Source organism: Colias eurytheme, chromosome 6 (genome assembly GCF_061535395.1).
Source record: "Colias eurytheme isolate Ceu_HAF_F1 chromosome 6, ilColEury1 Martin Lab GWU primary, whole genome shotgun sequence".
Classification (NCBI taxonomy): domain Eukaryota; kingdom Metazoa; phylum Arthropoda; class Insecta; order Lepidoptera; family Pieridae; genus Colias; species Colias eurytheme.
This window is the reverse complement of record NC_142985.1, coordinates 13,733,372-13,840,978: the sequence shown is the minus strand read 5'-3', so window position 1 is coordinate 13,840,978 and position 107,607 is coordinate 13,733,372. Positions and strand designations below refer to the sequence as shown.

At 36.7% G+C, this 107,607-nt stretch overlaps 1 protein-coding gene across 1 annotated transcript; it reads right to left on the bottom strand.

Moving 5' to 3' along the window:
- Window positions 1-6,142: 6,142 nt before the first annotated feature.
- Window positions 6,143-79,411, bottom strand: LOC149908150 (cell adhesion molecule Dscam2-like). Its single transcript, XM_090102694.1, has 37 exons — window positions 79,366-79,411; window positions 62,343-62,532; window positions 60,094-60,239; window positions 58,871-59,023; window positions 55,132-55,272; window positions 54,106-54,223; window positions 53,694-53,907; window positions 53,248-53,461; window positions 50,016-50,169; window positions 49,775-49,926; window positions 47,958-48,048; window positions 47,016-47,194; window positions 46,711-46,856; window positions 46,492-46,627; window positions 46,172-46,291; window positions 37,668-37,874; window positions 37,432-37,585; window positions 37,175-37,323; window positions 36,870-37,065; window positions 35,260-35,405; window positions 35,085-35,155; window positions 34,222-34,489; window positions 33,991-34,128; window positions 33,665-33,829; window positions 33,461-33,590; window positions 32,193-32,386; window positions 22,812-22,973; window positions 21,853-22,041; window positions 21,585-21,785; window positions 20,881-21,047; window positions 20,533-20,641; window positions 19,901-20,155; window positions 12,066-12,145; window positions 11,930-12,023; window positions 7,347-7,445; window positions 7,121-7,265; window positions 6,143-6,312 (listed from the first exon to the last, which is right to left on the bottom strand). The coding sequence occupies exons 1-37, from the start codon at window positions 79,409-79,411 to the stop codon at window positions 6,273-6,275; spliced, it is 5,559 nt and encodes a 1,852-aa protein (XP_089958820.1). The 3' UTR covers window positions 6,143-6,272.
- Window positions 79,412-107,607: the final 28,196 nt, after the last annotated feature.

Sequence of the window (107,607 nt, the reverse complement as noted above, 5' to 3'; positions counted from 1 at the left end):
GTATTTGGAAAACTGGACCGAAATTACAAAATATTTAAGTTTTCCCATGATTAAGACACTAAACTCTATATGTATTCCAAATATGAAGCTTCTAAGTCTGCTAGAAGTGCCTTGGACTTTTGATGATCGGTGAGTCAGTGAGTGACAAAATTTAGAAACTTTAACAAGTTGTCATTCTTAAACTACTGGTTCAAATTGACTGAAATTTTAAATATTCCGTGTTTATACAATGCCGGATTAGTTACTGAAGATTCAGGTTTCTTGCTTTATCCACAACCGAATTATAGGGGGTCGAAAAAGGCCCGAATTGCTTCGAGAAAAGGATGGTACGGCCGTGCCGCTTTTTTTTTGCTCGACTTGGCGGGGGCACTGCCGTGCCCCCAGATCACAACATGTTCTGACATGTCGTGACTTCTTGGAGCTGACTCATCTCGTTCGATAATTTTTAGTAATAAACTATGATAGGAATTCCGAACCGTTCCTAGCGATAACGACAATGTAATAAAGTCCACGTGTTTTCCACGAAAAATTCACTTGTAACATTGTAATAAAAACACATTATTGAAAATGAAATAAAATATTAAAAATATCTATATACAAGAGAGGGTATTTGATATATCTAGTAATATCAAATAATCACAAAAGTAATATTAACGATTCGAGTAAAGCCGAACGGTAACACCGTTGAAATAGCTTTACTCACAGTATTAAAAATTCAAATATTAATTAGTACATATTGCATAATGAAATATTTCAAAAGAAAAGTTACTATTTCAAGTAAAATGTAACGGTTGTATCGTTAATTTTAAATATCTTTATTCATGCTATTAAGTATTTAAGCATATTGAAAAATAAACTATTGCTGAAGGATTCATTAAAAACCTCAGCATTTTAAATAAAGTCCAACGATTATACCGTTGACTTTTAAGATTTTTACTCATTTCTAAGTAAAATATCATAAGAATAGATTAAAAATAGTTTGGAAAATCCAAAAGTGCACGCCTCATAATTTTTTTTTAATAAATATTTATTAATTATTATTTTTGTTTATTTAATAACAATTAAACCACATCGAATCAGACCCTGAAAAATGAAAGGGTTCTATTCCTGAGCATACTCAAGCGTAAGAGAAAAAAATAATTTGGAAAATCCAAAAGTGCACGCCTCATAATTTTTTTTTAATAAATATTTATTAATTATTATTTTTGTTTATTTAATAACAATTAAACCACATCGAATCAGACCCTGAAAAATGAAAGGGTTCTATTCCTGAGCATACTCAAGCGTAAGAGAAAAAAAAAGACTCGATTAGTAAAGTATTTCGGTCGCTATCGTGTTAACAAGAAAAAGGATCCGCACATACAGACACACGGACGTCCAAGACAGAACTTTTTTAAACTGTTTTTTAACCCATTGACCACCGTAAGGCCCGATCGGGGCGCGACACAATAGATTTTCTATTGTGTCTGTGATTCCGAGGACTGATGGATTAACTAGTTTAAATAACAAAAATGACATCAAAAATAATATCATGAAAGTTAAAAATAGTGTTTTTTCTTAATATGTGTGTGTATGTATTATCTTACAAGTGCAATGTATGATACATAAAGACATTTTAAGTTTGAAAAATCAGATGTTTTGCGCGAAGTGACAGTAGTACCCACCTCAACGCTTCGCTTATGAGGCGTGCAATAACTCACTGTACCGATCCGACGGGATACACTTTTTAACACTTTTAGCACTTGCTTTAAGCAATACTTAATACTTAATAGCACCAAGGTTGTAGTCTTGTAGACAACCTTCTCGCGGCGGAGCTAGACGCCAATGAAAAACATCCAGCGCCCGCACATTATCGAGCGCCCCGCCACCTGGTGGAGAGGTGTGCGAGAGAGATAGCATATATACAACGGAAAGAGAGGGAAAAATAGGCGGAAAAAGCTAGGTGCCTTCTCAATAAGTAAGCTTCAAATTACGGTCAAGTGTTTAATATTAGTATATATATTAGTATATAGTATTAGTATGGATTTCTACGGAACCCTCAGTGTCGAGTCCGTCTCGCACTTTACCGACGTTTAGCTATTTCGTCAATGATTAATTATTTTAGCCAAAACCAGTTTAGAATTCTCTATTTAATACTTATTAATTTTTGTTAATTAGTATTTTTATATAATTGTAATAAAATTTTGACGTGATAACGTCTTTAAAATCGTTTTAGTCGGGTGACATGTTCAGAAACTTGTGTCACACCAAAACCTCACGAGCGCGATCGCAGGTATAACGAGAGAAAGACGGACCGATCTCCCGTCTCATCTCGAGCGCTGCCACTGCATTATATTATCACGTAAACATCTCGATCGTAAACCTACTTTACAAACAACGAATTTTTTTATTTTTTTTAAAGTGAAACTTTTATTACATCGTCTCAAACTTTTTGGTCTGTGTAGCGCATGTCGCGGGTCGGCTGCCGAGTAGGTATAAAGCAGTGTTCGGAAAGTTTCACTTTTACCGTGGTTTCATAAAACCACACAACATTTTTAAGTTATAATAATATTTTTTTATATCCATACTAATATTATAAATGCGAAAGTAACTCTGTCTGTCTGTCTGTTACTCAATCACGCCTTAACTACTGAACCAATTTGCATGAAATTTGGTATAGAGATATTTTGATACCCGAGAAAGGACATAGGATAGGTTTTATCCCAGAAATCCTACGGGAACGGGTTTTTATTTGAAAACGCGGGTGAAGCCGCGGGCGGAAAGCTAGTACATATGTATACATAATCCATACTAATATTATAAATGCGAAAGTAACTCTGTCTGTCTGTCTGTTACTCAATCACGCCTTAACTACTGAACCAATTTGCATGAAATTTGGTATAGATATATTTTGATACCCGAGAAAGGACATAGGCTAATTTTTATCCCGGGAAATAGGATAGGTTTTATCCCGGAAATCCCACGGGAACGGGTTTTTCTTTGACTGCGCGGGCGAAGCTGCGGGTGGAAAGCTAGTACTATATTGAAGCGGGACTGGCTCGTGCAGCGATCGGGGTAGGAACGTACAGGGCGTCTCACGCTAGATTGGATGGTCGTGCGCTAATTTCAAGTATTTATTGTTTATTTCAAAACCATCGCATATTTCAAAATTCTAACTCGGTACACGTATAGGTTGTATATTTTATAGTTAATATTCGAAAAGTCGTAACTTTACGTTTGTTATTTTGAAGATGCCAGAGATTAAAAAAAAAGTGTGTGCGTGTAACCTTTACGCGCGATTGAAGTAAAACGCACATGTCAATATAACCTTGTTATTGAATATTATAAAATGTCGCAATTGTCAGAAAATTTATTTTTAATTTACTTATTTTAAAAGTAATAAATAAACAAGTATATTTAGAGATTTTCAAAAAATTTTGCAATTTAAAATAATGTTTTTAAAACTGTTGAATTTTTCATTCACTTTGCTATTCACAATTGATCCGTTTGAAAATTTGAAAATAAATAATCCTAATTGATTATGATATTTGCCACTAGCTGGCGTATAAGTCAAGAAGCGTGTAGTATATGACATATACTTTCAACCAATCAGAATTATTATTTTTAAATGGCGGAAACTACACAGCGTTACTTCCGTCAGAAAAAAAATCTGAGTTACTCCCTAGTCGCGCCTAAAGAAGTTTTACTTCAAAAAAAATAACAATGAAAACTTTGTATTTTTTCTATAGAGAAAATATCATGGAATCATGTTTCTAAAACGGTACACGTATTGTGTTACTATTGAACTTTCTTGTCAAGAATTTTCATCACGACAACTTTATTAATATAAAAATTACGAAGGTTTAAAAAGGGTCGTAAATGTTAGAAAAAGTGTCGTGACAACTTTTCGTAAGAATTTTTTCCGTCTAGCCCCCTAGTTTCAAAACGCGCGATAAGTAACTTCGTTCCAAAACGTAGCCTATATATTTTACCTAATATTGGTCTATATCCATACAATATACAGAATTCAGTCAAGATTGGCCTTGTGGTTTTTGCGTGATTGACCTATTACAAAGTTACAAACAGACACATTAGAAAGTCGGATAAACAATTACTTATGAAATAAATAATACTGTTAGACGTAACTTTTGATTTAATATTTTTGTGGATGAATAGTTGTCAATATAGCTGTCACTGTCACCTGTCAGAACATGCTTAGCTGTCGCATACTATAAATTGCCGCTTTCCTTTGACTCGGCGCGCAATCGTACGGATCGTGCCTAGGGGCTCGGACGTTGTTTATACGACGTTTGATCCAACTACCTTCACTTTGCTAATAGTCGTTGACTAGCTGCGATTTGTTAATCAATTAGGTAGCTGTGTGGAATCGCAGTACATTCTTATTACATTTCAAACTAATATTTAACCCGGCCTCGCGTGTAATTTCTATTATCAGAATTGGGATAGAATTCAAGCCCACTATTTTTAAATGTGTTTATGTTTACGTAGTTTTGTAACTGGCATTTGTGTTTTTTTTTTTCGTGCGTTGTGTAAAGTAAAAGTTTGTTACGTGGATTATTGTAAGGGGAATGTAGTCCATCGAAGAAATTGTGTGTGCTATCTGGGCTGCGGTCCAGTGTTTGTAATAAAATCCTCTCAGTTCACAGGTAAATTAGATTGAGGGATGCGAGGGCCCTACGAAGTAGTGAACATCCTGCCTAGTGGTCGATACGAGTTGAAACTCGTTGTGGTGACTACGGAAAGAAGACTCAAGCCGCGGCACAGCATAATATGGTGCCCTGGCGTGGCGAGTGGTGTCCCAAAGCATGTGCCGAATTTTTTTGACGATGAGTGTTATTGGCTCGTAGTGATTCAAATCGCTAGTCGAACCCAGGCGTTGAGGTATTGTCTAGTCGCTGACGTATCGTAGTGATGTATTTTACTAGTCGTACGAGCGTAGATATACCGTCAAGTCGCCGTCTGTATGTCCGTAGTGAGTTGTCTCGCTAGTCGGATTTGAGCGTTGAGGTATTGTCTAGTCGCTGACGTATCGTAGTGATGTATTTCACTAGTCGTACGAGCGTAGATATACCGTCAAGTCGCCGTCTGTATGTCCGTAGTGAGTTGTCTCGCTAGTCGGATTTGAGCGTTTAGGTATTGTCTAGTCGCTAACGTATCGTAGTGATGTATTTCACTAGTCGTACGAGCGTAGATATACCGTCAAGTCGCCGTCTGTATGTCCGTAGTGAGTTGACTCGCTAGTCGGAGTTGAGCGTTGAGGTATTGTCTAGTCGCTGTTTTACTAACGAGTGCGTAGAAAAGTATGGTCAGTGTGGTCGAGGCAGTGTGTTTTTGAAAACCCGAGATGAACTACCGTTGTATTGTAATACGAAAAAAGGCGTACGAGGACGTACGTTTGTCAGTATGGCCGTGTTAGACGTAACTTTTGATTTAATATTTTTGTGGATGAATAGTTGTCAATATAGCTGTCACTGTCACCTGTCAGAACATGCTTAGCTGTCGCATACTATAAATTGCCGCTTTCCTTTGACTCGGCGCGCAATCGTACGGATCGTGCCTAGGGGCTCGGACGTTGTTTATACGACGTTTGATCCAACTACCTTCACTTTGCTAATAGTCGTTGACTAGCTGCGATTTGTTAATCAATTAGGTAGCTGTGTGGAATCGCAGTACATTCTTATTACATTTCAAACTAATATTTAACCCGGCCTCGCGTGTAATTTCTATTAATACATTATTGTATATTTTTAATGAAGGTAATGAAAAATCTCATAAACTACTTCAATGATTTTGAAAATTCACCAGTAGTGAGGTCATTTCTTAGCCATAAAATGTATATTTTATATGTATACTAGCTTTCCGCCCGCGGCTTCGCCCGCTTTATCTAAAACCTAATAAATTATATATTAAAACCTTCCTCTTGAATCACTCTTAGATCTATTTAAAAAAACCGCATCAAAATCCGTTGAGTAGTTTTGAAGATTTAAGCATACAAAGGGACATAGGGAGAGAGAAAGCGACTTTGTTTTATACTATGTAGTGATTAAACAATCATACATAGGTACTTAATAAAAGTTCATACTTTTATTACGTTTGTATGATATTTTAATATTTCCTGTCATTAGGAAATGAAACAAAAACATCGAAAACATTATATTATTTTATTTAATAAAATAAGTTCAGTCAGGAATCAGAAAACATGAAAATCGTTTACAAAGTGACTACCCAAATAAATCTATATTTACAGTCGTTGCAACATTTCCTGCGTCTGGTTACAGCAGCTCCCGCTGGCCCGGCGCGGGCGCAATGTACCTGCACACACACATACACATCATCAAAAGTATCGCAAAGGGCAAAACATACCCAGCGCTTGTTTTTTTCTTATTATTTTTTTCGCGCATTTGAATCCGTAACTATAAAAATACTTATAATAGTTTATATTCAAACTGGGTTTCATGGAATCTTGAAGAACAAGCAGAATAATTAGGTACCTAGATGCGTGTTGACGTCACACGTGTGTCGGCCAACGAATCTGCGACGGGGCAATAGTAACGCTTGCTACAAGTGGACAGGACGGAACTGTAGCCCTGTCTTATAATCTCTACCTCTTATTTTATTTAATCAATTTTATTAAAATACATTCTATCAATTATTTCTTTCTAACTAGAACTCGTTATCCAGTTTTATATCGAACACTTTATTTTAAAATCCGAATCATGCAATTAATAACAAAAAACAATTTTTTGTTGCCATTTGCCAAATGACTTATGATTATCCCTGATTAGTTATCAGTATGAATCACTAATAGCTAAAAGCCATGCTAGGGTTGGCACACTACAGGTGGTCTACGGAGGCTGTCGAACCGAACCTTTATCTATCGCCTCGCTCTCTAGAACCGGTGGCTTCGTGGGAACAGAAAAATTCAGATTTTTATTCCAAATATGTGATATCATTATTAGAGCTGATGTAATACATAAAATTACTTATTAAAACATAAATTTACACTTTCTATTTAATTGAATCAATTCATATATACATATTATATTAAATTTATTGAGAAAGTGATTACTGATTGGAATTGAAGTGAGTAGTGGTGGGCACTGGGTACACGAAGGCTCACCTCACAGTGGGCGCATGCGCGGGGCGCGCGTGGTCGCGGCGGCGCGCGCGCGCTCTGGGCTGCGAGTCGCGCGCGCGCCGCGACCCGTATGAGCCGTCCTCCGTGCTCGACTCCGCCGCCGTTGTCGCGCCCGCCGGCAGCGTGTCTGTTTATATTATTATAATATTTTACTCCGCGTTGATATTTTAAACTGCCTCGAGTTTATAACTTAACTAACATAACTTACCGGAGAGGTGCGCGGCGGGCAGGCGGTACAGCTCGGCGGCGCAGGCGGCGCACGGCGACCCGCTCGACTCCGAGTCTGTGTCACGAGCGCTGCCGTAGTCTGTATTGAAAATTCATTTATTACAAACATATTAACATTCAAAATAAATAAGCACGTATTTATTTAAGCCTTGTATTTTGTGACGTATTTACAGTTTACTAAAATCTTATAGTAAGTACCAGAGGCGGCTCGCCCTAAGGAGCGCTGGTGCAGTGAACTCCCATAAATAATTATAATAAAATCATAGTCCTTAATTTAATTATTACCATTAATTATTACTATTTAAAATCAATCGTAATCTTTAAAACTACTGTTAATACCAATGAATATATCCATCATTCCATCATCCCATACACCTGTACAATACCTACTGTATTATGTAACGCGCGAAGCGGAGCGCTCACGATTGCGCTCCAATGAAAAAAGATTTAGTACATTTCCTAATACGAAGTCCAATAGGAGTGAAAGAGAGGGTTTTGCCAGAGCCCTGCGCGTGAAACAAAAGATTTTCTATGGAAAAGTAGCAAAATTCGGAGCACCGCACCCGCAAACGTTGCCGGTTCGTTTTTACCGCCAGGCAGGACAACGATTGCGCGCGAGGTTGCCAGTTACCACTTCTATAATATAAACAAACACTCGAGTCAACTTCAATGCACGCGCGCGATTCATGCAATTTTCTAATTAAAATTATAAAATACGTGTTGAAATAGCCTGTAGTTATCAGTATTACTTGTGAGTGTTAAAATTAACAATAATTATAATGTGGCGTTCATTAAAAAGTGTGATAAAACGTTACAAATTCGGCTTGAATGTAAAGCTAAGGGACCGCCACGGCCTGAACTTGATCTTACGCAAAAATGTACGACAAAAACGAAAACATACTATACGCGTGTGTTTAAATCTGAACAATATGTGAAAACACCGTGGTTGTGTGGTTGTGATGAAAGCAACAAACTATTTTGTTTTCCGTGTCTTTTATTTAAAGCGGGCGCGGCTGGCGGAGGTGAGAGTGCTTGGACTGAAACGGGCGTTGACGACTTAGCTCATCTTTCAATCAAGATGAAAAAACATTCACAATCTCGGTACCATTTGTTGAATGAACTGCAATTGGCGTCTATCGGTCTTGTCGCTTTAAGTTATAGATATTTTTGCACACCAAAAAGAAAGACGTATCACGTATGCATTTTCTTTATAAGTAATTTTTTTGATAATTTGTACTGCTTTACACCATGTATTTTCAGTGTTTTATTTCAAGTGAACACCCATAAAATTTTGTCACGAGCCGCCTCTGGTAAGTACATAATAATATTATTTAAACAGTATGTACATAATATTTGTATTAGGTACTCGTTCATGTTAAGACGTTAACAGACGAACGTCAAGTTGCGAACGGCAGAGGCTTCTTCAGCCGTGTAGATGGCAGTCGGCGGCACGTCGGCGGCAGCAGTCAATATGTTGACGTCAGCAGTCAATATATCGACGGCTGCCGTCGACATGGTAGCCTCTGCCGTTCACAACTTGCCTTTCGTCTGTTAGAACTCTTAGGGTTGTCGTAAATACGGGTCAACAATAAACTTAAATTTATGAAGTGTGTCTATAAACACGTGTTAATTGTGTTCTGTAGGAAAAGTGAAAGTGTGCAATTATCACGAGAACACTTAAACATTAACCCGCCCCTGAGAGCCGAATTTTAATTACCTACCCTTCGAACAGCTCGTAAACGCTCGTTTCGTAAAACTACAGCATTCAGCGAGCAACCTCTTTATCTCGTTGGGCGCGAGAGGCGGCTGTGAGGATTTTATGTTGCAAAACTTTAACAAAAGTAGAATAGATAGTAGAACGTACGTAGCTCAGAGCTATCTGAACCACGACCGACGAGGATGCAACATACCTCCACAACAATTTCTTCACTTTCAATACAACGAGAATGTAATTACAACAGTCGCGGTGCAGTATGCTTTGGCTTTGACAATAAAATTTTCAATTCCCTAATAAAAAATGTCCAATTACTGTGCTATTATCTCAATTTATACTGTGCTATTATTTTTAATATTCAATGAAATATAAGCACATGAAGCAAAACAAAGAAAATATTTTTTGGTGTAAAAGGAGGAATGTCGCAAAATACAATATCGTAGTTTCTGATTGAGCATTCTATATTTATAGCTCTTAAGTTTATTTCTGATTGAGATAAGTACTACGTCGCATTAGAGTAGGTATTTATTCTATGATAAGTAGACAGAATTTATAATTAATGTAACTACGATTTTTTGTACGGTGAGATCGGGTGCCGGGAGCGGGCCTCCGGGGCCGCGCAGGCATTCGGCGGAAATTGCAAGCTCACTCACTGGAACGTTAGATAATGCCTCGACGATGAACTAGTGATACTTAATCTTTTTTAATATCCTGCTCATTGTTATCGTGAAGTGAAGTAACTGAGAATGCTAAAAAATAATTCTGGAACTTCGCAGAAGCGAAAAATGTTCCTACTTAAAGTGTTACGTATACCCAAAAAACCCAGTGGTCGGCGAACCACTCTCTGTATACGTACGAATTATGTATGTTATTTATTTCGCTCTGCTACCATTACACACTAACAATAGTAATATCAAACCTAGGTACATACCTGAGATTACCACGTTGCGTAGAACATAAACTGCACATAATATGTGGTGTGTCGGTCAGTCAAATGTTATAAAAACAATAGGGGCCCCTTGGGGAGGAAAAACTATATTTACGGGAATAATAGATAATAAAAGATAATGCAAAAGAGACAATTTACGATGTATATACGTCACCACAGTACAGCTGCCATTGCCGGCGTCCTTTCACTTCACAATAACAACTCGCGGTCAGCGCGTGATTACTAATTATCAATAAAAAGTACAATTAACAATTCCGCGGGCCGATTCACCAATTTACTACGTGTTCAGCACGTAAAACAATCGACGACACACTCCGATGCGCGCGTAAATAACTTCCGAGATGGCCGATAAAACACTAAATACGCGACTTCACACTAGCGGCGCGGTTGGCGGACACCGAAAGACTGCGACAAACAATTAATATGAATGCAGCTCCCTCACCAGGTGATGTAGTCGACTAGCCAATTGAATACACCGCGGTTCCGCATCAGTGTGACCATTTAATTATTTTATCTATTCCGAACATAAAGTCTCAATTATTATTAATCAAGGCAACAGTCATGCATCCGTGGTATCGTGGCGAAGAACAACTTACAAAATTATATATACTCTTGTGGGGTCTCGAATTAAAGTGCACAGAAAGAGAATATTCCTCGATTAATCGAGGGTTTTTGCACGCCTCACAACGCGAAGCGTGTGGGTGTGTTCTATTCTTGAAAGACCACGTTGTGTCAAGTTCACGACATAAAATTGAAACTCGAAATTTAAGAAAGTCATTAAAATGCACGTTTTGAAAAGTAGTAACTTCAATTGTGACTACAGACTGAAAAATAAAATACAAATCAACGCTGTCCATTGGTCTGTACCTACGTCTGTTTGTTCCAACCAAAAAAAAAAAATTAGGCAATCTAATAAGTTGAATCTTTTTATAAACGTGTCCATTTATCACAAGGATGAGTTTTAGATTAGTCCTATTGCTTGGTGTTAAAAAACTCGGAAAGGGTTCTTGGTTTAAAAGATAATAATTAACATTTATTACTCATGATAATTATTAGCTCACACTACCGAAGTTATAATATTTTTGCACGCCTCATAAGCGAAGCGTTGAGGTGGGTACTACTGTCACTTCGCGCAAAACATCTGATTTTTCAAACTTAAAATGTCTTTATGTATCATACATTGCACTTGTAAGATAATACATACACACACATATTAAGAAGAAACACTATTTTTAACATTCATGATATTTTTGATGTCATTTTTGTTATTTAAACTAGTTAAAAAACAGTTTAAAAAAGTTCTGTCTTGGACGTCCGTGTGTCTGTATGTGCGGAGGATTTTCTTGTTAACACGATAGCGACCGAAATACTTTACTAATCGAGTCTTTTTTTTCTCTTACGCTTGAGTATGCTCAGGAATAGAACCCTTTCATTTTTCAGGGTCTGATTCGATGTGGTTTAATTGTTATTAAATAAACAAAAATAATAATTAATAAATAATTATTAAAAAAAAATTATGAGGCGTGCACTTTTGGATTTTCCAAACTATTTTATTAATATTATAAATGCGAAAGTAACTATGTCTGTCTGTCTGTTACTCAATCACGCCATAACTAGCCAGCCAGAACTTTTTTAAACTGTTTTTTAACTAGTTTAAATAACAAAAATGACATCAAAAATATCATGAATGTTAAAAATAGTGTTTTTTCTTAATATGTGTGTGTATGTATTATCTTACAAGTGCAATGTATGATACATAAAGACATTTTAAGTTTGAAAAATCAGATGTTTTGCGCGAAGTGACAGTAGTACCCACCTCAACGCTTCGCTTATGAGGCGTGCAATAGTATGGATTTTATCTCACTAGTGACATTACCATTACCATTAGATTTACCAGTACCATTAGGGTGGGCTAATAGATGCGGTCGGGGCGGAGGCGCGGCGAGTTCGATGGGCTCGCGCGCGAAGGAGCGCAGATGCAGCGCGCAGGAGCGCTCGGAGCGCGCGCCCGCACTGCCGCCCACCGCGCCGCACACGCCACCCGCGCTGCCCGCGCTCTCGCACGCGCCAGACGACATACTGAACGTCGCATACGGGCTTATTTCGTGCATGTCGTCTGATGAAAAACCACAAACACATTTAAAATAAATAATATTATAAACATAATGTGCTCAAAATGCTCATGTTTTATTGGTATTCTTCAACAATAGACTTATACAGTTTCGTTAAAGATATACAGGGTGTTTGGAAGGTGGGTGCAAAGCTTTAAGGGGATGATAGTACGGAGCATTTAGAACATTTTGAGCAACAGTTGTCTTAGACCAAGTAACTAGTTAAAACACCCTTACTTCAAGAAATTGTAAGATATCTGGGAAAGGGAAATACCCAAGCATGTTTCTAAATGTGTTTGAACATCTGTAGCTATTTTATTTATTTTTTTATTTGGCCTTTAAAATAAGATTTTTTTTTCAATTTTTTTTATTACATTTAAACGATTGGTAAATGTATTTTTTGAGATAAATGGTACTTTTAAATGCTTGGATACAGTTAAACACACAATGCACTAGCGAAATAAATTGTATACCGTAGACATTTCAACGTAATTTGAACGTTGTATGCAATTTAATGGCAGATTTCGGAATTTTGCAAAAAAAAACGTAAAATGCTCCCAAAAGAAAAATATTGAACTTGGTCTAAGACAACTGTTGCTCAAAATGTTCTAAATGCTCCATCATCCCCTTAAAGCTTTGCACCCACCTTCCAAAGACTATTATTGTGTATTTTATAACTGTATTTTATAGCAAACTAGCGACCCGCCCCGGCTTCGCACGGGTGCAATGCTGATACTAAATACCCTACAGAAAAATTGTGAACGTTGTATAGGTATAAAAATATAGCGGCCCGCTCCGGCATCGCACGGGTATAAAATACCTACATAGCCGGGCGGCCGCAAACGCTACGTCCCGCAATTTTTAAATCTGTAATATCTTCGAAAATATTCACTTAAATCATACGGTGTAAAGGGCCACATAGATCTATATTAAATGAACAATGTATCCATGGTATTTAATTGGTTAAGGATTAATGCTGTATTGGTTAAAATCGCTTCGAAAATTAGCCATTATTTGTCGTAAAAAGTAAATGACATAAAAAGTTATTGTGGGTTATCCATAAGAGATAGACATATACCATCGCGGACTTTTCTGTAGACCTTTTCAATGTGTATAATACTTAGTACATTATTTTGATAAAACTCGTAGGGTTCAGCCTGCGTTTGCAATGTAAGCGGAATAAATGTAATTTTTTACGACATCACATTAGAAACCTCAAAAATAACAGTACTTCTCCACTACTTAATGGATCTTATTATACATATAAACCTTCCTCTTGAATCACTCTATGTAGAATCGCACCAAGCCGAAATAGCGGGTGGCTTCTACTACATTAGGGAAAATTACGTTAACACAAAATCGATGTTCGGAATATAGTGAGCAGCAAAAACAATGCACCACGTACCTTGGAGATGCTGCAGCACTCGATGAATTTGCGCCCAATCATCCGATGCGATACACGTGTTTCAATGGCCGCCGCGCGCGCACACAGCAGAGGAGCGGCTCGATCGAATGCGGAAGTACAAGTGGCGACCACAGATTAAGGTCTCGACTGTCGTGGTGCATGACAGTTGCAAAATAATTTGACAACCTTTGTTTGCATACTCTGTGCCAAACATCGATAATAGACACCACGATCAATTACACGGTAACGAAACATCCCGCCCACCAAAATGCCTATGGTATTTTCTGGTCAGACGATAAATAGAACATAATGGGAACGAGAACGATAAGAATGATCCGCATAATTATTGATGATACTTATTGATTACGATAAAAACTAGTTACCTAACTAATTGATTCTGTATAACACGATAGATGTTACACAGACACGATATCTTATTGCTAACGATAACTTAATGTCTAGATACCTTACGATACTAAAGAAAGATAAACGATTTAAGCTAGTCCTCGATTGGTAGAGGGCATAACTTAACCAACGGTCTTTGAATTATATGATTTTCGCTGTTTTAACTACTGCAATCCGAGCTACACCATCAGAACCGGGTAAAAGATCCACTACTCTGGCAAGAGACCATTGTAGTGGCGCACGATTTTCATCCTTAATTATCACCATTGAGCCTATCTGAAGCGGTTTAGAATCCTTAGTCCATTTGGCGCGTTGTGTTAGTGAGTTAAGATACTCGTGTTTCCATTTGGACCAAAAACTCTGGTGAAATGATTGTAACAACTGCCACCGATGAAGCCGACTTATATTAACATTTGATAGATCTTCATCAGGGACAGCTGTCAAAGGCTCTAAGGTAAGGAAATGGCCTGGAGTTAAGACCGATAGATCATTTGGATCCGAACTGATTGGACAAAGCGGTCGCGAATTTAATACTGCTTCGATTTGCACGAAAAGCGTTGTAAGTTCTTCAAACGTAAGAACTTGATCACCAACTACACGAAGTAAATGAGATTTAGCCGCCTTGATTTGAATTTCCCATACACCACCGAAATGAGGAGCTGATGGAGGATTGAACTTAAATTCGATCTTTTCTAAATTAGAAGCTTGATGCATAAGAGACGATAATTGATTTCTTGCACCGATAAAGTTTGTTCCACAATCCGCGTGTATCACATTACATCGACCACGGCGTGCCACAAAGCGTCGTAACGCAGCTATAAATGCGTCAGTGGACAGTGTAGACACCACCTCGAGGTGTACTGCTTTTGTTGTAAGACAAATAAAAAGACAAAGGTAAGCCTTTTCAATCTTAGCACCTCGATGTGGGCCTAATTTAATACGAAACGGTCCGCCGAAATCGACACCTACTATAGAAAATGGTTTGACTTGATTAACACGGTATGACGGTAAATCACTCATAAACGGTTGTAATGGCTTCGGATTAGTTCGATAGCATTGTATACATTTGCTTAAACGATTGCGTACAGTACGTTTTGCTGATATGATCCAAAATTGTTGAAGAAGTAAGAAATGCGTAGTATTGATGCCCGGATGCAAGTAGTTACGATGAATGTTGTCGATAATTAAAAAACGTTAATGGATGATCAGACGGTAGAAAGGCTGGATGCCTTTGTTCGTATTCTAAACCTGCGCGTGAAATTCTACCGCCCACCCTGAGAATACCTAATCGATCGATAAATGGATTGAGTTTTCGAAAAGGTTTCGATAAAGGTTTGTTCGATTTAAGATTAGCAATTTCGTTCGAAAAGACCTGACTCTGTACATGTTTAACGATTTTTAATAATGCGTTATGTCTTTCAACGTTATTAATGAAATTATTACGATTAGCTTGAGCTGGGTTTTTAGAGTTATTGATAAAACGATATACAAATGCCAAGATGTTAACGATTGTTTGAAATGATGAATAACGATTAAGTAAAGAGTCAATTATTGTTGGTTCGACTGGAGCTCTCTCTTCAGCGGAAAGAGCTACCTTCCGTTGCTCCTTCTCCATAACGACCTTCTCCTCACATGATGTGACAACAGCTGTATCCGTAGGCCAAGTATCACTACCTTGGGTTAACCAGCACGGTCCCGCCCACCATAAGGCATTGTGCACAAGCTCACTCGGAAATAAACCTCGCGAACACAAATCAGCAGGATTATCACCTGAGGATACATGATGCCACCAGTCTGTAGGGGTGATATCCTGTATGTGACTGACACGATTCGCGACAAATGTTGTCCAACGCGAAGAATGAGAACGCAGCCAAGACAAAACGATAGTTGAGTCAGACCACAAATATACAGAATCAATATGAATACGAGAAAGATACGTATCTTTTACAAATTTGTAAAGATCTGATAGAAGAACTGCAGCACAGAGCTCGAGTCGTGGTAACGATGTATGTTTAAGAGGTGCAACTCGAGCCTTAGAGCAAACGAAGAAAACATGAATATTACCAACAGCATCTGTAACACGTAAATAGATGACAGCTCCGTATGCAAGAGTAGAACTGTCACAAAACCCATGTAGCTCATACGATACAGCATCCGTGCAGGTAAGTTGCCGAGGAATCAGAAGTTCACCCAAAAGATTAAGTTGAGTGCGATGTTTGTGCGCTACTACAATCTGTCTAAACATTTGACGAGCATCAGCCATGAAGACAACGTTGTGTTCCCTAAAGCGTAAAAGTAGATTTAAAATATTCGGTTGTAGCTTTGGGCCGATAAGTTGTGTGTCATTCAGTGACTTAGAATGCATATCCTTCGCAGAAGCGTCGAATACAACGCGGAGGCGTGTGGTCGCAGAGTCAGGGCGTAGAACGCAATGATGAGGTATGTAATATTTTCCTGTACCAACTTGTGCTGCAGGAACCACTGTCATGTGACCACTTTCGATGTAATCAGACATAAAGTCGACATATTGCGATTTTAACAAAGCGTCACGTGACAACCTACGTTCGATAGCATAGAACCTACGCAAAGCAACTTCGCGAGAGCCCTCAAATGTCGGTTCTGAATTATTCTTAAATGGAATACGAACAATATAACGCCCAGATTCATCACGTGAGTGTTCATCAACGAATTTACGTTCGCATAATAACTCATCTGGAGTTAGCATTGAATTTTGCGGTACCGAATCTAATTCCCAAAAACGATGAACTAATGAATTTAAATCATTATCGATTACAGGCAACGTCTGCAATAGACTACTACATGAAATATTAGTTTTACCTAGAAGTAGCCAACCAAAGATTGAATTAAACGCGGTAGGTTGGTTGACACCTCCCTTGATATGTTGATTAAGAACAGAGTCAGCGAATACATCAGCAGCAAGCAAAATGTCAATGGGACCAGGTATATCGAAACCAGTTCCGCTAACGGCAACGATTTAATATGGGACCAACTTGATGAATTAAGTTGAGCGATAGGTTGATCGCCACATATTTTAGATATGACGTGCATATCCAAGTTAAATAGAATTCGACCGTTAGTGCCGATAGAACAAGTGACGTCACCAATAATAGGTGCATCCGCTTCCCCTATGCCACTAATTGCCGCGGTTGTTGAAGACGGCGTTAAATTTAAAAGTTTTACTGCTGATTCCGTTATGAAATTGCTCTGACTGCCCGTATCAAACAGGGCACGAAACGATTGCATATTACCTGAAGCATCCTTAACCTGAACGATAGCTGTTGCTAACAGCACTGTATGATTCGTATGTGACCTTGACACCAGCGACGACCCGATTTGATTTGATTCGATCTTAGTGTTATGATCGCGATGGAGTAAGGTGTGATGTTTACGCTTACACATACGACACGAAAAAATAGATTTGCAATTTTTTAATTGATGTGATGGCTTCAGGCAATTAAAGCACCAATTGTTTTGAGTGGCAATAGCCATACGATCGTCAATCGATTTACTAATAAAATCTTGACAAGAAAAAATAGAATGCGACTTATGGCAATACGCGCAGCTACTTGAATAAACTTTAGACTTATCGTTCGAATTACCTCGATTGTTCTTTGCAACAAGTGCATTTGAATTGAAACGTTTCATTGATTGATTTTGAGTAGTCGAATGCTTTAAAGATTTATTCACACCAGAAAAATGTGTATCTCGTAATAAGGCTTCGCATTTAGAACGCAAAAAACCCCTTAATTGATCATAAGACGGCAACTCCACGTTAGAATATTTCTCCTCAAAATCGCGGCGTAAGTTCTTGTCTAATTTTGATAAAATATGGTAAACTAAAACAAAATCCCAACGATCTATCGGTAAGTCAATAGATTTTAAAATATTTAAATTTTCATCGAATAAGTCGAGTGACTTTTGAAACTCAGTTGCGTTGTTATGCATGAAGTTAGTGTTTAAAATATCTTGCCAACAAGTAAAAGCTAATGTTCGTTTACATTTATAGCGATTAATAAGAGCTTCATACGCGTCGCGATAATATTCATGAGTCATAGGGAACGCCTTAACCACCGATAACGCATCCCCGCTAAGAGAAGAAATTAAATAATGAAACTTTTCCGTGTCCGAAATTGACGTTGAGTTATGAATTAAAGAATTAAACGTATCATAAAACATAGGCCACTGCTTGATATTGCCCGAAAAATGTGGCAATGTAATTTTAGGTAAACGGATATTCGATGAAATGATGTTCGAGTTAATCGAATTATTTGTATCATGTTTAGTTAAACTAATATAAATAGACTGTATCTGAAAATATAATTCATCGAATTGTTCCTCAATTTCAGTTTCATTATCCGCGTCGTCCGACAGATCGAGTATATTAAAATGAGCATTTTCGAAATTTGAAACGATTTGTTTAATTTCCTGATGATACGATAAAAATAGGTCGTATTGTGAACGATCACTCAAAGCTGCATTACCTATTTCTAACGCCTTCGATAATCTTTTAAGCGCTATAGTACGTTTTCTACGCAATGTCGATAAGTCCTTAGTCGTATAATATTCATCCACCGATTTAGATTTTAATTTTTTCAAAGAACCTAACTTCCGAGTTGTATGTTTAGTTAATAAAGACATCTTGTTAAATTTAAATTTAAATATCGAATACACAAAATGTAAAAACGTTTATAAACAAACAATTAAATAACAAAGTTAATCTTCGATGTAATTTTTCAAACAATGAAATAAAATGAAACAATGAAATTATTATTTCACCTTTACGTGTATGAAGTTAAGGATGAAAATCGCGTGAAACGGTAATGTGAATGAATACAGATTATAACTTACAATAACAAGTTACAATGATGATGCGCTGCGCGAGCCGCTGGAATGTTCGACGTTCGATTGTCAATTTACCCCCGAGTGTTAATATAAAAATGAAATTATTTTATATTACGATTTAACCTAATATTACGTTTTAATATTAGTTATGTAGTTAGGATAAACTGTAACGTGAATGAATTCTGTTTTGGAATGTGAAATTACTATAGGCCTGTGTAAAATTAAGCACCGATGAAATATGTGATTGCTTAACTAGTTCCTACAATAATTAAATGCTTTTGACTTGTACTTCTGAATATGTATTAAGTTTTAGAATATGAAATTGTTTTAAGCCGTTTGAATTTAAGCACCGATAAAATAAGTGTTTGCTTAAATGGATCTTATAACAACTTCCTACTTTGTTAAACAAAGAACCTAATACTAACGGAATTGAATTTGATTTTAGATTATGAATTACGTGTGACCAGTAATACCATAAGCTTTTGAATATGATAATTGATACGCAAATTCCCGGGTTTCGGCACCAGAAATAGTGTAGAATCGCACCAAGCCGAAATAGCGGGTGGCTTCTACTACATTAGGGAAAATTACGTTAACACAAAATCGATGTTCGGAATATAGTGAGCAGCAAAAACAATGCACCACGTACCTTGGAGATGCTGCAGCACTCGATGAATTTGCGCCCAATCATCCGATGCGATACACGTGTTTCAATGGCCGCCGCGCGCGCACACAGCAGAGGAGCGGCTCGATCGAATGCGGAAGTACAAGTGGCGACCACAGATTAAGGTCTCGACTGTCGTGGTGCATGACAGTTGCAAAATAATTTGACAACCTTTGTTTGCATACTCTGTGCCAAACATCGATAATAGACACCACGATCAATTACACGGTAACGAAACACTCTATCTATTAAAAAAAACCGCATCAAAATCCATTGCGTAGTTTCAAAGATTTAAGCGTACAAAGGGACATAGGGACATAGGGACATAGGGACAGGGAAAGCGACTTTGTTTTATACTATGTAGTGATTCAAATTCATTTGTTTCTTCTTTTTTTAAGTAAATGAAAGTTGAATATAGCTCACTGTCAGGTGGGTCCAGCGTCTTCCCGTTATTGTGCGTAGGTTGCGGCAGGGCATAGTGGCGAGGCGGCGCGTGGCGGCGGCAGGCCAGCAGCAGCAGGGCGGCGGCGGCGAGCAGCGCCAGCGCCGCGCCGCCCAGCGCCGCCGCCAGCCCCGCGCGGCCCCAGCCCCGCTCCCCGCGCGGCTCCGCCTCCGCGCCGCCGTCAGCCGCGCTCATACGCGCCTCCAGCGGCAAATCTATCGGCTCGCCTATCTGTTCTACGCATTGTACCACATTATCATTTTTTATCTGATTGACACCACGTGAGTTAAATGTAGAGCAAAAATCATTGAAGCGATTGATTTTTGCCCATAACATACAAACTCTTAATTTATTTTACTTTTTTGTAGGTGAAAATATATAAATACCTAATTTATCTTATAGTAAAGACTAAAGCTATCCATTTCGTCCTTTACATGCTTGTAAAGAGTTAAACAAAGTAGAATAATAACACATAATAGTGCCATGGCGTTAGTATAAGCAAAACATATTCATAAGGTTGTTTTTATTATTTGATTTTTCATAAATAGTGTTTAGTTTGTGTTTAGGTAAAGCCGGAAAAATATCAAATTAGGTTCAGTGCAAATGTACCAACCACCAGTATGGGCGCGCGTAGCTGCCCGGTACAGCGCCGGCGTGTCGCCTGCGGGCGAACGTGCTAGGATACGAATTTCATACCACGTCGCTGGCTCCAGGCTATTTACCTGGTGTGAATAATAATAATATTTATCGTCATTCATGTCATACCTATACAATTTTTGATCAAAAAAAAATTATGTGCATTGTTAAAATACTACATAATATTAAAATAACTAGTTAAATTCACATTAAATGAGATTCATAGAGACCCTCAAGTCGAAACGCTAGAGAAAACTTTTCTGGGGATATAAGAATAAATTAGATTTTTGGTGGCAAATGGAATATGCATAATATGATGTCTCACATGCACGGTCTCCCCGTCGGTGCGCAGGTCGGCCCAGGCGCCGCCTGCCGCGCGCACGGCCACGCGCCAGCTCGCCACGGGGCAGCGCCCGCCCCACGCCAGCAGCGAGACGCGCAGCGCGCTGCTGTTCGCCCAGATACTCTCTTTGCCCGACGGCGCCTTAGCCTCTACGCAAACCGATTATCTCTTATGCATTGTAGGGAATAACGGGCAATCGATTTTTAGTGTTCCATACCGAAAGGGTAAAACAGGACTCTATTACTAACTGAGATGACATGATCTCGTGAACCGTAATAGTTGGAAATTTGAAAATTTCAGAGAAATTTTATTTTCCGTTGCCGCTATAACAACAATGAATACTAAAAAACCGACCATGTGCGAGTCGGACTCAGTGCACGAAGGGCGGAACCCTTCTGGGGAACCCTTATGGGGACCCCCCTTAATTTTTTATTTTTTATTTTTAGTATTTGTTGGGCAAATACGATACTAAAACAAGATGTAATTGAAGAAAATAAAAAATAGCTTATTAGTTATTTATACGGAACCCTTATGCCGTGAGCCCGTGTAACGCATAACAGATTTTTTGCTTTATTGCACACATTATTAATATCGCTTAACATAACTATATTTTACTAGTTTAAGCAGAACGTAAAATACCTAAACTATTGGTCAGTTTTCATGGATTAATAAAAACGAGTACTGACTGTCTCCTCTGGTGCGAAGTTTGAGCGGGCTGGACGGCGGCGAGGCGCCGACGGCGTTGTGCGCGCTGAGCGCCGCGCTGTACGGCGCGCCGCAAGCCAGCCCGTATAGCGCCGTACCCGCCTCGCCCGCCGGCACACGCAGGGCCCTCGCTGCGCCGGCCTCTCGGCCCTCCCAGCCTTCCCACCACCACACTGTGTAACCTAGCGCACCAAACCATTTCACAACATTACACTTAAAAAAGTTTTCTATGTAAATCCTTAAATTTACCTAAAAGTGGTGCCCCTCCTGCATGTGGCGGGTCCCACGCGAGGTGGAGGCGGTGGTGCGCGGCGCGCGCGAGACGCGGCGATGGCGTAGCGGGCGGCCGCAGCGCCTGCACGCTGAACTGAGCAACGTCGCCCCCGCCTGAGTTCCGTACTGAGCAAGTGTAGTTGCGGGACCATTTCTCATCCAATTCTGTATGTAATGCTTCATAGTTTCATTACAAACTTCGACATAAACTAATGTAAAAAATAAATAAAACATATACAAAAGTAATAATGCGCATAGAAATCTTCGTCACTGTTCGGCAACTGTCATATTCCCGGAGCGTCCGAAGATGATATGTGTATAGAGTGGTTAAATACATTTTCTTCATGCATAATTTAGTAAAATTATGTGTTTTGTGCTAAAAGAGATAAATATTTAGTTTTGTAAGTAACGATTAATTCTATTCACCTCTAAAAACAAAACTAAGAAGGGTATGTAATAGCAGCTCTATATAATTCCACACAGAGAGAACACGTGCAGTCACCACCAATATTTAAAGACGACTGACGGATTTTTGAATAATAGAATAAGAATAATAGATTAAACAAATCCGTTGGATTTGTTTAATCTATTATTCCTGTAAATACCTATAGTTTTCCTCCCCAAGGGTACCCTATTGTCTTTAACCTTAATATTGTAATACGTATTTGACCGACCGACACAACACAATAATATAATATTATGTATGTTCTACTGTTAATTAATGTTATTTTGGAAAGTGTGTATCAACGACCGCCGATCAGTTCTTTGTGATACAGATATCGTTGAAATAAAGTTTGTTAGCCACAATTGCAATTTATTTACTTAAGCACTTATTTTGTAAAAAAAATCAATAACATTATTCATTGTTAGTAAAGCAATCACACTTTCGCCTTTATAAAATGAGTAAGGAAGTAAAAGATTGTGTAGGAACACACTGTGTATAATGAGATCTCCCGCGTCAGAGACGGAGTGCGCAGGCGGCAGCGGCGCCCACCGGCGCAGCAGCGGCGCGGCGCCCAGCGCGGCGCACGGCAGCCGAACGCGCGCCCCTAGCGGCGCGCGCACCACGCGGCCCAGCGACGAGATGCGAGCCACTCCTGACAAATTATGGTATTTATTGAACTACAATGTTGTTCAATGGAGTACAATGGTGTTGACTGGTATCGATATGGGTAAATTAGGTAATAGGTGTAAGCGTTTACCTATGTGAAAATTACCGTGCCATAAAACTCATGTCACACACACTAAACATATGGGAGAGAGTCATTAACAACCGACTCCTGTAGCTGGTAAATATCACAGAAAACCAATGCGGCTTCACAGCGCAGAAATCAACCACTGATGCCCTGCACTGTGTGAGAATTTTACTAGAAAAGCACAGAGAAATGAAGAAAGACATACACCTCGCATTTATAGATCTGGAAAAGGCTTTTGACCGAGTACCACGATATCTGATTTGGGAGTCTTTGCGTTCACAGAACGTTCCCGAGTACTATATCAATGTTGTTGCTAATATGTATCAGGCTACTACTAGGGTGAGAAGTCCAGCAGGGTTAAGCAAGGAATTTGAGGTGGCAGTGGGTGTCCATCAAGGGTCGGCGTTAAGTCCACTGCTTTTCAATGTCATCATGCATTATCTGACCGCAAACCTGCCAAGAGAACCTCCCTGGGATTTATTATACGCAGACGATATTGTACTGATCAGAGACAGTGCCGAAGATCTTGAAAAAGTACTGGAGGACTGGAGATACGCCTTAGAGAACGCGGGTCTTAAGATCAATCGCCAAAAGACGGAATATATGCATTGCTGCTATGGGTCATTTGATCAAGATCGGACTATAAAAATTCAGAACCACCCACTTAACACCGTTGACCATTTTAAATACCTTGGCTCCGTTATATCTAACTCAAACTCAAACTCAAACTCAAACATTTATTTATTCAACTAGCTGTGCCCGCGACTTCGTCCGCGTGGAATAGTGACTGCATAGTAGTTACTACTTAAATTTTATTGAATAAACACGTACTACCATAAATAATTAAAAAATCTTTTAGTAAAATTTATTACTAAACTGAGCTAAAAAGATAAATGCCTAACTAATTAATTTTCTACGTAAAATTTATTTTAAATTATGTCATATTATTTTTAGGCACCAGGAGGGAAAGGAGCAAATTTATTTTCCTTCCTTCCTTGTATGGATGTTTTTGACAATATATTGTGCAGCAAATGAGTGCCGAGACAAACGTCAAAACGCAAAGGAATAGAATCCGCTATCGATACTAATTGACATAAGCGTACTGATGATGTTTTACTAAAGATTTGTTCACCCTACCAACGACGACGACGATCACGAACAAAATTTTCATCCAGTCGCAATTTAATAAAATTGTGCAAAACACATCATACGCTTATGACAATTAGTATCGTAGCGGATTCCTTCTATTCCTTTGCGTTTTGACGTTTGTCTCAGCGCTCATCTTTCCTGTCTCGCGCCTGTAGTAACTAAACCGTTTAGACTGTGCAACAAATATTAAATAAAAAAAAAAAACCCAACGCAACGAAGAAAAGTGCATAGAAAAAGGAATAAATAATTTCACAAACTTCCCGAAGATCTTTAAAAATAAATACCATTTTAAATATTTATAAAAATAAAAAAAAAAACAAAGTCGTCTGCCATACCATCATTATCATATTATCATAATTATAAAGATCGTCGGGAAGTTTGTAAAATTATTTATTCCTTTTCCTTCATTGCGTTGGGTTTTTTTTTAATTTTTAAACTTCGGTTTCTTATTTTCATGTAATATTTTCAAGTGAGCGAGACCTACCTTTACCTCCATAATACATTCCTACATCATATTGATATCTATAAGTTTGTTGCCCCTTGACACCTTTTAAGTTGTGCCGTAACCGTGCACAAATTGTAATGGACCACAGTGGCAAAAGAAGTGGTATATTTAAGAAAAAAATTGCCAAGCGCCGCGCCAGGCCTATGTGGCTTTGAGTAGAATTCAAAATTTCCAGGGTGTGGCTATCCTCTCGCTTCCATATCCCCCTCTTCTTTCACAGACTTTCAACCTTTCCATCCCTAGTGTAGTAAATGGCAGAACCGATTTTGATGTAAACCATATTATCTAATTGTACCTATATGTACACGACATATCCTGTCGTTTGATGCTCCATTTGGTTTATTTACCTAACCACTGTCACCCCTAAAGTGTAATAAACGGATGAACCGATTTCGATAAAACATTACTAATTGTAATTCACACGTTGCTCTTTCATATTTTGATATGCCGCTTGAGATATTATTTGACCACATTCGATTATTGTTCATTCCCACTTTTACCGCTGTAATCTGTGCTGTAATCTAATAAATGGAAAAACCGATTTGGATAAAAATAGAACTATAACTGTACTTCACCCGTTATGCACTTTCATTTGATATGTCACTTAGGTATACTTGACAACAATCGTTTCTTTCATTCCAACTTTTACCAATATATAGGTATAGTAAATGGATGAACCGATTTTGATTAAATATGTCCAATTATACTTTACACGTCATGCACTTTCATTTCATATGTCACTTGAGTCAAAATTCATTTTTTTATTACCTAAAACTTTTATATCGTATATCAAATAAATGGAGGAACCGATTTTGATAAAATTTGACTTATTGTTACTGATAGGTCGTTCGCTTTCATTTAATATATCACTAAAGTATATTCGATAACTTTAGTTATTTAAATAAATAAATAAAAATAAATAAAAATTGTTTATTTCTTTTAAACAAGTTTTCATCTTGGGTTGGAGGTAAGTGCCTTCATTTAAGTGATAAATTTCACTTGTGTTAGAAGGCGCTTCTCTTCCATAACAATTACTAGGCATTAACAATTAAAAGAAAGCTTAAAAAAATAAGGTAATGTTAACATAAAAATACTCTAAAATTGGTAGATTGGATGTATGTGTGTGTGTGTGAGTTTGTGAGTGTGTGAGTTTGTGTGTGTTGTGTGTGTTTGTGTGTGTGTGTGTGTGTGTGCGTGTTTGTGTGTATGTATGTGTGTATGTGTGTTCGCATGTTTTTGTTTGTGTAATGTACAAGAATTTAAAAAATGTGATTTTTATTTTATTTTACATTTTAATTTTACTCCCTACTAATTACATGTTTTTAAAATGTCTTCTGCTTCTGTATAACTAATTTCTTTAAGCCATTTTAAGGTATGTTTTTTACATTCGTTGTAACGATTTCCATATATGTTTAAAATTTTATTTACATTTTTATATAAAATTTCTGACTGTCTATTGTACTGACGCTTACTAAATGATGTGTTCGTTTTATGAAACAGCGGAATAATATCTCTTCTTCTACGATTGGTTATGTTGGGGTCATATGTGATAGTCTTGTGTTTTTTTAGGATAGTTGCAAGAATGTATAATTTGCGTATAGATAGTAGGCCCGTTGTGGAGTAAAGGAGTTCAGTAGAATATTTGTATGGTTTAAAATGCATAACCTTTATTAAAGCACGTTGTGCACGTTCTACTTCCAAAAGTTTTGTTTTTGTGGCTCCGCCCCACACTGGTATACAGTAGGTTAAAATTGATTGTGCTAGTGTAACATATATTTTATTTAGCAAATCCTTATCAGCAACATGGCGAAGTGTTTTAAAAGTCCAAGTTATCTTCCTAATTCTGGATGTTAGTAAATCTATTTGCGGATGCCAGGACAGTCTTTGATCAATTTGTATTCCCAGATATTTCGCTGAGGTGACTCTGTTTATGTAAGGACAATGGCATGTAGTGAGATTACATTGATTGTGGATTTGAATACTAAAGTTGTTAGAAGGTTGAGTTTTATTAGTTATTGAAAAGCAAATGTAGTTTGATTTGGATGCGTTTAAGGTGAGAAGATTAGATTGTAGCCACGTAGCAATTTTTGATAGACCTACTTCAGCTTTGTGTCGAACGGCATCCCATGATTTCTCCGAAAATACTACTGCGGTGTCATCAGCGTATGCGTAAATTTTTGCATCATCTAATTTTAGTTTACAGAGGCTGTTTATGTAAACTAAAAAGAGAGTAGGGCCCAAGACACTTCCCTGAGGAACTCCAGTAGTTATATCTGTGTCATCGCTGCAGTATTGTCCAATTTTAATCCTTTGTGAACGATTTTGTAGGTAGTCTTTAAATAATTTTAATGACGTTCCTCTAATACCTATCTTTTCTAATTTATTTATAAGTAAATGAACCGAAACTGTGTCAAATGCCTTCTTGAGATCAAGGAAGACAGTAAGGCATTTGTCTTTTACGTCTAATTTGTCAACTATTTGTGTGCTTAAGGCAGTAATGGCATCTTCTGTGCATCTTCCAGGTCTAAAACCATATTGGTTGTTTGCTAGTATGTTAAATTTGTTAAGATAGTTTAGTAATCTGACATTTAATAGTTTTTCTAGGACCTTCGAAATACAGGGTAAGACAGAAATTGGTCTGTAGTTATTGAGATCACTTTTGCTGCCGCTCTTATATATTGGTGTAATGATCGATCGTTTCAGTGGTTTAGGAAAGACACCTTGCTGAAAGCATAGGTTTGCTAAATGACAAATGATAGGAGCCAGTTCTACTACAGCTAATTTTAGAAATTTCGATGAGATACCATCCCATCCGGGAGCACTGTCATCTTTTAAATTGGATATAACTTTATGAACCTCATCAACATCTGTATCCAGTAAACAAAGTGAAGTTAAATTTGAATCTTCTTCATCAAGCGTATTTAAACCTCTGTTAGATTTTCCTATTTCGTCCGCCAGTTTATTCCCGACATTAGCTAGGTAAGCGTTTACATAATTTACAGATTCTATGGGTGTGTTCTTAATTTTTAATAATGTTGTGTTGTCTGACTTTCCCTGTTTTAAATTTGTAATTTTGTTTATGTTTTTCCAAAGATTTTTTGTATTTTTAGTTGATTTTTCTAAATTTTGTCTTTCGTAATTGCGTTTCAGTTTTTTTATAAGTTTGTTACAATGGTTGCGGTATCTTTTATAAGTAATATTCAGTATTTCGTTATGTGGATCCATTTTTAGTTTTTTTTGCATTTTATTTCTATTTCTTATACAGCGTAAAATACCTGCTGTAATCCATGGTTTAATTATTTGTTTTTGTTTTGAGATAGTCGTTGTCACTGTATTTTCTTTTATGATGGTTGTAAGTTTTTTAATCAAATGATCAGTCAGTAAACAAGGGTCATCACAGTGTAATAATTCTGAGATATTAATATTTGCAAGATCGATAAGAGCTTTATCAAAGTTTATTTTTGTTAGAGTTTTAGGACAGTTATTATATGAAATTTTAGTTAGGTGTAGAAATATCATCAGGTGGTCGGTTATAGACGTATTAAGAATAATTATGTGGGCACAGGTTTTGTTTCGTTCAATATTTAACATAAAATGATCAAGACAGCTAGATTCGCGAGTAGGTATTGTGTGCCCAATTAAAAATCCTTGCATTGTCAACATATTTAAGTACCGTATTCTATTATTCTTTTCATTATTATTTTCATTTGGTTTGGCCAGTATGTTTATATTAATATCTCCAGTTATGATAGTGTTTTTAATAGATTTATAAGAGGTTAATTGACTATCTAAAGAGTTTATAAATTTGTCTGCGTTAGTATTAGATGGTGAGCGATAAATTCCTAGGATTGTGTAGTTGTTCGATTCTATTTGTAGACAAGATGCTTGATCTAATTTTATCTCTTTTACTGTAGCATGTAAAGAATCTCTTATATAAGTCACTACACCGTCATTTTGATTGATATGATTCGTGGTTGCATGTGAAACATAATCTTGTAGTTTAGGTATAGGTTTGTTTGGTGTAAGTCTACATTCAGTGAGAATCAATATATCTGCTGTACATTTCAGTTGAGTAAGTGTAATATAAAGGTCGTTACAATTGCTGTATACGCTTCTAATATTCTGAGAAATGATAGTTAAGTCATGTTTTTCTTTAATTACATGTTTGGATAGTTGCTCAACATCACACTGTGTGACGCGAGCTGCTTCACTATTATCTATATCTTGCAATGTATCTAAATTTCTGTCCATACTTGTAGAATATAAAAGGTTGGTGTATACATGTTGGTACAGGGAATATTAGTATATTTGAATAAAGTCGTGACATATAAAATATAATAATTTAATAACCTATTAAAGGGAGACTGAGAGAAATGTTGTGCATGTAGATGTATTTTATACAAGAGAGTTTGTTTAGAAATGTACTTAATGAGTTTATAATATTTGTTTATTTGTGTGTGTGTTAATTGTATTGTGTAAGTTTGAATGTTTTGATTGGTTGAGTAGGAAGTTACTATTACAATAAAGGCAAGACTTAAACTAACTAATAATAAAAACAAGCTGAATGTTAAAAAATAGCGGAAGTTGCGGCATAGTCATTTTTCTTTGAGTGAAATGTCTTGGATTTGTGCCTCATTTCTAACTAATATAATTTTTGAGCTGTCGTCTTTTCTTAAATAAACTTTCCCATAAGCTGTCCAGCAGTACTTGTAGAGTTTACGTTTAACCAAATCTCGCGCGAGAAAGTGAAGACGAGCTCCCTTGAGTTATTTTCATTCCTACTTTTACCTCTATATGTATACCTAGGTATAATAAATGGATTAACCTATTTTGATATAGTTTATCTAAGAACCAGCGTCGGAAAATATGCTGCCTAACAAAAAAACCGCATCTAATTACCTGCTAGCGAGCTACGGTGGTCGGTGGCACAAACAGATACACACACAACACACATAGCGGTCAAACACTTATCACCCATTTTTTTGCGTCGGGGGTTAAAATATTATAATACGACATAATTTAAAGGACATTTTATGTATAAAATTTACCTAAAAATAAGCATCATTTTAATTTGACCCCTCCCCCCCTACTACCTCAGCTTACCCCCCCACCCCCACCCCACCCTTGGGGACTTTCGATATGATCACCTGGACATTTTATAGAAATAACTGTAGCGTATAACAGATAACTTACGTTTTAACGTACACTGTATTATAATAGTGTACCATAGAATGCCTTAGCAAATGTTCGCCGTGAATACTTAAATGGTCATAACTTTTTTATTTATAAACCGATTGACATGAAATAAACACTAAATGTTAAATGAAGATTACCACAATATATTAATGAAAACCGCATTTAAATCGGATAAGCCGTTTCTGAGATTAGCGTGTTCAAACATACAGACAAACAGACAAACAGACAAAAAAAATTTTAACGACAGTTTTGGGTTTGGGATCGATTTAGTAATAACCCCTGCTAATTTTTTTTTACATATTTTCATTGTACAGACACCACTTTTCTAGAATTTTATTATATGTATTGATGATGATGATGATGATGATGATGTATTGATTAGACTTCTTGGAGAAGCACTTTTGAAACGTCAATACATATTTTGCACGCCTCATAAGCGAAGCGTTGAGGTGGGTACTACTGTCACTTCGCGCAAAACATCTGATTTTTCAAACTTAAAATGTCTTTATGTATCATACATTGCACTTGTAAGATAATACATACACACACATATTAAGAAAAAACACTATTTTTAACATTCATGATATTTTTGATGTCATTTTTGTTATTTAAACTAGTTAAAAAACAGTTTAAAAAAGTTCTGTCTTGGACGTCCGTGTGTCTGTATGTGCGGAGGATTTTCTTGTTAACACGATAGCGACCGAAATACTTTACTAATCGAGTCTTTTTTTTTCTCTTACGCTTGAGTATGCTCAGGAATAGAACCCTTTCATTTTTCAGGGTCTGATTCGATGTGGTTTAATTGTTATTAAATAAACAAAAATAATAATTAATAAATAATTATTAAAAAAAAATTATGAGGCGTGCACTTTTGGATTTTCCAAACTATTGCACGCCTCATAAGCGAAGCGTTGAGGTGGGTACTACTGTCACTTCGCGCAAAACATCTGATTTTTCAAACTTAAAATGTCTTTATGTATCATACATTGCACTTGTAAGATAATACATACACACACATATTAAGAAAAAACACTATTTTTAACGTTCATGATATTTTTGATGTCATTTTTGTAATTTAAACTAGTTAAAAAACAGTTTAAAAAAGTTCTGTCTTGGACGTCCGTGTGTCTGTATGTGCGGATCCTTTTTCTTGTTAACACGATAGCGACCGAAATACTTTACTAATCGAGTCTTTTTTTTTCTCTTACGCTTGAGTATGCTCAGGAATAGAACCCTTTCATTTTTCAGGGTCTGATTCGATGTGGTTTAATTGTTATTAAATAAACAAAAATAATAATTAATAAATATTTATTAAAAAAAAAATTATGAGGCGTGCACTTTTGGATTTTCCAAATTATTTACATTTACCACCGATTCGGAAAGCAGTATCTATGGAGAAGAACCGGCAAGAAACTCCATAGTTGCTCTTTTAAATCATATCAGTATTACAATTTAATTTTACAAAATATGTAACTGTATATTATCATAATATGCCAGAGAACTGTCCTGTGGTTTTTACGCGATAACCCTCCATGGGTTTTTATCTTCCATATATTCCTTAGTGCTGTAATAGGCTCTCTGAACTAATACGTTTTTTACATAATTTTTTAATTTAGCACTACTAAACTCTTTGATACTATGAGGAATTCTGTTGTAAAAAACACGGTACAACGGTACAACGGTAACAACGGTACCATCGACGCAGACGTGACCAACCGCATCAACACTGGATGGATGAAGTGGAGGGAACTTTCAGGCGTACTCTGTGACAACAGGATGCCGGTGCGTGTGAAGGGAAAAGCATATAAAACAGCGATCCGCCCAGCTCTCATTTACGGTAGTGAATGCTGGCCCATAAAGCAGGCCGCCCATACACAAAAAATACACACAGCGGAAATGAGGATGCTCAGATGGGCTGGAGGCGTTACCCTTGCCGACAGAGTGAGAAACACTTATATCCGAGGAAGCTTCAAAGTCAGATCAATTGAAGAGAAGCTTTCGGAAAGACGCCTCCAATAGTATGGCCACGTGATGAGAAGACCTGAAGAGCACATGACCAAGCGAGTCTGGCCATAAACTCTGGCCCAAAAAAGCGAGGAAGACCTCAACAAACTTGGATGTCTGTTATCAACAAAGACCTGAGGAAGGCTCAAGTCAATGATTCGACGACCCGGAACCGATGACTCTGGAGAAGAATGACGAGGAGAGCCGACCCCAAGTGAACTGGGATAAGGCTAGGCACAGTAGTAGTAGTAGGTGTAAGCGTTTACCTAAAGGAGTGGGTGCAGCCGTGACTGCGCGGCTGGGCGGACCGGCGCCGGCGCCCGTGGAAGCGCGCACCCAGAACTCGTATACGGCGCGCTCGCGCAGCCCGCGCACGTCGTGGCTAAGCTCCTCCTCGCCCTCCCAGCCCTCGCCAGCCGGGCCGCTAGCTTCAACGCGTTGAGACCACTCGCCCCCCACTCTAAGGACGTTTTGCTTTAGTCACCGACTTACTGCATCTTGAACTTGACTTAATAGTACCTACTAACTTAATTATAGTACGTTTCAAAAAAATTGTTTGTCGCGTAAGTAAAGATAAATAAAGATAAAGATAATTTGTAAAAGTCTAAAGCGCGTCACACACGGTGAAGATACTATAATATTTTATGTTAAAATTCTCTAATATAAAATATTACAGTATCTTAGGGTATCCGGTATCAGCGTTCTGACCATCATTTTTCTTTTTGTCATTGCGTACTAAGACCCCTGTAGAACCGCCATCCACAAATGACCCGAAACACTGACACAAAATTTCGGGTCATTTGTAACAGGATGGCGGTTCTACAAATTATCAATATCTCTGTTTGTTTACGACCTACCGTCATTTTGAGTTCTTGTACGGTTTACGTATTACATCGAATGTGGACTGTATTTAGGTCGCGTTATATGCTGCTAATAATGCTATGATATTATGGGACAACTGGGAACACTTTAAATACTGCTAATAATTATATATAATTTACGCGGATTCGAGCGGATAGATTAGCACTCGGGCGCTGCTATGGAAGAACTGCGCTTTCCGGCCGGCTCGGCCGTCGCACGATAATACTGCTGAGGCAGCTTGACCTCATTTACGTTATTGCTCAATTATTGTAATATGTAATGTAACTATGGATAATAAGTAATTTAAAATAAAATATTTGTTCGCTGCTCGAACAGTTCTGTTCACTGTTCCAAATTCAAACTTTGTTCAAACGTTGTTTGTACTTTGTTTTGGCTTAATAAAAATAACTGCGTTAAAAACAACCGACTTATGTGGATAGTAGTTAATAATATCAAGTCTTTTTTATTTTTTACTATTCCGTTTTTGAAGTCGGTTGTTTTTAACGCAGTCATTTTTATTGTACTTATCTCTGTGGTGCATAAGAATGCTGTTTGTTGTCGTTGTTGGTGTTGTTTGTGCATTTTGTTGCAACAACGTTATATCCAATATTCATAATAATAATTGGGGGCATATAATATTAAAAATATAGTTATTAAATAGTTAAGTTCGTACTTGCCAAGTTCCCTCGTATAGAGCGTATAATGAGTGAGGCGGCCCGCGCGCTCCGTCGGCGCCAGCCACGCCACGCGCACCGACTGCGCCGACGAAGGCAACGCACGGACCAACTCTGGAGCGCCGGGAACTATAGCAACGTATAAGGTTATTAAATAGAGGCGGTCACGAGAGTTCCAGCTTAAACATTGAAATATCATATACCGTCTTCTCTAGTGAGGCAGTAGACGGGTGCGGAGGGCGGGCCGGGCCCGCGGTCGGAGCGCGCGCGCACGCTCACGGAGTAGTTGGCAGCGGCGCGCAGCCCCTGCAGCAGCGCCTCGCCGCCCGCCGCACGCGCCGTCTGCGACCGCACCGCGCCGCTCCACGCTGCACAGTTACCCATCATAATATACTGCCATAGTATAAGGAGAACAAGTTATTTTCGAACAAAGGTACATCGCGCCGTTTGTATGTACACGGAGCGTTCACAATTTGGTCCGAGTTTTGCTTCTAATGCAAATAGTAACAGATAATTGAATTACACTAACACTGTGAGAAGTACATGGGTGCGTAGAGCACATCGTAGCCAAGAGGCGCGTGCGCGGCGTGCGGCGGCGCCCAGCGCACCCGGAGCGAACGGGCCGAAACGGCTTCACATGAAACCTGGCTAGGCGCATCTTCAGGAACTATCCAACATAACAAAAAATAATATAATTAATACATACACATAAAGCTATTTCAAAAGTAATGAATGTACATAATATAATGTCGATTTCTACCTCCGTCTGCAGTGGTGGTGTAGAGAGTGGGCGAAGGCGGGCCCGAGCCGGCGCGGTTGAAGGCGCGCACGGCAAGCGCGTAGCGGCGGAACTGGCGCAGGCCGCCCAGCACGAGCTCGGCGCTGCTCCAGCCGCGCGCCACGGCGCTGCCCGCGTCGGCGCCCTCGCCCACCCCGCCGCCAGTGCTGCCGCCCGCCGCCTCCCTCAGCTCGCGCCATGAAACTACGTACCCCAGCAACTCGCCGTTCCAACTGTCTTGCGCCGGAGCCTTGGATTTACAATTATATTGTTTTACAAACAAAAATTTATTTCATTCATTGGCCATTGGTAATTTTGCTTTCACTCTAAATGATAAATCTCCGATTCATTTGCGGAGTATTCTTACATATATTTAAAAGAAAAAAAGAGACGGGTTGCACTCCGGGAGTGCCGGCAGAAGTGAAAACTTGATTATTAACGCTGAGCATGTTTGATATCCATCCGTCTTACGCTTTTTCGATCAGGTCACGTGTCCTGACGCGAGTTTAAGATTTTATACCCAACGCCGCTAAAGAAGTTTTCACTTCAAAAATTGGTTGTCTGTAAAGTCGGTTTACTGACGATAGTTGAACGTGACAACGTCCGATTGTGCTTCTTTGTCGCTCGTTCCGCGCTCTCGCTTGCACTTCAAGCCTTACATGGAACGCCTCAGAGCGAGGTGTCGCATGAGTCATGTTTTTTCGTGCGTGCAGCCGGCTCTATCGAATAATAAGACGTTGTCACGTCAAAATCGGGATACATGGCGAAGTACTGTCGACGCCCTTAGCCCCAGCAAAGGGCATTAGGATATTAAGTAAATAAGTACCTAGCAATAATTTACTTACAGACCATGAAATATGTACTTCTCCGGAATTGATTGGTCTGATGCGAACGTTTAGCGGTGAACCATTTGGAGCTGAAACCAAGGGCAAACAATAATCAAGTCCAAAATAACGTTAGAAATATAAGTTTTCTTAATATTATATTATTTTCATTTTCAAGTTATATAATTGATTCTACCTTCCTCCAGAGTGGTGAAGATAAGAGCATCGGATTGTGGGGATTGCCCTATGTGATTAGACGCGACTATGCGAAGCGAGTACGTAGTTGCCGCTCTTAAATTCTCTATTTTTGCGTTTAATATGCTGGAGCCATCGACGTCAATCCTACGAATGAAAAAAAAAAGAATATTTTATTCTAAACAATATAATCCTAAGACAAATAAACAATGTAACTAAGTAAGCGTACTGGCCGATTAAGGATTGGCATCTTCACAGTACTCACACATATGCAATTGCACGCCTCATAAGCGAAGCGTTGAGGTGGGTACTACTGTCACTTCGCGCAAAACATCTGATTTTTCAAACTTAAAATGTCTTTATGTATCATACATTGCACTTGTAAGATAATACATACACACACATATTAAGAAAAAACACTATTTTTAACATTCATGATATTTTTGATGTCATTTTGCACGCCTCATAAGCGAAGCGTTGAGGTGGGTACTACTGTCACTTCGCGCAAAACATCTGATTTTTCAAACTTAAAATGTCTTTATGTATCATACATTGCACTTGTAAGATAATACATACACACACATATTAAGAAAAAACACTATTTTTAACGTTCATGATATTTTTGATGTCATTTTTGTTATTTAAACTAGTTAAAAAACAGTTTAAAAAAGTTCTGTCTTGGACGTCCGTGTGTCTGTATGTGCGGATCCTTTTTCTTGTTAACACGATAGCGACCGAAATACTTTACTAATCGAGTCTTTTTTTTATCTTACGCTTGAGTATGCTCAGGAATAGAACCCTTTTATTTTTCAGGGTCTGATTCGATGTGGTTTAATTGTTATTAAATAAACAAAAATAATAATTAATAAATATTTATTAAAAAAAATTATGAGGCGTGCACTTTTGGATTTTCCAAATTATTTGTTATTGCACGCCTCATAAGCGAAGCGTTGAGGTGGGTACTACTGTCACTTCGCGCAAAACATCTGATTTTTCAAACTTAAAATGTCTTTATGTATCATACATTGCACTTGTAAGATAATACATACACACACATATTAAGAAAAAACACTATTTTTAACGTTCATGATATTTTTGATGTCATTTTTGTTATTTAAACTAGTTAAAAAACAGTTTAAAAAAGTTCTGTCTTGGACGTCCGTGTGTCTGTATGTGCGGATCCTTTTTCTTGTTAACACGATAGCGACCGAAATACTTTACTAATCGAGTCTTTTTTTTTATCTTACGCTTGAGTATGCTCAGGAATAGAACCCTTTCATTTTTCAGGGTCTGATTCGATGTGGTTTAATTGTTATTAAATAAACAAAAATAATAATTAATAAATATTTATTAAAAAAAATTATGAGGCGTGCACTTTTGGATTTTCCAAATTATTTATAAACTATTGCAACATAAAAACAATAATTGTCCCCTTCACCCTCTTAAGCTAGTCTGCGCGCGAGAGAGACAGACAGACTTTTCTTGATGCGTATGCACTATGACGTCACGCCGCTTGCGTCTTCACAGACACTACACATGTGCAATGTTTAAATGTGTTTACGTTCCAGCTCTTCTTAATCGGCCAATATAAGGTAAGTTTATAGTAGGTACTTGTCGTCAGATAAATCGAGTGTCAGATTGTAGGTGGCGTGCGCGGGGTCAGAGGTTAGGTGCGCGGGCAGCGCGTGCAGCGGCGCCACGAGCGCGGCGAACAGCGCGGCGGCGGCGCGGCGCGCGCGCCAGCGGACCCGCGCCCACCCCGCGCCCACGCCCCACAGCTGCAGCGACCGCGGCGCGCCTGGCGGCTCTGGTGCAAAACAGATAGTAAGCATGTGATCCTTGATTTTTATTTATGTATTTGATTATGTAAATCAGTTTGAGAAGTTTGTTTGAACATTTAACGTTTAAGCACCTACCTTCAACATGTAGAAACAGTAACAGATCGCTGCGACCGTACTTATTGGCGGCATGGCAGCGGTATTCGCCTGCGTCTTCCCGATCGGCGGAGCGCAGCGTGAGCGAGGAGCGGACGCCCTCCACTGTGCGCACCTCGGATATGGTCCACCTTGGATACATTTCTCGTTATTTGTGTGGGTTCATAAAATTGATGATCTACATTCTACATATTATATATATTATTCTATATATTATTATTATTATTATAAATATCTACCGATAGCTATCAAGGTCGAGTCTTTGTTCGCGATGCGTCCAATGCAGAGTGAGCGGGGAATCGCCCCGGGCGATGCAACTTAGTACTGCACTTTGACCACGCACGCTTGTGATGTTCCGTGCCACCTCACTCGATGTACCGAAATTAGCAGGTTCTAAATTAAAACGGTATAAATCGTCACTAACGATACGGTACGATTGTAACCTTAAGAAGTATATCGATACTTGATCACTAACCGTGCACTGTAATATTAACATGTTTGACGAGCGGCGGGCCGACTCCATTGTCCGCGCTGCAGCGGTACAGGCCCTGGTGCGAGCGGGACACCACGCGCGCCGCGAGCGCCGCTCGTCCCGTTCCCTCACTCTGCTGATCTCCTGCGGTGCCCCACTCGGAGCCCGTCACCTCCCATCGCTCAGAGCCTTCCAGTCCATTGACACCATCTATTTTATAATGACACTAGCGACCCGCCCCGGCTTCGCACGGGTGCAATGCTGATACTAAATACCAGCTAAATACACTACAGAAAAAACTGTGAACGTTGTATAACCGAATATATTTTTATTTTATTTTATTTTATTTAGCCCTTATCTTCCATGACATTTAAATACAATTTATAACAAAAGATACATAGTACATGAAAAAAAATTAATAGTGCAATTCGTTTAAATGTCCTGGCCCCTTTCGGGTATAGGCCTCCTCCAACTGTCCCCATTTCCTCCTGTTTCCAGCTGCCTTCATCCAGTCTTTGCCTGTCAATTGCAGAATATCATCAACCCAGCGAGCTCTTGGTCTGCCTTTCTGTCTCTTGGATCCTGGGCCTATCCATTTCGTGACCCTTTTTGGCCATCTATCTTCGGAGTAGCGGGCGATATGTCCAGCCCATTTCCATTTTAAGCGCTGTGCATGTTGTAACACGTCTATTACTTTGGTTTTTGCTCTGATTTTTGTGCTGTTGACTTTGTCTATGGTCTTGATGCCAAGGATACTCCTTTCCATAGACCGTTGGCACGTGCGTATTTTTGACATTGTAATATGGTTAAAGATCCAAGTTTGGGCACCGTATGATAAACAGGGCAACAGGCACGAGTCCATTACTTTTTTCTTTAGTTTCATTGATAGTTTTTATTTCCTTGTTACTCCAGTATTTATTCCACGTCAATTTGATTCTCTGGTCTATTTCGTCTAGATGTCTTGTCTTTTCACATGATATTTGTTTTCCGAGATAGATATAGCTCTCTACGTATTCTATAGGTGTTTGATTTATTCGTATAGGTTTCTTTATGGCATTGGTAGCTACTTTTGTTTTTGAGGTATTCAGTTGTAGGCCTACATTCGGGCTTGCAGCGCTTAGTTCTGTTAGCATTCCCTCTAGTTGATTTGGTGTTTTAGCGAAAAGAACTATATCATCCGCAAATCTTAGGTTGCTGAGGTTTTTTCCTTCTATGCTTATTCCTTTACCTTTTTTGTTCCATTCTAGGTCTTTCATTATATTTTGCAGGACAGCTATGAAGATTTTTGGTGATAGCGGATCTCCTTGCTTCACACCTCTGCGGATATAAAATTCTGCGCCTAGCCTATCTAATTTGACGCGGCTTGTACTTTTTCTATATATATCCTTGATGATGTTAATGTATACATGTGGAAGGTTCTGATGCTCTAATGCGTCCCAGATACTCATATGTGATATGGAATCGAACGCTTTTGCGTAGTCGACATATGCTATGTATAGATTTTGATTATATTCAGCATATTTTTCTATCACTTGTTCTAAGGTATGTAAGTATGTGATCAATCGTTGAGTATCCTTGTCGAAAACCTGCCTGTTCGACTGGTTGGTGCATTTCTAAAGTTGGCTCTATTCTTTTCACCAGGCACATAGCAAATAGCTTATACATTGTTGGTAGTAGGCTAATAGGTCGGTAATTATTTATATTAGCTGGGTCTCCTTTTTTGTATATAAGGGTTATCCGCGATTTTGCCCATTTGGTAGGGATTTCTTGTTGTTCCAGTATTTTTGTGAAAAGAATAACGAGTGGACCTATCAGTAGATATTTTCCAAGTAGTAAGGCTTCGTTCGGTATATTGTCAACACCCGGGCTTTTATCTTTTTTTAATTTTTGACATTATTTCTTCTTCATTGAATGGTTGTATTGGCAATGTTTTTTCATCTGTTTCTAGACACTTTTTGTAGCTGTAGTTTGTGATAGATTTATCATCGTATAGGGTTGTGTAAAAGTCGGAAGCAATTTTTACAAGGTTCTTTCTAGTTTGCTGTTTCTTTGTGACTTTTTGCGTATTCAATGTCGGGATCCAATTTTTTTCTGAATTTAACTGTTTGTAGGCTTTCTTTTGGCTTCCCGAGGCAAGTAGGTGGTTTTCAATAATATGCAGTCTGTAATTTTCGTAATCTTTTTTAAGTAGTTTGTTTGTAGTTTTGTAGAGTGCTAAAAGTTCCTTTTTATCTTTCTTGTTTTTTGAAGGTTTGTGTTGAAGTTCTATGCGTTTTTTAATTAGGTTTTTAGTTTCTTCAGATATTATTTCTTTCTTTGTTTTTATTGACGTAATTGTTTTTAAACTTTCTAGTATGGATGACTCTATTTTTTGATAGTATGATTCAATGTTATCGTTAGCTTCCCAGTTGATTAATTTTATTTGATTTCTTAAGGCAGATAGGTATGTTTCTTGTGATTTCTCATTTGATAGTGTAATTTTTGGGGTTGTATCAAAGTTAGCTCGGCTTTTCTTTTGTTTATCCAGAGATACTGTTCCTCTCAAGAGTCTGTGGTCGCTCGGAAACGAGAGTTTGTTAATGACTTCCATGTTGGTAAATAGTTTTGGATAGTTACTCAGAATATAATCTATTTGGTTTCTATTCTTTTTATCTGGCGTAATCCATGTCCATAAGTTTTTGGTGTTTTTCTTGAATACTGAATTAATTATTGTAAATTTATTTTTTAGAGCGTATTGGACAAGTTTTTCGCCTCTCGAGTTTCTTTTACCGTAGCAGTATGGGCCTAGTATTGTACTCTCTTCCGGTTTTCTTTGACCTATCTTCGCGTTCAAATCTCCCAATAGAATGACTTTACCGGTTGTGAAACTCCTGGCTTTTTCTATATCATCATAGAAGGCATCAATATCTTCTTCGTTTGCATCAGAGGTGGGTGCATATATTTGTATAATAGAGATTTTCATTGCTGTAAAGCGTAGATTTAGCAAACAGACTCTTTCAGATATGCCTATGTAATTTTCTATATTATTTTTGTATTTTTTCTTAATTAAGAAACCAACTCCATGGAGTCCTTTAGATTCTCCGGTGTAGCAAAATATATGGTCATCATCCTCAATAATGCTATTGCCATTTCTCCTGACTTCAGCAAGACCAATGATGTCATATTTTATTTTTTCTAGGGAGTATTTTAACAGTATCATTCTTTGTGGTGATAATAGGGATTTCACATTATATGTACAGATATAGAGTTTGTGACATGTTGGAGGGTTATAGTCTAGATCTCTCGCGGTGACAAGCCGTGTTGGGAGATCGAGAGGGGGGGGCGTTAATAATTGCTATTCTGTATTTTGTTTTGAGCCGGATGGAGAAGGGATTTTATCTCCAACTGTAAGCGTAGGTTTTTTTAAAATATAGTTATTGCACGCCTCATAAGCGAAGCGTTGAGGTGGGTACTACTGTCACTTCACGCAAAACATCTGATTTTTCAAACTTAAAATGTCTTTATGTATCATACATTGCACTTGTAAGATAATACATACACACACATATTAAGAAAAAACACTATTTTTAACATTCATGATATTTTTGATGTCATTTTTGTTATTTAAACTAGTTAAAAAACAGTTTAAAAAAGTTCTGTCTTGGACGTCCGTGTGTCTGTATGTGCGGAGGATTTTCTTGTTAACACGATAGCGACCGAAATACTTTACTAATCGAGTCTTTTTTTTTCTCTTACGCTTGAGTATGCTCAGGAATAGAACCCTTTCATTTTTCAGGGTCTGATTCGATGTGGTTTAATTGTTATTAAATAAACAAAAATAATAATTAATAAATAATTATTAAAAAAAAATTATGAGGCGTGCACTTTTGGATTTTCCAAACTATTTAAATTATTAGTCTTGTTTATCTTTGTAGGCTGTTTTTGAGACTGCTTTTGAGTTATTTTATTTGAATTGTAAGAGCAAGTTGCCATTTCAGGGGATTCAGATAAGCTCCTTTTTTTATTATGAGGTTTTTGAAATTCGGAATGTTGGTTCGGTGGTTGGTTGAAATGTTGGTCTTTATTTTTAGTATAACAACTTTATCATATTTTATTATAGCATTTTTTCCTTGTTCCCTTAACATCGCTATTTCTCTTTGTAGTTCTTTTCGTTTATTGAGCACATCTAATGTAAAGTCTTCTTTAATGTAGTAGGGTGAGTTTTCTAACATCTTTTTGTTTCTTAGGATTTGTATTTTCATTCCCATAGTAAGTAGAGTAATTACAATGGGTCTGACTTTATCGCTTCTTATTCCAAGTCTTCTCACGGATTCGATGAAGTGCTTTTCGCATTTGATGTTAAGTGTGTTATTTATAATATCTAAAACTTTTTTCTCCAACTCTTGATAGCTTTTTTCTCGCTCTTCTACTCCGAATATTAATATATTTTTTTTCTTCAATGTTTTCTCAAAATTATCAATTTTCATTTTTTGTGAATCTAGTTTTTGTTCGAGTTGTTCGTTTTTGATTTCTAAATGCTTAAATTTCTCATTTATGTTATTATTAATGGTGCATTTGATGTCTTCTTTCATGGCTAGCATATCGACTTTTTGTTGCCTTATTTCCTCTTGCATAATTCGCAACATGTCTTTGATTTCGTCCATTTTTATGTTTAGCGCCCTCTGTTGGTATATGGCAGAACTATTCGAGAATGTCAACAATAACGAGCTACGGCGTAGTTCGTCAAAATTCCAATAGGTGGGACTCACCACAAAACCGAGCTCTTTATAAAAGCCGATAGATGGCGCTTGTTGTCTTGTATGATAATTGTTCGCTTGTAGATGACTAAGCAATGCATAATATATTTGTAGGTTATTAGTTTTATAACTTTCTATTTGAACTTGGTTCTCATACGATCAGCCGTTTTTTCTATGCAGGGGACAATCGCGTAGATCACAAAAAGTATAAATCAGCACAATATTATAATAGCACCCAAATAAAACCGGCCAAGTGCGAGTCGGGCTCGCGCACAAAGGGTTCCGTAGCAGCAAATATAATAAATTACAGTTAAATCAACCTATCTCAAAAACTATAAGAGATACTTTGATCAAACCAAAAATCGTTGAAAGAGTTAATTAGCATGCATCACCTCTATTTTTTTTAGAATTTTATACCCCGTAGTTATAAAAATAGAGGGGGGGGGGACATACTTTTTACGACTTTGAGAGCTGATATCTCAAAAACCGTTCACTTTAAGAAAAATGTTTTTTAGAAAACTTTATATCATTTTAAAAGACCTTTCCATTGATACCCCACACGGGTATGTACATCGAAAAAAAAAATTTCATCCCTCAGTTACATGTATGGGGGGCCCCACCCCCAATTCTTTTTTTTACTATTTAGTGTCATATTTTTGTAGCGGTTCATACAACACATATTCCCATCAAATTTCATCACTGTAGTACTTATAGTTTCCGAGTAAATCGGCTGTGACAGACGGACAGACGGACAGACGGACAGACGGACATGACGAAACTATAAGGGTTCCGTTTTTGCCATTTTGGCTACGGAACCCTAAAAAAGATCCTTTGTTGTTATTGCTATTTTTATCACTTTCTTCGTGTTTATGTAGATACTAGCAATGCCCTGCGGTTTCACCCGCATAGATAGCGATATCGTTACAGTAAAAAGTCTACTATAGGTCGGACTATAGGTTTAATTTTTAATCACATGAAAATCACCTTTACCCCGTCCCGCACTACGGCCTATTTTTTTTTGTTTTAGTGGGGAAATCTTTCATAGATACCCACGGCCTCCGGGGGAGGGGCCGTGGGTTATGTCGGATTCCTACCGACCAAAACCCCACTGTGTTCCGTCAAGACGCATATTGGTAGAATTCCTCAATTCCTCCGTGACCCCCGCACTACGGCCTGCTCGAACAGTATACCTACTTTTTTCTGTAGATTGACACTTTTAAAAATTCCTTATATCTTTTGAATGGAATATCCAATTCTTTTCATTTAAAAAGTATTTTGCTGGTATTGAAACAGTCTATAATAAAACATCATTTAATGGGATAAGGATTAATATATGTGTATGGATAACATGGTTTGATTACTGTCGGCACTTCTATTTACTTTGAAAACGTAAAAAAGTTGTTGTAGTAACATAACTACTGAAGATGGACATATGGTATCGCGGACTTTCTTGTAGATATTGATCCATTCTATAATACCGTAGAACATTTTTTTGTTCTATCTTCAATAGATTCCGCAGCGCACGCGATGACAGAAGTTTTATTGAGGATTTTTTTACACCTTGGGTTACATTATTGCATTTTTGGTAAGGATCTCTAATTTTTTTGAAAATGCAATATAGCCTATGTTGCTTAGTAAAGATGCAGCTTTCTAATGGTGAAAGAATTTTTGAAATCGGTCCAGTAGTTTATGCGTGAAAACCATACATACATACATACATACATACATACTTACAAACTTTTCCTCTTTATAATATTAGTATAGAAGTATAGAAAAGCGTTTAAACTTTCATTTGTAGCACTGAATTTCAAAGTTTTTTACACTTAGTAATACACTGTGTTTTCGCTTTATTAATCACTTTTTATTAATTAAAATATACTTTGTTTACGGAGCTAATGTTTACGCTGTCAAAGTGGCGCCCTCTCCCGATGTGGTTTTTAATTTTTATATATAACCGAATATATATAAAAATTAAAAACCACAGATCACAGAATATGATAAAAACATAGCGGCCAGCTCGGCTCCGGCTTCGCACGGGTATAAAATATACCTATAGCCGGGCGGCCGGCCGGTACCGCCGCAAACGCTACGTCCCGCAATTTTTAAATCTGTAATATCTTCGAAAATATTCACTTAAGGGCCGATTTTTCAATGCTCAGATAAACAGCTAGATAGACTTTATTCTTCAGTTAACAAAATATTCAATTTTTCAATAGACGAATAGGACTTATCTATCGAATAACTACGTTATTTGAGGAATAAATCTATTTGCCGCTCCAACGGCCAGATAGCGCGCTATTCGACGGTTAGGCGTTTGAGTTGACAACTGACGCGTCAAATTTGGGATATTTTCGTATGTCATAACATAGAGCGTAGAATTATTAACAATTAAACCTCTTTCTATATAATTATTATCAATTAAAATCATATTGAAATTGATGTTTTTGATAGTACTGATGACCATGCCATTGAAAATTTGCCGAACGCTGCCTTTAAGTATGTCGTTTCCATCGTAAAATATATAAATTGAAACACAAATTTAACCAAACTCTTTACTCGAATCAAAACAACAATCAACAATCATAGAAGACAAGAGCAATACAAGACAAACTTAAAATGCACTCCTGACGTGAGTCATAATGACGGTTGTTGACAAATTGCAAGAGTTGTCTCTATCCCGCTCTAACCTGACTAATTTAATATGTTTGTTTCGCCACTCCGAGAGCAGAGCTGCCAATATGGAAATATTTGGTCAGATAGTTATTCATCAAATAAATCACGATTGAAAAATAGGCGAGCCGTTATGAGTAAGATAAATAATTGAATAAATCTATTCGAGGGGTAGTTATTAGACTGTTTATCTCGGGATTGAAAAATCGGCCCTAAATCATACGGTGTAAAGGGCCATATAGATCTATATTAAACTAGCGGTCCGCCCCGGCTTCGCCCGTGGTAGGTACATAATATTTACGTTTTCTCTACATAAGAACTATCCTCGTACTTCAAGGAATATAATAAAAAAATAATTATCGAAATCGGTTCAGCCGTTCTCGAGTTATGCGCTTACCAACACATTTTGGGATTCATTTTTATATTATAAGATGAACAATGTATTCAAGGTATTTAATTGGTTAATGATTAATGCTGTATTGGTTAAAATCGCTTCAAAAATAAGCCATTATTTGTCATAAAAAGTAAATGACAAAAAAAAGTTATTGTGGGTTTTTTTATGATTTTATTGAAGGTTTATATGTATAGATAACATCCATTAAATAGTGGAGAAGTACTGTTATTTCTGAGGTTTCTAATGTGATGTCGTAAATAATTACATTTTTTCCGCTTACATTGCAAACGCAGGCTGAACCCTACGAGTTTTATCAAAATAATGTACTAAGTATTGTACACATTGAAAAGATCTACAGAAAAGTCCGTGATGGTATATGTCTATCTCTTATGGATAACCCACAATAACTTTTTTTTGTCATTTACTTTTTACGAGAAATAATGGCTAATTTTCGAAGCGATTTTAACCAATACAGCATTAATCCTTAACCAATTAAATACCTTGAATACATTGTTCATTTAATATAGATCTATATAGCCCTTTACACCGTATGATTTAAGTGAATATTTTCGAAGATATTACAGATTTAAAAATTGCGGGACGTAGCGTTTGCGGCGGTATCGGCCGGCCGCCATTGCACCCGTGCGAAGCCGGGGCGGGTCGCTAGTTGATAATAAACCAAACTTCGTTTGGAAAAAAATACAAACCTATTCTTCTATACCACGTTACAATTGGCGTGGGATATCCCTTAGCAACACACTCCAACTGCAACGGCGCTCCCAGCAGCACGGCGGAATCAACGGCCTCCGTGACCCACGAAGGAGCAACTAATTTTAATAATCCGTTATTATTTTTTGACTCTCTTATTAATGAATTACTTAATTATGAACCCTACTACAACGACCAACAAATGAAGCAATGAATTTAGAAATAACTAAATAGCAATATTAAAATTCGATTATTATTTCCTGTCAATTGATGAACTAATGTCAAAATAATTTATATTGCAGAGTTTTGATTTTGTTACCTTTGACCGTGAGTGACGCAGTGTAGTTGACCGTGGCGGCGTGGTTGGCGACTCGACAAGTATAGGCACCGCTGTGCTGAGCCGTCAATTCGGAAAACATTAGGAGAGAAAACTCGTTCAAGCTCTTTTCTTCGATCTGAGGTGTAGGTATAGAGCAATGAGAAATATGAAACTGTGAGTTATTTAGGTACTAAACAAATTCTGTTAATAAAACTGAACCTGTAAATTAGGTGGCAAAGGCGCTCCATCTTTCAGCCAAGAGAAGTACATGGGCTTGTCCCCCGACGACACTCCACATAACACTTGCACAGAACTGCCTTCTGTGAGCTCCGGCGAGAACATGAACGGTGATATTTTTGGCGGATCTAGATAACAGTACAAGATATAATAATTATTTTATTGAGTCATCATATCAACATAAACAAGGTGGTAATACACAAACTACGATGAACTCTCAATTCAAGAATACATTAGGTACATTATGTAATCGTAGCCTTTGATTCAAAATGGTCAAATCCACTCACTTCTGACTTGTATTTCGATATCTCTGGAGGCGGGATGCGCGGGTGGCGCGGAGACGGAGCAGGCGTAGTGGCCGGCGTCCTGCGGCAGCGCGGGCGCCAGCGAGAGCGCGGCCCCGCGCGCCACCACGCGCCCCGCACCGCCCAGGGCCGCCCCGCCGCGCCGCGACCACCGCACCGAACTGTGCACCGGCATGCTATTTTATTACTTATTTTTGTTCAACAATCTGTTTATTGTTTCATAATATTCTTCCCATGATAAGGAACAGAAATAATGATAATTCTAATAAAGAAGGCCATAAATTTTTGCACGCCTCATAAGCGAAGCGTTGAGGTGGGTACTACTGTCACTTCGCGCAAAACATCTGATTTTTCAAACTTAAAATATCTTTATGTATCATACATTGCACTTGTAAGATAATACATACACACACATATTAAGAAAAAACACTATTTTTAACGTTCATGATATTTTTGATGTCATTTTTGTTATTTAAACTAGTTAAAAAACAGTTTAAAAAAGTTCTGTCTTGGACGTCCGTGTGTCTGTATGTGCGGATCCTTTTTCTTGTTAACACGATAGCGACCGAAATACTTTACTAATCGAGTCTTTTTTTTTCTCTTACGCTTGAGTATGCTCAGGAATAGAACCCTTTCATTTTTCAGGGTCTGATTCGATGTGGTTTAATTGTTATTAAATAAACAAAAATAATAATTAATAAATATTTATTAAAAAAAAATTATGAGGCGTGCACTTTTGGATTTTCCAAATTATTTTAATTTCTAGTAAGGCAGTTTATACAAAACTACATTTACGTAATATTATAGATATAGTTTAACATTAATATTTATTGTTAGTGCAAAAAATATGTTATAAGCACAATCATTTTAGAATGTTATTAATGTAAAGTTTAGAATTATGCTATCAAATGCACCTCTATGGACCTGATCGGATATCCGGCGTAGGGGCACAGCAGCGTGAGGTTGTCGCCGGCCACCGCGCGTACTGGGCCCAGCGGCCGCACCGACGGGGTACCTGCCATCCGACAAAACATTATTTAGTTGTGTTATTGTTACATGCTATAATATACAATATACATGTAAAGAATACATTTTTCTTCTATGTCGATAGATTATCTGTTGAAATGTCAAAGTGACCAAAAAACGCAATTGTCTTTATTTCATTCCCCATATTATTATCATTATTAGTACAGTCCCCAATTGAAATAAAATTCATTTCCGTGGGACTTATCTCCGCCATACGGACTACTGATATCCACTTAATCGGCATGTTTTTCTGAACACAAAAAGTGCGGTTGTCACTTCCTAGGGGTATGGAGGGGGGAGTTATGACGTATTTTTGTCACTACATCCACAGCGGGATGAACGGCAACCAGCTTTACATTGACATGATATCACTTCGAGGTCTTTAGATGAAATTGACTTTACTGATGATTTTAATATGTAAAGATAATTTCAAGATGATTCATACCAACAAAGGGCTAATTCGGCGCTACCGACGCTCAATTAATAGGCTGTAGTTCCATTGTTTATTGTTCCATTGTCATTATTGAAGGTTCATTAGAAAGGTGATTAAAGTAGCTATATGTTTTATAATAAGCTAAATTCTCATAATTCTAACGGTTACCGAGTTTTTTACATTAAAAAAAAATATTCATTTCATAAAAAGTTGTTTTTTGAAAATATTTCAGTTGTTACTAGTTTTACATTAATAAATACTAGGAATGAAATAATGTTTATTTAATTATCTTTCAACTGACACCCTTTTTAAGTAAATCGGTCCAGTAGTTATCTAGATATACCGCATAATAGAATGGCCCGACGGCCATCTTTGCTACGTCATAAATCCCCCCTCCATACCCCTAGGAAGTGACAACCGCACTTTTTGTGTTCAGAAAAACATGCCGATTAAGTGGATATCAGTAGTCCGTATGGCGGAGGTGAGTCCCACGAAAATCGTTATTTGAAGACTTTTTAACGAATGGGTCTCACACTATATTATATACATACATACATATTAATATAAACACGCAGACGCACACACTAACATACACATTCACACACACCCACACATACAAACATACACGCGCACACATACATGCAGACAAACACTCACTAACACACTGGTCACGCATATTATTTTAAGTTACTTTTTAAGTAGAATTAGATTTAAGTTCAGTCTATTGTTTTTGCCTTTTCTCTTCTTATTGTCGTTTGATTATTGAAACTTTGAATGTATTTTTAATAGTGCTATCCGCGAGGGGGGCTAGTGATCTGTACTACAGGTCTTTCACAGACCTATTTCAGACACTAGTCCTTCACAACGAAAATGCTACACGTTTACATATTTAGTTCCTTTGTAATAGCTTAAGTTGTGAAGGCAAATAAATGAACTTTTTATTTTTTTATTATTTATTAATATACATGCTACAAAATCATGAAAAATACACGTTAAGCTTCGACTTGTAATTACTAGTAGGTATGTAAAATATAGTAAAAAATAGAACTGTTCAATTGTTGGAACATTTTCCATAAATTCCTGTATAATTTTCAAATGGATAAATTTTTAAAGAATAAGAGAAAAAATCTACCACGAAGCGGGATTCGAAAACGCGTTACACTGGGTATATACAATTAATCTGTTACGATACTCAAGTTCACTTTTTTTTATCGATTCGATTCATTACACTATTCTCTGATACTTATAAGATATGATATTGGATGTATATAGTTATAGATACCATAAATATTGAGTCTAGCGGAGTGTTCGACGGCGCCGAGCGGGTTGTGCGCGCGGCACGTGTAGCGGCCGCCGTCTGCTGCCGCCGCCGCCGAGATGTTCAGCAGCGACACCACCTCGCCCGACACCGTCGTCTCCTCCGATATGGAGTACCTGTCCGAGCATACCGTTACTGGCTATATAACATGGGGTTACATTGTTTACGCAGTCTCTCGCTGCGGTATCGGCGAGGCTTGCGATACCTGTGTCTGGCAATGTAGCGGTCGAGCGGCTGCGAGTCGAGCAGCCACACGAAGGCGGGCGGCGGCGAGGCGGCGGCGGCGCAGCGCAGCGCCACGGGGCCGCCAGCGCGCAGCGCCTGCTCTATGAACGTGTACTGGAGCTCCGGCGGGGAATCTGTCAGTTGTACCCTCAATTACTCAAAAGAATAATGAGTTCACAAAATAATAAAATTTCGTATAGCATACTATTTTGTGCTATTATGTTGTTAAGCCATATGTAAAAGTTTTCCGAATCGCGTTAGCTTTTTAGAGACCACAGGTAGAGCAGCTTGTAATGTTGTTTTTATTGTAGTTGCAGATTGACCTAGATATTGTCATTAAGCAGTTAAAATAAGTTATTATTTGAATCCCAGAAAGTTATGACATAAATAGATACCCAGTACGAGTAATAAGCCGATGATATTAAATTTGTAAATGAAATTTACACACTCTACAATTTCAGTCAGCGCTTGTAATTTATCCGGTCATTATACAACGTAGATTTATGCGCTTAATCGCACAATACGTTCCGGAAACAAACTCAATTTACTGATTGATTTCATCCTCTCAAACACTTTATTGGAATTGTTCCCCCTCGCTTCCCGCCCCGCTACCCCCCCATTGGCATCTCTCGCAGCACTTAATTAATGAAATCGTTTTTTATATCGAATTGGATCTTAGACAACAAGTTATTAAGACTTCCAACACTGTGAATCTATTCGAGAGGACAGCGATAAATGGTGAATATTACAATGCCTTTATCAATTCAAGAAACAATCTAATCTAATATCTAATCTAATATTATATAAATATATAAATCTAATATATATTATAAAGGCGAAAGTTTGTAAGGATGTATGGATGTATGGATGTATGGATGTTTGTTACTCTTTCACGTAAAAACTACTGAACCGATTACAATGAAATTTAGCACACATATAGAGGGTAACTTGGATTAACACATAGGATAGTTTTTATCCCGGAAATCCCACGGGAACGGGAACTATGCGGGTTTTCCTTTGCAAACGTGGGCGAAGCTGCGGGCGGAAATCTAGTAATTAATATTATAGAAATATATTTTTGCTTTTATCGACAATGATACATTTATGATATATAAGATTATTTTTCATTTCATCGTATATTTCTACATATTAATATTTCATTTCATCGCATATTGCACGCCTTTGTTACTTAAACTCTATTATAAAATTATTAAGAAGTAAACCGTATAATCCCATAAATAATGATTCACTTTACGATGTGACTGGGCCGAATTACACAAATAAATTTAGCGCTATTATATTATATCGGATATTTCTCCTGTTTTCTTACAGCGAATGGTTAATGAAGTTGACGCTTGACCTATTTTTTCCTTTGGCATTCATTAACATATTATGTAGTTCATTAAAATAGGCGACTAAAAAAGATTAATTTTTATTCGACCCTAAAGACAAATTCTCGTTAGTTGATTCGTCGGAGCTTGTCGTTAGATAGGTGTTTATATTTTTCTGTAATAATATTTGATACTAGCGGTCCGCCCCGGAGTCGCCCGTGGTACATATTTACGTTTTCTCTACATAAGATCATCCTCGTACTTCAAGGAATATAATAAAAAAAGAATTATTGAAATCGGTTCAGCCGTTCACACGTGATGCCGTGACAACGCAAAACGGGTGCGGACTCGCAGCCTTTTTATAGCTCCCGCCGCGAAGCGCGTCGAACGCGGCAACTGATAACACAAAAATATTATATAATATAACGTATTTCATGTATAACTTTGGTGTTTCTACACCGATTTACATGATTCTTTTTTTATTGAATAGGTAATAATGTTAACTTTAATAAGGAATTAGTAAGAGTGTTGTAAACGTAGGAGTAGACAAATATAATCAAAAAGCTCCGAATTGCTAAGCTATTGAAGTTTCACGTGTTATTGTTAGTCAATTAACTAAAGATAGACATAATATGCTGTCTAGGAATTTATTTTTATTATAATAATAATAATTTAAGAAAATTTGTGTCGTACATGATTTCTATGTAGCTTTAACCTTTAAGGCCGCACACGCGACGGAAGCTTAAAAAATGGAGTAACTTCTCCCGTTTTCCCAATATTTCCCTTCACTGCTCAGCTCATATTGATCGTAGCGCAATAAAAGTATACTATAACCTGCCCAGAAGTATGAAGAATAATTGTGCCTAATTTCGTTAAAATCTGTCGTGTAGTTTTTGTTTCTATAACGAATATACAGACAGACAGACAGACTAAAATTTTACTGATTGTATTTTTGGCATCAGTAGCAATCCCTTATCACCCCTTCATAGTTTTTTTTAAATATATTTCATGTACAGAATTGGCCTCTACAGATTTATTATAAGTATAGATTAATATCCTCTCGTCTCTTTTATTATGAATGGCTTCAGTAGGCATATGATATTATAATAATGTGACAAGCGGCCTGAGCTTGTCAGTGGTCAATTAATTTGGGTCACGAGTCACGGATGATGGACGCGGGGGTTAATTAGCGTCGGCCGGGAGAGTCGGGACTCGCGGCGTGTCAATCAAGTGTTGTTGCCTGTTGGTGATCTATACTTACGCAAACCCTTTTTATGAAATTGTACCTTAGATAATAATATAAAATTATGCGTACAATTTTATAAAAAAGACGTGTGGCACTCGGGGACTGCCGCGGTAAAGCTATTGCATAGCCTTCAAGCCACACCTCCGAGCCCGTCGGAGTGGGGAGCGTGAGGTTTTTCGTTACGGAATTTATATCTAAACCATAAACAATGGACTATTGTTAATTATTTAAAATAATAATTTAAAAAATATATTCATGAGTTTTCAATCTATAGTGGTTTAAAGTTAACTCAAAAATGGACCATTTTCGTAAATTTTCTAAAAAATCTTAGAGAAAGTGTAAGAAATGTATATAGTATGCTATATATTCGTGATCTACTCAATAAGTTCTTTCATTTGATACCCCACACGGCATGTTTTGGAAATTTTTATTTTTTTCTTTGTATGCCATATTTAATTACCGGGGTGCGGGCAGGGGGACCACAAAACTGGTTGGCAACATCTGTCTATAGGATGTCTGGGATCTATACAATATATATCAGAAGTCAGATTTAGGTCCGCGATTTTTGCAAACGAACATCTCCTTGGAGCCTGCTCTAATACATTCAAGAGTCGAATGCTACAGGAAGCACTTACTCCCTAGTCGAAGTTCGGCGGAGGCCTGTGCGCTGCGCAGGCCGGCGCGCGCCACGCACTGGTAGACGCCGGCGTGAGCGCGCGCGGCGCCGCGCAGCACGAGCGCGCCACCCGCCGCGCCCGCCAGCGCCGCACCGTTGTGCAACCACTGCAGCGACGCGCCCGGCTCGTTCGTGCTGCAGTTCAGCCGCACCGTGCTGCCCGCCTCCGCCACCTGCACGCGTTGCTATTTGTCAATATCCTTTGCACTTAATTATGCTCTCCAATCTTTTTGGAAGAGAAGTTGAATGATAAAGTTAGTATCCCAATTTGACCGTCTTAGTTTTTGCGGAATAAAAGATACTATTTTGTCAACTTGGCACTAAAATTGAACAAAAAAAAGGAAAATTTTTCATATTCACAGTTTATGACTTTATTAAAATACTGAGCCATCAATAAAAACTCACCGTGACTTCTGGCTGTACGTCAACCGTAATGTCAAGCTGCACATCTAGCCTTATTTGAGCCGTGGCGTCGCCGAAGACATTAAAGGCTTTGCAGAGCCAGGCCCCGCTGGTGTCTCGGCCGGCGCGCAGGCACAGCGCCGCGCCGCCGCTCCACAGCCAGGCGGTGCTCGACGCCTCGACGGGCTGCAGCCGCCCCTGCGACTCGCGGTACCAACTACACCAAATAGTGAATGAAAATAGTGAGAACTTCAATATTTCCCTTAGGTAATAAGAAATAAGTAACAAAAGTCCAGTCGTTGAAACAAGCTTTTAGAATTATAAATTAAAGATAGAGGCCTTTTTTTTGTTGTAAAAAGTGGACGAAAATAAAATAAAGTTATAAATAATTTTACTTATGGAAGTGAGATGTTACGTGTAATGTGGTGGCGGGTAGTCCGTGCTGGCGCAGGGCAGGCACAGCAGCGCGCCGGCGGGCGGCGCAAGCTCGCGGGCCGGCGACACCACGCGCGGCGCAGATCCCGCCGAGCTCGCTGCGTGGCCCACAGGTACCGAGCAAATTATTATCAATAGATATCAATTTCATATTATCATTATTACAAGAGCCATAATAAAATAAAGTATAATACATATTTGCATTGAATTGTATCATCAAAAAGAGTAGGCAATTCTTAACGTAAAAGTAATACAGCTCTCAATAATTGCCATAAAATATTATATTCCCTTTAAAATAAATGGAACGCACAAAGAGTAAATAAATAGGTACAATCAAGCAAACTCCACGCACGAAAAGTTTAATGAAATACGTAATAATATAAGCTTTAAGTAAGAAAGATAGGAACGCTTTTAATAAACCTTGAAATAAGTTGTAGTATTGAACGTCTCTGAAGTAAATACATTAAGCTGAACTTTGATATAAATTGAGTGGATCCAGTTGTGTAGTCGGAGTGGCAAATGTTGGCAATTTGCCAACTTTGTTAGTCTGGCGTTAACAAACGTGCAGCGGTGAAGCTTCCTAAAGGTTTGCCGCAATAAAAACTTACACTGTAAGTCAATCCATTCGTCATATCTTGAATATGTTATGAGGAAAGATAATAGTTGATCATTGATCTTTGAAAATTGTTTTATTCCATTTTTATAATATTACTAGCCGCTCCGCGCGGTTTCACCCCCGTGGCTCCTCTCCTGTTAGTCGTAGCGTGATGGTATATAGCCTATAGCCTTCCTCGATAAATGAGCTATCTAACACTGAAAGAATTTTTCAAATCGGACCAGTAGTTCCCGAGATTAGCGCGTTCAAACAAACAAACAAACAAACAAACTCTTCAGCTTTATAATATTAGTATAGATAATAATCTTACAGTTATAAACAGCTGTATTAAAACAATGATGAATTGCCCTGCTTATTGTAACAATAGTCAGAACGCAAGGGATTACTAACGCAGCACGTCGAGCAACGCCGGGCGGGAGCGCTTGGTGAGCGCGGTGAGGTCGTGGCGCGCCAGGCAGCTGTACGCGCCCGCGTCCGCTGCCGACACGCCGCGGATCAGCAGCGTGTCGCCCGCCGACAGGTAGCGCGACTCTGACGTGCAAACATATATGTGTAGTGTATGATTTTTAGGCCAATTATGTCAAAAGCTCCAATCTACTGAATGGATTGCGTTAACTACCATAACTTCTTAACTTTTTACAGGCGAAACAACACTTATGTAAATTGTCAATTTATATCAAACAAATATACAGGTAAGAAAGCGGTAACTGTATAATATGTTTGCTTGGCGTCAAATTTAATGAATTCGATTTGTTTACTTTCAGTTCCCGTTCACTCATTAATATTCAGACGCGCATATTAAGCACAATATCGGATGTTATATCGAGTTTTAATAAGTGTTTATAGAGGATGTAGGGACACACATATGCAATTCGCTGACCGAGCTTTTTGTATATGTGTGCGTCCACATTGTTTCCCCGACGCTTTTTAGATTTATTAGAATAATTATTAGTCAGTAGTGCATAACGGCTAGCTTAAACAACACACATTGTAAAAAGGATTAAAAGTGATTAAAGTGATAGGCTTTATTATTTGGGCAACCTTGGGGGCAGCAGCACTACTCAACATTGGCTGCGAATTGCATATGTGTGTCCCTACAGAGGACGTAGCGTGAATTAATTAGAATATCCGGTTTAATCGCAAGATTAGTAAGTTGGACGAGATAAAACGCTGGTAGGAAGATTACACAAGAGTGTGAGGGAGCGCCATACATCACGTCGGCCTGAGTTACCGCCGCCCCGATGAGATATCGCTTTAATTAATATTGCCTTGTAAGCCGAACTACCTACAGCTTTTATATAGTACTAGCAATGCCCTGCGGTTTCACTCGCATAGATAGCGATATCGTTACAGTGAAAAGTCTACTATAGGTCGGACTATAGGTTTAATTTTTAATCACATGAAAATCACCTTTACCCCGTCCCGCACTACGGCCTTTTTTTTGTTTTAGTGGGGAAATCTTTCATAGATACCCACGGCCTCCGGGGGAGGGGCCGTGGGTTATGACGGATTCCTACCGACCAAAACCCCACTGTGTTCCGTCAAGACGCATATTGGTAGAATTCCTCCGTGACCCCCGCACTACGGCCTGCTCGAACAGTATACCTACTATTTTCTGTAGATTGACACTTTTAAAAATTCGTTATATCTTTTGAATGGAATATCCAATTCTTTTCATTTAAAAAGTATTTTGCTGGTATTGAAACAGTCTATAATAAAACATCATTTAATGGGATAAGGATTAATATATGTGTATGGATAACATGGTTTGATTACTGTCGCCACTTCTATTTACTTTGAAAACGTAAAAAAGTTGTTGTAGTAACATAACTACTGAAGATGGACATATGGTATCGCGGACTTTCTTGTAGATATTGATCCATTCTATATCCGTAGAACATTTTTTTGTTCTATCTTCAATAGATTCTGCAGCGCACGCGATGACAGAAGTTTTATTGAGGATTTTTTTACACCTTGGGTTACATTATTGCATTTTTGGTAAGGATCTCTAATTTTTTTGAAAATGCAATATAGCCTATGTTGCTCAGTAAAGATGCAGCTTTCTAATGGTGAAAGAATTTTTGAAATCGGTCCAGTAGTTTTTGCGTGAAAACCATACATACATACATACATACATACTTACAAACTTTTCCTCTTTATAATATTAGTATAGATAAAGAACTAGCGCTTGTGTGCAGATTAGCCCAGAGTGCAGTCAGGAATGAGATTTACGAGTTAAGTTGCATAAAGCGGCTCATGCAAGGCGCTTCATGTTCCACGTCACTGTTCAAATTTAATTGTATTTGGAATCCACTAAATATATTATTTGATTGACAATAGTATCAATTTTAAATTCCATTAAATTAAATATAATTTAAAGAACGTTTCATTAGTGAGTAGGTGTGTGAAAGGCAATATCACTATTTTCTCATTAAAGGTTATTGCGAAGTGGCATGTATCGAATTTGTTAAGTTTTAATATTGGGCGTTAAACCGACGCATGCGAGTTATTGCAGTCATTATTACACTTCTAGGGGAAGTGCCTTCTGAGTTCTGAGTTCATTAGATTGCGACGTTTGCACGACGAATGAGCAAGCGTTCAACAATCGATAGATTAATTATAATGTTAGTACAGTAAGAATTTATTTTTACTATTTCATAATTTCAAGAATTCAATATCCTTGTTTACCTTTAAATCTAGCAAGGGTCGATGCCGACGATCAATGATCGATCGATTGCTCTGGTAACACCCTCGGAATACAATGTCTTGAGATATTTATTGTACAGGCACCGCAATTAATGTGACTTTCCTATCGTAATTAATATAATAACACGACTTTTTAAATGAATATGATAGATGACATAATAGCCAAATATTATGCGATATAAACCATTGGGATAGCGGATTGCTTTTTCATTTCATTGGTAGTACTACCTGAACACGTAAAGCTCATGTCAAAGATGCTTCCACACTAAGATATTAATTTTTAGAGCTCATCTAGCTGCTCCATTAATTAGCGACGGAGCGGGTCTCGTCGGATGATAGATTTATGGACACCCACTTTACGGTGTCCACTTTTCCCCCTTCAGCGCTATTTATGTGCGCCAATAATTCAAGAGGAAAAAGAATTTTGACTCTCTTGTTACTTTAGCTTTTGATGATAAAACTTTTTAGACGCTTTTTCATAACAAACAAGATTGATACAAATTGAAATCGACAGGGAGAAGAAATTTTAGCTGAGAGAATTATTATTTTAAATTTTACTGAATCACTACATAGTATAAAACAAAGTCGCATTTTCTGTCCCTATTTTCCTATGTCCCTTTGTATGCTTAAATCTTTGAAATCTTGAATCTACGCAACGGATTTTGATGCGGTTTTTTTTAATAGATAGAGTGAATCAAGAGGAAGGTTTATATGTATAATAACATCCATTAAATAGTGGAGAAGTACTGTTATTTTTGAGGTTTCTAATGTGATGTCGTAAATAATTACATTTTTTCCGCTTACATTGCAAACGCAGGCTGAACCCTACGAGTTTTATCAAAATAATGTACTAAGTATTGTACACATTGAAAAGGTCTACAGAAAAGTCCGTGATGGTATATGTCTATCTCTTATGGATAACCCACAATAACTTTTTTTTTGTCATTTACTTTTTACGACAAATAATGGCTAATTTTCGAAGCGATTTTAACCAATACAGCATTAATCCTTAACCAATTAAATACCTTGAATACATTGTTCATTTAATATAGATCTATATGGCCCTTTACACCGTATGATTTAAGTGAATATTTTCGAAGATATTACAGATTTAAAAATTGCGGGACGTAGCGTTTGCGGCGCGCGAAGCCGGGGCTGGTCGCTAGTACTGCTTTTTTTTAATAAATATTTATTAATCACTAAATCCAGATCTTTTAAAATTGATGATTTTTAAAGACAATATGAAAGAATCAAGAATGTTTGTCGCTCAATATCGACGGCATTTACAAAAATTGAATACAGTCATTATGTGTGGTACCTACTAGATTAGTGATACCTATATTAAAATGCGCAAACTTTACTTAGTTATTTGACTATGAAAGTGTAACATAGAAGCATAGAAGTATGGCTAGTGGGTACGCACCAGGCGAGGGCGCGTCGACGGAGAGCACGCTGTCGGCGCGGTACCACAGCGCGGCGCGCGCGGGCGCCCCGCTAACGCGGCACGTGAGCGCCGCCACGCCGCCCGCGCCCGCCGCCGGCGCCTCCACCGTCACCTCCCAGTTGCCGTCCGCTACTGCACAACAAATGTCACTAATAAAAACGTAGTCACAGTATTACAATATAATAATGTGATGTAGTACTAATAGCTTCATAAAATTTTCGTGTCGTGGTGTTCAAGTTAACCGAAACGGTTGATCGATTCTCATGAAATTTTGTGATATATTTCATATCGGATAGGTTTGAGAATCAATAATCGAACAGCATCTGTATTTCAGTAAGGTAGAACAGTGTTTGACGAGACAGCTAGTAATTTATGATATAATAAAGTAATTAAACAATGACTACCTTTTATAATAATGATTTCAGATTTGGTTGTTAACGCGAAGTTCAGTAGTTGTGGGTAAGACAAAGCAGTCCTTTATGAAATTTTAATATAACGTTATTATCATAGAAGTGTAAGTACATAATATTATGTTGTTTATATAATCACTAAGAACTGATTCGTCTACTTTATAATCGAATTTAAGTTATATGACGCATACCATGAAATTAGTAGCATAAAATATTTTTGAATTTGCATCCGGGACGACATTTTACAAAAGTTACATAAATAACAGCCAATTCGGGTAATCTATTGCTTTATGGTATGTGCCTGGCTTGTCTGTGACAATACAAAATCACGACTGCAATTTCGCTGCAGTTCTCATATTTCACTGCAGCTAGATAATTCCAACAAAACATTCAAAACAACTAAAACGGTAACATCGCGGATATGCTACGTGATATTGCTTTTCTTTATTGATTTTGTAGCTTCGGAATGTTGCGTTTAGACACTACTAGTTAATAATCTATGGTACAAAATTGCTCCCTACTTAATACGAAACAAAGTAGGTATAATCTATCGATAAAAAAAAAATTGGTTGTTTGTAAAGTAGGTTTACGATCGAGATGTTTACGTGATAACGTCTTATTGGTGGCAGCGCTCGAGATGAGACGGGAGATCGGTCCGTCTCTCTCTCGTTATACCTGCGATCGCGCTCGTGAGGTTTTGGTGTGACACAAGTTTCTGAACATGTCACCCGACTAAAACGATTTTAAAAACGTTATCACGTTAAAATCATAACCATTAAAAAATTAGCGTACCAGGCACAATGTGCACGTCTCGTGAGACGATGGTCCCGTGCGCGTTGTCGGCCCGGCAGCGCACAAGGCGCGGCCCGCCCGGCAGGCCGCCCGCCGCGAACCCGCCCGCCGGCAGCAGCTCGAGCGTGCCGTTCGGGTAGATCCGCCTGACACAACGTATGAACAACAAGATAATTTGAATGATGTGTTCTTTAAATCTCTGAAGCTAAACATTATAAATTGTTTCGTTATTTTCAAAATTACATGTTAAGCATTAAATTACTGTTTTTTTTTTATTACACACTTAAAATAATAACGAAACTTAATTGACATAATAAATACAGCTTGAATTTGACTCCGTATGCACTTGAACAAGTAAAACACCGTGTCCCAGGAAGCGGGTCTTCTCCCACTTATGTGTTTTACATTGTGCCTACGTTTAAAAATAACATAAAAAAGAAAGATAAGTTGTACATTATCATTACAAAAATCCATACTTATATAATATTATAAATGCGAAAGTAACTCTGTCTGTCTGTCTGTTACTCAATCACGCCTAAACTACTGAACCAATTTGAATGAAATTTGGTATGGAGATCGGATTCGATTTTATTGCGAAATATGTACCACGGGCGAAGCCGGGGCGAACCTCTAGTTATCTATGAAAGGCAAATTCTGGGAAAATAAGCGACAATATTTCAGGTCGCAAAATAACTAGAACGTTGAAAGTAATGGAGAATATTCTAGAGACAATGAAAAATTAACGTGAATTCATCAGAGCAGGAACAAACAGTGCTAACGAGAGCCATTTTTTAGAAAATGGTGAAGTAATGGCCGCGGCGCCGGCCACAATTTGTCCTCGTGTAATTACAGCGTACGCGGCGCCTGTCGCCGCTGCTCGCCCCTTTTCTTAACGAATATTCAAATTTACTAATTCATGTCGCGTCACTTGACGCTCCCGCGACTCTGCATGCCTTGCAAATGCAGTTTAGACGGTGTCGCGTGTTCATCATAGTTTACAGCGGTATTTAGATGCATAAGTTACAAAATCGTGCATAAAATATCATTGCAGTTAATAATTAGTTATTTCCATCATGCTTTTCACCTCATCGCCCGATGTTATAATATTATAGAAACTGAACAAAAAATAGAACATAAATTAATACTTACAAGGTTATTTCATATTTGTCATTTATTTTACTTTATAAAATGTTTCGTATATTTGTACGTCAAGTGTGTGTGTACATAAATAATATGACGATTCTGCTTTATGGAAAGCAACGGAGTAGTTGCGATGGTAATGGGCCCCCTGCACTTACCACCGATTGGCTACCCGCTACATATTGTTTGATATGCCAATGCTAAAATAATTTGGAAAATCCAAAAGTGCACGCCTCATAATTTTTTTTTTAATAAATATTTATTTATTATTATTTTTGTTTATTTAATAACAATTAAACCACATCGAATCAGACCCTGAAAAATGAAAGGGTTCTATTCCTGAGCATACTCAAGCGTAAGAGAAAAAAAAAGACTCGATTAGTAAAGTATTTCGGTCGCTATCGTGTTAACAAGAAAAAGGATCCGCACATACAGACACACGGACGTCCAAGACAGAACTTTTTTAAACTGTTTTTTAACTAGTTTAAATAACAAAAATGACATCAAAAATATCATGAACGTTAAAAATAGTGTTTTTAGGGTTCCGTACCTCAAAAGGAAAAAACGGAACCCTTATAGGATCACTTTGTTGTCCGTCTGTCCGTCCGTCCGTCCGTCCGTCTGTCAAGACCCTTTTTCTCAGGAACGCGTGGAGGTATGAAGCTGAAATTTATATCAATTACTCAGGTCTACTGTCCCTTGCAGCTGTGAAAAAATCAAACTTCTAAGCCAACGCAATCAAAAGATACAGCCGTTTATGCCGCAAATTTTCGACACTTGCAAGGGAATCAAAACCTACAGGGTGCTTCCCGTGAACTGAGAATCTTGAAATTTGGTACGAAGCAACGTCTTATAGCATAGATAAAGGAAAAATTACGAAAACCATAAATTGTACTTTGTAAACCTTGCAGGTTTGTACGGAACCCTCGGTGCGCGAGTCCGACTCGCACTTGGCCGTTTTTTCTTAATATGTGTGTGTATGTTTTATCTTACAAGTGCAATGTATGATACATAAAGACATTTTAAGTTTGAAAAATCAGATGTTTTGCGCGAAGTGACAGTAGTACCCACCTCAACGCTTCGCTTATGAGGCGTGCAAAATGTATTACCTGACTCCGGGCAGATCTGTGAGCGGCGCGCCGTCGTCAGCGAGCCAGGTGAGGCGCGGCGGTGGCGCGGGTCGGGCGGCTCGCGCCGCGCACGCCACGCGCGCGCCCGCCGTGCGCGCGAAGCGGACTAGCGCCGGCGGCTCCTCCGTGAACACGGGCCCCGCGCGCGTCACCCCGTCCGACCACACGCCTGCTGACGGAACATATTGTTGCAAACACGTGCGATAAGCGAGACTCTATTCTTAAAACCTATGCCCGTGTCCCGTAGTATGTTACTCATTTTTATTAGATTTATTAACAGTATATTATTATTTAGAACGCTTTTATTAGTTGCACCTGTATCCTTTAAGTAACCTAGACTTGATTTTTTATTTTTTGCACACTGAAAAAAGATATAATATATTTAATTCAAACTTTGTACACTCCATCACAGATCGGTTTCAATACCGAATAATTCGACCGAATAAATTCAAGCGTGTTCTTTACTTTTTTAAAAACTACAATATTATTCATTATTTTATTGTTTTGATGTTAATGTAATTTAGTATTCATGTTTATAAAAAGTAAGTTTTATTACGTACGTAAGCCGAATTCGTACACGCACTTTACTAATTTGAAGAAAGCTTCTTTATCCGGAGACGCTGTGACGTGAAGTTGAGCGGAATGTCGCCACAAAGCGAACTCTGAGCCACTTAAAAGTCCAACAGCAAAAGTGGAGTTTCAAACTGTTCGACCTAAAAAAGCGGAGCAACTTGGCGATTGTCCTCAGAAGCGTAATTCTCTTAAGTTCCTAGTTTACTGTTTGTTCGTGTTTTAGTTTTATCGCTAACTTGCGACTAACTATAAAAGTTTATTACCTCAGGATTCCAAATTTCTTATCAACTTTATAAGTTTTATTCTGCTTAAGTTGTATTAACATTTCAGTGTCGAGAATGAGTGAAGATGAGATTAAGAAAGATGAATAAAGTTTATAAAAAAACATTTGCACTAATTTTGTCTGTATTACCTAAATGAAACAAAGCCCCGGCAGTGCTTTTAATTACTGCGCGAACGCGTGCAATATCCCGCGCTGAATTGATTTAATCAAGGCGTGTTCCTGACATAATTGTGAAGTAGAAAGCGCGGCAAATTGAAACATTGATTTAGGCAGAATTCAGTTACAGTCGACGGTTCACTGGCGAATAATTGAATAGAATATCCTAGTAAGACCGACCTAATATAAGCGATTAGTCGAGCATCGGTTGCATTTTAGACTTTAGTCGCCTGCTTTATTAATTATTACATACTAGCAGTCCGCCCCGGCTTCGCCCGTGGTACCTACATATTTACGTTTTCTCTACGTAAGAACCATCCTCGTACTTCAAGGAATATAATAAAAAAAGAATTAACGAAATCGGTTCAGCCGTTCCCGAGTTATGCGCTTACCAACACATTTTGCGATTCATTTTTAGGGTTCCGTAGCCAAAATGGCAAAAACGGAACCCTTATAGTTTCGTCATGTCCGTCTGTCCGTCTGTCCGTCTGTCCGTCTGTCACAGCCGATTTACTCGGAAACTATAAGTACTACAGTGATGAAATTTGATGGGAATATGTGTTGTATGAACCGCTACAAAAATATGACACTAAATAGTAAAAAAAAGAATTGGGGGTGGGGCCCCCCATACATGTAACTGAGGGATGAAATTTTTTTTTTCGATGTACATACCCGTGTGGGGTATCAATGGAAAGGTCTTTTAAAATGATATAAAGTTTTCTAAAAAACATTTTTCTTAAAGTGAACGGTTTTTGAGATATCAGCTCTCAAAGTCGTAAAAAGTATGTCCCCCCCCCTCTATTTTTATAACTACGGGGTATAAAATTCTAAAAAAAATAGAGGTGATGCATGCTAATTAACTCTTTCAACGATTTTTGGTTTGATCAAAGTATCTCTTATAGTTTTTGAGATAGGTTGATTTAACTGTAATTTATTATATTTGCTGCTACGGAACCCTTTGTGCGCGAGCCCGACTCGCACTTGGCCGGTTATTATATATAAGATTACGTGCAAGTACTAAACTTTTAAGTATCAATAATGTTAAAGAGCGCCGGCGCTATGCTCTCGACAAGTACCAAACTTTCCTAAACTTTGTGCTGGAATTATCTACGCCTGCCAATCATTATTCTAGTGGAGTTCCAATCCAGCGTGTTGACTGTGTTCCTCCGCACAAACATGTTAATTTTATACGAGATGTGGGAGCGCCGCTCTACGGCCTCCCTTATCTGTAGTCACGTTAGAGGTTCGAATAATAGCAACGGTACGGAATTCTCGTTTAATTGGATTGGCTTTATGTCGGAGGAGAGAACAATGCGCATCTTGTGAAACCGAATCTACGGGTGTGTGGGGCCGAGCCGCAGCTATCGGCTGTGGAATACGGGATGAATGAGCAGCGGCATTGTTGGGACTTGACGTGTGCCAGCGTTTGGGAAATTAATTACATTTGATTATTCAGTACCAACATCTTGACTTTTTCACTGATAGTATGACTGTATTTATTCGGTACGCCATTTATTATCTGGATAGCAATTTTTTAATTAAATTGAATACCTTTCTAATCTGACTGATTTCTTCTATTTCTATTGTATTGTATTCTATTATATCTGTGTATATTATTATTGTTTGTATTGTCATAATGTTAAAATAATTGTAGTTAGATATAAGTATTTTTCTTTTGTATTTTGACTTGAATTGTGTTAATAATGATTAAATTGTACTGTATAGCATAGTGGTGCTTTAGCATGACTGTAAGCCACTATGTTCTTGAAATAAATAAATAAAAAAAAAAAAAATTCAAAAACATTCAACGGCTATACCACTATACCACGCTGTACCTTATAACAATGCGTTTAGTTGATGAAATAATATTATGTTAATTGTTAACAGATTTATGACTCTTGTTGTTTCTAATTTTATAATTATACGCTTGAAACAGATCCAAATTGATATTTCCAATTATTTAGTTCGTGTATCCAATTTAGGAATTTAATTTATATAGTGCAACTAAAATTATTAATTGCACTCAAACCCGAACACTCATAAATAATGTTTAATGAAAAAATATAGTTTTATGGGAAAATGAGCTTTCATAAAACATGAAATCGGTAACGTGACATGGTTTCCTGTACGGCGTGTGGTGGCGTGGTGTGCAGAACCATGGATGTTAGCTTAGTTCGTGATAAATAAATATAGGTACTATTCTACTTACTGTTGAACACTGAGGTGAGGAACAACAGGGTAATGTGGAACATGACGCTGCTTCGCTGTCACCTGCAGACAAATTATATGAGATTACTTTTCTTTTAGTATGATAATTCATCATAATATTGTAGAACAAGCGGTCCGCCCCGGCTTCTCCCGTGGTACATATTTACGTTTTCTCTACATAAGAACCATCCTCGTACTTCAAGGAATATAATAAAAAAAGAATTATCGAAATCGGTTCAGCCGTTCACACGTGATGCCGTGACAACGCGAAACGGGTGCGGACCCGCCGCCTTTTTATAGCTCCCGCCGCGAAGCGCGTCGAACGCGGCAACTGATACACAAAAATACTGCTTATGGCTGCATAGCGTATAGCGTATTTTCATGTATAACTTTGGTGTTTCTACACCGATTTACATGATTCTTTTTTTATTGAATAGGTAATAATGTTAACTTTTTTTAATTAGGGATGAGTGAGAGTGTTGTAAACGTAAGAGTAGACAAATATAATCAGAAAGCTCCGAATTGCTAAGCTATTGAAGTTTCATGTGTTATTGTGAGTCAATTTTAAAAGATAGACATAATATGCTGTCTAGGAATTTATTTTTATATAATAATAATAATTTAAGAACATTTGTGTCGTACATGATTTCTATGTAGCTTTAACCATTAAGGCTGCACACGCGACGGAATCTTAAAAAATGGAGTAACTTCTCCCGTTTTCCCAATATTTCCCTTCACTGCTCTGCTCATATTTATCGTAGCGTAATAAAAAGTATACTATAACCTGCCCAGAAGTATGAAGAATAATTGTGCCAAATTTCGTTAAAATCCGTCGTGTAATTTTTGTTTCTATAACGAATATACAGACAGACAGACAGACAAAAATTTTACTGATTGCATTTTTGGCATCAGTAGCGATCCCTTATCACCCCTTCATAGTTTTTTTTTAATATATTTCATGTACAGAATTGGCCTCTCTACAGATTTATTATAAGTATGGACTAGTAATAAAGAAGTAATAAAAAAAATTAGTTGTCTGTAAAGTCGGTTTACTGACGGTAGTTGAACGTGACAACGTCCGATAGTGCTTCTTTGTCGCTCGTTCCGCGCTCTCGCTTGAACCTCAAGCCTTACATGGAACGCCTCAGAGCTAGGTAACGCCGCATGAGTCATGTTTTTTCGTGCGTGCAGCCGGCTCCATCGAATTATAAGACGTTGTCACGTCAATAATTATGTACACAATCGGACGATCTGTATAGCACCAGTATGGCGACGAATGTACTTGTGCAGAGAAACGGAGGGGAACTGGCGGGGGGTCGGGCGACGCGGGCCGCTTAATGCAATCACGCTGAGTTTGCATTAACTATCGCGAAAGGACGACGCAGTCGTATTTTTTGTTTAATAATTTTATTATACACATAAGTGAAGTCCCGTGTCCCCGTAGTGGGGTAAGGGGCAGATGCATTATTCATTCATCTGTTTCACTGATCGATTTTCTTTAGGGACAAGTAGGTGATCAGCCTTCTATGTCCTGCCAGACCGAGACATTTTTTTTTCTTCGTATCCACCGGGAATCGAACCCAGGACCCCTCGGTTCTACGCTCACGCGTCAACCACTGTACCAAGGAGGCGGTCATTTACACATAGGTACTTACATATTCTATTATGGCGCGAAAAAACTGTTCCGTTTACGGATGTAAATCTACATTGAAATCCCAGAAGGAAACAATATTTCAGAAAGATTTTATTAATTGTATCTGTTGAATTAAAATCAAAGCTATGTATATGTTGTCCTCATTATTTTCTAATCAGATTGTACATCCCAATGCGAATGCATTACTTAGTTAAATGGTATAATATACAATGAAGAACATCCAAAAATAAAGTGTCCACGTAAATAATATTTAGCAGTGCAATATCTGTAATTATGTATTTATGAACAAATAATTACATCAGATTTAATAATCGCAATTATTTTGAATGTACATATGAATAAATGATTTCATCATAATATTAATAATCACAATTGTTTTATTTCCCATTTGTTGCAACCCTAGCGTATTTTAGTGTGGCAGCGTAAGTACCTACGCTGGCGGCGGCATCGCGCGACATCAAAGGCGTTTCCTTACTGTAGGAAATAATATTGTAATACTGTGTGTATAGTATGTAATATATTATATGTATATGTTACCGGAAATGTATGAAATCCAGGAATTGTATACAAATCCTAGGAAATGTGTACAATTCCGATACCATTTAGGAAATGTATAAAATATTGTTTAAACTATTTAATGCATAGATATCCTAGGAAATGTATAATCTTCCTCGGAATTGTATATAATTCCAATATCGTATTAGGAAATGTATAAAGTAAATGATTTCTGTAATAAAACACGTTGTTATTTTTTTGACGTGACAACGTCTTATAATTCGATAGAGCCGGCTGCACGCACGTAAAAACATGACTCATGCGGCGTTACCTCGCTCTGAGGCGTTCCATATAAGGCTTGAAGTGCAAGCGAGAGCGCGGAACGAGCGACAAAGAAACACAATCGGACGTTGTCACGTTCAACTATCGTCAGTAAACCGACTTTACAGACAACCAATTTTTTGTTCTAAAAAGAGCTCTGAAGGTTAATATCAGTAAATCCGATGTAATGATAAATTCAAATATCATCGGCCTTATTAATGAGCAAGAATCTAGCGCTCCTATAATCTCTTTATTTTGATCAGGTTTTCGGAATCCCCAAAAAGGAAGGCCAACTTATTACAAAGTTAATTTTGATATAAAATGCTTACGCTAACCCAGCTTAGGCTGGAATCGAATTAAATATTGAGGGGCGAGGCACACGCTCGTTGAACTCTAAGCTCGCGTTTCGCGTGCTGTAATATGAACACATCGTTGACTGAAAGAATTCGCCAACTTTTGCGAATTCGTTCCAGTAGTTTTAATAATGCTTAAATAACTCTTCAATATTGTTTATCTTTTTTGAGTTGCCTAATAGAAAAGGCACTATATTTCGTAATATATTGTTTAATTTAGTTGAATGCAATTAATGTTCTTATAAAATTTGTAATGTATAACAAAAGTCGCAAGTGATCAAAATTTTTACTTAGTAATTTCCAATTTCATGTAATTGGATAATTATTAGGATTGAAAACTCGTCACAGGGGAAATTTATTTTTAATATCCTTAAAGCATAAGTTAAGAATGTTTTAAGGAAATAAAGTTTTTTAAGGTCACCGCATTATGGAAAGGAAATTAAAACATTTAACATTTCATACTAAGCAATATTTTAGAATTATATAGTTCTTTATAAAGTGATGAATTTGTTATGAGTGGCTTGACTGGGAATATAATTCAATACGAAAAGGCAATGCAGTTTATATAGGCTTATAGACTACTTAAACGTAAAGATTTTGATTATTATTTAATTTTGTATAAGTACCTATCGTAAAGTCACTGTTGGATTAGTTGCACAATTTACAGAAGAAATAACGAGACTCAATAAAAATAACGGCGAAATTTATTACCTTACTTTTTTTTCTATAATTTTCTAATTCCAGTTACTACGTGAATTTTTAACTGATACATTATTATTTGATATCTGGTGTGGTTTCTCCACCAGATGTGTGAGCAGTTGTGTGTGCAGCGAGTGTAGTGAGATCAGTAGAGTGGCCTCATTCTACTATCATTTTAGATGCCACTTTTTAGGCATAGAGTTGTGGATTTTTTTTGCGAATAAAAAATAATGAATAGAAATAGTTTTGACTAAAATTGATTCAATAACCATTAGTGTTTATTCTTATTTCATGAAATCTCTACCAAACTATATTTTTTATATGTATAGGACCTATTCTACCACTACTCATAATAATGACATAAGGAAGAGATCGTATGATGGGTGGATGGATGGTTATTTGTCTTCCAGGTTATTATTTACTTTCATTATTGCCTTTTCACTTCACTTACTTAATTTAGACAAACGCGAAGCTGCGTCTTTACGCAAAAAAAACATTCAACTTCTTATAAAGTAATGAGGTTACATATTTTTATCTAAAACTGAAATAAAGTGCAACATAAATAAGTGCTTTAGCTCCTAGTCTATTCTTGCACCTCACAATCAGCTCCGGCGCTTGACGTCCGAACTTTTGAAACTAACTTGCTCTTTTAAATTATGCAATATGCAGTTCTTATTATTTTTAGTGTACTTTTTATTATTTCTTCTCTTGAATGCACTATCCATACTAATATTATAAATGCGAAAGTAACTCTGTCTGTCTGTCTGTTACTCAATCACGCCTAAACTACTGAACCAATTTTCATGGAATTTGGTATGGAGATATTTTGATACCCGAGAAAGGACATAGGCTACTTTTTATCCCGGGAAAATGACGCAATCCCGGTAATCCCACGGGAACGGGAACTATGCGGGTTTTTCTTTGCATGCGCGGGCGAAGCCGCGGGCGGAAACCTAGTAACAGTATAATTGTAATAATCGTCTTTATTACTCGTGGTAGTTTTCTCAACACTTGAACGTAATAATAAATGATTTTCGTACCTTCATTTTATTTTAACTTCTTTTATCAATGGTCCACAAAAAAGTGCCGAAGATTACAACTATAAATAATTTGAGTTATTTAAAGAAAAGGCCAAGATGTTATTCTTATTGATATAACATTATAAAATATATGAAAAGTCAGATTTAATTCATGTGAAGCATTACGTTTCACACTAATCAAATATACTTGTTTTTTTTCAATCCGATTATTTATATAACTTTTAAACAATTAAAAACTTTTTTGGATTTGTATGTTGGTCTCTTTTAGAAAATAATATGAATGAGTAAAATTTATAAAATAATACTTTACCATTAAAATATCCGTATCCTAAATAACACTCACTACACAATTACTAAATAATAATGTAATAATGTTCGGCAAGTTCGTAGCCTCGTAGCGACGTAACCGCGTAGAGTACCGCGTAGCGCACCGCGCGGCATGTGCGACTCGTTTCGCGGCGCAGGACGAACTAAACTCCTGACTGAGCTACGGGACTACGAGCGGCTCGCACTTTGCTCTGATTGAGTTGGAGACCTTTAAACCCAATTGTCTTAAATAAAGTAAACTTTTGTAACGATTGCCGCTTTGATTTCTAAAATGTATTTTTATACATTTAATTTTTTTAAGTATATTTTACTAAGGAGTTTCTAAATCCCATTAAGATCCATTTATTAGTTATTTTATAATAAAATATATTTCTTTCATTCTATTAAATTACTACAAAGAAGTATACACTGCCTAACAATATAGTATTTGCCTTGTTTGACTGTCGGAACCGAAATTAAACACGGAATACTAAACATTAATACTAAATAAAAATAAGATTATATTTTCAGCTCTCATTATAAATAATATTCAAAATAAAATGTAATACTTATTAAACGTTAACATTAACGAGCTACACAAACGTATAAATGTACGCAATGCCACAGCGGGGCTCAACAATTCTTTGTTTTATGTCTTTAAATTTCGCAATTGTATTTGGGATTCAAACTGATTCATATTCAAGGACTTAAAGCAGGCTGTATAGAGCTCGAGCGGAGAGATAAATTAATCTACATTTAATAAAGGCGATTGCTTTGAAATGAAACTTCGCATCTCCATTGAGGGACTAATTCGATATTCCGGCGAATCGTGAAGATAGGCCCTCTGTTAATATATTCTATGAATAATGTTATATGAAAATATTGTTCTAATAAACAAGTGAGTTGTCTATTTTTATCTATTACCAGCGGTCCGCCCCGGCTTCACCCGTGGTACATGTTTACGTTTTCTTTTCATAAGAACCATCCTCGTACTTCAAGGAATATTATAAAAAAAGAATTATCGAAATCGATCCACCCGTTCACGCGTGATGCCGTGACCAAGGGAAATAGGGATTCATTTTTATATATAGAGATGAAAATGTATTTATTACTCTTACCAAGAGCAGGACAGCTTAATATTATCTACTTTAATCGAAGTGTATGTTTTTTTTATTTATATTAACCTGTTTAAATTGCCCTCAAAAGTATAAATCTGCCCCTTTATTGCAGTAAATGGGTTTATTTCATATAAGTTTGTCCGTCCGGGACTTCGTCCTTTAAAACACATCGAGAGCGGCTCTAAATGAAAAGCAGTCGGTATCAAAGGCGGAGAGACATATACGAAACTTAAAATCCGCGTCGGCTTCCTTTGAACTTTATCGCATTTTTCTGGGTTTATTTTTCTTTCTCTTTCTTTAGAACATTCCGGAGCAATAAATTTAATAAAACATGTTCTTCTACGTGGACTTGAAGAAAACTTAGGTTTTTGTTTCTATGTGCGTCTACTATTAATTAAAAAAATTAGAGCTTTGTTAACTCAACAATAAATACAAAGATCTTTTGTCTCTTGCTGCAATTATAGGTAAAATATAAATAATGTTTTCTTAATGTTAAGGTTATATTGCATTATAAACGCCAAAGTGAATGAGGACCGTTTATAAAATATGTATTACACAATTCTATATTTTACGTCTTGTGTTATATGTCTATGAATAAATAAATACATTTTTCGCACACACACGATGTATTAACGCTTTTAAAGTAGTAAAAATAATTGGTATATATTATGAAAGACTATCAGATTCGAAACAAACACCGGGAATTCCTTCAAATTAAAATACACATAAGCTCGAAGAAAGGGCAAATATAGCCTATTCACGATAGCAGTGAAATCTAAAGCACTCGACAAACGAGGCATATTGTAATTAAAGCAATATCTTGCCATATTTCTGCAGAAGAAATAAATAAACAGAATACAATGGAACGTTAATAACGACACGACGACTCGAGCCCAGATAATATTGTCTTATAATTGACACTCGAAATGAGGACCTTCAAGCGACTCCGCATAACTCAATGTAAACTTATTTATTTGGTTTTGTTTTCAATCTATCTTGAATCTTGCTTCTGGAGGCTATAGTCTCGAAGTATTAAATGTTTTATTGTAGTGCATGTCTTTAATTAAGTCAAAATGAGCAGGTATACATCGTATTTTGTCGATTTCTCGAACCTCTTTATAACTAATCCTAATCTTTATAACTAATACAAACCTAAAAAAAAACTGGACAACAAAAAAGAGTTACAATTGTATTGTAACTCTTAAAACAAGGAGAACAATTCATTCAATTTTCCCGCTTTTAACAAGTTGCCAAATGAAAAGGTCCAACTAATTCAGCATTACGTATCATTGTTTTTTTTTCTTATTCTTTTTAAAAGGAAACTGGACTTGAATTAAGGAGTCTTCACGGGGACAGAGGCTCGGCTGCGAGCGACGGGCGGCTGCAGGGCGGCGTGCGGGGCGCGCGGGGCGCGGGGCCGGGCGCGGAGACGACGTCCTCCGAGCGTGAAGATACCTTGATGAAAAGAAAATGAAACCTGCACCGGCGTGATGTAACACTGCCAAGTACAGAGCATTCAATCTGCAGACAGATCCTAGTGACACGGTATGAGATATGTACTTATAAAAAATTATTGTAGTAATTATTCAAATCAGTATATATCGCATAAATCAATATAATTGTGTTGAAGGAAAAGAAAAATACGATGCAATTATTTTAATTAACAAGAATTCGTGATAATAAATATTAAGAATTTTTTGTGGCACACCAAAGAAATGGTTTTCTTGACTATTAAACATATTATGCCATCTTTAAAGAGCGTACATATTTTTATGATGTGCTATCGTTAGCCTGTTTCAGAAGCTTGTAAGTATCATTTTTCAGTATTGCATTCAAGTGGTGCTACTCTATCCACTAGTGATCTGTGTAGCTGAAGCAGACGAGATTGCACGGCATTGTGTGTCGTCGCGGGAACGGCGCGGCGCGGGGCGCGAGGCGTGGGGCGAGGGGAGGGGGATCGGGCCGCGGGGACGAGGAATGATACAAGAATTAAAAGAAATGCATTTTGTGCAACACTTAATTGCGGACTGTACACTGACGAGCGACGTGACGGGACTCAAATTAATTTCTTTCTGCGTGAACAAGTACGGACAGCAACGCGATGGCAATATATTTAATGAAATGGTGTGGACTTAATGAACAGGATCGCGCTTAACAGGCGTAACAACGTTTTTAATTATGTCTCCCATCGCGATCGTTGTACGTAGCATTAAGTCCTAAGAGCTCTTAGTTAACATTAGTTAATTGGATGTGATGTGAGGGATACGGATAATTGCCGATGGCTGTTCAATTTATTGGATTCGAAACAATGAAACATAATATATTTTCGATTATTTAAATTAACCAACATTAAAAATATAAAAGCTTTATCGTGTGTCTTTAAGTTTGAATGCAATGTAGTTAAGATTAAAAACGTACCTATTGACACCTACCTAAGTATTTTTCAACACTAGAAAGTTATATTTTTTCATGAAAAATGCCATATTATCCCGGGTCGCCTTGGGCGAATTTATCGAAGTAAGTATAAATATATTTGGTTTCAATAAATCCAGCAGAGTGTTATATCAACGGTACTCGAAGCATCTTACAACACAAAGAGGTTTCCGTAATGAAACCCCGGAGTCCGGGAGCGATGTTACTCACTCATTTTAAACCGTTCAACTTCGTTCAATCTAAATGAAAACTTTTACGCATCGTGTTTTTATTTCATATTTTTGAAGTGAAAACTTCTTTAGCGGCGTTGGGTGTAAAATCTTAAACTCGCGTCAGGACACGTGGCCTGATCGAAAAAGCGTAAGATATGCTGCCGCTGATTTTTTGTAGATAATGGTGTGTTCTAAAAAAATGTAGTATATCATTTTGTTCTATCATTAATAGTTTTCGCAGCGCACGCGATGTAAGGTAGTTTTTTGATATTTTTTTCACACCTTGGATTACGTTATCGTAATTTTAGTAAGGATGCCTATTTTTTTTGAAAATGAAATATAGCCTATGTCACTCAGAAATGATGTAGCTTTCCAACAGTGAAAGAATTTTTCAAATCTGCCAAGTAGTTTCGGAGCCTATTCAATTCATACAAACAAACAAACAAACAAAAAATCAAACCTTTCCTCTTTATAATATTTGTATAGATGTATAGATGTATAGATTAAAATTTCTAATCAATACGTGATTTGAGAGGTTTAGAGATGAATAATCTCTGGGGTGTTTAGAATACACTTAGAATGTATATAAAATAAAATGTTGAAACACCGCTACTTAAAAAATAAAATTTGATTATATTCAAATAATGTTATTACACGATTACGTTTTTTGTAAATGAACATAAGAATATTCAATAAAGGAGAATGGCAAACTCCCATAGGACTCTGGGCCTGATCGTTACACTGATGATTTATAAAGGATTAAATAGATAAAAATATACAGATTCTATGAATATCTTATATATAAAATTCTCGTGTCACAATGTTAGTCTGCATACTCCTCCGAAACGGGTGGACCGATTCTCATGAAATTTTCTGTACATATCGGGTAAGTCTGAAAATCGGCCAACATCTATTTTTCATATGTACCACGGGCGAAGCCGGGGCGGACCGCTAGTAATAATTATAGATCTGTTCTATGGGATAGCAAAGATATTGGGGTGTAAAGTAACAAAAATAAAAGTTAGTTTGCTTGAGTTAAATGAATAGCACTGCCTTTTTCTAGGTCCAAGTAAGTTTATTTTCTATCTACATTGTCTAGCTAAAAAAAGGGAACAGTAGAACAGTCAGGTAATAGAAATATTGGATCCAACCATTGAGATAATATTACTAGAGATAAAATACGATAACATGGCGCGCCCCTCCAAATTACTGTTTCAATGTGTGTAGTGACATCCTTACGAAGGAGTTTGTATGTAGTTGTACGTATTCGTCTTTAGTACTTTACGTCCAGATTTGTTGGTCAACTAATCATAAGTTGCCGAGCGCCCAAGACAACGCACGTGTCGTTTTCATAGAATACGTCAGTGCAGCGCCATTACTAATAATAATGAGCGATTAGAGCGTGACTAGTCAAGCAACAAATCCGTGGATTTGTTTTTGTTTGACGGCCGTCTCATTACGCACACATGCGTTGTGAATCTTGGTGTGCGTCCACACTGAATGCGCGGTGGCGGCGGCCTAGGCGGGCGCGACGAGCGGGCGCTCGCGGTGGCCACACCGACGCGAGGGCTCAAGTAGCGGTTCGACTTTTTTCGGGTGTTGCAAACTTTGGACGATTTGCTATTTTTACTGGACAGTCCGATTTTGAGATGAGATCATTATAGAAGTTGTACACGAAATAAATAAAACAGAGGAATAACGAGTGAATCTTATATGAAGAATTGAGATTATACCCTACAAAATTACTGTGGTGTTTATAAGTGTTTTAGATTGAATCGCACTTATAAATAAAGAAGTTTCACTTCAACAATTAAGTATTTACCGCTATTTTACGAAAAACAATAAAGGATATAATATAAGAAGTCGAGCGACAAGACCGAACTGGTTTGATACCCCCGCCGTCCGCGCATTGTGTCGCTTGCTGACTAGGCCCGTTGTGTGGCCAGAACGCGCGGATAGGAGAGTTTGAAAACTACGCGCGCTGGCTCGCTCATTACCGTCGCACTAGGCTTCCGCCATAGTCATTTCAATGTGGACGCAAAGGCGCGTTTCATACGTTTGATATTTCGCGCCCGCCGTCGCAACCGTGCTAGGCTCGCAGTGTGGACCTGCACCAATGGTGCATTGTAAATACTTTCAAACGTTTTGAATTTTGGAGGGGCGCACCATGTTATCGTAGTTTATCTCTACGTATGTATATCTCAATGGATCCAACACATATTATTCAACACACATTTTAACTTACCAAAACATCAACAATCACTAGGTAGGTACATTTTTTATATCTTCATAAATGGATATATCAGGATTCGCTTTCATAATAAGACTAATCAATTCAAATAATATCTTTAGAGTAAAAATAGACGATTAAGGCAATTTTGAATATAACGTTACCAACGTTACTAAAACTTCACTCAAAAGTCAAACAACAAACATAACAAATCACTCATCACTGACACAAGTATAATTAATAATTTGACATTTATTAATGGCCAGCTACCTAAATAAAAATGTTATAATTAGTTGATTAAGTAAAACTTTTTCGTATGTTTTTATTTTATAGAATGACCTAAATAAATTAAGATTTGTGTTAAAAAAAAGTTAAGTTTTGCTTCTGATTTTTATACCATTTGAATTCAATAAAACTCAAAATGAAAAATAAACATTCATTCATATTAATCTATATATTTGACTATTTTACTCCTGACAACACTGACATCTCTGCTTGATAAGACCGGTAGTGAACGATTTATCTTTTTTTTTCAAAGATTTGTTTTCCAATAGAATCAGAAGTCAATATTTTACAAATAATTATTAAAATTAACAGAATGAATTTTAAATATATTATGATTTCTGTAACAATTAGGCGCAGTTTCGCCATTCTCCTTTATTAAATGAATTTTACTTTTACATGTATAATTGTATAGGCTTCACGTCAGAGCGCCACTCAGCGCACCGTGCGTCGCTCGTCGCGGAGCCGCGGCGGAACGCTGGCGGGCACAGAGACGCGCCGGTGTATCCATACACCTCGATGGAATTACATTTCTTTACAATTGCGTTACATAACAATAGACAACGCGAGCATTTCTGAATAAATTAATTCGCGGAATATGTCTAGAATTTTCCTGAATACCTATTGTATTGTGATAAAGGAATTAAATAAAAACTCTTAGTAATTGATAAGTTTTTACTTTGTTTTTAATAACGTAAATGGCTACTGATTAGTGTTTTAATTAGTATATCTTAATAAAAGTAAATTGATTTTTGACTTGTCGATACTTTTATAGAAGGTATATGTGGTATTTACTAATGTTCCTATATTGTTATTAATAATAATAATAATAAATACACTTTATTCAGCACCATGTAAATACACGTAAAAAAAGAAACAGACAATATGATTATAAAGATAAAAAGGCGGCCTTATCGCTACTAAGCGATTTCTACCAGGCAACCTATGGGTAGGATTTTTTATTATAAGAAAGAGGTGAAAACAATAGGTGGTGCAGCAATGAAAATGAATTTTATTCTGCAATGAATGTTATTCTCCGGTTTCATAACAATTTTTAGATTGACAGTTTGACATTAATATCGATATTCAAAAGATTTCATGCAAACTGTTCCCTTTTTTACGTCTGCACTTCTACTACTAATCTGACTACAGAACTATAGATATTAAACATGGGTGGTACGTTATTCCCATCGTCAGCGCATAACTATGTGCAGTGGAGATTATTGGCAGCCGACAGCTATATGATATCACGGGCAGCTAATTAACGATTCATGGTATTGTTGACCCGCGGCCGGCTGCAGACCTGATTAGATCGCAATAACGAGATTATCGCCCGCCTCGAGCCGAGGCGCTGATGCTCTTGTAATGTAAATTAGACGTTGCTTGGCTGCACGTAGGGCATTGTTCTTGGAGGAGCCTCTCTGTTGCCGGGCTCCTATGAATGTAAGCAATCTTGTGAGCATGCAATTTTGTAACTCGCCCTTTGCTACACGATACTATCTCAAATCCCATTTTCTAAAAGTGAGACAGCTGCTTCGCTTATTTTCTATGCAAATAACAATTGCGTTGAGTAAATAAAAAATAGGTATGTTTCAAATAGTAACTTTATTCAGACTTAACAGAGATATTTTACTTTGAAAGTGAAATATAATTATCACCACGTGAATGTAGCTCGTAGTGCGGGTGTAGCCGCAAGTCGTATCTACGGCGCTACGGTCGTAGCTGCGGTGCGACATCCGTAGCTTCGGGCCCTTAGCAATAAATACAGGTTCTACGTGGGAAGGTACGATTAATGCTACAGTATGTTATTGGAAAAGGGGTATGTACATGAATAGTGTTTGTTTTAAAATTCACTGGACTTTTTTAAGTTAAAAATAATTACACCTGCAGATCAATAATACGCATAAATAGGGTTTAATTGCAATAATTTATTTTATAAGATATCCAAATAATAATCAACCGAACTATTAAAAATATATTATTATGTCAACTTTTAGACCAATAACAGAAGCAACGTTCCAAAATTAGAAACATTAGAAGAACATCTTTATCCAGAAGATAGCAAAACTAAATAAGAAACAAAAGTTAGTACTGGTTCCCAATTAATGAGGTCATTAAAGGCCGCGACGCCGTAATGGGCGCTATATCACCGGCCGGAGCCCGCACAAAGGCTTTTCTTTCCAAATATATCCGTTAATTAAATCATAAATTACGTTCACATAATTGCATATGATGTTTACTGTTTTGCTTCGAATGTGTGTTGTTAGTGTTCGTTTACTCCAGAGGTAGACAAACGAGTACTTACTTAATTGAATTTTAATGAAATTGATCTGCATTACAATAGTTTGTGTTCTGTGTAGAAATAAGGTTTTTTATTGCGAGTGCGAGTGCGAGTGCGAGTTGAAACAATTACTCAACAGACAAGACAGACTCTTAAATGTATGTAGTTAGTTAAAACCCAGTTTCAATTTGCAGCATGTCATAAGCGGATATGAAAATGAATATTACGTTTCCATATTCAGTTTATACAATAAACATGAACACATTTCAGAACACATGAAAAGCGCCAGAGCGTCAGGAAACATGATAGTATTTGTAAGTTTAGAGGATAATAGAGTTCCCCCCCTCGTATGGCGTACTGTGAGCGTACTGCGGCCGTACAGCGTACTCCACGTTTGCATTCATACTTCCCCAACTTGCTCGCGAGAGAAAACAACTTACTTAATATGCGATGTGTGACAACAACACATCTCCTAGTTAAGACTTTTAAACGTAATGCTGGCGTTTAATTTCTAAATTGTAGCTGTGAGACATATACCAGTTATAACAATCTGGTAGCATATTAGATATGTGTGAAGTTAATTACATAGAGAGAGCTCTACGTAGAGCTTCTATCAAATAAATTTGTTTTTATTTCGCTTGTTTGAAGTTAAAAGTTCACCAAATATTTTTGTATCTATATAAGTTATAAATACTACTAAACAGAAAGAAAAAAATAACATTTAGTAATCGTAATAATCCTTGATTTAAGTTCAATTTAATTATTCATTTAATTGTTTAGGTTCTGAAAGTAACAATGTCTAATCTAAGAAACTGTCGTGAATATTGTTAGAAAAATATACACTACGTACTAGCAATTCTAACAAGAGTAGTTTTTTCTATTTTACTGGTGACATGCATTGTGTCCGCGTGACGGAGACGTTTCTAGCGACGTGGAAGTGATGCGCTTTGTCGCAATGTGACGCGAGTGCGGGGTGTGGGGTGCGGGGCGCGGGGGCGATGGGGTGCATCTCGCGGATGGCTGGAGAGGGTAAATAGGCGAGCATATGTTTATTCTTCGCGGGTAAATGATATGAGAAACTCAACGGTCCATAGACACTTCGTACGTACAAAAATACTGACATTTTGTAAATTTTGCATTGCTCTTATAGTGTATTTCTACTAGGATACGATGTTTTCTGAATTCGTACTGCCTGTTTTGGTACCTATACTATTTTATAGGCTAGAAGTTATCCTAAATTATTATTAATAGTCGTCGTTATACATATTATAGCACAAGTACAAAGAATAAGTATAATCAACAATACAATATGATATTCTGTATGAAACGTAAAAAGGAAATTAGGTACCGTTTTATTGAGTAGTGCATAATTAATATGAACAATTGCTTTCCTAATAAGAATAATAAATAATGAATTTAATTTAGTGCGCGGCAGGTGGCGCTCGGCGGGCTAATAACGTGACATTAAATACCGCTTGAGACGCGGCCATAATGTCGTCTGTCTTGGGGTTTATCGTTCTTTACGAGCGTTAACATTCATTTTTTATAAACCTGTATACAACAAAGATATTTTGAAGTTCTATGATACAGAATTATTTTTAATTGTTTATTATGTGTCTGTTAAGTGCGTGAAGTGATAGATCTCGCTCCGTCCGTATTAGATTCCATTATATTCATCTGAATCTACTAAGTATCTACTTATTGGAAAGAAAGGCGATGGTGAAATTTAAGGTGAAAATAATAGTTTAATCAATACCTTTCTTTGTATTTATATGTTTTTTTTTTCGGAATACTTGTAAAAGTGCTATTAAATAAGTGATCTTGTGAAATTTATTTCATTTTCAAAATGTAAGTTTGTCATTTACTTTACATTTGTAAGTTGTAATGTTTATTTCTTCAAAAATAAATCTGTTTCATAACTAAAATATTACAGAGAATCGAAATTGGAGTAGATTCGAACGTTATTGTGTAAAGGAGTTTATATGCAGCGCTTAATATATGAAGCCGCCGCTGCATGTCGCGGGAGCGCGTTCCCATAATAGAATCGCTGCGAGAGCTACTTCGCTGTACAAAGCGTATTATCATGGAACATTTTGTGCTCCATTCTGTGAAAAACTTAAGTGGATTTTACTTATTACTCCATGACTGGCTAATATAGATGTTAAGGGGAATTTCTGCGATGTTTGAGCTAAATTCATTAGACGAGCTTAACGAAATACTCCCATGAACTAAATTTAATTTTTTCAACAAAATAATCTTTACTTACTTTTGCATTTTTTTAACTAAAAGTAAAAAAAGCTACTATTTGTGGAATACCACGAGGTGTGTGACACGGGGATCAAATCCTCTAGGTGCAATACTTACATCTAAGCCCGGGGACAACATGTCCTTATAAATATAAAGATTATTATTGAAGTACCGCAGTCCTTGGCTGCTCATGCGAATGGATATAGGCAAGTGTTTCAAGTGAAACCCGTATCGATGTCGTTTCGTCGTGTATCGAGGAAAGGCAATAGTTGTTAGAGACATTGTGAAGAGCATTTCCGGCCAGTAACGAGATCCTGCGAAATGTGTATAAGTATACTTATCGAAAGTAACTGCTGATATATTATTTGAATGTAATTCTTTTGAATATAGTATAAAGTATGTTTAATGTGAATATTGTCTTTTATTAGTTAACTAGTGGCCCGCCCCGGCTTCGCCCGTGGTACATATTTAGTATCCTATATCCTTCTCCTGGCTCTAAACTACCTCCCTGCTAATATTCAGCTAAATCGGTTCAGCCGTTCTTGAGTTATAAGTGGAGTAACTAACACGACTTTCTTTTATATATTATGTACTAGCGGTCCGCCCCGGCTTCGCCCGTGGTACATGTTTACGTTTTCTCTACATAAAAACCATCCTCGTACTTCAAGGAATATAATAAAAAAAGAATTATCGAAATCGGTTCAGCCGTTCTCGAGTTATGCGCTTACCAACACATTTTGCGATTCATTTTTATATATAAGAAGATATAGATATTATCGTATTAATTTTCAATACCGAAATTAATAAGTTTTCGGACTGTTAATATTAATATTATTTAGTGCATAAGTAAGTATTATGTCGAGTTTTTCGTACAATGCAGTTGCCTATTGAGTGAAGAGAAGGCTTAGATAATTAAATTCTACATTATACCTACATAGTATTTTAATTTTCTTTGTTTTTAATATAAGTTTAAAGATTATAAAGTTCCAAAATACTCTTAAAAATTTAAACCTTATACAAAATTAATATAGGAAAGCAAATAGAAGTAAGTAGTAATAATATAAAAAACAGCATTTTACTTCACTAGCATAACATAGTATCTATAGAGGCCGGAGCAACGAGTACAGTACGAGTTCTCTTGAGCGCATCCAACGTCGAGCAGCTCGAATTTTCGATGACCGTAGGCTTTCCGATAGGCTCGATCCTCTGTCAGTGCGAAGAGACGTTGCGTCTCTCTGTATACTGTACAGAATCTACTATGGGGAGTGCTCTGAGGAATTGTTCCACCTACTACCAGCCGCACAGTTCCACCACCGGACCACACGCCGTAAAAATTTATTCCATCCACACCATCTGGATGGTTGGCGCTCCACCACTGTCCACTTCACCCGCAACTTCCTTCCGCGTACGGTGAAACTGTGGAACGATTTGCCACCTGCGGTGTTTCCGAACAACTACGACATTGGGGCCTTCAAGAAAAGAGCTTATTTGTCCATAAAAGGCCGGCAAAGCACCTGCAACACTTCCAGTGTTGCAAGTGTTTATGGGCGGTGGTGACCACTTACCATCAGGTGGCCCACCTGCCCCTCTGCTTGCTCTGACATAAAAAAAAAAACATATTTTTTAGATTGCAGCGTTTTAAAAATTTCGTTCTTCACAGAGGAGTCTTTATTAAGGTACAAAATTGATTACAGTGTAAAAACTAAAAGTAGAATTTTACGAGATCTGCTATTGAGCTTAATTATGTTATAGTAAAAGCGATTAACTGGTGAATTATCGGCTATACGATAACGTAATTAATATTAAGTTTACTACTGATAGAAAGAGTCTTTTAAGGGATTATGTGTAATCCCCGCGCGTAGTTAAAGCGTGTTAATATAATCGTTAGGCGCGGGTCAAACACAAGCGGCGCGGGCGCGGGCGTGCCATAAGCGCACCTCTTGAATCTGTTTTGCACCACGTCCTTCATAAACATTTTGTATGAAAGAATTTTGGACAGGCATCGAGACGGCACGCCACGGTTGTGCCACGGTTGCGCCGCCTTTCCAAAATTATTTCATACAAAATGCCAATAGCGCGCCCGATGCGCGCCGGAAGCGCGCACGCAGTGCGCCCGATGCGCGCCGCGCCGCTTGTATATGTCCCGCGCCTTACAGTGAGTATAATATCTCGTTAAACACGTATTAATTTGTAAGGGCTACACTAGTTCCGCTCTTTGCGTGTATATTAATGATATTATTCCACTTCACTGCCTGTACAAACGTACCAAGTAATGTGCTACAGGTGAAATTATTTACGCAAATACGAACCAAATTATAAGCGCCTTAAGAGCGAGACTGCTTTGAAGTTGTTTTCACGAATTACGCGGCATGCGTCGTGTGTTGCTAACGGTAATTTGAGCTGGGTGTTGTCAGTCATGTGTTTGGTGTTTCTTTTGTTTTACTAAGGGTTCATACGCACTATGCGGGTAGCCGCATTGCGGGTAGCCGTCCGGCTGACCGCAGGATGCGGTTCCGAATGCGGCCAGCCGGATTGCGGGCAGCCGCATTCATAACCGCAACGTGCGGTTGAAGAACCGTTGCGATTTGCGGTTATGTCAACCCATTTCAAAGATGGAAATGGAAGAATTTGCAGCTATTTACTACATTTACACACGTTACGTAAAGAAGAAAAGCAAAGAAAGAAGTACTGGGTGCATCCTTATTTGCAAAAACGAGACGAGAGCAAGCATTTTGCAACCATGTTCACACACTCACTGACTGAACCGCACAGTGCGTATAGCAACCGTCCGGCCGTCACTCGGGCCGCAGCTTTCCGAGCAACCGGAGCGGTCTGCGGGTAGCCGCATCGCAGTGCGCATAGAAATGAATATTACGTACATAATTGTGCTTGCGGTCAGCCGGACGGCTACCCGCATAGTGCGTATGAACCCTAAGAGCGTATACGCACTATGCGGGTAGCCGCATTGCGGGCAGCCGTCCGGCTGACCGCAAGCACAATAATGTACGTAATATTCATTTCTATGCGCACTGCGATGCGGCTACCGCAGACCGCACAGTGCGCATAGAAATGAATATTACGTACATAATTGTGCTTGCGGTCAGCCGGACGGCTACCCGCAATGCGGCTACCCGCATAGTGCGTATACGCTCTAACAATATGTATGTCTTTCGTCGATATTATGTATCTCTTGACGAAACTTTGAGATTGGGTTACATGATGTATTATCGACGTAAAATTAATTTACTAAGACTTCGTTGAATTTGTATAAATATCAAATTCGATCTCCTCGCTGAATAAATTTCATATTTTATAATCCAAGATTCGAGTTCCGTTCTTGATATAGTTATAAATACTGATGATATTCAATATCATGTGAAACAAAATTGAAACGGGAACAGATCGTCTCTATGAAATAAATTACGTAGAAATGAACTTAACATTTTTTATCTTTAATAAGAAACGAACAAATTGTTTATTCTGTCGTAATTTATCAAAGTATCTTCTCGTCTTGACTCAAGTCAAATGTTTATTCTACCTGTGCTTTCATTTAACTTATACATCATTCTGTACTCGCAATACTCACAACATTTACTTTTGTAATTCCTGTCTTTTTAATACAACATATTTTAACAATATTTTCTAGTTCTAATTTAAATAAAACCTAATAAGTTATTGGATTATAAAGGTATTCGGAATACATCATCTGTATTTAGCGGTTTCCTTCTACATTGTTACTTCCTATAACAACATCGTAGAAATCAATATAATATTGGAATATGTTACACTTACCTGGCGCTGTACACTTGAGATATACATTTGTGAGCAAGTCTGCAATATCCGCTCCGTTGAGGCAATGATACAATTGAATATAATATAACTCGTGTGATTTCATTCGATGAGCTTATCATTATCAGTTAAAATCTTAATTTGAATACTAATTATTATTACTGGTATCGTGTAGCCACGGTCAACAAAATATGTGATTAACACAGATGCTGTCTGAGGATGCTTTTATTTCATCTATAATATTATACACATGTACGATTGTTAGCATGGGATTATGATCATCATCCAAAACATTTTTGTCAACGTTTTATGAATATAATAATACTGTTGTGTTTCGTACGAAGAGAAGATTAGTCTTTTGTTTATATATTTTTCATACATTAAACAATATGCCTGTAATCATATAAGCAGAAATAGCATAAAAGAATAATTTGGAAAATCCAAAAGTGCACGCCTCATAATTTTTTTTTAATAAATATTTATTAATTATTATTTTTGTTTATTTAATAACAATTAAACCACATCGAATCAGACCCTGAAAAATGAAAGGGTTCTATTCCTGAGCATACTCAAGCGTAAGAGAAAAAAAAAAGACTTGATTAGTAAAGTATTTCGGTCGCTATCGTGTTAACAAGAAAAAGGATCCGCACATACAGACACACGGACGTCCAAGACAGAACTTTTTTAAACTGTTTTTTAACTAGTTTAAATAACAAAAATGACATCAAAAATATCATGAACGTTAAAAATAGTGTTTTTTCTTAATATGTGTGTGTATGTATTATCTTACAAGTGCAATGTATGATACATAAAGACATTTTAAGTTTGAAAAATCAGATGTTTTGCGCGAAGTGACAGTAGTACCCACCTCAACGCTTCGCTTATGAGGCGTGCAAAACTTAGCCAAACTACAAACAAAAGTTGAAAAATTATCTTTCACATCCACTGAAACGTAACTGAATATTAAACAAACAAGAACTAAAATGTTTCATAATTTCATTTTTATGGCGAAAAAGCTCTCGTTTTCCGAAAAGCATAGAGTAAGCAAACCCGTGGGCCGTACAACTGTCTGCAGGAAATGAGAAAACTTGTGCGCCACAATTATTTATAGCTCGACCTTCGGCGCCATCTTGGATTTCGCACCGACATTATCATCTCCTGAACTTTGTTCATAACCCGCGTGTAATGCTTGTACAGCGATGAAATAAAACAATACAAATGATATTATGCAAATGGTGGTAATAGATGTTCCGCTTTCTATTAAGTTATTCTCTTCTTGTTATGTTTCTTTTAGAATTTGATTGTTGGAATGATGAGTTTTGCACAAATAACAGATGTGACATGTGTGTGTGAAATATATGTGTTTGTACATTATGATAGAAACAAATTTATTATCATTTAGGCTCTAAATTATAACAATTTTATTATTTAAAGTAATAAATTTTCTCTGATCACGTTAAAAACATATTACACGCTACAATGCAACATGTTCTAAAAAATGTGTAGTATATTTGTAAAATTCAAGCGAATAAATAAAGCGATACAGTCCGAACGATGCGGTCCTCCAATTATTTTCAATATAACTGCCCGCGGCTCCCGCCCGCTCCACCCGCCCCGCCCGCCCCGCTCCCCGCGCTGCCTTCTGTATACTGGATACAAGTTTTGCCGTTTCACCAACTTTTTGAGAGTTACTATACAGTATTCACTCTTCTGTTTTAAGCATATGAAATAAAAATATATTTCATGAAATAAAAATTGTTATTGCCCGAATTACGATTAAAGAAAGAGCGATCGAGCGAGCGAGCGAGCTCATATGTACGCCTGAATTACAAAAGTCTAATAAATTTTGTATTTATTAATAGATTCTTTATTGTTAAGTATTTTATAAAAAGGCATAGTTTAATTTTGGCCGGAAATAAGAACTTTAATAAAGATAAATATGCTATGGAAATGAGTGAAAATATGAAAAACCATTAGTTTATACAGAAAATCAATATATTATGGTCCTACTAGCTAGCTAGCTCAGAGGAATTGTAGCTACAATTCCTCTGAGTTTCCCTGAAGAAAAAATAAACTAGTTACACTAAACCAGGTCAAGTGCAACAGATTCTCGGAAATTTTGTTTCCAGGAAGTATTTATGATATATTCTATTTCTGCTTTTGAGTACACATCGATAACTTGCCCACTTGCAATTCTAAAACTACTCTCTAAAATACTCTGGTATTTAATCGCATTGCAACTTTTTGAACTGTATCTACAAACTTATTAAAATACCTATTGTAGCGAAACAACTTTTGAATTGCGCACTTGAAATGTTTTTGCAATGGTTTGGCGAGGGTACTTCGTGTTTCAAAGAAATAATAACAATTTCCTTCTTCCATATCCATTACCACCACTTATCGATAATAATAATACTATATAGAATTGGTAACAGGATGTTGAGCCGCCACCTTATCCTGTACAGGTCACCTGAAGTGTGTGGGGACTTTCAGGTATACCGTAAAGTGTCACTCGGAAGATTTTTTTCGATCTTACTCCGGTCCTGTACGGGTAAAAAATACCGCACAGGTCTACTCCCACACGCGTGACTGTTAACCTGCGCAGGTATACCTGTACGGTGTACATGTATGACCTTTATGGCTTACATAACATGACACATATTTGTGAGATTAATATGAGATAATAATAATGATACTATAATTTATATGTATTGTTATTGCCATCTCGAGCTCGTTCCTTCATGATTATTAATGGATATATATATTTTTCATTCAATTTTTAAACAGGCTCGTGTTTTAACCAAAATAATACAATCTATGCCAGAGAGATCTTCGAATATTCACAATGATTTTCAGGAATCTGAAACAAATAGGCTAAAGTATTATCCACCATCAAATTAGAAGGGGGAAAATCTAGACACGAATAATATGCTTCGCTACAAGTAACATTAAAAGATCACGCAATGTTCTACACTCAAATTGGAGTATAGAAAAGGATAAGTACTCAAATTAGCAGCAGCTCGGTCCTCACACGCTACGTAATTGCGAGTAACGCGCTACGCCGCTACGCCGCCCCACTACGCCGCTCGCTACGGCCTACGTCGCCCGCCGACTGGAGTGCGCACTCGCATGGAGAGCACACCCACTTATTATAACCGGAACTGAAAACATGTTGAGTGTCGGATTAAAGTATGGTATGCGACTGGTTGTTGTCTGAATTCAGTTTGTTAAAAATTAAAATATAAATATTATATCTTCAGATAAGAGTAGATAAGAGTAAGAGTATTATATTGTGTAATTGTTAAGTTACTTCCTTTTTACTTATAAACTTCAAAATTTAATGTCGTAAATTTTAATTTTTTTAATAAATAATGCTAATTACTAGTTAATGAAATTAATAAGATTCCATTTTCTATAAGGCCATGAAAGAAAAAAAACACTTATTTATTTTGCAATTGCGATTAAAGAAAAAAAATATTTCATTAAAAATAAATGAATAGCTTAAAATTTTGAAATGTTGTCAATTGAGTAAGATGTATTTTATTACTGCTATTTTGTCAAATTGGATCGATGTGCAACAGAGTACATGATAAAATACACATTCTGAAAATATTAAATTTTGGTGGAGGTAAAGTGGATGTGTTCGCATTCGTGGGCAGAAATACGGCTTGTAATCAATAAAGAATAAACAACGTGAAATGATTGCGTACATTCAACAAATAAATAAAACGGAACACGTATGTACAAAGTGAAATAAAGTTAGCTCAATTCCAAGCCTGAACGTAGCCAGGAGCACTCATCACATGGAATGTAAATTAAATAGACCCGTCCTTGGGAATAAACGATGTGAAAGTTGGATAGTGGGCAGAGACCGCACACCCCAACTTTTAATTAGCAAAAACCCAATTAGACGCCGGAACTCGAACCCGCGACCCTTGCCCACCCGCACCGAGTTGGTGTCGTAAAAAGACAATATCACGGGACCCACTCGTCGTATGGTATTCCTCCTCGATATTGTATTCGCAATCCCTTACACAATATGGAGTAAGAATACCGGGGTATTAATAAACAGGTTAAAATTTAAATGCACGTTTTAAAGACATTTCCGTGGAAACAAATTGTGACGTTCATTGTTTTCATTGTTATGGAGAAAAGTATCCGGTGATACCTTCCTCCATAGCATCCATCAACCTAACTTAATATATTATAACAAAAAAACTACTAAAAATTTATAATATTTACCAATGATCTATCTTTTCTTAGAGATATTTTCTTAAATCGCAAAGAATAAAATTACAAAGCGATTTTAGCAACGAAAAAAAGTAAAGCAGAAGTCATCAAGACAAAAGTTTATTAATTTTCCAACATTGTTTAAAAAGGAGACTATTCTGTAAAAGAAACTCGTAGATTTAAGGCCAAATTTAATTTGGTCGCGACGTCGTCGGAGGCCGTAATAAGACCTCCTGCCTCCTCGCTTCCTGAGTGCGTTTACATGTGCGATCCGATATAATATCGTAAGGCAGCTTGACCAGAAAATTTTATGTAAAAATTAATAACAATTAACAAAAAATTTTTGATGAAATTGAAGATGAAAATCTATGAAGAGTTATCTTGTAAGAACTACAGAACAGTTCTTGATATAATTTTTACCATTTATATTATGATATTACTAGCGACCCGCCCCGGCTTCGCACGGGTGCAATGCTGATACTAAATACACTACAGAAAAACTGTGAACGTTGTACAATATAAAAACATAGCGGCCCGCTCCGGCTTCACGGGTATAAAATAGATCCCAACAAAAACATAAATGTAAAAATTGGAGCCAAGTTCAACCGTCGACTTGCCGAAAAAAGAATTGAGATCTAAATGTGTGCCAAGTTCTGTAGACAGTCCAGAAATTTATTTACTAAGATGTATAAAATTCTTAGGTGAACTGAAAACTCAATTGTTTTATTTTCCCTTATAGAACAATGTTTATTCAAAATATGATTTTTTTTTTAATTTTAATAAAAGAATTATTTACACATAGCAAACAACTAATGACCTACTGAACCTCATAATTTAACCAGGCTAGTTTTTAGGTACTGTTTATCTATATAATATCTTCTCAAATTGCTGATATTGAACGTTATTATTTTAGAAACTTGTAAAAACTAGCCAAGTCAAATTATGAGGTTCAGTAGGTCATTAGTTGTTTGCTATGTGTAAATAATTCTTTTATTAAAATTAAAAAAAAATCATATTTTGAATAAACATTGTTCTATAAGGGAAAATAAAACAATTGAGTTTTCAGTTCACCTAAGAATTTTATACATCTTAGTAAATAAATTTCTGGACTGTCTACAGAACTTGGCACACATTTAGATCTCAATTCTTTTTTCGGCAAGTCGACGGTTGAACTTGGCTCCAATTTTTACATTTATGTTTTTGTTGGGATATCATTACTTTTTGTACAGAAAATTACTTTGCAAATTTGATTTAATTTATGTATTTAATGCTTTTTATAAACGATTTTTTTTTTTATTTTTTCTTGCGTTTTCGCTGTATGGTTTTTTTAACATTATTTTCTATATTTTCCTGTACGTTAGAAATGTCAGCGCGCATTGCCCATTCATTATCTGCAATTTTTTTAACTCGTTTTCTGCTTATGCTAAGTCTAGCTAAGTCAGGACGACGATACATCGTCCGCAAGCGATTGTACTCCACTATAGCGCTCTCTTGTGCTTTAATTTGACTGGGATCTAAATTTAGAATATGTACCACTGCGAAGATGTATAGAAACTAGTTGGCTGCTCCCCTGCGTTACCGGGTAGGCTACTTCCAAATAGTTATACGTAAACCACAAAATAACATAAGCCCGAAGGCATCTATCTATTATAAGTTATAAGAAAAACGGGAGTTTTAGCCATTATTGAACTGTTACCGCCTTCACCGCGTGGAGGTACTCCCAGCTTATGTTATTATTATGGTATTTTTTAAAACAGACAAATAATCGCTACAAAACGAAGCTAAGTATTGGTAATGTTGTTCTTACATGTTTCTACATACAAGATGTAATAGAGGTGAAATATGATTTTTCATTTCTCCTACTCGGAAAGTAGTGTTGTTTTGATCTGATTAATGAGTAGAAAATGCTGCTTTCAGCTGTAAAGAGTTTTATGTAATAAAACTAATTTAAGAAATGACATGATTTTCTAAACAGCCAGTGTGAATTTAACGCCTTTGATTAATATAATCAAAGTTTAACGCATACTTCTTTAAGCCGCGAGTGCCGCGTAACTAGGTACGCGGCGAGCGGCGAGTTCCATATTTAAAATTTAAAATGTGTGTAAATCAAAGCGCGTCAAAATCTATCCCAGGAGTTAAGAGAAACAAAGATGTTTTTTTGTGAATTATTTATTAAAAATCCACAAACATAAGCAATCAATAAACATTTATTAATTAGTAATATATTCATAATAATACACCAATTGTTAATAATTATATTGCATTAATTAATCTTACACACGTCAAGATGAAGAATAGGTATTAATTAACAATAAAAATATATTATTTAAAAACTTTTGTATAACTGTTCAGGCTATTGCCTAAGTTTAGTATCTAGATTCTTACTTGGTTACATCTACTATCTTTCAGTGCAAGTCCTATCAAAATCGGTCCAGCCGTTCCAGATAAAAAGGGCAAAGTTTGAAAAAAGCGTGTGTGCCGAGCACACGTGTCAGAAGTAAAACTTCTTTGGCAAGATGCAAAGATCGTCGTAGAAGAATCGTCGCCTTACTCCATGACGTGACGGAAGAAATCATGCAATCGAAGTAATCTGCCCTAGCGATACTAGCGCGAGTGAGTGTGATGTCAGAGGCGCATCGAATCCACAGATGTTTCGCGCTAAAATATGTAAACTTCAATAATCTATATCTCAGTCATTTATTGATGGATTTCAATTTTTTTTTCTGCCACTGATTAGTTTTGATCTATATTTTAACACTATTATGGTGAATATAATATTTTCTATTTTTATAAACTTTTCCATTTTTCCATACAAACAAAATTAATGTCATTGAAAAAAAAATTAAAAACAGATAAATTCAGTATTTTCTGATTTTTTCCTTTGTACACTCACTATAACCTAGTTGATTACAAAATTTGAACTTTCTAGGTCATCTGGAAGTGGGTTAGGTTTTGTATATGTCTATAAGTCAGTCAGTCTTAAAAATTGCGATTTTTGGACATTAATATCTACGCAACTGTTTAATCTATATTTATGAAATTTAAGGTTCTTGTTTATCTCGAGGTCCTCTTGATATGTACCAAATTTGGTTTATTTAACTTAAATAGTTTTCGAGTTATAAGGGGGTGAAAAGTGGCTCGAAATGGTTCGTGTAAATATACACACGGCCGCTGCTCGCCAGTTCTCTTCGCTTGAACTTGGCTTGACACGCTGCCGCGTGTCTAGATAACCGGGCGGCCAGTCGGTACTCACCGCAAACGCTACGTCCCGCAATTTTTAAATCTGTAATATCTTCGAAAATATTCACTTAAATCATACGGTGTAAAGGGCCATATAGATCTATATTAAATGAACAATGTATTCAATGTATTTAATTGGTTAAGGATTAATGCTGTATTGGTTAAAATCGCATCGAAAATTAGCCATTATTTGTCGTAAAAAGTAAATGACAAAAAAAAGTTATTGTGGGTTACCCATAAGAGATAGACACATACCATCGCGGACTTTTCTATAGACCTTTTCAATGTGTATATTACTTAGTACATTATTTTGATAAAACTCGTAGGGTTCAGCCTGCGTTTGCAATGTAAGCGGAAAAAATGTAATTATTTACGACATCACATTAGAAACCTGAAAAATAACAGTACTTCTCCACTATTTAATGGATGTTATACATATAAACCTTTCTCTTGAATCACTCTATCTATTAAAAAACCGCATCAAAATCCGTTGCGTAGTTTCAAAGATTTAAGCGTACAAAGGGACATAGGGACATAGGGACATAGAGACAGGGAAAGCGACTTTGTTTTATACTTTGTAGTGATGTAAAATTACAATGTAATAGGTATTAATATGATGATTTTAAAAGAGCAACTACGGAGTTTCTTGCCGGTTCCTCTCCGTAGAAACTGCTTTCTGAATCGGTGGTAATTGGTGAAACTATGTTATTCTGTTTATGAATAAATGTTTGAGTTTAAGTTTGAGAGGACATCGGTCAATTGTTTTTTATAAACGTACTGATTTAATTCCTCTTGTTTGTATATATAATATCATTGATTTAATTCCTGTAGAAATTGCTATATATTTTAACTTAATCAAAAAAGTGGAAACAGTTAATATTCATATTGTATTTTAATTTCTTATTAATTAACTTCAAGTATGTCCCAGACATGTCAAAAATAAAACTAATAGTGTGTACAGCAGCAGAAATATTAAAATGATGGCATCATAATATCGTCCACATGTAGTTTGGTATAGATCGGCTCCGACACATAGAGGCCGGAGACAGCTAATTAACTAGAACATTCCTCTCGACAGGCAATTTGTTTTGTTTAATTGGATATTAAATTAATTTGCAAGTTATCATTGTTGTCTCTCGTCATATTCACTTTGAACCGTGAACCCGCTCTAGTCATGTCTGGCTGAAATGGATATTGTGGTTTGTAGTCATCTATATATACATCTATGCTCATTGTTGGATTCCTTAACAGTAACTTGTGCATACTTATCGGACATTTAGAAGGAAGTTTAATGCTTCAATTATTTTTTTGCAGTTAACAATTACTATTAACTTGAAGAGGAATAAATGGAATTGCTTTCATCTTCTCACATAAAAAATATCACAAACACATACCTACATAATACAAACCTAAGCTACGTTATACTCCACATGAGCCACGTACATACGTGAATTATAAAAAACTCATATTTGGGACAAGGGTGAGCAATAATTTCCAAAAGACATCAAGCGTTAAACAGTTACATAATAAGTCATTGGACCTTTTATGACCGGTATATAAGAATAAGAATTAGCAAGGAAGGCCAATCGCACAGTCACACGAGAGGAAGTCTCATAAATCTATCTCGACGCAATAACTCCAAGCCAGCCTCGCTCCACTTCGCTCGAGAGCCGTACTGGAGTCAGACTAAAAGCTAGATCGCTAAGTATTTGCTTTCTAAACATTGGCAGTAAATCTCCAATATTATTTAAAGTGTTTTCTATTGAATTTAGTTTTGTGAAATAAACGTATTCAAAAAATATTATTACACATTGTATTGTTTTATGATCACTTCGATGACCTTACGCTAAGGGTCTTGGCAAGTACACTTCACCTCTACGCTCTTGTAAATCTATTTTATTTTGAGATAAAATTAAATATAATATACAAATTTCACTCCTTTTTTCAGCTATACGTTATAATGATTTTCAGGTCAACAAATCTAATTTGGTGACCTGAAAATAATTTTTCGGTCCCTGGAGCCCAGAGATAGATATGACATACGTTTTGCATAATTTAATTCCCGTCTCCCTTTGAATACTTTAAAAGTTAATTTGACTTTTAAATCAGAACTTCTATTTGCAAATTGCAGTTTATTGAAATACAATTATTCGGTTTTATAATGTTTCGTATTTTGGAAATCTTTAGTAAAATACTCCTTCGGGTCTCATATTTTCTATAATCTCCGTCTATGGACATTTGACATTCTTAATATGTTGCAGATACTTTGCCGGTCGTAAGGGATTTTTTAGCTCATTTCTTAAATATGCTATTCATCGATTTATACTTTCTATAGGTGGACAATACAATTGAAAGTAATCGTTCTTAGATAGTCAATTCTTAGTAAGGATGATATATATTATTGTGGCTAGCAGTATCGTATCGAACCAGAGGCTAAGAGCTGCCCGCGCTGGCCCTATCCGCTTTCACGCTTCACGGCGCGCTGGACTACCCACTCGAACGTGAAATAGACAAACACGCACACTGCAATCTCAACCCTGTATCCTTCTCCACAAGGACTGATATCCAACGATAGCTTTTAGAAAACTTTTACTGGCTACATGGTCATGAAATGTAAGGAAATGATTCATGTTACGATTCTATCATATCGTCTGACGTCTATTGGAGCTTCAAATATTCGGTATTAAGTAGAATTATGTTATAGAATATACAAGGAGATTTATTCAAGTAGATTTTCGATGCCGAAAATAGAAAAGCACTTAAGAAACTCCGTCGTAATTTATCTAATTTTCAAACAGGAAAACAACTCTTGTACTATATTGAAATAATGGGTTCGCAAAAATATAAAAACTATACATATTGCAGAGAATAAATTAATATAACACACAGCTCATATCAAAAGCATTTTTATTTACATGTTTTTCATACAAACTTTAATTGCATGTTTGCATAATTATTGATCAGTATCCCAGTTACAGGCTAGGAGCCCGTAAACCGCGCCGTAAAACCGAGCTGACGTGTGGTGTGCGACCAGCGGCAATATTGAGATAACTTATAAATGCACGCGACTGCTTCGGGAAACATACGTCTTAATGAACTCTAGGCTCCCTTGACGGGTCCATGTTTTGGTTCGATTTTGCCTGTGGCCTTGCCTTCCAGATTGGGTATTTTATTCTATTAAATGTGACTTCAAATTTATTTTGTAGGTACTCATTCTGACATTAAATTCCATTATTTTGTGTATTGTCTCTATAATTAAATTATTGTAAAATAGAAACAAGCTTTTATTTTCAGGTGGCTTCGTCAAAAGGTCATTCATATTGATAATTTGATGATGCTTGTGTGAAGGTGAAGTAACTAGGTAATGGTAATTTTTTCTTCAACACCGCCGACATTGAATTGATAATGCATTAAAATGTACATTTACAACCTAAACTTAAAAACTTAACCTTATTTATGCCAAAAGTTTCAGCCAGCACAGCTCAGCGGAACGGCAGATTCCTCATGCACAGATGCATCCTGTAAAAATCACTGCATTAGCACGTGACCGGAGTCAGCAACAACCTGACAAATGCGCTGAGATACATCTTTATAACCCGCAATTTACTTTATTCCAGGAATAGCATTTTGTTTCATGTTACAAACAGATTACGTGTAAACTCTATTGCATTCAGTTGAAGTTGAACTCCTATAGTCCTATGTATTCGTATATCAACTATGGTGTAATTTGAATTGATCGTCAAAGCGTTTGTATTAAGTTGGTATTAAGGTTACGATAACTGTGTTGATAGTTCCAAATAAAAATAATATTAAGGAACGGGTTTAATCCTTTTATCGTACACTATTTGTCATTTAAACGGACAGATAAGCTAAATAGAACTTATCTAGAATTTGTGAAACTGGCCTTAATTTTAGAAATTAATTGCAGACGGATTAAAATGTGTAATTTATCACGAGCCCTTGAGATTAGTTTGAAATATTTCAATAAATTTCTGTTTAATACGTCACAATTTCATAAATGTTTTATGTTCGATAATAAATTCAATGCAGATTATTAACAAGTACAACTATGAACGTAAAGTAACGAACAGCGACTTGGTGTGTATGTACTATGTATTTAGAAAAAAAAAATGGTTAAATAAAATTTCAAAAATCATTCAAATTCTGTACTATTTGGTGAGGCAAATAATTTAAATTAATCCAAATCGAAATCTTAATCTCCTTAATTGGATAACTAGCGTGGTTAGTGGAGTCCTTTCCCGTAAGTCTCGATAATCGCGCTACAGATCTGCCCCGAGTCGCCCAATATAAACGCTGACTGTATTCAGGTCGCCGGTGTGGCCACAGCCTTGGTGTAGAGCGTAGCGAATACTGGAAAATAGTCTAAATATTTTATAAACATACTGAAAGCACTTGCTTTGTATTCTAACTTAGACTAAATAAAAGTCATTCTCTATCAACATCTAAGAGCTATTACGCACTGTCGACCAGTCGCCGGCGACTCAGTTTCTCGGCGACCAAAACAGAGAAACTAGGGGCAGGAAACCAAGCCGAGCGACAGTGTTATAAGTACATTCGTGCAGAATCCGGTCATACAAGAGTCGCTACGACAGTTGCTTGCAGTGCGAACGCTCCCATTTGAAGCCGTGCTTCTATTGGTCGCCGGCGACCGCCAGTCGCCTGTGCGTCGCCACAACGCGGCGAGTCGCCGAGTCGCCGGGACGACTGACGACTCAGTGCGCAAGCCCCTATTTAAACTATAGTAAGTCACAGTCGCCGGCGACTGAGTCGCCAGCGACTGGTCGACAGTGCGTAATAGCTCTTAGTGGAGGTATAGTCAACTCGGTACTCAAAATACATCGTACACATTATTTATCATATTGTGAATTTTAAAGTTCTATATGTAGAATTATATTATTTACCTTTAAAGTGCAATGAGAAATTAGCATATTTATCACCCAATGCAGTCGCTCCTGCAGTCGCCTCGCTCGCCACCGTGGCCGCAACCCCTCCGTAGTTTTATCGGAGATACTTATCGAGCCTGTATCTGCCCAGCTTTGAGCTCGCCCTCGACGGTGGAGTGGTGTCGAACAACCGACACTGCAACTCAAATATTTTAGCGAGTTTCAAGAGGGCTCCATTTTGTTTCAATCTGTATTTTTATCTACGCTTACTGGAAATATTTAAAGGTGTCATACTACAAAAGAATAATGTTTTTGTAATTAAATTCGATATTATGTTGTATTACACCACCGAAGTAAAAATAAGTGACAAAGTGATATATATTAATAACAAAGTAGGTATAACGTATTAATATGAATTCAAACTGATTTACCTTTATTAGACAATTTTAATACTGATAATAATTTAGATATTCGTCGACGTGTTCCGAATTACTATTTATGAGTTAGTTTATCTATTCTCCTCGTGTTTAGAATGAGATAGGAGTCTTAATTATTTACTTATAATATTTTTATTGTAATTGTTCTAATTTAGGTCATGTAACGAGAGATCCCATTGAATGAGAAAGATGAGCCATTGATGTGTCAATATTACCCTTCTAGCATGATGAAGGTTGACCTAGAACTGGTCTAACTTTGTCTAAATATCTATAAGCGAGATAAGAGCCGAGCTAATGGGACATTCGATGGTCTGTCAATAGCGCCTGAAAGCGTACTCCTTTACAGAAATGTTCATCAAATATTATAATGATAAAATAAAGTATACACACAGTAAAATTTCACAGTTGTATTGAAATGAATGAATGATTACAATGAATTGATACATAACTTCCAACAATATGCTCGTAATAATGTTATTTTTGTCAATTGGGAATTAATTAAACTATTGGGCATTATAAAATTAGTTCAATCAATTTTTTTAAATCGACAGGTAAATATTTGTAGCATATTTTTGGGCCCAATTAATCGACTCTCGATCGATCGAACGTCTCATAAAGTGAAGTCTTTCTATTTAAGATTTCTCAACATTTCCTTATATTTACTTGTTTATTACAATATCATTCGTTTTTCGTTTTTATAATAGTTCATTCTTTAATAACTTTTGCAACTTATATGAATGAACCGTTAACACAATCAATTATACCACGTTAAAAATAAATATCACTACATAGTATAAAACAAAGTCGCATTTTCTGTCCCTATTTCCCTATGTCCCTATGTCCATTTGTACGCTTAAATCTTTGAAACTACGCAACGGATTTTGATGCGGTTTTTTTTAATAGATAGAGTGATTCAAGAGGAAGGTTTATATGTATAATAACATCCATTAAATAGTAGAGAAGTACTGTTATTTTTGAGGTTTCTAATGTGATGTCGTAAATAATTACATTTTATCCGCTTACATTGCAAACGCAGGCTGAACCCTACGAGTTTTATCAAAATAATGTACTAAGTATTATACACATTGAAAAGGTCTACAGAAAAGTCCGCGATGGCATATGTCTATCTCTTATGGATAACCCACAATAACTTTTTTTTGTCATTTACTTTTTACGACAAATAATGACTAATTTTCGAAGCGATTTTAACCAATACAAAATTAATCCTTAACCAATTAAATACCTTGAATACATTGTTCATTTAATATAGATCTATATGGCCCTTTACACCGTATGATTTAAGTGAATATTTTCGAAGATATTACAGATTTAAAAATTGCGGGGCGTACCGTTTGCGGGGGTACCGGCCGGCCGGGCCGCTATGTATGTATGTATTATATACTCTATTCGACGACGCGGTTGGCGCAGTGGTAAAGCAACTGCCTACTGAGCCGACGGTCCCGGGTTCAATCCCCGGTCAGGGCAAATATTTGTGTGATGAACTCAATTATTTGTTCTTGGGTCTGGGTGTTATTATGTATATATGTATTTATTAAATATTATATTTATCGTCGCCTAGTACCCTCAACACAAGCCTTAATTGAGCTTACTGTGGGACTAGGTCGATTTGTGTAATAATGTCCTATAATATTTATTATTTATTTATTTATATACAACGTTAAAAGTTTTTCTGTAGTGTATATTTTAGTATCAGCATTGCACCCGTGCGAAGCCGGGGTGGGTCGCTAGTATTTTATAAAATAAAGTTACTAAATATTGAAGAGTTAGTGCAAAAATCCGCCATCCAAATTACATGAAGCGAATCGTATCAGGGCCCCAAGTCTGCTATTTTTTATAAATTCGTCATTCCAACACGATCCCATTGTCATTTTGATAAAAGTTTGTAATCTGCTAAATTCATAATGGTCGATCAGTGGTCGGTCAGTGGTCTCGTAATGGAATCGTGGCAGAATGTCATTGTCGTATTGCCATTATTATAAAACCCGGTAGTAGAAATGATTTTCGAAAAACTACTACTAAATTTTAACATTTACTCATGCCAGATTTCATTTTTAAACATTTTTACATATTATTTAATAATGTTATAAGCAATCTGAAGTAGTAAGAAGTTCGTAAATAGCAAAAACATTAAAATGTGTAACGCGGATAAAAGTGAAACTCAATAATGTTTTATCTGTTTAGCTGTCAAAGTCAAATGTGACATTACTACTTGTTTACAATTCTAGCGGCCGGTGTTTAGCTATTTATTTTCATTGTGTTTTATTTATTTATAATATTGAAAAAATGGTGCTAATAGAGCAAATTTCGGCTCTAATTGATTTTTTGGAAAACCACCAAGACCTGGCGCTTGGCTACTGCAGCCGCACCAATGAAGGGCGAAGTTTAAGCAAAAGATATTGGATGGAATGCGCCCAAATTTTAAATTCCATATCGGTGGACTGCCCCAATAAAACTCCCGCAGAATGGCGCACAGTAAGTACCTATATACAGTATTATTTAATAATAGGTATGCAAAATGTATCATTAATATAATTTTTGCACTTTTTTAGTTCTACAATGAATACAAAAGCAAAACCTTAAAGAAAATTAAATCACAGAAGAGTGAAATAAGTGCAACAGGTAAGCAATTCTTTTCTTCTGGCAGCCTTGCTGAATTATAGTGGAAAGCATATAGTAATAATATTGTATAATTTGCATTTAAGGTTAAGGTAAAGGGCGAAGTTTAAGCAAAAGATATTGGATGGAATGCGCCCAAATTTTAAATTCCATATCGGTGGACTGCCCCAATAAAACTCCCGCAGAATGGCGCACAGTAAGTACCTATATACAGTATTATTTAATAATAGGTATGCAAAATGTATCATTAATATAATTTTTGCACTTTTTTAGTTCTACAATGAATACAAAAGCAAAACCTTAAAGAAAATTAAATCACAGAAGAGTGAAATAAGTGCAACAGGTAAGCAATTCTTTTCTTCTGGCAGCCTTGCTGAATTATAGTGGAAAGCATATAGTAATAATATTGTATAATTTGCATTTAAGGTAAGTTAATGCAGTACTCGGGGTAGCGTATTTTCTTCGATTATTATTTTGTAGATCACGCCCCAAGTGTTAATCAGTATTGCCTACGTTTTTTTATGTATAGATTTTATTTAAGTTGTATGTTATTCGTTTTTTGTTATTTTGATTTTGTATAAATTTATATTTTATACCTATAGATTTTCTTTAAAAATGAAAAAATGTATTACTTACTGTCACCATTAGTTGAATAATATAATCATGTTAATAAAATAATTTTAGTTTCAATTATTGTTGTTTTATTCGCAATTCAAATTCAAAAATAATTATTAATATTATGAAACTTAATATAATTAATCTATGTAGATTTGATTAGATAATTGCCTACCATCTACTACACAAGATAATGTTTAGTACCTACTTACCTACTTAAAATTAGCTTTTTCTTATGCCATTTAATTAATGATCATGAATCATTTTTCATATGTTCGATTCAAAAACAGTGTATGAAGAACTTAAATTAATAAATTCTACCATGTAAGTGTAAGATGAAATGATGGCGATGTAGAATTACCTATATATTTATTATTTATAAGTTTTAACCATATTTTTTATTAAATAATAACACCTGCTAATTTTTTTTTACATATTTCAATTGTACAGAAACTACTTTTCTACAATTTTATTATATGTATTGATAACGTAGGTATTAATAAATAAAGGTAGGTAGGCTTCGTAACACCTAATTCCGTAGGTAGGTACCTATACTACCTTATCATATAGAAATTTTAAAATGATAGAATCAAAAAAATAGCACTGATGAATGGATAAAGAAAACTAAGCTAAAGATTTTAACTAATTAATAGTCCTATTTAAATTGTTGGCTTACAGCTAAATCACTAAAATACCTAAGGGATTAGAAACATTGAGAAAACAACTTCAATAAAAAAAAACCGGCCAAGTGCGAGTCGGGCTCGCGCACAAAGGGTTCCGTAGCAGCAAATATAATAAATTACAGTTAAATCAACCTATCTCAAAAACTATAAGAGATACTTTGATCAAACCAAAAATCGTTGAAAGAGTTAATTAGCATGCATCACCTCTATTTTTTTTAGAATTTTATACCCCGTAGTTATAAAAATAGAGGGGGGGGGACATACTTTTTACGACTTTGAGAGCTGATATCTCAAAAACCGTTCACTTTAAGAAAAATGTTTTTTAGAAAACTTTATATCATTTTAAAAGACCTTTCCATTGATACCCCACACGGGTATGTACATCGAAAAAAAAAATTTCATCCCTCAGTTACATGGCCCCACCCCCAATTCTTTTTTTTACTATTTAGTGTCATATTTTTGTAGCGGTTCATACAACACATATTCCCATCAAATTTCATCACTGTAGTACTTATAGTTTCCGAGTAAATCGGCTGTGACAGACGGACAGACGGACAGACGGACAGACGGACATGACGAAACTATAAGGGTTCCGTTTTTGCCATTTTGGCTACGGAACCCTAAAAAATCAACAAAATTCAATTTAATGTAACTAGATAAGGAAAAATGACGATAACAATTAACTATTTGTTAATTTCGAGCTTTTACATTTTAATATCAGCTACACTCGACAGGGGGACTTATTTATATAATTCAGTTTTTTGTTAGTGTATAAACAAGACAAGAGGTAACCATTTTTATTCAAGTAGGTAGGTATATGAACATATTCAATGAAATTAAAACACATTATTTAGGTATCTTATTTTGTATTGTATCTTTTAAAAACACGTTTTGCAAATTTCGAAATGATTTTTTTTCATTAAATAATTTCAATCTTCTATTTTCATTATTGCTTCTGTTAAAAAAATCGCTTTCTATATCGAAGGCGTTCAAAACTGAAAGAGAAATTAGTGATATTTAAATTTTGTATTATAGGTACTGTGTATAATATATTTAAAGACAAGTAATGTTTCACTCAGTAAATGTTTAATCAAAACCTCACATTTCCAAATTTAATTTCAAAATCTTAGCTAAGATTCTCATCATTTTTATCAGTAATTTGGTACATCAGATTGACTGAAACACTACTTTAGATGACACAACTAAAACAAAATGCAGATGTTGTAGTCAGTTAGTTATTTACATTTTACTGTTTTCTCCAAAATCAGAAAAAGTGGAAAAGTGAGGTTTTGTTCTTCACCTCCTCAATTAGTAAAAGTTTGGGCAGTAGGTAGAAATTTCTACTTTCTACCCAATACTTACAATCATAACATTAAGAGAATGGAAGCCCTTTCTGTTATAATATCGCTCCTCATGTATGTGTGGTCTTAATATTGCTACATGTGTGCCGTCAATACAACCCAGGACGCCAGGAAATTTAAATTTCTGATAGAACCTGAAAACTTTTTAACTAAGTAATTCTGATAAGGTACAACAGGCAATACAAACAAAACATCAGGGTATATTTAATTTCTCACTTGGCCTTTATAATATTCCTTTCATCACATTGTGTAGGCCATTTAATATATTTGTGGTATATTTTATTGAGTGCCTTTGTCACTTCATTAATTGATCTTGACACAGTAATTTGTGCAACATTATGGAGGGCACTCTGTCCAATCAAAGTTTGATAGGACCCTGATGCATAAAATGCAAGTGCTATTAGAATCTGCAATAAAAAATATAACAAATCAACTATTTCGTGTTTATAGCTACAGAACAATAAATCAATGAAAATCAAATTCAGATTACTAACCTTCATTTCTGCCGATATGCTATCGTTTCGACGCGGTCTGGCCATAAGGGGAATGAGTTCTTCAATTAACCCCCTTACTGAGTCCTTTCCAAGGCGAAACGTTTTTACAAATTCCGCCTCGGAAATATCAATAAAGGGGTTTGTACTAATTCTCGTCAAGCGACGGGCTCGACGACGTCTTTTGCATTCCGCCCGTCTTCTTTCTCTAGCATCCACTGCGGCTAGCTCGAGAATATTTGCTCGTAGTGAATACATTTCTCCACTCAATATTTCACAAAGTACAATACAAACACGATAGATAACAAACTCTTTTCGACAACCGAGCTATTATAAGCAATGACTGCACAATGACGATCCAATGGTAGGTCAATGATCAAAGGAACTGTCAAAATTTTAGCAGATTACCCCATACGTCAGTCATTCATTTGTCATTATGTACGAGATTACCATTCTAAGCCATTTCTTTCAATGGAATGTCAGTGGTTGACCATTGGAAAGTCATAATGACACCATTATAATAGTAGATTACCAAACTTGTCAAAATCAACAATTTTGAAATCAATGATAGACCATTCTGACACTATTGTAATAGCAGACTTGAGGCCCAGGTCGGGTTATCGCTGCAAAAATTAGATCTCACAATGAAATTCCTCACGGTTGAGCGATACAGCTCACACACTCCTCCCCTCCCTCCCCTTCCTTACCCCAGGGAGCTGACAGCGGAAAACTACGGGCATGCAATTTACAATTACATTTTGCATATTGAGTTAACTCGGCGAAGTTGGTAATAGTGCAGTTCTTGTAAATGCTGTCTGTGGAGCTGTCGTGTTTTGTTGTATAACTTTCTTTGAGCAAAGATTATGAAACTTTCTGATTATGATCTTTTGCACGCCTCATAAGCGAAGCATTGAGGTGGGTACTACTGTCACTTCGCGCATAACATCTGATTTTTCAAACTTAAAATGTCTTTATGTATCATATATTGCACTTGTAAGATAATACATAAACACACATATTAAGAAAAGACACTATTTTTAACGTTCATGATATTTTTGATGTCATTTTTAGGGTTCCGTAGCCAAAATGGCAAAAACGGAACCCTTATAGTTTCGTCATGTCCGTCTGTCCGTCTGTCCGTCTGTCCGTCTGTCACAGCCGATTTACTCGGAAACTATAAGTACTACAGTGATGAAATTTGATGGGAATATGTGTTGTATGAACCGCTACAAAAATATGACACTAAATAGTAAAAAAAAGAATTGGGGGTGGGGCCCCCCATACAATATGTAACTGAGGGATGAAATTTTTTTTTTCGATGTACATACCCGTGTGGGGTATCAATGGAAAGGTCTTTTAAAATGATATAAAGTTTTCTAAAAAACATTTTTCTTAAAGTGAACGGTTTTTGAGATATCAGCTCTCAAAGTCGTAAAAAGTATGTCCCCCCCCCTCTATTTTTATAACTACGGGGTATAAAATTCTAAAAAAAATAGAGGTGATGCATGCTAATTAACTCTTTCAACGATTTTTGGTTTGATCAAAGTATCTCTTATAGTTTTTGAGATAGGTTGATTTAACTGTAATTTATTATATTTGCTGCTACGGAACCCTTTGTGCGCGAGCCCGACTCGCACTTGGCCGGTTTTTGTTATTTAAACTAGTTAAAAAACAGTTTAAAAAAGTTCTGTCTTGGACGTCCGTGTGTCTGTATGTGCGGATCCTTTTTCTTGTTAACACGATAGCGACCGAAATACTTTACTAATCGAGTCTTTTTTTTTCTCTTACGCTTGAGTATGCTCAGGAATAGAACCCTTTCATTTTTCAGGGTCTGATTCGATGTGGTTTAATTTTTATTAAATAAACAAAAATAATAATTAATAAATAATTATTTAAAAAAAATTATGAGGCGTGCACTTTTGGATTTTCCAAACTATTTCTTGGTATTTTCTTGTTTGATTTTAGAAATTAAAGTCTTTCAAAGTTTGAGGAAATAACACATTTAAATTCCGTCATATTCTGTGTTTTGACCGTTGGAACATTAAAGCAACTATTTAGTAAACTATGGTTAAATGCTCAAAAAATTTTACGTTCAGAATTTTTCTTGCAAAAGCGCTTTAATCTGCATGTTTAAAATATAATAGTTATCAGAAACGTCAGTAAGGCGATGCAGCTAATCCTGTCGAGAGCGTATTCAATCTAGCCCGGGATGGACTATCGGCGCGATGTATGCACACTGCATTGGTCGAAGGGACGGGAGAACCGCGGAGAGCTTTATATTGTTAGCCCTTGAGTGAGAAGGGACTATTGATTGAATTCAATGTAGGTTGTAGTTGAGGTTGAAGTTTATGTACAAAGTAACAATCATTAGAAATATGTAGGTATATGAATGGTAAACGAAGTAGGTATCATTTCAAAATATAATTACTAATATAAAGTATGAGCACAAATTCATTTTTTTATAATAGAAGATGGAATTAGTTGTTTTAAAGTATAGGTGTTATACTTTTGTGATTAGATTTAAATTTTGATAGAGTGGTTAAAAATTACGGTGAAAAAAATTGAGGTATACTTAAACTGTATGCTGATGGAAAGCCATGGTGAATTAATGTTACATCACAAGCATTTGACACAGCTCGCGCGTAAAATCAAAAGTGCATCCGTTTACTGAATCAGCAGAACTTGACAAAAAAACCGCTGCGTCTCGTCACTCGTAGCATCAGCTGTAGATGAAGTTAGCAGAGTGCGGCGCGCGATAAGTAATTTAGCGACTTGTCGACTTGATCGCTCACTAACAGCCCGCACCCCGCACCCCGCACTCTCGCACCCAAGCACCAGCTAATTTCAAACTTTCATATTAAACTATTCCATCATAAACTTCGTATAGAAATTAAATCCGGTAAATACAAATATGTTTTAGTTGCGTTGGAAATGACCTACATTCAAAAAGGATTGTTGCAACCCGTATGATTAAAATGTTTAGAGGTGGGAAATGTACAGGTGAAAATATTTCATTTCTATGTATGTATATCTGGTTCTTATCAGGTAGGTCATCTATATTGTTGTTCCTCATATTATGCTGTTGTTTTTATATAAACAGAATGCATTAAACTTTTTTTTTAAAGTAGAACATTTTTAAAAACCCAATCCGTTGCGTTTGATTAAGAATTTCGTATATTTAGCTCTTTATAGAGTTTAATCAGAAAGTTCTTTGTCTCAAACAATCCAGTTACAAAGTATTTATATCTACGTTCTAAACTATTCATCCCAGCTTGTTATGATGTTTAATACCCGAGTAATAGACAATCTAAGCAAGCGGACAAAGCGTTGTCCCCGCGTACCGCAAACAAAGAAGTTAATTCATTAGCCTGGAGCCCCTTCTCCGGGAACCAAGCCCAGGGCTGGCAGTGACAAGTTTTGATATTATTGCACGACTCATGATGCGAAGCATCAGAGAGTGCTTTACGATCGAAAAATTTTTTTCGCCTCATTTTTGCAGCTATTCTTATTATTATAGCCTTGTTAGTTCACGGAATCAAGATATTTTGCATACTATTGTCGAGATAATTTAAAGGAGATTAATCCCATACTTTTTAAAAATTGATTTACTTCAATAGAATTGGAAAAAAACACCGAAATAGGTCAAAAAATTTTCCTGTCCGTCATGTGTGAAACCTGAAAACACTATAAATTGTGAAAAAATCCATCATTTGAGTTAATTTTTTTTTTTAAATATTCTAATTGACGATTGTAGGTCACTGAATGCGAATGATTAATTAATTCAGTGTCGTTTAATTGCAATTAATAAAAAACGAAAACTACAATAAGTTTTTTTTTTATATATTTCATAATTAAATGAGCATTATGAGTCGTGCACTTTTGGATTTTCCAAACTTTTTTTTATTATAAAATACGTTCTTGGTTTAAATTTCGTTTGAAAAAATCGTATGCCCTTTATGTAGAGTG

Coding starts and splice junctions, on each gene's coding strand:
- LOC149908150 (XM_090102694.1), bottom strand. CDS start 79,411: ATGAATGCAAACGTGGAGTACGCTGTACGGCCGCAGTACGCTCACA. Junction 20,642..20,880: donor CCGACGGGGAGACCGTGCAT/GTGAGACATCAT, acceptor TATTCACACCAG/GTAAATAGCCTGGAGCCAGC. Junction 6,313..7,120: donor GCGCATGCGCCCACTGTGAG/GTGAGCCTTCGT, acceptor GTGTGTGTGCAG/GTACATTGCGCCCGCGCCGG.